This window comes from Orbicella faveolata, unplaced genomic scaffold (assembly GCF_042242905.1).
Source record: "Orbicella faveolata isolate gen_17 unplaced genomic scaffold, um_ofav_v1 contig_14, whole genome shotgun sequence".
NCBI classification, from domain to species: Eukaryota; Metazoa; Cnidaria; class Anthozoa; order Scleractinia; family Merulinidae; genus Orbicella; species Orbicella faveolata.
In genome coordinates, this window is record NW_028301541.1 from 16,812,501 (window position 1) to 16,932,523 (window position 120,023).

General features: G+C 38.8%; 11 protein-coding genes, 1 long non-coding RNA gene and 2 pseudogenes across 16 annotated transcripts; 10 read left to right on the plus strand and 4 right to left on the minus strand.

The window, feature by feature from the left end:
- Positions 1 to 5,097: 5,097 nt before the first annotated feature.
- Positions 5,098 to 65,703, plus strand: LOC149114267 (pyroglutamylated RF-amide peptide receptor-like). Of its 2 annotated transcripts, none has more exons than XM_089286772.1 (3): positions 5,098 to 5,861; positions 8,975 to 9,217; positions 64,818 to 65,703. In XM_089286772.1, the coding sequence occupies exons 1-3, from the start codon at positions 5,577 to 5,579 to the stop codon at positions 65,142 to 65,144; spliced, it is 855 nt and encodes a 284-aa protein (XP_089142898.1). In that variant the 5' UTR covers positions 5,098 to 5,576; the 3' UTR covers positions 65,145 to 65,703. The 2 variants fall into 2 exon arrangements, with proteins under 2 accessions (XP_089142898.1, XP_089142899.1); XM_089286773.1 differs by lacking the exon at positions 64,818 to 65,703 and adding an exon at positions 10,697 to 11,860.
- On the plus strand, positions 15,496 to 16,746 carry LOC149114268 (neuromedin-U receptor 2-like). The gene is made up of 2 exons (XM_089287342.1): positions 15,496 to 15,727; positions 16,464 to 16,746. The coding sequence occupies exons 1-2, from the start codon at positions 15,615 to 15,617 to the stop codon at positions 16,744 to 16,746; spliced, it is 396 nt and encodes a 131-aa protein (XP_089143468.1). The 5' UTR covers positions 15,496 to 15,614.
- Positions 23,302 to 36,785, plus strand: LOC149114269 (orexin receptor type 2-like). Its single transcript, XM_089287343.1, has 5 exons — positions 23,302 to 23,350; positions 25,827 to 25,941; positions 26,717 to 26,987; positions 27,377 to 27,645; positions 35,912 to 36,785. Exons 1-5 carry the CDS (start codon positions 23,302 to 23,304, stop codon positions 36,255 to 36,257), a joined length of 1,050 nt encoding a protein of 349 aa, XP_089143469.1. The 3' UTR covers positions 36,258 to 36,785.
- LOC149114270 (uncharacterized) lies at positions 45,776 to 50,359 on the plus strand (annotated as a pseudogene).
- Positions 56,601 to 63,675, plus strand: LOC149114271 (substance-K receptor-like). Its single transcript, XM_089287344.1, has 5 exons — positions 56,601 to 57,779; positions 58,996 to 59,146; positions 59,915 to 60,185; positions 63,284 to 63,526; positions 63,634 to 63,675. The coding sequence occupies exons 2-5, from the start codon at positions 59,034 to 59,036 to the stop codon at positions 63,673 to 63,675; spliced, it is 669 nt and encodes a 222-aa protein (XP_089143470.1). The 5' UTR covers positions 56,601 to 57,779; positions 58,996 to 59,033.
- Positions 65,704 to 72,207: 6,504 nt separating the features above from the next.
- Positions 72,208 to 75,217, plus strand: LOC149114272 (uncharacterized). 2 transcript variants are annotated; one of them, XM_089286757.1, is made up of 4 exons: positions 72,208 to 72,463; positions 73,047 to 73,275; positions 73,371 to 73,463; positions 74,201 to 75,217. In XM_089286757.1, exons 2-4 carry the CDS (start codon positions 73,063 to 73,065, stop codon positions 75,137 to 75,139), a joined length of 1,245 nt encoding a protein of 414 aa, XP_089142883.1. In that variant the 5' UTR covers positions 72,208 to 72,463; positions 73,047 to 73,062; the 3' UTR covers positions 75,140 to 75,217. The 2 variants fall into 2 exon arrangements, with proteins under 2 accessions (XP_089142883.1, XP_089142882.1); XM_089286756.1 differs by lacking the exon at positions 72,208 to 72,463 and having other exon boundaries at positions 72,879 to 73,275.
- Positions 75,218 to 76,001: 784 nt separating this feature from the next.
- Positions 76,002 to 79,667, minus strand: LOC149114273 (uncharacterized). The gene has a single exon (XM_089286755.1). The coding sequence runs from the start codon at positions 79,644 to 79,646 to the stop codon at positions 76,233 to 76,235; it is 3,414 nt and encodes a 1,137-aa protein (XP_089142881.1). The 5' UTR covers positions 79,647 to 79,667; the 3' UTR covers positions 76,002 to 76,232.
- Positions 79,650 to 81,121, minus strand: LOC149114274 (uncharacterized; the record flags this gene model as incomplete). The annotated part of the gene is made up of 2 exons (XM_089287345.1): positions 80,789 to 81,121; positions 79,650 to 79,873 (listed from the first exon to the last, which is right to left on the minus strand). Coding segments are annotated over exons 1-2 (369 nt in total), but the record flags the coding sequence as incomplete, so codon positions are not given.
- A 1,731-nt stretch (positions 81,122 to 82,852) lies between these two features.
- Positions 82,853 to 88,531, plus strand: LOC149114275 (pyroglutamylated RF-amide peptide receptor-like). Its single transcript, XM_089287346.1, has 3 exons — positions 82,853 to 83,137; positions 86,246 to 86,488; positions 87,966 to 88,531. The coding sequence occupies exons 1-3, from the start codon at positions 82,853 to 82,855 to the stop codon at positions 88,290 to 88,292; spliced, it is 855 nt and encodes a 284-aa protein (XP_089143472.1). The 3' UTR covers positions 88,293 to 88,531.
- A 7,962-nt stretch (positions 88,532 to 96,493) lies between these two features.
- LOC149114276 (neuromedin-U receptor 2-like) lies at positions 96,494 to 97,796 on the plus strand. Its single transcript, XM_089286754.1, has 2 exons — positions 96,494 to 96,721; positions 97,469 to 97,796. The coding sequence occupies exons 1-2, from the start codon at positions 96,609 to 96,611 to the stop codon at positions 97,794 to 97,796; spliced, it is 441 nt and encodes a 146-aa protein (XP_089142880.1). The 5' UTR covers positions 96,494 to 96,608.
- A 780-nt stretch (positions 97,797 to 98,576) lies between these two features.
- On the plus strand, positions 98,577 to 102,619 carry LOC149114277 (pyroglutamylated RF-amide peptide receptor-like). Its single transcript, XM_089287347.1, has 3 exons — positions 98,577 to 98,636; positions 98,858 to 99,100; positions 100,415 to 102,619. Exons 1-3 carry the CDS (start codon positions 98,577 to 98,579, stop codon positions 100,706 to 100,708), a joined length of 597 nt encoding a protein of 198 aa, XP_089143473.1. The 3' UTR covers positions 100,709 to 102,619.
- Positions 102,620 to 105,083: 2,464 nt separating this feature from the next.
- Positions 105,084 to 118,007, minus strand: LOC149114278 (uncharacterized; annotated as a pseudogene).
- On the plus strand, positions 107,617 to 112,714 carry LOC149114279 (uncharacterized). Of its 3 annotated transcripts, none has more exons than XR_016206432.1 (2): positions 107,617 to 108,291; positions 110,789 to 112,714. It is a non-coding gene; the product is annotated as an uncharacterized LOC149114279 (long non-coding RNA). The 3 variants fall into 3 exon arrangements; XR_016206433.1 differs by lacking the exon at positions 110,789 to 112,714 and having other exon boundaries at positions 107,617 to 107,943; positions 108,210 to 108,709; XR_016206431.1 differs by having other exon boundaries at positions 107,628 to 107,943.
- Positions 117,182 to 119,392, minus strand: LOC149114280 (uncharacterized). Its single transcript, XM_089287348.1, has 3 exons — positions 118,975 to 119,392; positions 118,143 to 118,213; positions 117,182 to 117,616 (listed from the first exon to the last, which is right to left on the minus strand). The coding sequence occupies exons 1-3, from the start codon at positions 119,390 to 119,392 to the stop codon at positions 117,182 to 117,184; spliced, it is 924 nt and encodes a 307-aa protein (XP_089143474.1).
- Positions 119,393 to 120,023: the final 631 nt, after the last annotated feature.

Consider the following 120,023-nt stretch of genomic DNA (forward strand, 5'->3'; position numbering starts at 1 on the left):
CAGTAAAGATTTCAAAGACAAAAACAAAGAGGCTAACTGCTGGCAAGAAAAGGGGGAGAAATTTAATTTATCGGCGGCTGAAGCGGAGGTCAAATTCCGCGACATAAAAACTGCGTATGGTCGTTATCTGAAGCGATTGAAAACGCTACCTTCTGGATCGGGGTGACATGCAGTGCCAAGGGAATTTCGAAATAGGTCGACTAATTAAAAGAAGAAATAAATTTGCTTGCAGCAAAATTTCCTCCTCGACGTCCGCCATATTGTTTGCTGCGATTTTCCCGCCAGCACAACGCGCGTGTAATTTTGACAGTTCCTTTGTCTGAAATGTATGCAGCAGTCGGCTCTGCGATCGCCTGCGATCGTCTGCGATTATATGGAAACAACTTTCTTTGCGATCGTCTGCGATGTGCGCTTTGCGATCCGCGATCTTCTGCGATCGTCTGCGATTATGTGGAAACCAGCCTTTACGATGTAGCCCTTTAAATCGTTTTCCTTCACGAATACGTTTTTGTTGTTTATAGATTCAGAAGTTTGCTAATATTTTCATTGAACCCTGTCGTGGCTGATTTGTGGATAAATACTGGCGATTTATCAACATGAAGTTGATGTGGGTAAATGAACCGCGTAACGACTTCGTGCACGTGACGTTTCTATCGGGCAGCTGACATTTCGAGCCTTTCTTACGAACAAAGCCATCTTTTAATCTATTAAAAGCACTTAACGACTGGGGCTAGTCATTAAACATGGTTTTCAATTTCCTCGGATATTCCCCAGTTTTCAGTCACGTGAAGCGTTTAGAACAATCGTGAGCGAGCAAAAACACTTAATGAATGATAACTCTAGATATTTTGTAGTCACCAGTCCAGCGCGATCGCATCATTTCTGTCTACGAAATACGGAAGATAGATAATGTTGGCCAACATTGACGCGGAAAGTGAAACAAAAACTATTGAACAAGCCAATAAAGTATTCAACGAATATCTAAAAACAAACTTGTTGAAGAAAGTGATGGGGAGACAAAGCTTTTAGTAATGAATGAAAGCTTTGTTAAGTTTTCAGGTTAAACTGGTTTCGCAATAAATGCGATGAATAAAGAAACTTGTTTGCCGGTTTGAATATTCTTCGGCGCGCATCATTATCACAGATCTCGTATTTCTCACATTTACAAGGTGCTGCGATCGCTTTACTTTGCTTGTGTGGTATTTTTGAGAAAATGACGTCATTTTCTCAAATTCTCAACCAAAATTAACTTGGAACAAGGAAAATTAATTGAGGCCATAGATTCTCGGAACTAAAGGTCCAATAAAACGTGAGTTCTAATGTTCGTAATAGATGGAAATTTGGCAAGGTATGTAGGAATTAAAGACCTATTGTGTAAGAAAATGTAAAAATTGGATATCGAAAATTTGCACATAGTGACACTTTAATATAATATGCAGATAATACCGACCAACTTTTGTTAAATTTCTGATATTTTAAAAGCTATTGTTATAATGTCTAGAAACTTGGAAATAAAATTGAAAACTGATATCTTACCTTAAGAAACGATTAACGGACGGAGAATCGGAAGAGTTAAGCGATAATTCTGTGGCCAACCCAAAAACCCGATATCACTACATGTTGACATCGGAAGAAATGGGAAAGACAGCGGTTCATTAATCATCGTATAATCTTTATACAACTTAGACCATGCGTTTACCATCCGCTGCACGTTATGTTAGGCCCCGTCCTCACTACAGGGGCACTCAACAGATCGTTTCGGTAAATTATCTTTTCGGAAGGCCTTTAATTCCCTCTGATTTTCTAAAGAGAATTATCACCTCGAACTTTCGTGATTTGCGAAATTCAATGTCTGTTGTTTTCGGAATTAGAACATAGTGACACTTTCATATAATATGCAGATAATACCGACCAACTTTTGTTAAATTTCTGATATTTTAAAAGCTATTGTTATAATATCTGGAAACTTAGAAACAAAAATGAAAACTGATATCTTACCTCAAGAAACGCTTAACGGACGGAGAATCGGAAGAGTTAAGCGATAATTCTGTGGCCAACCCAAAAACCCGATATCACTGCATGATGACATCGGAAGAAATGGGAAAGACAGCGGTTCACTAATCATCGTATAATTTTTATACAACTTAGACCATGCGTTTACCACCCGCTGCACGTTATGTTAGGCCCCGTCCTCACTACAGGGGCACCCAACGGATCGTTTCGGTAAATTATCTGTTCGGAAGGCATTTAATTCCCTGTGATTTTCTTAAGAGAATTGTCGCATCGAACTTTCGTGATATGAGAAATTTAATGTCTGTTGTTTTCGGATTGTTAAAAAATGTCGTTTTGAGTACCGAAAAAGGTCAGCTATCATTTTCAGAAAGGCGATAAGGCATAAGGTTTTCGGGAAAAGGGCAAAAAAAGCCCTAATGAATTCGAGAATACTCAAGTTCCCCTAGAATAACCGAACAGGTAAAATTTTTCTTAGCGCAACCTAAAATTAACCTACAGAGCTTTAAAAGTACTCTAGATAGCCTAAAACAGCGTTTAAAAGCATTCGAGAGAAAACGGTCCTGACACTACGCCGGAGAAAATTGAAAACGCAACTTTATTTCTACGGTCAGGTCTACCATCCACGCCAATCCGTCAGGAAAGCGTAGTTTTTCGTAAACGCTGCTCAAACCAGAGCAAATTGAAAACGCCGGCCTTGCGTTTTAGTTTGGACAGAAAACATTTTCAAAACGGAGCTTTTCGAAAACGATGACGTCACAATAATCATATGATTTCCGTGCCCGAGTTTTCCTCAAACACAAATCCAATATGACCTGTGATTGGTGCGTTTTTAAAATTCTCCGGCGTAGTGTGGACAGGGCTTTATTTGGGTAGTTATCATAAAAAATGAAAGCAACATTGAAAGCTGTCTGCATTCTCATATTAGAGTTTCACAAATTTTCCTTGCCTAAGCAACATTTTGAGGTTCAAATTTCTAAAGTTACATAAATTTCAGACGTATTGTAGAGGCAGGTTTCGGTAAACGATTACTTATTCACGAGTAAAGATACTGCAAGGAGTTTAACCAAGTTCAACATGCGAAACTGACAACCAAACTCCATTAGACTGCAAAAAATTTCCGGGTATTTAATTTGTCTTTGGACATTATCTGGTTGTCATGATAGCTTTTCACATAACTAAAACGTGCAACGGGTGGTGAGCACATGGTCTAAGTGGTATGAAAATGATATGATGATTAGTGAACTGCTGTCTTTCATAATCCATTTCTTCCGATGCCATCATGCAGTAATATCGGGTTTTGGCCTGTGTACCAAAATTTACGTTCAACTTCTGCTGGAATTCTCCGCCCGTTAAGCGTTTGTAAGGTAAGGATTATCACTAACGAGAAATCATTTTTCGTTATTATTTCCAAGTTTCCAGATATTGTATTTATGGCTTTTAGAATATCATAAATTTAGCAAACGTTTCTCAGTATTATCTGCCTATTGTATTAAATAGGTTCTTTTAATGCTGTGAAAACATTGAACCAAAAGAATTGCTAAAACAGGACTCCAATAATTATTTTCAATCAAATAAGAATGGTATAACACGCAACAATGAGGAAACATCCAGTAGGAACACGGTCTCTTAAAGCTGTACTTCCAGAAATCGATAGAAACACAGAGGTACCAGAGCTGTTGACATATGCATGAAGCGAGCAAAGAGAGGTTGGATTTTGAGAATCGAAATAAATAAGTGACGTTCTTTTCTTTTTGCCCCAGTGTTTCCTAAATAGAAAACATTTTCTTCGCTTTTCTATCGCGTTATAGAAAACTCCTGTAAATTTTTCTGTAACCAGAAGTGGGGGTTTTGAGAGGACTAGGAAAACTGTCGGAACAGCAGCCGCATACAATATTTATCTCTGCCATTAAAGCCCTGAAGCACTCGATAGCGGGCAAACATACACAACTGTTGTTCTTTTTGTTGTTGTTGTTGTTGTTGTTTTGTTTTTTGCTTTGTTTTTTTTGTTTTTTTGTTTTGTTTGTTTGTTTGTTTTGTTTTTTTTTTTTGCTCTTTTTTTTGTTTTTGTTTTCCTGAATGACCGAAAGAAGGACGTTTTATCTCTGAGGCGAGATAATCCAACATGGCGGCAAATCCACTCAATCGTTAGCTAAGCTGATATCGATAATTCGCGCTCCCTCAGAAAATGCCTGCATGCATTTTGAAACAATTTACCCTGTAACATTAGAGAGTCTGGTTCATTGGACAAATTTAAACGCCTTCTCTACCATAATTTTTAAACACGGCATTCATGGAAACCAGGGTTTTTCTTAAGTGGCATGTTAATGTAAGTTAATATAATGTTAGGATTTGGATTTTTAGTCATTATTATGTAATTTTTTCTACCTGATGTTTTTACCGTGTATAAATAATGATTAAAGATTAAAGATTGAACACGTGGGCCCCTGTAACTGACACAAAAACAATGTAGTGTACTTCGTAAAACTGATGTGCCTCTTTACTAAATTACGTGGTTAGAAAATGATCAAACCATAAGCTTAAGGTGGCGAATAATGAAAGTATGATGTTTCCTCTCCACTTTCACTTCTTCTCGCATTAAACCAGTGATATTAGCTAAGATGTCAGGAATTCATTCTTCCTTTTTTCTTTATTAAACCTAGAAGGTCTTGCGACTGTGTAAAATCGACAAAACTCCACTCAGTCATGCTTCAATCATCTGGCATTGCCATAGCAACGGTACACTCTATACTCGTCGTGATAAACATCGTTGGAAATTGCCTCGTTTGTGCGATCATAAAGAAACATCGAGACATGAGGTATGTTGAAACTAAAATACTTAAATTATCAAAGTTAATTTAAAATACTACTGAAGGCTTACAAAACAACTTTAACAACTTTATATAACAGTGAACGGAAATAGAAAAGTGCTGGCTTGTGATTTACATAGTCTGATGTGAACATGAGAGAACGTTTGAGAGAACTATAAAGAGATGTTGAAAGTTCTTCAATTATAAGTTGACGTATTCAAATTTACATCGGAGTATAAGAATTACAACTCAGGTAACTCAGCCGTTTTAATTTTTTTTTTAACTTAACATCGTCACAACGCTTTCGGGAATGGTAAAATTAGTTATTTCCTTCAGACAAAAGTCCATTGGGGCATTTACACTCCAAGCAATATTTCTAATGTCGCAATGTAGATAATATAGCCATGCTCCTATCTTGTTCAGCCATTCTTCTGAAGCTATGCAAGAGAGGATAAAGAGTAAGAGAGTAAGTCCTTGATAAAGGCCTTATTTTTAAGGTAATCCCTCTCAAGTTATTTTTAGACATGGAACCTAATTCTGATTAATTTCACTACGCGCGTAACATGGAAGTTTTCGTGGAGGATGAAAACTAATGTGAAGCCGCTTGTGCCGTCCAGTTGAGGGGACTGCCTTTCTCTAGGCCCTCCTGAGGTTTCCGAAGCCTGACGTCGTCTAAAAATAATGTAAAAGGGATTACCGTTGTAATAAGGTCTATTAGAAGAGCTAAATATCTTACCCTTCGTCCTCTCTTGATTTATGATATTCCACAGGACTCCCTTCAACTATTTACTTGTGAATCTGGCTTTAGCGGATGCCTTGTTTGCGACCTTTGTTACACCGGAGACATTCTTCAAGATCACCCCCACTCACCCAGGGGGAACATTTGGTACAGTTTTCTGCAAATTAGTGACGGGTGGAGGCTTGGCATGGACTGCTGGATCCTCCTCGGTGGTCACTTTGGTTGCAATTGCCGCTGAACGATATTTTGCGGTAATCTATCCTGCCAGCAACGTGGGCAAACTTACCAAGCGTAAACTGAAGGTGCGTCACTGACAAAGTTTAATTGTTGCTCTTAGTATATTCCAAACTAGTGGATAACTTTTTTCACGTATTGCGATTGGCTGTTTATACTCCGCTTACGTAGGCCTTTATGAAAAGGGTCTATAGGCGAAATGCTTTCTTTGTTTTTTTACCGTAACATAAGAAGACATTTTCGCAGTCTATAAAGCAGCTAGAACATTTCTTTCGATTAAGAAAACTTCAGTTATAAACAATTATTGGATGAGGTTTTTGTAATATCTGGAATAATCAAGGTCGAGGTAAGTGTTATCAGCCGAAGCCTTCGGCTTCGGCTGATAACACTAACCGAGACCTTGATTATTTCGGATATCACACAAACCTAATCTCATAAATGTTTTACTATACATTGTTTTAAAGAAAATACCGACAAACGCACTGAGCACAGTTTATTCAATTTTCAACAAGCCATGTTCTTACGTAAACTTGACGTTGCTCTTGGAAATCATGCATTGCACGCGCAACCTACCAATTATTTACTAATCCGCTAGCAGAATAGTGAATAATCTGTAGGTCGCGCTGTTTCCTAGAATTAGCCTCAGGCTTCTAGCCAATGAGAAGACAGATGGTGACTACAATGTATAATAATTACTATTAGTATATGCCAAACGAGTGGATAGTGTTCTTCACGCATTCTGATTGGCTACAAAAACTTGGAATAGTTGTACTACCGCCTCCTAAGTCCGTGAAAAAAAAAAAAAGTGATTTCTTTGTTTTCTACCGTATAGGGCCCCTCACCTTTAAAGAAATAAGAAATCACTAAACAAATTCAATCATTGGCATGTTTAGGTGCTCTTAAATTCGGACCATTCTGTGATACCTTCGTATCAGTTTTCATCTTACATCATAACATATTTTTGATGGTTAAATCGGTATAACAAATACTTGACAATTTAAGGAAAAATATATTTCCGGTTTTTCAGATAGATCTCATTGAGCTTAATATATAGAATAATTATAGGGGAAAATATTGATTTTGAACAAAGCTATGAATAAAAAACGACTTCAAGTTGTATTAATAACCTCTACTTGATACCTGTCATCAAGTTGGTACTCAGTTGTCGCATAAACTAAACTTAAAATAACACTCACGTGACAAGAGCGCATAGTCAAGTTGTTGTTTATGAGATTAGGGGACTTAAGATTTGAGTACGAGTACGAGATCGAATACGAGAACGACTTTTCAATTCTAGTTTTCAGGCTTCACATTATCACGACATATACCCATTTCATCCCATGAGCTACCCTCTTTACCTAAAACCAGCATGAACAGCGAGGACTCCGGAAACGTCACTGATTTAAAAATCGAAAATCGAACTCGTACTCAATCTCGTACTCGTAGTCCAATTTAAAGCCCTCTATTATCACAAGACTTGTGTCGAATTTTCCGCGCGCAGTTCCAGTTTTTCAGTTGCGTTAACAAATTGTTAGCTTACATTATTGATGTCGTCAAAGAAGCACGAAAGGTTTTGCCCGCTTTCAGGTGCAAAGAAGGTACTCTAAGTGGAAAAGGTGTCGAAATTTTCCGGTAAGGATTGGGCCGATGCACGGGACAAACAAGGGCACAAATAATAGCTAGCTGACTATAAGAATCCTTTATCTGCGATGAAATGTTTTAAGAAGATATCAAACCAGACCTACTGATATAACTCGTTACCAGTGTGAGGCGTATTGCTATTCGTTGAAACTCATCCCTGAAAAATAGTTTGATGCGTTGACAGGTTTAAGGTGGTTCCCTAGCTTTTTTACGAACACTCTCCCTGTAGAGCGCGAGTTAGAAAAGGAAACTTAGTGAATTTCTCTTAAAGTTTTCCATGCAGAGATTTACCAGTATGAGTACTGTTAAAAAATAAGGCTTATTTTTTGGTTGTCAATTTTTGGTTTAAGGCCGCTGCCATAGCAACATCTCATCTAATGACAGACAGATACATTTCTCATTTTGGCCTAAACTCTTAAAATATTTATACTTTCCTTCGGTGAATTTTTTTCATACTTTGCCACTTCATGGAAATGATATTGCCAGACATTGTGAATCGGTAAAAAGGCAAGGTTGTTCAGACGGTTTTTCCAATATTCTGTAATTTGTCATTCTTTTAAAATATTAGATTAGCTCTGACAGATTTTAACAAAAATAGGGTATTTTAAAGAACTTGTATGTGGTTACAACTGAGCCAAATTTAAAAAAAAAAATCACCGAAAGAAACAAGAGAAAATTAACTGTCAGTTTGCTTTTAGTGCTCATGTTGACGTCACAAAAATCGAAAAACACTGACGTTTTCCTTTGGGCGCGTGTAGATTACTTGAGCTTTTGTCCTATGCCCGCGCACAATCGTGAAACTATAGGGAGCCACCTTAAGGTGATTCCTCAGAATTGCATTGCGCATCCCTACTGCGCACGATTTTTGCGTCATTAGCGCGCTCTCACGAGCGCGTGCACATACACAGCATATACAAAATGGTGGCTTTTTCTAAACGGCTTGGCTTGCGAGAGACAAATCATCAATTTTTTTCTCGGAAACTAGTACCGTTACCTAACGATTTTATTATTTAGTTTGAATGCAGAGATCACCTTTTTTCTATACAGTGAATATGGACCAATTTCTATCGCAGGGTAAAAAATTATCACAGAAAACGAGAGCATGGCTAGCACTCGTAAAAGATAATATGTGGCCTCAGAACAATGCGTGCTTGGAACATATTGTATCCCTGTCGACTAAAAATGAGTGCCCTTATCATGAAACGCACATCAAATTGCTCCTTAACATTTATACAATACATCCATTGTTGTATTTCTCCCTTAACTTTCTCTCTTTTTTTCTGCTCTCTTAAAGTGTAAGGTGAATGGTTCAAATCTAAACGTTTCTGAAAGCAAAAGCAAATAACTTCAGGAGTGATGGGGTTTATTGAAGGTCTTCCTGCTCCAAAACGAATATGGGGACCCCTTCTTTTTTATTTCAAATTTTACGTTCTCTTGATATAAGAAGTCAACAGGTAAAGTTTGAAAGAAAATCTATTGTGAGTTCTATTTCGATGGAATTACCTTAAATAGTCGTCTGTTTTATGCTTTCCTATTTCAGGTGATCATTCCTGGTTCTTGGATCTTCGCTTTAATATTCTTCATACCGGATATCACGGGCTTAAACGTAAAAGATAATGCCTGTGTGCGGATGGGTAAAGCATGGCTGCAAAAAGCCTCTTTTTTGCTCTGGTCAGTCATTGTAGTTGCGGCCATGATACTGATGGCTGGGTTGTATTCCAGAATCGTGTACACCCTGTGGTTTAAACGTGATCCTGAGAATCAACTCGCCTTCCAACAGATGGTAAGTACGGATTAACAAAGAAGTTGAACACGTGAACATTTTTCTTTCGTTTTCCTTACGATAATTACTGAAGTATGCAAATTAACGTTCATGATTGAAACTTCTATGTAGCTAAGTTTATTCGATCATATTCTGGTGTTATGTGTTCCGAACATAACATTCTAGTGTTATTATAACTCTCCACCATGCAGTTACCAATACAAACACTCGCAAGCCAAATATTATTCTTTCTGTGTTTTAAAATGTCTTCACGTTTGTAAATACTGTTAATACTTAAAAGGTTTGTTAAGTCTGTGATCCAGCAAATATTCCCTTAAAGTACCAATATGATCAAATTCTCGATACCCATTTTTTTACATTTTCGTACACAATAGGTCTTTCCTAGATATCTTGGTAAACTTCAACTTATTACGAGCATTAGAACTCATGTTATTTGAACCTTTATATCCGAGAATTTACGGCCGCCATAAATTTTCCTTGTTCCAAGTCTTGGTTGAGAATTGGAGAAAATGAGGTCATTTTCTCAAAAATACCACACGGTTTGAAATTATACGAACAATAATTACAGCAATTCGCACAAAGAATAACAAAAACTTTGGTTCATATATGCGTGCAATTTTCGACATTAACTTTTATTACAATTTCAACCCGTCCAGTATTTTTGAGAAAATGACATCATTTTCTGAAATTCTCAACCAAGACTTGGAACAAGGAAGATTAATGGCGGCCGTAAATTCTCTGAAATAAAGGTCCAAAAACCGTGAGTTCTACTGTTCGTAATAGACTGAAATAGGAAAGACCTACAGGCCCTTTGCTCGATCCGGTCTTATGGTACAAAATCGCACATGCTGGTGAGCAAGTTCCGCAGTGGGACTTCCAAAACAAAGGCAGGTCCAGTTGAACTGGTACGAGTTGCATTGTTTTGGAAGTCCCACTGTGCAACTTGCTCACCAGCATGTGTGATTTTGTACCATGTGACCGGATCGTGCAAAGGGCATATTGTGTACGAAAATGTAAAAAAAAAAATGAATATCGAGAATTTCATCATGGTAGCACTTTAAGAGAAACTGATATTTTCACCTTGCCAAAAATATCAGCTACTGAAGACTTTATTGCCGTTAGTTCAGTTGCCAGGTTTCTAGCTAGTCCAGGACCGCACTTCCAAATCAATATCGAGCTGTTACAGATTTCAACACCATTCTCAAATTAACTCAAATAAATTTGTCGGCTCTGTTCTAATTCTTCTTCTATTATTTGAATTTGTAACATTAGGTAGAAGAAATGCTCTTCTGTATAAATTGGAGAGTAAATGACGTTTGCATGCTTGTCTGTCTGTCTGTCTGTCTGTCTGTCCGTCTGTTTCTCTGGCTGAATGTATGCTTGTGACACCGTTAAGGATACATATTCTGTTTGCAGGACCTTTCTTGACAACTCATTTGTTACTATCTAAATCGGATTTATGTCTCTCTCTGCACACAGAGCGTCCTAAGAGTGCGGAAGCGAGTCACTTTGATGGGGGTGACTGTCACTGCCATATTTGGAATCTGTTGGGCCCCTGAAGTAATTGCGCACACCTTAGACTCCTACACATCCCTCAGTGTCAGTGAACTCGCATACGCTGTTATTCATATGCTAGTACTGTTCAGTTCCGCCGTCAACCCATTTGTGTACGCTCTGGTTAACAAAACCTTCCGAGAAAAGCTTAAGGGAATGATATGCCGTGGCTGTACAAGCTCCACGGGGTCCACAGGAAATCAAGTTTGTCAACGTCAGGGACATCGTCTTTGGAGCGATCAAAAAATGTAAAACATTTCCTCTTTTAATGCTGCTTTTTTTTTTATATGTTAGCACTTTAAACTGCCTTGCGAGACAGCAATTCTCCTCTCTTTCTCTGACCAGCAAGAGAGGGGAATCCTTCACAGGGTGTGCAACTTAACATCGGTATTAACTTTCATAGATCTGGCAGGAAGGTTATTGCAATTCTTCAATTTAGCGCCAGGAGCGCTATCTACATTTGGTAGTTTAAACGAGCTCGCTTATTTGAAGAGGTGGCGTTAATTCCTTTTTCATAATATTATTATTATTATTATTATTATTTATTTATTTATTTATTTATTTATTTTTACAGTGCCTCAGTGCTTTAATGAAAAACAAAAACTTTAACTCAAGAACTTTGATAATGTTCAATATTGCGCTCAGAGTTCATTCATAGTTCATTCATCTAATCAGTGTATTCAATGTCAATGCCTTGAATGTCACTTTCGCTTTGGGTACGCTTAGCTTGCATATAAAGAGGGTGCTTAGAGAATTTGGAATAGGGGGAGTGCTTATTACGTGGTTATTATATGTGCATTATTATATGTGCGAGTATATATGTACATTATAAGCTGACGCGACTAGCAGTAAATAACCCAGAGGCCATTGGTCTTAATTCCGTTTAAGTCTGATTTTTTTTTAGGCTTAAATATCATCACAGCTGCTTAAGTTGTGTATGTAAGAGCTGCATGATCATTCATGGATTTGCATTAATTAGCGTTTTTTATTCGTTCACGAGCACGTGCATCATTTATGTTTTTAATTTATAACAATAATTATTATAATAAATTATTTCTAGATCTGGGGTGAAATAAAAGTGTTTGTTGTTTTGTTTGTTGTTGTTGTTACATATCGTCGCCGCTTCTGTATATATAAACAATACCTTCCGTTTGGTACGGAAAAATGCTCGGAATTTTTTCCGTGGACATTATCTGTTCCGCGGAAGGGAACAGCTCTCGAGCTCCGAGAGTGAAGTTGGAGGAAAACTGTGAGTTCCGAGGAACAGATAATGTCCAAGGACAAATATCCCATCATTTTTTTAAAGTCAATTGAGACTATTGAGCTTATTATCCTTATTACCCTAACGTTTAATATTTCCTATAATATTTCATTTGCATTTCCTTTACTATTTTTCCTTTCCTATATTCCCCAGTTTTAGCTAAGCATATTGAGTCACGTGAAGCGTTTGTACCAATCGCGTTCGGGCGAAAATATTTGACGAATTATAAAGCTAGGTAATATATGTGATTGTTTGTCAGTTTCACATGCTGAGCTCAGTAACAGCTCGTAGTATCGTTATTGTTGATTGAATAACCGTTTACCAAAGCCTGCCTTTACAATACATCTGTAATGCTATTAAAAACCAGAAATTGAAGCGTCAAAACGATTCTAATGATAAATAAAATTGATGTGACTCTCAAATGAAAATACAGGCAACTGTCAATTTGCAGTGCTACCTTAATTTACACTAACTATTTAAATAAGGCCCCATCTACACTACGCCGGAGAAATTTGAAAACGGAGGTTCGCCCTGAAAATGCATGAAATGTTCTCCGCTCACATTACGCCTGAGAAATTCGAAAACGCAAAAACAAATTTGAAACATTTGAGACGTTTGAGACAATTGTGTTTAAGGAAAACTTGGGAAGGGAAATCACGTGATTATCGTGACATCATCGTTTTCGAAAACGATGATGTCCTATTGTTAAGCACCTGTACTTGTACGAATCCATAAATAAATAAATAAATAAATAAATAAATGAAAAATTCTGTTTTCAAAATAATTACCCTTCAAACTAAAGTGCAATGAAAGCGTTTTGAAAGTCCTCCGGTTTGAAGAGCGTTTTGGAAAAGCTTCGTTTTCGTGATAGACTAGTGTGGACGGTAGGCCAAACCGTGGAAATAAAGGTGCGTTTTCAATTTTCTCCTGCGTAATGTGGAGGGGGCGCGCCTAACATAACGAGCACCGGCTGATAAGCACGTGGTCCAAGTTGTATAATTTTTGCGATGATTAGTGAACTGCTGTCCTTTATATTTTTTTTTCTTGCGATGTCATCAGTGATACCAGTTTTTTCAAGCAAATAATAATCTTATAACATGTAATAATAAGGAAACACCCTGTAAGAACACGGTCGCTGAAAGCTGTACTTCGTCAACTCAATAAAAACACAGAACTACCCAAGCTGTTGACATGATGAAGCGGACAAAGAGAGTTTGAATTCGAAATAAATGAGTGGATTTCTTTTCTTTTTCCTTCAGCGTTTCCTAAAATTGATGGAAACCATTTTCTTCGCGTTCCTATCGAGTTGTAGAAACACAAGAAGACGTTTGTAGCAGAAATTTCTGCAGTAATTTTTTTTGTAACCAAAAGGGAAGGTTTGCATGAGAAATGTTGCAGCAACACGAGCAGCAGGCAATACATATTTATCTCCGTCATTAAACCTGGAAGCGCTAGATAGCACTCAAATATTCACAAAATGTTGCGGAGGGTCACGGTGGCTTGTAAGAAGCGCGATAAAAGGCAGCCATCTCCAAAACAGGCGCAAGACTGATCTAGTGGCAAGAACAGTTTAAACCGGCTGACCGAAATGTGGAACTTTTGCTACTGAGGAGATCTAATTTTTTTAGTACTCCAGTTTTTTGATGGTGGTCTTTTATATCTAAAATAAAAATAGTGGTTCCTGTAGATTCAAACTTCTTAAGCTACATGAGTTCAAACTCAGTTCGTAAAATGAAAATGATTTTAAAAAAGGCTGCATCGTAAACAACAATGCTATACAGAAGCTTTATACTGCAATTCATATTCACGCCATTCTCTTGTAACTGTCCTCCTGGCCTGATTCGCGCAGTATCAAATGGCGTCGAATGGTGAGTAATCAACTAAATCATACTTTTAGAGGTAAACAATTTATATTAAAACATCCCAATACGAGAAAACAATGAAGTCAGGTGTCAATCTGGTTTTAGATGACAATTCTTTTTTTCAGTTCACATTATTAAACTGTCTGCATTATATCTTTTGTCTATTGTTTTAAAACTCTCTTATATCTGATCAGCATCATCTCATGTTAGAACATCTTTGAATAAAGCATACATTTCTAGCAATAACTATTGTTTATTATTATGTATAACTTAAGAAATAGTTCATATATTTAAAGCAAGAGTTTAAGCGGGGCTAAATAAATTCCAAGTACATCGACCCAGTAATATTTTTAAGCAGCGCTGGTTTTAATTTGCTACCTAGAGTTTGTCTATTTTTTGAAAAAATTCTAGGCTTTTTTTTTTTTTTTTTTTTTTTCAAGTTGCTGCCGGGCAGTGTATATTCATTTGTTTAAAATAATAAGACTGTCTGTAGTCTTAAAATTCCAAGATAGGTATATACACAGGGAATCGAGTTGAATTGTGAAGATCTATCCCATTTTAAAGATGGCTTTTAATATGTGCTCAGCGTGAGAAAGGTAAGGACATTTGCTTCTCACAAGCTGTCAAAAATAGCAACCCTGAGAAAAGCTCATCACTGTTTTTCTACTCAAGCTTGTGTGGTAAAGCTTCGACAAAGTTTGATTTCATTGAAAACCGATTTTTTTTCACCTGATTCAAGGAAAGGTTATCAATTGAACGCATGATTTTCTAGGACAGAATGGCTATAGCCACGTTGATTCTGTCTGTCTGGAATTTGTTAGCCAGACAAATTTTAGCTATCCAACAGAGCCAGGCGGTTTAGCGGGGCAGAGCGCTATAGCGTTACAGCTAGCAGGAAAAAAAAAAGGAAACAGAAAACAATGTGTCTCCCCTAAGCCGCCTGTTACACCGGTTAACCTGTGAGAGTGAGGGAATGCATTTTGATCAAGCAAGCGCCATCTTGTTTTGGGCTTAGAGAGGAAGAAGCGTCATAGACAGTAAGATTGAAATAATCTAACATGGCGGCAAATCTACTCAATCGCCTAATGTCCATAATCCACGCTCCCTCAGAAAAAGGTCGCCATGCATTTTGAAACAATTTGGCCCCAAATGCCATCTTAGGTTCTTCATGGTATGTACCTTGTTTCAAAGTTATGCGCGAAGGAAACTGCTTAACTATACGTATACCGACCATGACATGGAAACTGTTCCATCACATTGTGGATACGGTGTCATTTACATGGATTTACACGTCAGGTTTTACACGCTCAGCCTGGTCTCCTAACGTGTTCGTTTTTCTTTTTCTGCAATTTTGTTTACTCGATGCACATGTGTTCCTGTAACGGGAGCAAAGTCCATCAAAGATACTGCATAATATGTCCTTCGATACTAACTTACAGGATCAGAAAATTATCATAAAAAGAACTTAAACTAACGCAATCATATGGTTTGATGTAACGAAAGTATGAAGTTTCAGTCCCCTTAATTAATATTCAAGGTAACATTACAAGACGAAATATTCATCAGATATTCAATAATCAGTGCTTGGCAGTTTTGTTTTTTTCTCACATGTCAAGTATCCACAAATAATTCTCTAGTTATCAGGAATTCACTCCTCCTTATCTCTTCATTAAACCTAGCAGACCTCGTGACCGTGTAACATCATCAACAACATTCAGTCATGATAGAATCATTTGGCATTGCCACAGCAACGGTACACTCCGTACTTGCCATCGTGGACATCGTTGGAAATTGCCTCGTTTGTGCGATCATAAAGAAACATCGAGACATGAGGTATGTTGAAACTAAAATAACTAAAATATCACAGCCAACTTGAAACACTTTCAAGTTTCTACAGCGACTTTACATAGCAGTGAAATAGAAATTGCATGGTTAGCTTGTGGTTTATATAGCTTGATGTGAACATGGGAGAAAGATTTTAAAGTTCTTCCATTACATGTTAACGGATTTAAATTTTCACCTGGTATAAGAAGTACAACTCAGGCACCTCAGTCGTTTTCAACGAAACAATGCAATCGGGAATGTTAAAATTAGTTATTTCCTTAATACGAAAGTCCATTAGAGGATTTACATTCCTAGCAATATTTCTAATGTCCACGGTTCTTGTACATTCGCACAAGTAGATAATATTACCATGCTTCTGTCCGGTTCAGCCATTCTTCTGAAGTTATGCAAGAAAAAATGAAGAGAGAAAGAGTAAGTCACCCATAAAGGCCTTTTCTTAAGGTAATCCCGATCATAATATTTCTAAACATTGATTGCGTTGATGCAGCTTTCGTTGATGTTTTTGTACAGGATAAAAATGAGTGTAAAGCAGCTATTTGGGCTGTGTACCTGAGAAAACTTGCCTCACAGGAGTGCCTTTTTCAGACCCTTATGGGACTTCCGAAACCAGGGGTGATCTAAAAATAACTCTACATGAATTACCTCGATAATATTTGAAGGACTGACTCTCTTACTCTTCATCTTCTCCTAATTAAAGTATGTATGTCTTTATGATATTCCACAGGACTCCCATCAACTATCTACTAGTGAATCTGGCTGTAGCGGACATGCTATACGCGACCTTTATTACCCCAAACACTTTCCACAGGCTCACTTCCACCCACCCAGATGGGATGGACGGTACAGTTTTATGCAAATTGATGACGGGTGGAGGCTTGGCATGGATTGCTGGAATTTCCTCGGTAGTCACTTTGATTGCAATTGCTCCTGAACGATATTTTGCGGTAAACTATCCCGCTGGTAACATTGGCAAACTTACCAAGCGTAAACTAAAAGTGCGTCATTGACAAAGTGTGATTATTAGTAGCTATAGAGTGACAATTTAAGAAGAAACGTGTTTTTAGTACGTTTACGCAGGTGATTAATAGTATGAAAAAGAAAACTGAATCGGTATATTAAGCATAACACGTTCCTATCTCAGATGATCATTCCCGGTTCGTCCATATACCTCTGTTCCTGGTCTTAAACGTAAAGGACAATTCCTGCGTGTGGATGGTTGGAGAATGGATGCCAAAAGCCTATTCTTTGTACTGGCCAGCTATTGTAGTTGTAGCCATGGCAATAATGGCTGGGTTGTATTCCAGAATCGTGTACACCCTGTGGTTCAAACGTGATCCTGAGAATCAACTCACTTTCCAACAGAGGGTAAGTATTAAACAAAGAAGTTCAATACGTGAACATTTTTCTTTTAGTCAATCTTAGGATGTTGGCAGGAAAGAAAATTCCAGGTATTTCCTCCTTTTTAATCTATGGATATCAAGAGGTAAGCGTTAATGAAAGTTCTCTCCCGTACGCCAGTTTTGATCTTCTTGATCTTCTATGGGTGCCTTAATCGAACTTTTCTGCGTACCAAGGCCTCGCCAGTTAAGGGGGGGGAGGGGGTGGGGTAGGCAGCTATTGCAACAAGAACCGTAATGATCGTGACAGAATGTGGTTGGCACATTATGCTCAAGTGTCACGCTCTTTTTGTGAGAGTGAAATCGTGACAGTGTGACTGTCACATCATGTCTGACATTCGCGTTGTGAAGGACAACAAAAGGCCCATCGATTTACAAAATTCAAATCATAATAATAGACAAAGTTTGATATAGACATTGTAATCCTCACCTGTGACTAACGTTGTCAATAACTTAAGTTTTCCCGCGACATTTTGATTGAAACATTGCCATTAATATTGCGACACTATGACACCATTTGCAGGCCTTTTTGGACAATTTACTTTCAAATTACTTTGCCGATTCATTCGTTGCTATTTCAACTGGATTTCTCTCTCTCTCTCTCTCTCTCTCTCTCTCTCTCTCTCTCTCTCTCTCTCTCTCTCTCTCTCTCTCTCTCTCTCTCTCTCTCTCTCTCTCTCTCTCTACACACAGGGCGTCCTAAGAGTGCGGAAGCGAGTCACTTTAATGGGGGTAATCGTTACTGCAATATTTGGAATCAGTTGGACGCTACTTCACATCCCTCAGTGTCAGTGAACTCGCATACACTGTTATTCATATGCTAATACTGTTCAGTTCCGCTGTCAAACCATTTGTGTACGCTCTGGTCAACAAAACCTTCCGAGAAAAGCTTAAGGCAACGATATGCTGTAGGTGTACCGGCTCCACGGGATCCACCCGAAATCGGGTTTTCCCACAAAAAGTCATCTCCACAGCAGGGATATCATCTTTGGAGTGATCGAAAAATCTAAAACATTTCTTCTTTGAATGCTTTGTTTAATGTTAAAAGGACATTGTGACAGGGAGAGATAAAGTTATGATAATGATTCTCTTCTATTTCTCCCAGCAGCTACAGAAAAAAAAGCTTTGTTTCGCAGGGTATGCAATTACGATAGTCTCAACTTTCATAACGTTGAGAGGAAAGGTCGTCGTAATGCTATGATTTAGCTAGACTCGCTCCCACTGTTTCAACTAGAATATTCAACAAGTAAATCAGTAAAGGTTTCTAATATTATGGTGTTTTCATTGCTACTGATCTATTTATACCTCAAAAGATGAAAATAAACTCTTTAGTTGAAGAGTAAGTGCAACTGTCCTTCAAAGTTAAATATAGGAAAGGATCTTATTTTTTAGCTGTAGGTGAGCAGCTTCTCTAAAAAGCCGCGGTGTGCCATGACAGGAGTTTTTATGTAACCCGAAAAACGGGAAGTAAAACTCTCTTGTAATCAACATATTTGTTGTGAAATTCCCATTGTGCGAACTTATTAAATTATTATTAGTAGTGCAATTGTTAAATAAAACAAGTAAAACATATGACAAGGCGATGGCAACATAGTGGCCGCCGTTAGGTCTTTAACTTTCAAACAGAACGGAACTACGCATTTCTCATTTTCAGTGAAGCAATCATGTGTTTTTTCTCGTGGATATGCGATGCGAGACGGGGTCCACTGGACAACAGATGCAGATGTATGGGGTAAGGAGAAGGGCTGTGAGGTCGAGATTGATTTACATTCGGAACATATGCGACATATGCCAAGAAAGCAATAAAGAGAGAGACGGAAGAAGAAACATTTTTCTCATTAATTATAACAGATTGTTAGTATTCCAAGCAGCGCAAAAACTGAGCCTGAAACAGAGTATTACCAGTCCATGAATTATTCCGGCAAAAAAATTAAGGTGCCCACAGTATAGCCCTTCACCGGCCATATGAATACCCTCACACGGGCCAAGTTCTCAGTTTGAGATGGCTGTTAACGCCGCGTCGCCATAGAGTGGACGTTAACCTGGATATATAGTACGATTTTATAGTTTTATTGCTTTATTACGAGCTTGACTGCAGGAATGGAAGATAACAGCAAACTAGATCATGAAACCACTGATAATAACTGTAATAAATTGAAAATCAACCACTAGTGTAGTACATGTATTTACCACTGTTTTAATAAAAAAAGTTAACCACTAATTACATAAAATTGTTAACCAGTTCTCACACTGAGTGCATATTAATAGCTACCGTCCAAATGAGAAAGAGAAGAAACCTTGACAAATTGATCAGATTCCTTCCTCTTGGTTTTCTAAGACTACAGACAGTATTATCATTTTAAACATATGAACACTGCCCATTTGGCAGGAAAATGAAAAACAAGAAACGCACAAACCCACCAATAAATAAGAAAAACAGGAACAACAAAAAGAAAAACCAAAACTGAGAAAACTCCCTCAGCTAGCAATTTTAAACTAGCGCAGCATAAACTATCACTGGGTCAATTTATTTGGAATTTATTGTGTCCTCTGCTTAGATCATATAATAAGGAATATGATAATTATTGTTAGATATCTATGGTTTATTCAGAGCTGCTCTAGAATGCGATGATGTTAAAGAGTTTTATAATCCATCAAATAATTTCGCTCGCGAGCGATTGGTTAAAACGCGTCACGTGACTGAATACTCCCCAGCTAAAACTGGGGAATATCCGAGTGATATTCCCCAATTTTCAAAACCGCGCGTGTTGCGGGAAATTTTTGAAGGATACTAAACACAATAGCCTCCATTTAGAGCGGAAATACGCTCGGATATTTATCCTTGGACATTATCTGTTCCTCAAACTGGTCGTTTGTACGAAGTGATAATGTCCGCGGACAAATATCCAAGCATATTTCCGCTCCAAATGGAGGCTATTGTTCAGATAACGCCGTTTTAAAACAGCAGCGCGATCCGCTTATAGTTTTGCTTACGAGAGAGACGATATTATTTTGCGGTAATGTTGTTTGACTTTTGCCGCGCGTGATTGGTTGAAAACCTGCTATGACAACACATCACTGAAATGGGTTCCTCACGTGCGCTTCAAATTTCAGGACTTTACAACGACAAATGGTCGCTAATCTTTTGCTTTTTGCCAGTTGCACAGTTCAGATAATTTCAGAGATCATCTTCATAAGCAGAGGCGTAGCTAGGAGAGTCTTGGGTTGCCGTGACCCCCCTTTTGTAAGCCTTTTCTCAGCAAACAACCTAAAACAGGTGGCGAAAACGACATGGCAATCTGGTGAGCACCCCCACTTTGACGTAGTGTAACCTCTCCCCCCCTTTCTTGAAAAATCCTAGCTACGCCCCTGACAAACTATGTAAAGGAAACTTTACGTAGGCGATGAAAAATGCAATTTAAAACCAGAGGTGCTTAAAAAAAATTGTTGGGTCAATTTATTTGGAATTTATTGTGCCCTCTGCTTAGGTCATGTATAATAATTGAATATGATGTTAGTGTTAGAAGTTTATGTTTTTAATATTTAGAGCTGTTCGAAAATACGATGCTGTTAACGACAAATAACGCCGTGTTAAAACTTACTGTTTTCCTTAGGGCCAGTCGTTAAACATGGTTTTGAATTTTCTCGGAAACTCCCCAGTTTCAGTCCGTGACACGTTTAGACCAATCGTGAGCGAGCAAAAACACTTGATGAATGATAACTCTGGATATTTAGTAGTCACCAATCCAGCGCCATCGCATCATTTCTGTCTACGAAATATGGATAATATAGATGATGTTGGCCAATATTGACGCGGAAAATGAAACAAAAGCTATTGAACAAGCCAATGAAGTATTCAACGAATATCTAAAAACAAAATTGATGAAGAAAGTGATGGGGAGACAAAACTTTTAGCTATGAATGAAAGCTTTGTTCAGTTTTCAGGTTAAATTGGTTTCGCAATAAATGCGATGAAAAAATGAACTTGGTTGCCGGTTTGAATATTCTTCGGCGCGCATAATTATCACAGATCTCGTATTTCTCACATTTACAAGGTGCTGCGATCGCTTTACTTTGCTTGTGTGGTATTTTTGAGAAAATGACGTCATTTTCTCAAATTCTCAATCAAAATTAACTTGGAACAAGAAAAATTAATTGTGGCCATAGATTTTCGGAACTAAAGGTCCAAGAAAACGTGAGTTCTAATGTTCGTAATAGATTAAAATTTGGCAAGATACGTAGGAAATAAAGACCTATTGTGTAAGAAAATGTAAAAATTGGATATCGAGAATTTGAACATAATGACATTAATATAATATGCAGATAATACCGAACAACTTTTGTTAAATTTCTGATATTTAAAAAAGTGTTGTTACAATATCTGGAAACTTGGAAATAAAAATGAAAACTGATATCTTACCTTAAGAAACGCTTAACGGACGGAGAATCGGAGACGTTGAACTTTAATTCAACCCAAAAACCTGATATCACTGATAACATGGGAAGAAATGGATTTGGAAAGATAGCGGTTTACTTATCATTGTATAATTTTTATACAACTTAGACCATATGCTCACCATCTGTTGTACGTTATGTTAGGCTCCGTCCACACTATATCGGAGATAATTGAAAACGCAGCTTTATTTCAATCTACGGTTAGGCCTTTCGTCCACAGTAATCCGTCACGAAAACGTACCCTTTCGCAAACATTCTTTAAACCAGAGTAATTTGAAAACGCTGGCCTTGCGTTTTAGTTTGGACGGAAAACATTTTCAAAACGGAGCTTTTCGAAAACGATGACGTCACGATAATCATGTGATTTCCGTGCTGGAATTTTCCTCAAACACAAATCCAAAATGACCCGTGATTGTTGCGTTTTTAAATTCCTCCGGCGTAGTGTGGAGAGGGCTTTATTTGAGTAGTTATCTTAAAAATGACAGCAACATTGAAAGCTGTCGGCATTCTCATGTTATTGTTACATAAATTTTCCTTGCCTAAGCAACATTTTGACGTTTAAATTTCTAAAGTTACATAAATTTCAGACGTATTGTAGAGGTAGGTTTCGGTAAACGGTTATTTATTCACGAGTAAAGAAAGTGCAAGTAGTTTAACCAAAATCAGCAAGCGAAACTGACAACCAACCTCCATTTGACTTCCAAAACAAAATGCTCGGATATTTAATTTGTCTTTGGACATTATCTGGCTGTCATGATAACTTTTTAAATAACATAAACATGTACCGGGTGGTGAGCACATGGTCCAAGTGGTATGAAAATGATATGATGATTAGAGAACTGCTGTCTTGCATAATCCACTCTTCCGATGCCCTCATGCAGTAATACCGGGTTTTTGGCCTGTGTACCAAAATTAACGTTGCACTTCTGCTGCAATTTTCCGCCCGTTAAGCGTTTGTAAGGTAAGAATTATCACTAACACGAATGATTTTTCATTATTATTTCCAAGTTTCCAGATATTGTAAATAATGGTTTTTAGAATCTCTTAACTTTAGCAAACGTTTCTCGGTATTGTCTGCATATTGTATTAAATAGGTTTTTTAGAATGGTATGAAAACATTGATCCAAAAGAATTGCTAAAACAAGACTTCAATAATAATATTCAATCAAATAAAAATCGTATAACATAAAACAATAAAAAAACATCCAGTAAGAACACGGTCGCTTAAAGCTGTACTTCTAGAAATCTACGGAAACACAACTGAAGGTACCGGCCAGAGCTGTTGACATAAGCATGAAGCGAGCAAAGAGTTGATTGAAACTTAGAGAATCAAAATGAACGAGTGACTTCTTTTCTTTTTGCTCCAGTGTTTCCTAAAAGAAACAGCAAAAACTGTCTTCGCTTTTCTATCGCGTTGTAGAAATCTCCTGTACATTTTTAGAGGTTTGGGAGGACTAGAAAAGCTGTTAGAACACCAGCAGCAGGAAATATTTATCACCGCCATTAAAACCCTGAAGCGCTCGATAGCGGGCAAATATTCACAACTGTTCTTGTTTTTTTTTTTTTTTTCCTGAATGACCGAAAGGATAATATATGTATTTTTTGTTACTCGACTTTTTTCATGGCGGTCTTTTATAGCTAACACAGAAATGGTGTTTCCTGTAGATCAGGCAAAATATCACTCTTGATATCATTTTAGACCAACTCATCATGTCGTCAGCGAAAGCCAAAAACAAAGTGATCGCAGCGGCTTGTAAAGGTGAGAAATACGAGATTCTTGACATGCGTGCAGAACAATCAAACAACCAAATGGTTAATCATTATATTTTCATTGCATTTGTTTGAGTGAAACCAATTTAGCATGCAAACTGAACGATTTCATTCGTAGCTAAAACTTTTGTCTTTCCAACACTTTCGTCGACATTTTCGTCCTGCTCAATAGATTTTCTTGCATTTTCCGCCCAACATTCTGAACAGTTTTCGTATTTTGTAGTCAGAAATGTGATCTATAAGGGCAATACCTTTGTAGCTAGAGACCGCGCTCAATATTATCAATATGAGCATTTGAGTGATGATCTGAAAGAATTGACTATGACAGTAAACTGCACATGCTACACAACACAGTAGTAAAAGCACCCGGCCCTGGACTAAGACCGGCTAAGGAAATATATTACTTTGCTCTGACGATAATTTACTCACATCAAATTGAAGTTAATAAATAAGTATTTATCCTCAACTCAGCCAAGGCAGGATTCACTGAAAATATTGGCAAACTTCTTAATCGGCACAATTTAAAATTCGTTCGTGAACACTTGGCTACACAACTGATGACAAAATATATTAATTGAAGCATTTTCGCTGTAAAATCAGACATGCATATCAGAAATGCGATTGTTCGGCAGGAAAATCGTGAAGATATGCATATAATTGCTTTGTTGCTAAAGATCATATCAAAGCAACACAAAGGAACAAACGGTATCTTCTGTATTTCTCTAGAACGGCTCAACAACGCGGTTTTCGGCAAAAAATAGCTGTAGGGCTTTAGCTAACCGAGACATGGATGCGCTAGGGAAAATGCATTTCCGTGTGACTCGTCCGATGGTCAACCGAGTTGTTCAGGTGCAAAGAAATGACCTCTTTGAAACTTCAAACAGTAGCTGGTTTGCAATTTGCAGAGGCGCATTTGGCGTCGGGTGATACGAAAAGCGATGGTTTAGGCTGTCTATGAAAATGAAATTGAACGTACAAGTTGGTCGTCTGTTCGTTCATCAGAATTGTAGCCACGCTGTACATCGCTTTCAGTTGGCTTCTCTTTCCCATTGGTCAAGCGCGTTCTCAAGTGTGGCGTACATCATACTTGGCGGCGCACTTCGGCTTCTTTGAACTACGAACGTTTCCATGGTCACTAAGTAAAGTCCAAGTAAGGACATTTTACGCATTCACACCCAAAGTATGTTCCAAGTGCACTTAGATTATACTTACAAGCTCTAGTGTGAAGCCAAGTAAGAAAGCAAAACAAAGGGAACATATTCCATTCTGTTACTATTCCTCTTCCTGATTCGCCCATTGTAATTACAATGACGGAAGACAAATAAAACAGTTAATTTTCCTCTACGAAAAATAGAAGTCAGTAGTCAATCTACTCTGTGAGTAGTTGGTGTTGTAAATTAGGTTTTGAATGATAGTTCACGTTTTCGATCCACATTATCAAAATGTCTGCAGTACATGGTCAGTCTATTGCTTAAAATGACGTTATTTGTCGTTAACACCATCATACTTTAGAACAGCCCTGAATAAAGTATAAATTTGTAACAATTATTTATCATGGTCATTGTTATGTATGGCCTAACCAAGGGGCACAAAAAAATTCCAAAAAAATTGACCCTTTAATTTTTTTTATGGGCGCTCGATAAAATTTGCTACTTAGAGGACCTTTTTTCGTTGTCGTTGTTGTTTATGTTTGTTTGTTTGTTTTTCCCTTTGTTTTTTCTCATTTTTTTCCCGTATATATGTGTGTGTGTTTCTATTTGTTTGTTTGTTGTTTTTTCATTTCCCTGCCTGGTGGACAATTTTGGTATGTTTCAAATGGTAAGACTGTCTGTAGTTTTAGAAACACAAAAAGAGGAATTTAGCCGAATTTTCAAGATAGCTTCTCTTTATAATTCTGTCGTTGGCTTTTGATGCCTACTCAGTGTAAGAACAGTGGTTAAAAATTTTACTTCATCAATGATAGATATTACGTTAGTGGTTGATTTTTATCACATACTAGTCGCTTGTTATAAACGGGCTCAGACTTTAGGGAGCGCATTTTGATCAGGCGAGCGCCATTTTGTTTTGGGCTTCAGAAGAGAAAAACGCCATAGGGAGTAACACTGAGACAATGCAACATGGCGGCAAATCCACTCAATCGCTAGCTAAGCTAATATCGATAATTCGCGCTCCCTCAGAAAACGCCTGCATACATTTTGCAACACGTGCGCCCCTGTAACTGACACAAAACCAATGTAGTGTACTTCATAAAACTGATGTGCCTCTTTACTAAATTACGTGGTTAGAAAATTATCAAACCATAAACTTAAGGTGGCGAATGATGAAAGTATGATGCTTCCTCTCCACTTTTACTACTTCTCACATTAAACCAGTGAATATCTAAGCTGTCAGGAATTCATTCTCCCTTTTCTCTTTATTAAACGTAGAGGGCCTCGCGACTGTGTAACATCATCAACAACGTTCAGTCATACTTCAAACATCTGGCATTGCCATAGCGACGGTACACTCCGTACTTGTCATCGTTGACATCGTTGGAAATTGTCTCGTTTGTGTGATCATAAAGAAACATCGAGACATGAGGTATGTCAAAACTAAAATAACTAAACTGTCACAGCCAGTTTTAAACACTACTAAAGGCTTACACAACAACTTTATATGACAGTGAAATAGAAAATGGTTAGCTTGAGATTTACATAGCCTGATGTGAGCATGGAAGAACGTTTAAGAGAATTATAATGAGATTAAATTTTTTGAAAGTTCTTCAATTATAAGTTCAGGTATTCCAACTTATATCGGAGTACGAGAATTCTAACTCAGGTACCTCAACCGTTTTAAATTATAAACTTTTTTTTAACTTAACAACGTAACAGCGACTTCGGAACGTTTAAAACTGGTTTTCCGTTAAGACGAAAGTCCATTGGAGCATTTACACTCCAAGCAATATTTCTAATGCCGACAGTTCTTGTATGTTCGCAGATGTAGATAATATTACCATGCTCCAATCTAGTTCAGCCATTTGAAGTTATTCAAGAGAGGATAAAGTGTAAGAGCGTAAGTCCTTCATAAAGGCCTTATTCTTAAGGTAATCTCTCTCAAGTTATTTTTAGACATGGAACCTAATTCTGAATAATGTCACTACGCGCGTAACATGGATGTTTTCGTGGAGGATGACAATTAATGAGAAGCTGCGTGTGCCGTCCAGGTGACGGCAGTGCTTCTCTCTAGGCCCTCCTGAGGTTTTCGAAGCCTGAAATGGTCTAAAAATAATTTAATAGGGATTACCTTTGTAATGAGTTCTATTAGAAGAATTAATTATCTCACCCTTCATCATCTCTCGATTTATGATATTCCACAGGACTCCCATCAACTATTTACTTGTGAACCTGGCTGTAGCGGATGCCATGTATGCGACCTTTGTAACACCACAGACTTTCTTCATGATCACTCCCACCCACCCAGGGGGAACAATTGGTACAGTTTTATGCAAATCGGTGACGGGTGGCTGCCTCGCATGGATTGCTGGAATCTCCTCAGTAGTCACTTTGGTTGCAATTGCCGCTGAACGATATTTTGCGGTAATCTACCCTGCTGGTAGCATGGGCAAACTTACCAAGCATAAACTGAAGGTGAGTCACTGACAAAGTTCAATTAGTACTATTAGCATATACCAAACCAGTGCATTGTTTTTTGTTTCTTTTTTTCACGCATTCTGAATGAGTGAATGGCTATCCCCGGCGTGGGTTCAAAAGCAAGAATACTTTACAATTCCTTTTGATGAAATGTCGCCGGCTCGGCGAAAATTAACCACTAGCAACCTCGACCAGTATTACGGGGAATAACTGTCAACTATAGAGTTACAAAGAAAGCTTTCAAACCATGTCTACTGATCTAACACATCACCAGTGTGATGCGTATTGCTACTCCTTGAAAAGCATCCCTAAAAGAAGCGTTAACGGAACAGGTTTAAAATAGTATTTGCGTTGCTATGTTAACGTTTTACGTTTCGCTGTTTCAGGTGATCATTCCTGGTTCATGGATCTTCGCATTGATAGTCAACATACCACTGTTTCTAGTCTTAAACGTAAAGGACAATGCCTGTACGTTGAATGAAGAATGGATACAGAAAGTTTATATTTTGTACTGGACAGTCATCGTAATTGCAGCCATAGTACTGATGGCTGGGTTGTATTCCAGAATCGTGTGCACCATCTGGTTCAAACATGGGCCCGACAATCAACTTACCTTTCAACAGAGGGTAAGTAGTAAGGGAGCTCATCAGTCACCGTAATCTGAGTTATTTTGGCCACTTACAAATGTATCTATAAATTGAAAGAAAACCTAAAAATAGCATTTTACTAAGATAGAAAAACACGAAAGAGATACCGTTGAGCAACAGTGATAGTTAGGGATGGAGAAGATTGACACGGATTATAAACAACAGACGTAAAAATGTCAGGCTAAATTTTTAAGTTGCGCAAACAATGACGAAGCTACTTTGAGAAACAAGATCAATATGTGAACGCTTTTCGTTGGCTGCTCTGACGATAGCTACTGAAGTGTTCAAATGAACGCTCATGACTGAAACTTGCAGATAGCCACGTTTTTTTTCAATTATTTTCTGGTGCCCGAACATTCTGGAAACGTCTTGTTCGAGCGTTGCTGTTAAGTGAATACTCTCCACCAAGCAGTAACCATGGAAAACAAACGCAAACAAAATATCACTCTCTCTGTTTTTTGAAATGTCTTCACCTTGGTAAATACTCTGAATACTTAAGAATGGCTGACTGTTAGGATCGAGAAACGCCGGTCAACGACCCATTTGGCAAATCGCTCATATTTTGCCCAAAGATACCCTTAGGTGACCTAATTCTAAAAATCATATTATAAGGTTCCAGCGAATTTTTATTTTTCAGAAATTCGCGAAAATTTGAAAGCGCGGTCAAAGTGCGGTTTTTCGTGTAATAAAATGACCGAAATAAGGTGCGAGGACGAAGCGCTGCTAAAGTCTTAAAATAAATTAAATTGACTTCAAACTTCACACAAATGTGGAACAACCACTCTAATTTATTCCTCGTTTTAAACTAATCTCAGATATGTTGATATAGTGGTTTTCCAAACCATTTTAAAAACACCTATGAAGCGTGTGAAAAATAACGGCAAAATATAGGTCATGTTTAACAGCATAAAAATGCACCTGGTACCTCACTTTCCGATTATTTTACTTTGCAGCCTTAAAATATCATTATTAGACATATACCATGCCAAATTTCATGCTCGAACTCGCAGTATTTCCCTTTGAGAAAAACGAAAATCTATGTCAATGTGTTGGGCGCAAATGACACAACAATTATACACAAACAAGAGACAAATCAATTTCAATAGCGAAAGTAAAAGGCTATCATTAATCAATTAAATCAATTAAGCAATTCACTGCTATCAGTAGAAATATAATGTCCTCATAATATGTCCAATACATAAAAACTGTTTTTAGACGTTTTCGATCTTTGTTTAATTTCCTGTCCGCCGTCATGTCTAGTTTATCATCGCGTGTATTTCCTCAATGTCAACAACACTGTGAATGGTTCTCATAACAAACGCACAGAGGTTTCCTGGAACCTCGATGTTTTCGATTCACCAAAACGCTTTAAGTTCGTTAAGACACGATAATGGGTCAACTTGGAATGCTGTTTAGCATTAAGGACGTTAAAGGACTGTAAATTAATCGAGTTGAAATATCTTGAGGCAAATCAAAATCGCGCCCTTATTCTAATTGCTAAACAGCCGATCTCCGTTCAAGTTCAAGAAGTCGAGAGGTTAATTCGGCAATGTATCACCGGTACAACAACAAAATCAAACCGAGGGCATCAAAAGTGTAAGTTTAAAAGTGAAGTGGCAAGTTCGAAGTAAATTTCGCCTATATGAATTGGAAACAAGAAGTGAAACGGTCTGACCCGAAACAAATAAACGAAATATTAATACGACTAATTTAATCCGAAAATGTTGCAGAAAACATACCTAAAAGCCGTCGATTTCCCTCAATACCACTCCACATTGCCTTAAAGAGGCCAAGCTTTCTGCTGTAAGAATCAGGGGCCGCATGAATCTGTTTTTATTATATCGGCAACCATGCTGCGTGGCTGATATTCGAGACTCAGTAAAACTTGTCACACAACCGTACGAGCAGCCCAGTCACGCTTTCACTGCTTTCGCGAAAATGTTCAACATTTCGCAATTACAAGTTTTAAGTAGTGACAGTAGATTGAAATGCGCTTTTTAAAGCTGTCCTATCCAGGAGCAATTATTTCTTGTTCTTGAATGGCTTTTAGTTGTAGCTACAGTCGGGGAGGGGGGGGGGGGGTACTCCCGGAAATTTCGAATATCTGTATGCCGTGGAAGATTAAGTGGTCTCTAGCTCTTAACGCCAACACTGAAACACCACATGATTCTCGAAGTATCACAGGGATCACTAAGCAAAATAATTTTGAGTTTAGCTCCGCTGAGTCAGATACCTGTTGGCGCGCATATTGCATTGACCGTGGACAGGTGGAAAAACAGTTAAACCGGAAAAGCCTGTTGCACATTGTAATTCAGCGTTGTCCAACACGCAATCGGTCTGGTTGTAATGCTAATCGTATTTGATAGAATCTCAAGTTTTCTTTCGACACATACTCACGTATTGGGGTGGTGACATACCACTAGATGGGCGTGGCCGGGAGCCACGAGTCAAGTCAGTCAACTCGCAAAGCTCAACCGAGAAGAGTGATAGTGAACCACTGGTGGAAGGACTGCAGATTGTCCCTACGCCTCACCCTAATAGGCCTCTGTGTTATTCTAATGAACTGATGCTGTTACAATGATACTATTTAGCTTTATGAACATGCTAATGGTAAAGGTTTTCTTTTGCAGTATAAAAGAATCATTAATAAGTAGTTCTTTGTGAAAAACTATTTTAAGGAAAGTAAGCTGTTCGCGAGATCTATGTTTTCAGATGTTCTAGAGTGATTAGTTTGTTAGGGCACTGTTGCGCTGCGCTTGCGCGCAGTGTCGGAAAAAGTACGTTAGATCATCTGTTTCTAAGTTGATAAAGGCAAATTAATCGCTGCAGCGAATTTGGAAAGGGTGACGATTCCAACCTCGTTCCCAGAGTCTCTCATCTTACCACCCTGTCGTTCCCATATTCGCTGGGAACGAGGTTGAGACGATTCGGCCGTTAGTTTTTCCTCTAAAGGATCTCCCTCCTCTACTCCCACTCCCTCTCTACAAAAATTTGACGATCCTCCTCCCCCGGCAAGAGATGTTTGCTCAATACCGAAGAAGTCAAACATCGACAGTTCCTAAGAATACTTCCGGCAAGTGCAGTTGTTAGTAAAATACTTCACAAGCGCTGAGTATGGAGCTATTCCGCGCACGAATGGGAGAGGTATATCTAATCCCATGTCTTCGCACCCGCATCGTAGCATAGGCAGTTTCAGGTTCTTTAGGCCACCCTCCATCGCCAAGGCACAGGGGTCTTGCTGGTCGTATACCAAAGGATGCTGGAGCTGAACTATTTCTACAACTTCCTTTACCTGACTAAAATTGCTCTCCTCTTCAGATACCTGAACATGCATCTCATCAGGATCACTTTGGCGCAGAGCATCACTTTGTGAGACAAAAACTAGCACCTGAAAAAGACGAATATTATAAGGGCCCCGGGCTCTGCGCATCTCCCGCGCCACCATTTCGGCGTCAAGCTTTCGGCCTGTCGTTTGACCAACGCGGGATTTTGCCATGAGATACGATTGCTGTTTGTCATTGACTGCCCTGAGAGCCCAACCCCCTTTTAAAGCAACAAGGACTTCTTGGTGACGTACTGTGGCTTTGAGTTAAGCGCCAACGCTTGCTCCAAGCAGGGTTTGTAGCACATTTTGGCTAAGTCCATAAGGGAATGTCTCTCCAGAGACTAAGTACATTTCTCCAGTGACAAGTGCTTCTCTAAAGTAGACAGCCTATGAAAGATACGAATGCAGCTGCCTTGAAGGCATTAATACACCCTGTCGTGCATGGTTACTATCCATGGAAACATCACCAGACGCTTCCTCGGTCACACCCGTTGATACTGGCACTGATGTTGAGGTCGCAGTGTTCGCACCTCTTTACAAAATGACCTGAAGTCTCCTTCAGAGAACGAGGCTTCCAGCAGAAATAAACAAAGAGCGATGTCTGACTAAATTGCAAAAGAAACCCCTGTCCATTAGCATGTTCATAAAGCTAAATAGTATCATTGTAACAGCATCAGTTCATTAGAATAACACAGAGGCCTATTAGGATGAGGCGTAGGGACAATCTGCAGTCCTTCCACCAGTGGTTCACTATCACTCTTCTCGGTTGAGCTTTGCGAGTTGACTGACTTGACTCGTGGCTCCCGGCCACGCCCATCTAGTAGTATGTCACCACCCCAGTACGTGAGTATGTGTCGAAAGAAAACTTGAGATTCTATCAAATACGATTAGCATTACAACCAGACCGATTGCGTGTTGGACAACGCTGAATTACAATGTGCAACAGGCTTTTCCGGTTTAACTGTTTTTCCACCTGTCCACGGTCAATGCAATATGCGCGCCAACAGGTATCTGACTCAGCGGAGCTAAACTCAAAATTATTTTGCTTAGTGATCCCTGTGATACTTCGAGAATCATGTGGTGTTTCAGTGTTGGCGTTAAGAGCTAGAGACCACTTAATCTTCCACGGCATACAGATATTCGAAATTTCCGGGAGTACCCCCCCCCCCCCCCTCCCCGACTGTAGCTACAACTAAAAGCCATTCAAGAACAAGAAATAATTGCTCCTGGATAGGACAGCTTTAAAAAGCGCATTTCAATCTACTGTCACTACTTAAAACTTGTAATTGCGAAATGTTGAACATTTTCGCGAAAGCAGTGAAAGCGTGACTGGGCTGCTCGTACGGTTGTGTGACAAGTTTTACTGAGTCTCGAATATCAGCCACGCAGCATGGTTGCCGATATAATAAAAACAGATTCATGCGGCCCCTGATTCTTACAGCAGAAAGCTTGGCCTCTTTAAGGCAATGTGGAGTGGTATTGAGGGGAATCGACAGCTTTTAGGTATGCAACATTTTCGGGTTAAATTAGTCGTATTAATATTTCGTTTATTTGTTTCGGGTCAGACCGTTTCACTTCTTGTTCCCACTTTATATAGGCGAAATTTACTTCGAACTTGCCACTACACTTTTAAACTTACACTTTTGATGCCCTCGGTTTGATTTTGTTGTTGTACCGGTGATACATTGCCGAATTAACCTCTCGACTTCTTGAACTTGAACGGAGATCGGCTGTTTAGCAATTAGAATAAGGGCGCGATTTTGATTTGCCTCAAGATATTTCAACTCGATTAATTTACAGTCCTTTAACGTCCTTAATGCTAAACAGCATTCCAAGTTGACCCATTATTGTGTCTTAACGAACTTAAAGCGTTTTGGTGAATCGAAAACATCGAGGTTCCAGGAAACCTCTGTGCGTTTGTTATGAGAACCATTCACAGTGTTGTTGACATTGAGGAAATACACGCGATGATAAACTAGACATGACGGCGGACAGGAAATTAAACAAAGATCGAAAACGTCTAAAAACAGTTTTTATGTATTGGACATATTATGAGGACATTATATTTCTACTGATAGCAGTGAATTGCTTAATTGATTGAATTGATTAATGATAGTCTTTTACTTTCGCTATTGAAATTGATTTGTCTCTTGTTTGTGTATAATTGTTGTGTCATTTGCGCCCAACACATTGACATAGATTTTCGTTTTTCTCAAAGGGAAATACTGCGAGTTCGAGCATGAAACTTGGCATGGTATATGTCTAATAATGATATTTTAAGGCTGCAAAGTAAAATAATCGGAAAGTGAGGTACCAGGTGCATTTTTATGCTGTTAAACATGACCTATATTTTGCCGTTATTTTTCACACGCTTCATAGGTGTTTTTAAAATGGTTTGGAAAACCACTATATCAACATATCTGAGATTAGTTTAAAACGAGGAATAAATTAGAGTGGTTGTTCCACATTTGTGTGAAGTTTGAAGTCAATTTAATTTATTTTAAGACTTTAGCAGCGCTTCGTCCTCGCACCTTATTTCGGTCATTTTATTACACGAAAAACCGCACTTTGACCGCGCTTTCAAATTTTCGCGAATTTCTGAAAAATAAAAATTCGCTGGAACCTTATAATATGATTTTTAGAATTAGGTCACCTAAGGGTATCTTTGGGCAAAATATGAGCGATTTGCCAAATGGGTCGTTGACCGGCGTTTCTCGATCCTAACAGTCAGCCATACTTAAAAGGCTTGTTCAGTCTGCGATCCAGCTATTATTAGTTAAGAGGAACTGATATTTTTAGTCTGCCAAAAATATGTAAAACCTCTTAAGACCTTAATCCCGTTAAGTCAGTTACCGGGCAACTAGTACGCGCCCAGGACCGCACTTCTAGATCAATATCAGTAAAGATCTCAACACCAGGCGCAAATTAATTTTGCCTTAATTGTGTCATCGCATAAATTTTTCTGCCTTGATCTAACTTTTATTTCGTTATTTTATTGATAACACCAGGTAGCTCGATTATATATTAGCACTGTTAAAGAAATGTTACCGTGTGAATTCGAGAGTACATCAAGTTTATGCACGCGTGCATAGTGACAGATCTTGTTTCCAGGAATCGTACTTTCAAACCACTTTGCTGATTCATTTGTTAACTTGGAAAATATTTATTATTTTCCAAGTTGTAATCCTGGAACGATTTCCCTCCATCACTCCTTCACTCCTCCAATCCTGCACTCCTCCCCACTCCTTCACTCCTTCACTCCTTCACTCCTTCACTCCTTCACTCCTTCACTCCTTCACTCCTTCACTCCTTCACTCCTTCACTCCTTCACTCCTTCACTCCTTCACTCCTTCACTCCTTCACTCCTTCACTCCTTCACTCCTTCACTCCTTCACTCCTTCACTCCTTCACTCCTTCACTCCTTCACTCCTTCACTCCTTCACTCCTTCACTCCTTCACTCCTTCACTCCTTCACTCCTTCACTCCTTCACTCCTTCACTCCTTCACTCCTTCACTCCTTCACTCCTTCACTCCTTCACTCCTTCACTCCTTCACTCCTTCACTCCTTCACTCCTTCACTCCTTCACTCCTTCACTCCTTCACTCCTTCACTCCTTCACTCCTTCACTCCTTCACTCCTTCACTCCTTCACTCCTTCACTCCTTCACTCCTTCACTCCTTCACTCCTTCACTCCTTCACTCCTTCACTCCTTCACTCCTTCACTCTTTCACTTCCCGTTAGACATTTGGAAACCCGGGGGGGGGGGGGGAAACTCCCATATGAAAAGGCAAGGGATGCTCGTTGGAAAATTTGAATTTATCTCCTAAGGGAGATTAATTTGGACGTTGCTTGAGCTTCATTAGACCCCTAAAATATACCACTTAAAACGAATAGGTTCGATTACTTGCCACTGTTCAAGAGAGGATACCGCGCACTTGTAGACCCGACTCGCGTACTCGAGAGATTAGCGGATATCAAGCCTAAAAACAGAAATTAAATGAGAGCGTTTCTTTTATTATTTCCTCGGGTGCACTCTAAAGGTTACTTTGACAGCTAAAAATAGTGACCTTTCGTCATCAACATCCCAAGTGAGACCAGAATCCTTGATTTTTACCCGAGACGACGAGCATCCCCGACCTTATCATGTAGGAGTCCCCCCGGGTGTCGAACATCAGCCGTCTAAGACCGTTTTACAGTCGCTTGCAGCGTATCAAGTAGTTATTTTCGAGAGGTAGAAGGTAGAACGAATTTTCCATTGCAAGGAAAATACTTATGGTTCTTGCATGCTTAGCGATTCGATTCAGGGAAAGTCTTCGTAGTTTTTCGTCACAAACCTACGTGATATGTGAATTCGAAAGCAATTGATATAAACGAATGATTAAAGGCTTCAGACGATTTTTTTAACACAAGAAATGGAAAGAAAAACGCTACCTTTCGGTAGTTTTAAGAAAAGAAAAAACAATGAAGAAGAAAAGAAATAAAAATCAGCAGTAACCACTAGGATTCGAACTTCCAATGTCTCGCATGGCGAGCCAGCACTTATCACACTGAACTCTTCGACATCAGTTACCGATAACGAAAGTATTAATTATTTATTTACGTACCGCAGGCTGATGAGTTTCGTTCAGTCTGTACCTCACTTTTGACCAAACAAAATAATCTTGCCATTTTTGACTACAGCACAAGGAAGGCTTGTACAGATACATGTAATGTAAAACGTGTAGGCAGGTCTGACTAACAAACAGATTCTTAACGTTGAACATTTTCATTTTGCAAATATCACAACACACCCCTGAATAGAAAAAGGGTTTATGGGCTTGTTAGAAAGCTAGACTGCCCTCAAATCACAACTAGTTCCTTAATGAGCAGAGCCTCTTAACACCCTTTCATAATTTATTTTCCAAGTTCAGTAGCTCACAGCCACTTTGATTACTATCTTAATTGTATTTTTCTCTATATATTCAGGGCGTCATGAGAGTGCGGAAGCGAGTCACTTTGATGGGGGTAACTGTCACTGCCATATTTGGAATCTGTTGGGCACCTGACGTAATTGCGCACAACTTAGACATCAACACATCTCTCAGTATCAGTGAAGATGCATACGCCGTTATTCATACGCTAGTACTGTTCAGTTCCGCTGTCAACCCATTTGTATACGCTCTGGTTAACAAAACCTTCCAAGAAAAGCTAAAAGGAATGTTATGCTGTAGCTGTACCGGCTCCACGGGATCCACACGAAATCGAGTTTGCCAACAAAATTTAAACTCCACAGTAGGGACATCAACTTTGGTGTGATCAAAAAATCTAAAAACATTTCTCCTTTTAATAATGCCTTTTTGTAATTAAAGGAAAATGTGACGGCATTATACAGATTGGAGAGACAAAGTTATGATAAACGTTAGCACTTTAAACTGCCTTGAGAGACAGCGATTTTCCTCTCTTTCTCTGAGTAGCAAGAGAAGGGAATCTCACAGGGTAGGCAACTTTACAGGAGTATTACCTTTCATAGATCTGGCAGGAACGTTATTGCAATTCTTCAATTTAGCGTCGGGACCGCTACTTACATTTGGTAGTTTAAGGGAGTTCACTTATTGGAAGAGGGAGCGTTTATTCGTTTTTCATAAATATCACGATGTGACCCAGTTCTTTAATGAAAAACAGAACCTTTAACTCAAGAACTTTCATAATGTTCAATATTGCTTCACAGTCCATCCATAGTTCATTCATCTAATTACTCTATTAACTGTCAATGCCTTAAATGACACTGTCGCTATGGGCACGCTTAGCTTGTATAAAGAGGGTGCTTAATGAATTTGGAATGGGGGGGGGGGTGGAAGCGCTTATTAGGTTATATAGCATATCACATCTATAGGTATGCACATTAAAAACACACAGCGCGACCGGCTCCCAGTTGTCTTACACCAATAAATAACTCACAGGCCATTGGTCTAAATATTTTCAGGTTTTAATGTCATCACAGCTGCTTAAGTTGTGTATGTAAGAGCTGCATGATCATTCATGTATTTACATCAATTAGTGTTTATTATTCGTTCACGAACACGTGCACCCTCCTCCGTTATTATGGGTACCAGCACCCCTATCATTTATGCTTTTAATTTATAATAATAATTACTGTAATAAATTATTTCTAGATCTGAGGTGAAATAAAAGTTTTGTTGTTTTGTCTGTTGTTGTTGTTGCATATGTTCGATGCCTCTGCAGATATAACCAATGGCTTATATTTGGCGCGAAAAAATTGCTCAGAAATTTTTCCGCGGACATTATCTGTTCTGAGAAGCAAACCCAGAGAGTGAAGTTAGAGGAAAACTGTCAGTTCCGAGGAACAGATAATGTCCAAGGACAAATATGTGATCATTTTTTACAGTCAAATGGAGGCTATTGCATTTATTATCTTTATTATCCTTTCCTTTAATAATACTTCCTTTAATATTTTTCTCAACACGGGTGATCTGAAAATTGGGGAATATCACTCGGATATTCCCCAGTTTTAGCTGGGCATATTCAGTCACGTGACGCGTTTACACCAGTCGCGTGCAAACGAAAATATTCGATGGATTATAAAGCTAGGTACTATACGTGATTGGTTGTCAGTTTCGCATGCTGAGCTCAATAACTGCTCGCAGTATCGTTATTAATGATTGAATAACCGTTTACCAAAACCTGCCTTTACAATACGTCTGCGATTCTATTAGGATGCAGAAATTTAAGCGTCAAAACGTTTCAAATGATAAAGAAAATTGATGCAACTCTCATATGAAAATACAGACAGCTTTTAATTTTGCTACCATTTTTTTTTTATGATGACTATTTAAATAAGGCCCCATTTACAATACGCCAGAGAAATTTGAAAACGGAGGTTTCACCCTGAAAACGCATCAAACGTTTTGCGTTTTTTCTCACATTACGCCGGAGAAATTTGAAAACGCAAAAATCACCGGTCATTTTGGATTTGTGTTTGAGGAAAACTCGGTCAGGGAAATCACTGGATTATCGGGACATCATCATTTTCGAAAAGCTCCTGTTTTCAAAATAATTTCCCTCCAAACTAAAGCGCAATGAAGGCATTTTCAAATTCCTCCGGTTTGAAGAGCATTTTCGGAAGGCTCCGTTTTCGTGATGGCTCAGTGTGGACAGTTGGCCTAAAGATAGCAATAAAGCTGCGTTTTTAATTTTCTTCGGCGTGGTGTGAACGGGGCTTAACATAACGAGCACCGGCTGGTAATCACGTGGTCCAAGTTGTATAAATTTTCTTACGATGATTATTGAACTGCTGTCCTTCATAATCCTTTTCTTGCGATGACATCAGTGATAGCAGTTTTTTTGGACTGGCTACAACATTACCGTTCAACTTCTCCGATTGTCCACAAGTGAAGTGTTTTAGGTAAGATTGTCATTTTGCATTTATTTTCTAAGATTTTAGACATTTCATTAATAGGTTTTAAAATATCAAAAAATGTGCTAAAAGTTGGTAGATATTATCTGCATATTGTATTAAATCATTTTGTTTTAAAGGTGTGAAACATATTGAAGTAAAAGAATTGCTAAAACAGGACTTGAATAAAATTTTTTAAGCAAATAATAATCGTAGGACAATGTAACAATGAGGAAACACCCTGTAAGAACACGTTCGCTAAAAGCTGTACCTCGACAACTCGATAGAGGAACAGAATTTCCCAAGCTGCTGACATTATGATGAAGCGGGCAAAGAGAACGTGAATTTTAATCATTCAAATAAATAAGTGGATTTCTTTTCTTTTCCATCAAGAGTTTCTTAAAATTAATAGAAACCATTTTCTTCGCGTTCCTATCGAGTTGTAGCAACACAAGAAAAAGTTTGAAGCAGGAATTTCGGTAGTAGATTTTTCTGTAACCAGAAGTGAAGGTTTGCATAAGAAATGTTGCAGCAACACGAGCAGCAGGCAATACATATTTATCTCTGTCATTAAACCTGGAAGCGCTCGATAGCGCTCAAATATTCACAAAATGTTTCGCAGGGTTTAACCGGCTGACCGGAATGTGGAACTTTTGCCGCTGAGGAGATCTATTTTTTTTAGTACTCCAGTTTTTTGATGGTAGTCTTTTATATCTAAAATAGAAATAGTGGTTCCTGTGGATTCAAACTTCTTAATCTACATGAGTTCAAACTCAGTTCGTGAAAAGACAATCATTTTAAAAAAGGCTACATCGTAAACAACAATGCTACCCAGAAGCTTTATACTGCAATTTATATTCACGCCATTCTGCTGTAACTATCCTTCTTATCCGCGCAGTATAGAATGGCGTCGAATGGTGAGCGACAAACTAAACCATACTTTCAAAGATAAACAGTTTATATTAAAATATCCCAATACGAGAATATCGAAGTCAGGTGTCAATCAGGTTTTAAATGAAAATTCTTCTTTTCAATTCTTATTATTAAACTGTCTGCGTCATATCTCCCATCTATTGTTTTAAAACTGTCGTATATCTGATCAGCATCATCTCATGTTAGAACATCTTTGAATAAAGCATAAATTTCTAGCAATAATCATTATGTTTATTATTATGTATAAAATAAGGAAGAGGTCATGTATTTAAAGCAATAGTTTAAGCAGGACTAAATAAATTCCAATTACATACGCATCGATCCAGTATTCTTTTTTTTTTTTTCTTTTAAGCAGCGCTGGTTTTAATTTGCTACCTGGAGTTTGTCTATTTTTTAAAAAGAAAAATTCTAGTTTTTAGTCTTTTAATTTTTTTTTTTTCTTTTTCATGTTGCTGCCAGGTGGGCAGTACATGTTCGTATGTTTAAAATGATAAGACTGTCTGTAGTCTTAAAAACCCAAGATAAGTATAGACAAGGAATCGAGTTGAATTGTCAAGATACCTTCTCCATCCCATTTTAAAGATCGCTTTTAATATGCATTCAACGTGAGAAAGGTAAGGACATTTGCTTCTCACAATCTTTCAAAAATAGGAGCACTGAGAAAAGCTCATCACTATTATTCTATCCAAGCTTGTGTGGTAAAGATTCGACAAAGTTCGATTTCATTGAAGACCTATTTTTTTTCACCTGATTCAAGAAAAGGTTATCAATTGGGCGCATGATTTTCTAGGACAGAATGGCTACAGCCACCTTGTTTCTGTCTATCTGGAATTTGTTAGCTAGGCGTATTTTAGCTATCCAACAGAACCAGGCGTTTTAGCGGGGCAGGGCGCTATAGCGTTACAGTTAGCGGAATTAAAACAAAAAAAACAAAAAAAACATGTGTCTCCCATAAACCCCCTGTTAGACCGGTTAACTTATGAGAGTGAGGGAGTGCATTTTGATCTAGCAAGCGCCATCATTTTTTGGACTTAGATAGGAAGAAGCGTCATAGACAGTAGGATTAAAGTAATCTAACATGGCGGCAAATCTACTCAATCACCTAATGTTCATAATCCACGCTCCCTCAGAAAAAGGTCGCTATGCATTTTGAAACAATTGCCCCCCAAATGTCATCTTAGGTTCTTCATTGTCTGTACCTTGTTTCAAAGTTATGCGCGAAGGAAACTGCTTAGCTATACGTATACCGACCATGACATGGAAACTGTTCCATCGCATTGTGGTTACGGTGCCATTTACATGGATTTACAGGTTAGGTTTTACATGCTCGGCCTGGTCTCCTAACGTGTTCGTTTTTCTTTTTCTGCAATTTTGTTTCCTCGATGCACATGTGTCCCTGTAACGGGAGCAAAGTCCATCAAAGATACTGCATAATATGTCCTTCGTTACTAACTTACAGGATCAGATAATCATCATAAAAAGAACTTAAACTAACGCAATCATATGGTGTGATGTAATGAAGGCATGAAGTTTCAATCTCCTTAATTTATATTCAAGGTAACATTACCAGACGAAATATTCATCAGATATTCAATAATCAGTGCTTGGCACTTCCGTTTTTTCTCACATGTCAAGTATCCACAAATAATCATCTAGTTATCAGGAATTCACTCCTCCTTATCTCTTCATTAAACCTAGCAGACCTCGCGACTGTGTAACATCAGCAACAACATTCAGTCATGATCGAATCATATGGCATTGCCATAGCAACGGTACACTCCGTACTTGTCATCGTAGACATCGTTAGAAATTGCCTCGTTTGTGCGATCATAAAGAAACATCGAGACATGAGGTATGTTAAAACTAAAATAACTAGAATATCACAGCCAGTTTGAAACACTACCGAAGGTTGTTACAGCGACTTCACATAGCAGTGAAATAGAAATTGCATGGTTAGCTTGTGGTTTACATAGCCTGATGTGAACATGGGAGAAAAGTTTTTAAAGTTCTTAGATTACATGTTCACGGATTTGAATTTTCAGCTGGCATAAGATGTACAACTCAGGCACCTCAGCCGTTTTCAACTAAACAATGCATTCGTGAAGGTTAAAATTAGTTATTTCCTTAATACGAAAGTCCATTGGAGGATTTACATTCCTAGCAATATTTGTAATGTCCACGGTTCTTGTACATTCGCACAAGTAGATAATATTACCATGCTTCTGTCCAGGTCAGCCATTCTTCTGAAGTTATGCAAGACAAAATGAAGAGTGAGAGAGTAAGTCACTCATAAAGGCCTTATTCTTAAGGTAATCCCGATCAGAATATTTCTAAACATCGCCTGCGTTGATGCAGCTTGCGTTGATATCGATATTTTTGTACAGGATAAAAACGATTGAAAAACAGTTATTTGGGCTGTGTACCTGAGCAAAAACTGCGTCACAGGAGTGCCTTTTTCAGACCCCCAAGGGATTCCGAAACCAGGAGTGATCTAAAAATAACTTGAGATGGATTAACTCGAGTATATTTGAAGGACTGACTCTTTTACTCTTCATCTTCTCCTAACTGAAGTATGTATGTATTTATGATATTCCATGATTTCCCATCAACTATCTACTAGTGAATCTGGCTGTAGTGGGTATGCTGTACGCAACCTTTATTACCCCAAACACTCCACGGGCTCACTTCCACCCACCCAGATGGTATGGCCGGTACAGTTTTATGCAAATTGATGACGGGTGGAGGCTTGGCATGGATTACTGGAATTTCCTCGGTAGTCACTTTGATTGCAATTGCTGCTGAACGATATTTTGCGGTAAACTATTGTGTTGGTAACATTGGCAAACTTACCAAGCGTAAACTAAAGGTGCGTCACTGACAAAGTGTGATTACTAGTAACTATAGAGTGATTATTAAGAAGAAACGTGTTTTTAGTATGTCTACGCAGATGGTTAATAGTATGAAAAAGAAAACTGAATCGGTATATTAAGCATAACACGTTCCTATTTCAGATGATCATTCCCGGTTCGTGGATCTTTTCATTGATAGTCCATATACCTCTGTTCCTGGCCTTAAACGTAACGGACAATTCCTGTGTGTGGATGGTTGAAGAATGGATGCCAAAAGCCTATTATTTGTACTGGTCAGCCATTGTAGTTGTAGCCATGGCAATAATAGGTGGGTTGTATTCCAGAATCGTGTACACCCTGTGGCTCAAACGTGATCCTGAGAATCAACTCACTTTCCAACAGAGGGTAAGTATTAAGCAAAGAAGTTCAATACGTGAACATTTTTCTTTTAGTCAATCTTAGGATGTTGGCGGGAAAGAAAATTCGGAGTATTTCTTCCTTTCTAGTCTATGGATATTAAGAGGTAAGCCTCAATGAAAGTTCTCCCCGTACGCCAGTTTTGATCTTCTTGATTCTCTATGGGTGCCCTAATCGAACTTTTCCGCGTACCAAGGCCTCGCCAGCTAAGTAGGGGGGGGGGGGGAGGAGGGGGGGCAGCTATTTCGACAAGAACCGTAATGATTATGACAGAATGTGGTTGGCACATTATGTTCAAGTGTCACGCTCTTTTTGTGAGAGTAAGATCGTGACAGTGTGACTGTGACATCATGTCTGACATTCGCATTGTGACGGACAACAAAAGGCCCATCGATTTACAAAATTCAACTCATGATAATAGACAAAGTTTGATATAGAGATTGTAATCCTCACCTGTGACTGACGCTGTCAATAACTTAATTGTCCCTACGATATTTTGATTGAAACATTGCCATTAATATTGCGATACTATGACACCATTTGCAGGCCTTTTTTTGACAATTTACTTTCAAATTACTTTGCCGATTCATTCGTTGCTATTTTAACTGGATTTATCTCTCTCTCTCTCTGCACACAGGGCGTGCTAAGAGTGGGGAAGCGAGTCACTTTAATGGAGCTAACCGTCACTGCCATATTTGGAATCAGTTGGGCGCCTGACCTATTTGCGTACAACTTAGACTACTTGACATCCCTCAGTGTTAGTGAACTCGCATACGCTGTTATTCATATGCTAACACTCTCCAGTTCCGCTGTCAACCCATTTGTGTATGCTCTGGTCAAGAAAACCTTCCAAGAAAAGCTTAAGGGAATGACATGCTGTAGGTGTACCGGCTCCACGGGATCCACACGAAATCGGGTTTTCCCACAAAAAGTCATCTGCACAGCAGGGATATCATCTTTAAAGTGATCGAAAAATCTAAAACATTTCTTCTTTGAATGCTTTGTTTAAAGTTAAAAGGACATTGTGACATGGAGAGATAAAGTTATGAGAATGATTCTCTTCTCCCAGCAACTACAGAAGAAAACGACGATCGCGGATCGGGGATCGCAGATCGCAAAACGTTCTGCGATCGTCTGCGATCATATGGAAACACACTTCTGCGATCGTCTGCGATACTGTGATCGTGATCGCAGACGACCGCAGACGATCGCAGAAGATAGAACCATGTTCTATTAATGCTTTTAATGTTGGCTTGATGGCTTAATGGCTTTAATGCTTTAATGCTGGCTTAATGGCTTAATGCTGGCTTAAATGCTTTAATGCTGGCTTAATCCTTTAATGCTCTGGCTTTAATACTGGCTTTAATGCTTTTAATGCTTTTAATGCTTTTAATGCTTAAATGCTTTAATGCTGGCTTAATGCCATGTTCTATCTTCTTCAACCGTCTGCGATCGTCTACGATCAATTGTGATCGTGCGATCATATGGAAACCAAAGTTGTGCGATCTGCGCTCGAAACGTATCCATAATATTTTGAATTCCGACCCATGGTTCAACGCTTCTTTGCAACAAAGTAACCGCTTATTTGTTGTAAACATGGCTGGCGTTGAACAAGGTAACGTTAGTAACGAGAAATTTATGGAGGAGGTTGCGCGATATCAGTGCGTTTACCACCGTAACAGTAAAGATTTGAAAGACAAAAACAAAGAGGCTAACTGCTGGAAAAAAAAGGGGGAGAAATTTAATTTATGGGCGGCTCAAATTCCGCGACATAAGAACTGCGTATGGTCGTTATCTGAAGCGATTGAAAACGCCACTTTCTGGATCGGGGCGAGATGCAGTGCCAAGGGAATTTCAAAATAGGTTGACTAATTAAATAAAATATTTGCCTGCGAATAGAATTTTTATGTTTTATCCCTCTGGTCTTTTGTTGGTTACAGTCACGTAGCATTGCGTGACACAGGGTAGGGGTGGAGGTGAAGGTCAATACATCGCAACCCCTCTAGGCAAACGGCTTGCTTAGTGACCTCGCTAGCAAGCGTGGTCGTGCATTCGCTCAGTTTTTATCAACGAGCGAAGACACTCATTCGAACTCTGCGAAAGTACGGTAAGCATTTTTTCATTTTGCACATCGTTTAGGCATTCTTTAGTTTTCGGATCCTTTTGTTTCGTTTCCGTATCTGTTTTTCTCCCGTTAGGAGCGTACAATTTTTTCGCGAGTTCAATTTCACGCGTGTTGTCATGGCGAGCGCCGTCCCGAAAGTCCTCATTTTGGGCCATTCATTCGTGAAGCGACTACAATCCGACTTGCAGGCTCCTTTCGACGCTCGTGCGGATAGTAATTTTCACCTTGAGGGGACTGCTACGGTGCATTTGTTCGGTGTTGGCGGTCGAACCGTTGAAAAGCTCCGTCGCTATGACCTCCACGTGGTCACGCGCCTTGCTCCAGATGTAGTCATTCTGGAGGTCGGTACGAACGATCTTTCGAACGTAAGACCGGAGGTTGTTGGCTCGTCCATAGAGGAGCTTGTCAGGTCGCTTTTGGACGTTTTTTCGGTGACTATGGTCGGAGTTTGCCATGTCATTCCACGCGGCGTTTCCTTCACAGATTGGGAGGATTTTCTTCAACGCGCTGCGATTCTGAACAATTATGTTCGTGTTGTGTTAGAGCCCTTTCCCAACGCTTTCTGTTGGACTCACAAGGATTTTTCTAGTCCCCATAAGGACTTGTATTTAGCGGATGGCGTTCATGTTAATCCTTTGGGGCAGTATTTCTTATATCGGAGCTACCGGGGCGCCATACTGCAAGCTTTGGGTCGTCTTAGGTCTTAGGCTGCATGTATTTCATCATACCCCCTCCCGCCCTTTTATGACGTTAATATTGTTTTGGTACTTGTGGCACAATCGGTTATTGCCAACCATGAATACATGTGATGTAGCCTCCTTCATTGATACTTCAGTTGTTTTACTGGCCTGTGATGGGTATCTATAAATGTATCTATCATTTTTGAATGGTTTTTGACTTTTATAAGGCTTATGTTAATGTTTACCTCTGAGGTTTCGCCCTCGAGGCCTGTTATCATTATATACCTTTGAGGTTTCGCCCTTAAGGTTGTTATCGTTATTTACCTTTGAGGTTTTCCCCTCAAGGTTTTATATTTGCCTTCGAGGTTTCGCCCTCGAGGTTGTTGTTGTTATTTACCTTCGAGGTTTTGCCCTTAAGGTTTTTATTTACCTTTGAGGTTTTGCTCAAGGTTGTTATCATTATTTACCTTCGAGGTTTCGCCCTCAAGGTTGTTATCGTTATTTACCTTTGAGGTTTTCCCCTCAAGGTTTTATATTTGCCTTCGAGGTTTCGCCCTCAAGGTTGTTGTTGTTATTTACCTTCGAGGTTTTGCCCTCAAGGTTTTTATTCACCTTTGAGGTTTTGCTCAAGGTTGTTATCATTATTTACCTTCGAGGTTTCGCCCTCAAGGTTGTTAGATCTTTGCCTTTGGGGTTTCGCCCTCAGGGTTGTTATAATTATTTACCTTCGAGGTTTCGCCCTCAAGGTTGTTTTATTTTTGCCTTTGAGGTTTCGCCCTCAAAATTATTTTTATTTTTGAGGCTTCACCCTCTGTGTCTTTTGGGCATTTATAGGGCTTGCTGGTGCGTCGACTCTTTGTCTGACATGGCTTGTCCCTGCCCTTTACTTATTTACATTTTATTTATCCTTTAACAGTTTCTAAGCTTAATTTTCTTGTTTAGAAGAGCTTCAGTTTCTGCCATTATGTGAGTTCTCTTTGCAGTTATGCCGCCTAAACGTTCAGTCAGGCTTTCAGCCTCTACTGCTAAACCGCCAGCTGCGAAGAAGCAGAAGAGTGGCAGACGAACATCTGTGAAGTCCTCAGGAACCGGGGCAGCCCATTCAGAACCAGAAGCTCCCGTGGTGTCTCCGGTGTCAACTTCCATACTTCCCCCTGAGTTGATTGACCAACTTGTCAACAGGGTGGCTGACGAAGTGTCGCGTCGGATGGATGCCAACAACAGTGTTGCGCCCCCTCCAGATGCCCTAGCTGAGGTTCCCTTCACAGACCCCTTAACTGGAGGCAGTTCCCTTGTCCAGGGCTCCATCACAGCTGTCCAGAAGAGCCTAACAGGTGAGACCATCAGACCTGACCAGTTGTTTGTATCATCCAGTCTACCACTTGATGCTCGTGTCTCCGATAAGATCAGGGCCAAGATATGGAATGAGGAATATATTGATTTTGGAACCCTTATTGCAAATCCTCAGTTAGAAAATAAATATAGTGTAACAGTAGATACATGTAATGCTGAGAAGGGTTCCATCCCCTCTCTCTACCTGGAGCCAGTCTCCAAACCAAAGAAGATTACGACCATTGAAGCATGGAATAGCTGCTTTTTAATTTTTGTAGGGGTTTACACCTCTAAGTACCCAGCCGAGGCCCCTGCCTTGATGAAATATGGCGAGATCATCCAGGACTTGGCGGCCAGGGGTCACAATTGGAGTTATTATGACCAAAACTTTCGTTTTCTACGGCAACGACAGGCCTCTTCCTTTCCTTGGGGGGTTTTGCATGGGGAATTGTGGCTTCGTGCTCAATCTCCTATAACCAGGAGGCCACAACCTGAACATGCTGCTAAGCCCCGGGTGCGGGCAAATTTGCCTAGAGTTCCTGCCGGTTTTGTTTTAAATATCACCGGGGCCTGGTTTGTCCAGGCTGTTCTTTTAAGCATTCCTGTTACAAGTGTTCAGGGGACCATAGGGCAACTCAGTGTAATTTTCGTCCCCCAAGTAAGCCAGCCAATAATAACACCCAGTCTGCCAAGTCCAAATCTCCCAACGCCAGTAAAAGTTGATAGGTTGATTTCTCTGCTGTCGGGCGTACAACCATTCCACTGCGGAATTTCTTTACTCTGGTCTCAGTTTCGGCTTTCCAATTCAATGTCAAGGCGAAAGAGTGTCTTCAACAGCCAAAAACCTTGTTTCTGCTTTTCTACACCCCACGGTTGTAGACGATAAAATTAAGAAAGAGCTTGATTCCCATAGGTTAGCCGGTCCTTTTCATTTTCCTCCACTTCAGCCATTCCGTATATCCCCATTGGGAGTTGTGCCTAAAAAGACCCCAGGTGAGTTTCGTTTGATACACCACCTGTCTTATCCAAAGGGCTCCTCAGTCAATGATGGTATTGACTCTGAGCATACCAGGGTTTGCTATGCTACTGTTGATGATGCAATTCAATTTATCAAAATGGCAGGTCCGGGATGCTTTTTGGCAAAAACTGACATTAAAAATGCCTTTAGGATTATACCAATTCGTCCAGATGATTACAATTTGCTTGGTATGCAGTGGAGGGGCTTGTATTATTACGACCGGTGCATGCCTATGGGATGCTCTAGTTCTTGTCTCACCTTTGAGACTTTCAGTTCTGCAGTGGAATGGATTGCAAGACAGAAATTGAACATTGATCACATTTTGCATCTTTTAGATGATTTTCTGATTGTAGCCTCGTCAGCTAAATTATGTCAAGACCAATTAAATCAGTTTTTGAGTCTCTGTTCTTACTTAGGCATTCCCATGGCACCTGAAAAAACTTGTGGCCCTGCCACTACCTTGTTATTTGCAGGTATTGAATTGGATTCCATCTGTTCAGAGGCTCGCCTACCTCTTGACAAAATTCACAAAAGCACACTGTTGATTTCAGAATTTTTGAAGCTTAAAAAGGCATCTCTGAAGGAGGTCCAGTCATTGATTGGCCTATTAAATTTTGCCTGCTCGGTCATCAAGCCAGGTAGAGCCTTTTTAAGGAGACTGATTGACCTTACGGTAGGGGTCAAGTCGCCTCATCATCTTATTCGGCTTAATAAGGAGGTCAAAGAGGATCTAAAAGTTTGGCTCTCATTCCTGGCTGAATTCAATGGCCGGTCCTTTTTCATTGATGATGCCTGGCACAGTTCTTGCAAATTGAGCCTTTACACAGATGCCTCGGGTGCAATTGGTTTTGGTGCAGTTTTTGGTAGCAGATGGTGCTATAAGAGATGGCCACAAGCTTGGGCTTATTGTAATATTGCTATCTTAGAGTTTTATCCGATCGTCTTAAGTTTGTACCTGTGGGGACATGAAATGAGTAATCAATGTGTCTTGTTCTTTACCGACAACGAGGCACTTGTTCATGTTATCAACAAGCAATCATGCAAAGACAAACCGTTGATGAGTTTTGTTAGGAAGTTGGTTTCTATTTGTTTACGACATAACATTGTCTTCAAGGCAAAACACATCCCCGGAATCTACAACAATTTAGCGGACTCTCTGTCTCGATTACAGGTACAGACTTTCAGACGTTTGGCTCCAGCTCATATGGATCAATGCCCCACAGAGATTCCCCGGTTTCTGCAGCCTCAGAACTGGCCACCATAGTCTCAACCCTTGTGAAATCAAGCCTTCAGCCATCGTCCCTTCCTACTTACAAAAGGGCTTGGAAGCTATATAATCAGTTTTTACATTCAACTTTTAATGGGGTTCCTATGGGACTTCCTATTTCACCCCCTAATTTGGCACTGTTTATTGCTTATTTGTTTGATAATCATTATGCTCCATCGACAGTTAAAAGTTATGTTTCTGCATTGGGATATTCCCACAAGCTGTCTGGATTTCCAGACCCCTTCTCAAGCATTTTTTATCATGCAAATGCTCAAGGGTTACAGTAAACTGGGCGCCCGTCTGGATAGCCGGCTTCCAATTACTCTTCCAATTTTGCACAAAATCATTGAAGCGGCTTCTAGATTTTCATGTTCCCGGTATCAAATTTGTCAATTTCAAGCCATGTGCTCGATTGCCTTCTATGCCTTTCTGAGAGTCGGTGAAATGACTTCCACTAAAAGGCATGGTCCTCAACCTTTACAAATCCATCAGGTAGTGAAGCTGGTGAATGACTCCAATGGTATAGTTTCATTAAAGCTTACATTTCATGATTTTAAACACAATTACAACCAACCCCCTTTTTCTATTGTTATCACTCGTGCTCTTACTTTTTGCCCAGTCCAGTTGATGTTAGATTATTTAGCTCTGCGGGGTAATAAACCCGGCCCCCTTTTCATGACGTCACTTGGTCATCCAGTTTCTCGTACCACCTTTACCGACCAACTGTCTTTAGCGCTTAAATTCTGTGGGCTCAACCCGGCACGTTATAAGGGCCACAGTTTTAGGATTGGGGCTGCTTCTTATGTTGCGAACCGGGGTTTATCTGATACCCAGATACGGGTTTTGGCCAGGTGGAAGTCCAATGCCTTTCATAAATATATTCGCATTCCTTCGGTATCAACCTAGTTCCTTTTGTTGTAAGACCTGCAGCTTACACTGTCTTTTTATTCAGGAAATATGACACTGATTAGTATGAGTACATGTAGCTGTTTCGGTCATTTATAATTATGGTTCTGTAATAATTTCCTGGATATACGGGACTGATTAGCAAGGACAGCAGTTCCTGTATCTTGTGTGGTTTAAAACCTATTCTCTAATGGTTTATATCCAATTGATTAGCAATGTTCTTTAATACTGCTTGTTCAGGATTTATGGCACTGATTAGCAAGGGCAGCAGTTCCTATATCTCCTGTTGTTTAAAACCTATTCTCTAATGGTTGCTATCGAATTGATAAGCAGTGTTCATTAATAATGCTTGTTAAGGATTTATGGGACTGATTAGCAAGGGCAGCAGTCTCCATATTTTCCTTCTTTTTGATTCAGTAGTTTTGACTAGTTTCATCGTTTAAAACCTGTTCTTTAAAGGTCATACTCCATTTCTTATTATGTTCTTGTCATAATGCTTGCTTGGGATTTATGGGACTGATTAGCAAGGGCAGCAGTATCCATATCTCCAGTAATTCAAGGACTATATTGGACTGATTAGCAAGGGCAGCAGTCTCAATATTTTCCTATATAGTGAATAAGTATATTTGACCAGTTGTGATGTTTTTATTTTCGCCACTTTTTGTGAGTGCTGTATTTCCTGGGGTGGGGCAGCATCATAATTTTCATTATAATGCTTTTGGCGTTTTGGTTGCCCTCACCTTTACTGGGCCAAAATATTTCTAACAGATTGTAAATTTTTGTATGAATTACAAATTGATTATTTTAATAAATCCGGCTTTGGGCTTTCCCTCAGTCATTTAACTCCAAACATTTGTGTGAGAGTTAAATTATTATTGGCCAGTAAACGAGCTCAGTTAATACAGCACTCAGTTGATATGTTAATACCAGAAGCCCAGAGGGGAAAACATAAAAGAAGAAATTAATTTGCTTGCAGCAAAATTTCCTCCTCGACGTCCGCCATATTGTTTGCTGCGATTTTCCCGCCAGCACAACGCGCGTGTAATTTTGACAGTTCCGTTGTCCGAAATGTACGCAACAGTCGGCTCTGCGATCGCCTGCGATCGTCTGCGATTATATGGAAACAACTTTCTTTGCGATCGTCTGCGATGTGCGATTTGCGATCCGCGATCTTCTGTGATCGTCTGCGATTATGTGGAAACCAGCCTTTACGATGTAGCCCTTTAAATCGTTTTCCTTCACGAATAAGTTTTTGTTGCGTATAGATTCAGAAGTTTGCCGATATTTTCATTGAACCCTGTCTTGGCTAATTTGTGGATAAATACTGGCGATTTATCAACATGAAGTTGATGTGGGTAAATTAACCGCGTAACGACTTCGTGCACGTGACGTTTCTATCGGGCAGCTGACATTTCGAGCCTTTCTTAGGAACAAAGCGATCTTTTAATCTGTTAAAAGCACTTAATGACAGGGGCCAGTCATTAAACATGGTTTTCAATTTTCTCGGAAATTCCCCAGTTTTCAGTCACGTGACGCGTTTAGAACAATCGCAAGCGAGCAAAAACACTTAATGAATGATAACCTAGCCTAACCTATGAATGATAACCTAGCCTTATTTCTAGCCTATTCTGATGATTTTTCGCCCTATGGATGGACTCACTCTGGTTTTAACCACTTCTGCTTCGAAGATATCCATGGATGTTTCTCCGATGGTTTTCTCCCTGACAATTTTAGACGTGAATTTAGCCTGGTTGGATCTCACGTGGTTATAAGACGGCACGTGCTCAGTAGTCTTGAAGTGTTCCAACCATGCTCAAAACAGGCTAAGCATGGGTCTACCTGTTTAGTTCTTCCCTCGAAACCTTTTGTCATGGATTTGGCAGTGCATGTTGATATATCTTCAAATCCAGGACCTGAATCTAACCAAGAAATTACCTCAAGGTCGGTTGGATTATATCATCATTCATTTCGGTCGCCACAACTTATTACATATTCAAGAAGTGAGTTGTTATCAGTGCGGCGTTTTTCGCCGGCTCGTTTGCCTTTTCATCTGGTTTCGGTCTTAAAGGATTTCAGTTTGCTTCGGACAAGAGGATGTAGAGCAGGTGTATGGGCGAAGTCACGAACGAGGCAGAGGAGCATAAGGACGGTTGTTTCAAATCGAAATGATCGTTTTTCGAAATTTGCATCTTTGCTTAATCGCGACAATCTCGTGAAGGTGCAGATCTCACAAGTTGCTAACACCCAGGATACTTCTCACGCGATCAACTTTTGTTTGCTCAATTCCAGGTCAATAAGGAATAAATCTAGCGTACTGAAAGACTTTGTTGTTGACAAGGATATTGATCTTCTTGCTTTGACGGAGACGTGGCTCAGACCTGGAAATATTGATTGTGTTGAGATTGGTGATTTATGTCCCACTGGTTATGATTTTATCCACATTCCACGGGAATCGAGAGGTGGTGGTGTCGGCTTGCTTTTCAAAGAAAGTATGGATATTAAATGCAAAAATAGTGAGTGGAACACTTCCTTCCAGTCGTTCGAATTCTTGGATGTTCGTTTCAAGAGCTCAAAGATGATCAGGATGATAATTATTTACCGCCCACCGTCATCTGTGCCTTTGTCAACATTTTATCATGAATTTTCTCTCCTGCTTGAGGAATTGGCCACAGTATCAGGCGAGCTTTTAATTGTCGGTGATTTTAATCTACATGTGGATTCTTCGCGTGATGTCAACGCATTGCATTTTTGTGACCTAATAGCATCTTTCGATCTGAAACAATGGGTGACTACGCCGACTCGCACAAGTGGTCATATCTTGGATTTAATCATTACTAGAAATCAGTGTAAACTTATAGACAATGTTATGGTTCATGACCCTTTGATTTCTGATCATTACGCTATTTTTATGCATTTATTATTGCACAAACCACAATTTCCAACAAAAACTATTCGCCACCGGAAGCTGCGTTCGATTGATTATGCTGAATTCAATGACACTATCATGAATTCGTCCTTGTTTGACGAATCACGGCGTGATTTGGATTCGTTAGTTGATTCCTATCATCGGGTCTTGAAGTCCACCCTTGACTGTTTATGCCCCCGAAAGGACCCGTGAGGTGGTTCTTCGTCCTTGTGCGCCTTGGTATTCAACTGACATTAGTGTTCAAAAGAACATAAGGAGGAAGCTCGAACGTAACTGGCGACGTACAAGATTACCTGTAGATAGAGAACGGTATGTGCTTCAGAACAGTGTTGTTAATGACATGATTGCCTCCGCGAAGCTCACATTTTATTCATCAGTGATCCAGGAAAACTCAGGGAACTCTGGACTTCTTTTTAAGACAATAGAGAAGCTTCTGCACTCCAATCCAGTCCAGCGTTATCCATCTGGGCCTAATAACTGTTCTCTGTCCGAATCATTCGTTGAATATTTTAGTGACAAAATTGTTAAAGTCCGCAATGATCTTGACAAAGTTGATGGAACTCTGAATGACGGTCAAGTTACTTCATGCAATGCTGAGTCTGAAAGCTGCCTAGCTGGTCAGCTGCTAAGTGAATTTAAACTGGTCACTGAGGAGGTCGTATCTGGTTTTGTGAATCACCTGTGTTCAAAGTCCTGTACACTTGATCCAATTCCATCTTCAGTGTTCAAAGGGTGCCGTCATTATCTGCTTCCAATGATCACTCGTATAGTTAACTTGTCTCTTACAAGTGGCCAAGTACCTGATAGATTCAAGGTTGCCATGTTGAAGCCGTTGTTGAAAAAGAGTGGAGCTGATCATGAACTATTTTCGAACTTTCGTCCTGTCTCCAATTTATATTTTCTATCCAAAGTTACGGAGAAAGCAGTTGCAGCACAATTAATGGACCACCTTAATGATAATGAAGGCTTATTAGAAGAATTTCAGTCGGCATATAAATCTCATCACAGTACAGAGACTGCGCTTGTGAGAGTTCAAAATGATATTTTGAAGGCTATTGACGATAACAGATCGGTTATATTACTATTGCTCGATTTATCGGCTGCGTTTGATACTGTCGATCATTCGATTTTGTTATCTAGGCTACAGAATCGCTTTAGTATTAGGAACACTGCTCTTAATTGGTTTCATTCGTATCTTCACTCACGCGAACAGTTTGTTTCTGTTAATGGAATTGAATCGTCAAAGAAGAATTTACCCTACGGGGTACCACAGGGTTCTGTACTGGGACCCTTGTTGTATTCCCTTTATACAAGTCCGCTGGGTGACATAGCCAGAAAGCATAGCATACCGTTTCATCTCTATGCAGATGACACACAGTTGTACTTGTCGTTTACGTCCAACTGTCCTAATCATCTATCAAGCTCAAAGATGGCAGTAGAATTATGTGTTAAGGACATTGGGGACTGGATGCTGCGCAACAAACTTAAGTTAAATCGGGATAAGACTGAACTTTTGGTTATTAGTTCTAAATATCGTCCACGACCAGCCCTCGACTATATACGAGTTGGTGATGAAGTAATCAAGTCTAGTAAACAGGCCAGGAATTTAGGAGTTGCATTCGATCAATGTTTGGATTTCAAAGAACACGTTAAAATAACCTGCAAGAGCGCATTTTTCCGCATTCGTAGTATAGCTAAAATTAGGCGATACCTATCCCAGAGTACTACTGAGACCATTGTTCACGCTTACATAACATCGCGTTTGGACTATTGTAACGCCCTACTGTACGGTCTCCCAAAGTATCTGATTAATAGACTTCAACTTGTACAGAACTCAGCAGCTCGCTTTGTTACCTTGACTAGAAGGCAGGAACACATCACACCAATACTAAGGAGCTTACACTGGTTGCCAGTTCATTTTAGGATTATTTTCAAAATATTGTTGTTAACTTACAAAGCTCTGAATGGACTGGCCCCTGATTACATTAGAGACCTACTGCGATTTAACATTTCTGGTCGGACACTAAGATCTTCAAACAACAGGTTGCTTGATGAGCCTAGAGCAAATCTTAAAACGTACGGTGAAAGGGCTTTTTCCGTGGCGGCACCAAGGCTCTGGAATAAACTACCCCTCCAGATCAGACTTTCATCATCAGAGGCAGTTTTTAAGGCTAATCTTAAGACTTATCTTTTTAAGCGTGCATTTGATTTGTAGTTTTTACTTTTTATTTGTAGCCTAATTGTATTATATAGCGTATTTAATTCTTAGGATTTTAACTTTTAGGATTTAGGATTTTAGGTTTTTAAAGAATCAGGATTTTAATTTTAAAGTATTGTAAAGCGCCATGGACAATTAGTGGAAAATGGCGCTATATAAATGTATATTTATTTATTTATTTATTTATTTATTTATTTATTTATTTATAACTCTGGATATTTTGTAGTCACCAGTCCAGCGCGATCGCATCATTTCTGTCTACGAAATACGGAAAATAGATAATGTTGGCCAACATTGACGCGGAAAATGAAACAAAAGCTATTGAACAAGCCAATGAAGTATTCAACGAATATCTAAAAACAAAACTGCTGAAGAAAGTGATGGGGAGACAAAACTTTTAATAATGAATGAAAGCTTTGTTAAGTTTTCAGGTTAAATTGGTTTCGCAATAAATGCGATGAATAAACAAACTTGTTTGCCGGTTTGAATATTCTTCGGCGCGCATCATTATCACAGATCTCGTATTTCTCACATTTACAAAGTGCTGCGATCGCTTTACTTTGCTTGTGTGGTATTTTTGAGAAAATGACGTCATTTTCTCAAATTCTCAACCAAAATTAACTTGGAACAAGGAAAATTAATTGAGGCCATAGATTCTCGGAACTAAAGGTCCAAGAAAACGTGAGTTCTAATGTTCGTAATAGATTGAAATTTGGCAAGATATGTAGGAATTAAAGACCTATTGAGTAAGAAAATGTAAAGATTCGGTACCGAAAATTTGAATATAGTGACACTTTAATATAATATGCAGATAATACCGACCAACTTTTGTTAAATTTCTGATATTTTAAAAGCTATTGTTATAATATCTAGAAACTTGGAAATAAAATTGAAAACTGATATCTTACCTTAAGAAACGCTTAACGGACGGAGAATCGGAAGAGTTGAACGATAATTCTGTGGCCAACCCAAAAACCCGATATCGCTGCATGATGACATCGGAAGAAATGGGAAAGACAGCGGTTCACTAATCATCGTATAATCTTTATACAACTTAGACCATGCGTTTACCACCCGCTGCACGTTATGTTAGGCCCCGTCCTCACTACAGGGGCACCCAACAGATCGTTTCGGTAAATTATCTGTTCGGAAGGCCTTTATTTCCCTCTGATTTTCTAAAGAGAATTATCACCTCGAACTTTCGTGATATGAGAAATTCAATGTCTGTTGTTTTCGGAATTAGAACATAGTGACACTTTAATATAATATGCAGATAATACCGACCAACTTTTGTTAAATTTCTGATATTTTAAAAGCTATTGTTACAATATCTGGAAACTTAGAAATAAAAATGAAAACTGATATCTTACCTCAAGAAACGCTTAACGGACGGAGAATCGGAAGAGTTAAACGATAATTCTGTGGCCAACCCAAAAACCCGATATCACTGCATGATGACATCGGAAGAAATGGGAAAGACAGCGGTTCACTAATCATCGTATAATCTTTATACAACTTAGACCATGCGTTTACCACCCGCTGCACGTTATGTTAGGCCCCGTCCTCACTACAGGGGCACTCAACGGATCGTTTCGGTAAATTATCTGTTCGGAAGGCATTTAATTCCCTGTGATTTTCTTAAGAGAATTGTCGCATCGAACTTTCGTGATATGAGAAATTTAATGTCTGTTGTTTTCGGATTGTTAAAAAATGTCGTTTTGAGTACCGAAAAAAGGTCAGCTATCATTTTTTGGAAAGGCGATAAGGCATAAGGTTTTCGGGAAAAAGGGCAAAAAAAGCCCTAATAAATTCGAGAATACTCAAGTTCCCCTAGAATAACCGAACAGGTAAAATTTTTCTTAGCGCAACCTAAAATTAACCTACAGAGCTTTAAAAGTACTCTAGATAGCCTAAAACAGCGTTTAAAAGCATTCGAGAGAAAACGGTCCTGACACTACGCCGGAGAAAATTGAAAACGCAACTTTATTTCTACGGTCAGGTCTACCATCCACGCCAATCCGTCAGGAAAGCGTATTTTTTCGTAAACGCTGCTCAAACCAGAGCAAATTGAAAACGCCGGCCTTGCGTTTTAGTTTGGACAGAAAACATTCTCAAAACGGAGCTTTTCGAAAACGATGACGTCACGATAATCATGTGATTTCCGTGTCCGAGTTTTCCTCAAACACAAATCCAATATGACCCGTGATTGTTGCGTTTTTAAAATTATCCGGCGTAGTGTGGGCAGGACTTTATTTGAGTAGTTATAATAAAAATGACAGCAACATTGAAAGCTGTCTCCATTCTCGTATTAGAGTTGCATCAATTTTCCTTGCCTAAGCAACATTTTGACGTTCAAATTTCTAAAGCTACATAAATTTCAGACGTATTGTAGAGGCAGGTTTCAATAAAAGGTTATTTATTCACGAGTAAAGATACTGCAAGCAGTTTAACCAAGCTCAGCATGCGAAACTGATAACCAAACCTCTATTTGACTTCAAAAAAATGCCCGGGTATTTACTTTGTCTTTGGACATTATCTGGCTGTTATAATAACTTTTCAAATAACATAAACATGCACCGGGTGGTGAGCAGATGGTCCAAGTGGTATGAAAATGATATGACGATTAGTGAACTGTTGTCTTTCATAATCCATTTCTTCCGATGCCATCATACAGTAATATCGGGTTTTGGCCTGTGTACCAAAATTAACGTTCGACTTCTGCTGTAATTCTCCACCCGTTAAGCGTTTGTAAGGTAAGGATTATCACTAACGAGAAATGATTTTTCGTTATTATTTCCAAGTTTCCAGATATTGTATTTATGACTTTTAGAATATCATAAATTTAGCGAACGTTTCTCAGTATTGTCACCTATTGTACTAAATAGGTTCTTTTAATGGTGTGAAAACATTAAACCAAAAGAATTGCTAAAACAGGACTTAAATAATAATTTTCAATCAAATAAGAATCGTATAACACGCAACAAAACTTCCAGAAATCGATAGAAACACAGAGGTACCAGAGCTGTTGACATAAGCATGAAGCGACCAAAGAGAGGTTGTATTTTGAGAATCGAAATAAATAAGTGACGTTCTTTTCTTTTTGCCCCAGTGTTTCCTAAATAGAAAACATTTTCCTCGCTTTTCTATCGCGTTATAGAAAACTCCTGTATATTTTTCTGTAACCAGAGGTGGAGGTTTTGGGAGGACTAGAAAAACTGTCGGAACAGCAGCCGCATACAATATTTATCTCTGCCATTCAAGCCCTGGAGCACTCGATAGCGGGCAAACATACACAACTGTTATTGTTTTTTTGTTTGTTTGTTTGTTTGTTTTTTGTTGTTGTTGTTGTTGTTTGTTTGCTTTCTTCCGTTGTTTGTTTTTTTTTTCCCTGAATGACCGAAAGAAGGACGTTTTGCCTCTGAGGCGAGATAATGCAACATGGCGGCAAATCTACTCAATCGTTAGCTAAGCTGATATCGATAATTCGCGCTCCCTCAGAAAATGCCGGCATGTATTTTGAAACAATTTACCCTGTAACATTAGAGAATCTGCTTCATTGGACAAATTTGAACGCCTTCTCTACCATAATTTTTAAACACGGCATTCATGGAAACCAGGATTTTTCTTAAGTGGCATATTAATGTAAGTTAATATAATGTTAGGATTTGGATTTTTAGTCATTATTATGTAATTTTTTCTACCTGATGTTTTTACCGTGTATAAATAATGATTAAAGACTAAAGATTGAACACGTAGGCCCCTGTAACTGACACAAAAACAATGTAGTGTACTTCGCAAAAACTGATGTGCCTCTTTACTAAGTTACGTGGTTAGAAAATTATCAAACCATAAGGTGGCTAATAATGAAGGCATGATGTTTCCTCTCCACTTTCACTACTTCTCGCATTAAACCAGTGATTAGCTAAGATGTCAGGAACTCATTCTTTCTTTTCTCTTTATTAAACCTAGAAGGCCTCGCGAAGGTGTAAAATCGACAACATTCAGTCATGTTTCAATCATCTGGCATTGCCATGGCAACGGTACACTCTATGCTCGTCGTGATAGACATCGTTGGAAATTGTCTCGTTTGTGCGATCATAAAGGAACATCGAGACATGAGGTATGTTGAAAATAAAATGGCTAAATTATCAAAGTTAATTTAAAATACTGAAGGCTTACAAAACAACTTTAACAACTTTATATAACAGAGAACGGAAATAGAAAAGTGCTGGCTTGTGATTTACATAATCTGATGTGGACATGGGAGAACGTTTGAGAGAACTATAAAGAGATTTTTGAAAGTTCATCAATTATAAGTTGACGTATTGAAATTTACATCGGAGTAAGAGAATTACAACTCAGGTAACTCAGCCGTTTTAATTTTTTTTTTTAACTTAACATCGTCACAACGCAAATTAGTTATTTCCTTAAGACGAAAGTCCATTGGAGCATTTACACTCCAAGCAATATTTATTTCTAATGTCGACAGCTCCTGTATGTTCGCAATGTAGCTAAAATTACCAAGCTCTTATCTAATTCAGCCATTCTTCTGAAGCTATGCAAGAGAGGATAAGGAGTAAGAGAGTAAGTCCTTCATAACGGCCTTATTCTTAAGGTAATCCCTCTCAAGTTATTTTTAGACATGGAACCTAATTCTGATTAATTTCACTACGCGCGTAACGTAGAAGTTTTCATGGAGGATGAAAACTAATGTGAAGCTGCTTGTGCCTTCCAGGTAAGGGGAATGCTTTTCTCTAGGCCCTCCTGAGGTTTCCGACGCCTGACGTCGTCTAAAAATAATGTAAAAGGGATTACCGTTGTAATAAGGTCTGTTAGAAGAACTAAATATCTTACCCTTCGTCCTCTCTTGATTTATGATATTCCATAGGACTCCCATCAACTATTTACTTGTGAACCTGGCTGTAGCGGATGCCTTGTATGCGACCTTTGTCACACCACAGACTTTCTTTAAGATCACTCCCACCCACCCAGGGGGAACATTTGGTACAGTTTTATGCAAATTAGTGACGGGTGGATACCTCGCATGGACTGCTGGAGCCTCCTCGGTGGTCACTTTGGTTGCAATTGCCGCTGAACGATATTTTGCGGTAATCTATCCTGTTGGCAACGTGGGCAAACTTACCAAGCGTAAACTGAAGGTGCGTCACTGACAAAGTTTAATTATTACTATTAGTATATTCCAAACTAGTTGATAACTTTTTTCACGTATTCTGATTGCCTATTCATACTCGGGTTACGTAGGCATTTATGAAAAGGGTCTATAAGCAAAACGCTTTCTTTTTTTACCGCAACATAAGAAGACATTCTCGCAGTCTATGAAGCAGCTGGGGGATTTCTTTCGATTAAGAAAACTTCAATTATAAACAATTATTGGATGAGGTTTTTGTAATATCCGGAATAATCAAGGTCGAGGTAAGTGTTATCAGCCGAAGCCGAAGGCTGAGGCTGATAACACTAACCGAGACCTTGATTATTTCGGATATCACAAAAACCTATTCTCATAAATGTTTTATTATACATTGTTTTAAAGAAAATACCGACAAACGCATTGAGCTCAGTTTATTCAATTTTCAACAAGCCATGTTCTTACATGAACTTGACATTGCTCTTGGAAATCATGCAGTGTGCGCGCAACCTACCGATTATTCATTAATCTGCTAGCAGATTAGTGAATAATCTGTAGGTCGTGCTGTTTCGTAGAATTAACTGGAGGCTTCTAGCCAATGAGAAGACAGATGGTGGCTACAATGTATAATAGTTACTATTAGTATGTACCAAACCAGTGGATCACGCATTCTGATTCGCTACAAAAACTTGGAATAGTTGTACTACCACCTCCTAAGCCCGTGAAACAAAAAAGTGATTTCTTTGTTTTCTACCGCATAGGGCCCCTCACCTTTAAAGGAATGAGAAATCATTAAACAAATCCAATCTTTGGCGTGTTTGGGTGCTCTTAAATTAGGACCATTCTGTAATACCTTCGTATCAGTTTTTATCTTACGTCATAACATATTTTTGATGGTTGAATCGGTATAACAAATACTTGACAATGTAAGGAAAAATATATTTTCGGTTTTTCAGATAGATCTCATTGAGCCTAATATATGAAATAATTATAGCGAAAAATATTGATTCTGAACAAAGCTGTTGATAAAAAACGACTTCAAGTTGTATTAATAACCTCTACTTGATACCTGTCATCAAGTTGTTACTCAGTTGTCGCATAAACTAAACTTAAAATAACACTCACGTGACAAGAACGCATAGTCAAGTTGTTGTTTACGAGATTAGGGGACTTAAGATTTGAGTATGAGTACGAGATCGAATACGAGAACGACTTTTCAATTCTAGTTTGCAGGCTTTCCATTATCACATCACATACCCATTTCATCCCATGAGCTACCCCTCTCTGCCTGAAACCAGCATGAAGAACTAGGGCTCTGGAAACGTCACAGATTTGAAAATTGAAAATCGTACTCGTACTCAATCTCGTACTCGTAGTCCAATCTAAAGCTCTTTATTATCACAAGATTTGTGTCGAATTCTCCGCGCGTAGTTCGAGTTTTTCAGTTGCGTTAGCAAATTGTTAGCTTACATTATTGATGTCGTCAAAGAAGTACGAAAGGTTTTGCCCGCTTTCTGGTGCAAAGAAGGCACACAAAGTGGAAAAGGTGTCGAAATTTTCCGGTAAGGATTGGGCCGATGCACGGGACAAACAAGGGCACAAATAATAGCTAGCTGACTATAAGAATCCTTTATCTGCGATGAAATGTTTTAAGGAGATGTCAAACCAGACCTACTGATCTAACTCGTTACCAGTGTGAGGCGTATTGTTATTCGTTGAAACTCATCCCTGAAAGATAATTTGATGCGTTAACAGGTTTAAGGTGGTTCCCTAGGGTATTTACGAACACCCTCCCTGCAGAGCGCGAGTTAGAAAAGGAAACTTAGTTAATTTCTCTTAAAGTTTTCCATGGAGAGATTTACCAATATGAGTACTGTTAAAAAATAAGGCTTATTTTGTGGTTGTCAATTTTTGGTTTACGGCCGTTGCCATGGCAACATCTCATCTAATGACAGGCAGATACATTTCTCATTTTGGCCTAAACTCTTAAAATATTTATACTTTCCTTCGGTGAATTTTTTTCATACTTTGCCACTTCATGGAAATGATATTGCCTGACATTTTGAATCGGTAAAAAGGTAAGGTTGTTCAGACGGTTTTTCCAATATTCTGTAATTTGTCATTTTTTTTAAATATTAGATTAGCTCTGACAGATTTTAACAAAAATAGGGTATTTTAAAGAGCTTGTATGCGGTTACAACTGAGCCAAATTAAAAAAAAAAAATTCACCGAAGGAAACGCGAGAAAATTAACTGTCAGTTTTGCTTTTTGTGCTCATGTTGACGTCACAAAAATCGACAAACACTGACGTTTTCCTTTGGGCGCGCGTAGATTACTTTAGCTTTCGTCCTATGCCCTCGTACAATCGTAAAACTATAGGGAGCCACCTTAAAGTGATTCCTCAGAATTGCATTGCGCATCTCTACTGCGCACGATTTTCGCGTCATAAGCGCGCTCTCACGAGCGCGTGCACATACACAGCATATACAAAATGGTGGCTTTTTCTAAACTGCTTGGCTTGCGAGAAACAAATCATCAATTTTTCCTCGGAAACGAGTACCGGGACCTAACAAATTTTTATTTAGTTTGAATGCAGAGATCACCTTTTTTCTATACAGTTAACATGGACCAATTTCTATTGCAGAGTAAAAAATTATCACAGAAAATAAGAGCATAGCTAGCACTCGTAAAAGATAATATGTGGCCTCAGAACAATGCGTGCTTAGAACATATGGTATCTCTGTCGACTAAATATGAATGCCCTCACCATGAAACGCGCATAACATTGCTCCTTAACATTTATGCAATACATCCATTGTTGTATTTCTCGCTTAACTTTCTCTCTATTTTTCTGCTCTCTTAAAGCGTGAGGTGAATGGTTCAAATATAAACGTTTCTGAAAGCAAAAGCAAATAACTTCAGGAATGATGGGGTTTATTGAAGGTCTTCCTGCTCCAAAACGAATATGGAGACCCCTTCTTTTTTATTTCAAATGTTACGTTCTCTTGATATAAACAGTCAACAGGTAAAGTTTGAAAGAAAATCTATTGTGAGTTCTATTTCGATGGAATTACCTTAAATAGTCGTCTGTTTTATGCTTTCCTATTTTAGGTGATCATTCCTGGTTCTTGGATCTTCGCATTAATAATCTTCATGCCACGTATCACGGGCTCCAACGTAAAAGACAATGCCTGTGTGCGGATGGATGAAGAATGGCTGCAAAAAGCTTCTTTTTTGCTCTGGTTAGCCTTTGTGGTCGCGGCCATTGTACTAATGGCTGGGTTGTATTCCAGAATCGTGTACGCCCTGTGGTTTAAACGTGATCCTGAGAGTCAACTCGCCTTCCCACAGAGGGTAAGTATTAACAAACAAGTTCAACACGTGAACATCTTTGTTTCGCTTTCCTCACGATAATTACTGAAGTATGCAAATTAACGTTCATGATTGAAACTTCCATATAGCTAAGTTTGTTCGGTCATATTCTGGTGCCCCGAACATTCTAGTAAGGTTTTGTTTTAGCATTATTATAACTCTCCATCATGCAGTTACCAATGCAAAGGGCGCATGCCGAATATTATTCTTTCTTTGTTTTAAAATGTCTTCACGTTTGTAAATACTGTTAATACTTAAAAGGTTTGTTAAGTCTGTGATCCAGCAAATATTCCCTAAAAGTACCAATATGATCAAATTCTCGATACCCATTTTTTTACATTTTCGTGCACAATAGGTCTTTCCTAGATATCTTGGCAAATTTCAACCTATTACGAACATTAGAACTCATGTTATTTGAACCTTTATTTCCGAGAATTTACGGCCGCCATTGATTTTCCTTGTTCAAAGTCTTGGTTGAGAATTGGAGAAAATGACGTCATTTTCTCAAAAATACCACACGGATTGAAATTATGCGAACAATAAGTACGGCAATTCACACAAAGAATAACAAAAACTTTGGCTCATATATTCGTGCAATTTTCGACATTGATTTTTATTATAACTGATTTCAACCCGTCCAGTATTTTTGAGAAAATGACATCATTTTCTCAAATTCTCAACCAAGACTTGGAACAAGGAAGATTAATGGCGGCCGTAAATTCTCGGAAATAAAGATCCAAAAACCACGTGTGCTAATGTTCGCAATGGACTGAAATAGGAAAGACCTATTATTTACGAAAATGTGAAAAAAAAAATGGATGTCGAGAATTTCATCATGGTAGCACTTTAAGAGAAACTGATTTTTTCACCTTGCCAAAAATATCAGCTACTGAAGGCTTTATTTCCGTTAGTTTAGTTGCCAGGTTCCTAGTCCAGGGCCACAATTTCAAATCAATATCGCGCTGTTACAGATTTCAACACCATTCCCAAATTACCTTAAATAAATTTGTCGGCTCTCTTCTAATTCTTCCTTTATTATCTGAATTTGTAACATTAGGTAGAAGAAATGCTATTCTGTATAAATTGGAGAGTAAACGAAGTTTGCATGCTTGTCTGTCCGTCTGTCTGTCGGCTGTATGTACGCATGTATCTTTGTACGCACAGAACATTGTCATTGTGACGCCGTTAGGGATACATATTCTGTTTGCAGGACCTTTCTTGACAATTCATTTGTTACTATCTAAATCGGATTTATGCCTCTCTCTACACACAGGGCGTCCTGAGAGTGCGGAAGCGAGTCACTTTGATGGGGGTAACTGTCACTGCCATATTTGGAATCTGTTGGGCGCCTGACGTAATTGCGCACAACTTAGACTACTACACATCCCTCAGTGTCAGTGAAGTCGCACACGCTGTTTTTCATATGCTAGTACTGTTCAGTTCCGCCGTCAACCCATTTGTGTACGCTCTGGTTAACAAAACCTTCCGAGAAAAGCTTAAGGGAATGATATGCTGTAGGTGTACCGGCTCCACGGGATCCACACGAAATCGGGTTTTCCCACAGCAGGGATATCATCTTTGGAGTGATCGAAAAATCTAAAACATTTCTTCTTTGAATGCTTTGTTTAAAGTTAAAAGGACATTGTGACATGGAGAGACAAAGTTATGATAATGATTCTCTTCTCCCAGCAGCTACAGAAGAAAAGCTTTGTTTCGCTGGGTATGCAATTACGATAGTCTCACCATTCATAACGCTGAGAGGAAAGGTCATCGTAATGCTATGACTTAGATAGACTCGCTCCCCAAGTTTCAACTAGAATATTCAACAAGTAAATCAGTAAAGGTTTCTGATATTATAGTGTTTTCAGTGCTACTGATCTGTTTATACCTCAAAAGATGAAAATAGACTCTTTAGTTGAAGAGTAAGTGCAAATGTCCTTCAAAGTTAAATAAGGGAAAGGATCTTATTTTTTAGCGGTAGGTGAGCAACTTCTCTAAAAAGCCGCGGTGTGCCATGACAGGAGTTGTTATGTAACCCGAAAAACGGAAAGTAAAACTCCCTTGTAATCAACAAAGACATTTGTTGTGAAATTCCTATTGTGCGAACTTATTAAATCATTATTAGTAGTGCAATTGTGAAATAAAACAAGTAAAACATATGACAAGTCGATGGCATCATGGTAACGTAACTGAATTAAGAGCCAGAGCGAAGAGGCCTCCGTTAGGCCTATAACTTCCAAACAGAACGGAACTACGCAATTCTGATTTTCAGTGAGGCAATCATGTGTTTTTCTTGTGGACATGCGATGCGAGACGGGGTGCACTGGACAACGGATGCAGATGTATGGGATAAGAAGAAGGGCTGTGAGGTCGAGATTGATTTACATCCAGGGCAGAAGCGACACATGCCAAGAAAACAATAAAGAGAGAGACGGATGAAGAAACAATTTTCTCATTAATTACAACAGATTGCTAGTATTCCAAGCAGGACAAAAACTGAGCCTGAAACAGAGTATTACCAGTCCATGAATTATTCCGGCGAAAATATTAAGGTACCCACAGTATAGCCCTTTGGCGGCGACATGAATACCCTCACACGGGCCAGGTTTTCTGTTTAAGATGGCTGTTAACGCCGCGTCGCCATAGAGTGGACGTTAGCCTGGATACATGGTACGATTTTATTGTTTCATCGCTTGATTACCAGCTTGACTGCAGGAATGGAAGATAACAGTAAACTAGATCACGAAACCACTAATGTACTAAATTAAAAATCAACCACTAGTGTAATACATGTACTTACCACTATTTTCATAAAAAGCTAACCACTAATGACGTAAAATTGTTAGCCACAGTTCTCACACTGAGTGCCTATTAATAGCTAACGTCAAAATGAGAAATAGAAAAAACCTTGGCAACTCGACCAGATTTCTTCCTCTTGGTTTTCTAAGACTACAGACAGTCTCACCATTTTAAACATATGAACACTGCCCATTTGGCAGGAAAATGAAAAACAAAAAATACACACACCCACTAGAAAATAATGAAAAAAGAAACAACAGAAAGAAGAACAAAAACCAAAACTGTTCCAGCTAAAACTGGGGAATATCAAAGTGATATTCCCCAATTCTCAAAACTGCGCGTGTTGCGGAAAATTTTTGAAGAATACTAAACACAATACCCTCCATTTAGAGCGTAAATACGCTCGGATATTTGTCCTTGGACATTATCTGTTCCTCAAACTGTTGGCTTCTCGGAAGAGATAATGTCCGCGGACAAATATCCAAGCATATTTCCGCTCCAAATGGAAGCTATTGTTCATATAACGCCGTTTTAAAACAGCAGCGCGATCCGCCCATAGTTTTGCTTACGAGAGAGACGACATTATTTTGCGGTTATGTTGTTTCACTTTTGCCGCGCGTGATTGGTTGAAAACCTGCTATGACAACGCTCCACTGAAATGGGTTCCTCACGTACGCTTCAAATTTCAGGACGTTGCAACGACGAGTCGTCGCTAATCTTTTGCTTTTGCCAGTTGCACAGTTCAGATAATTTCAGAGATCATCTCCACAAGCAGAGGCGTAGCTAGGGGGGTCTTGGGGTGCCGTGATCCCCCCTTTTGTAAGCCTTTTCCCAGCAAACAACCCACAACAGGTGGTGGAAACGACATGAAAATCTGGTGAGCACCTTCACTTTGACGCGGTGTAACTCCCACCCCCCCCCCCCCTCCCCCTCTCTTAAAAAATACTAGCTACGCCCCTGACAAGTTATGAAAAGCGAACTTTACGTAGGCGGTGAAAAAGCAAATTAAAACCAGAGATGCTTAAAAAAATTATTGGGCCAATTTATTTGGAATTTGTTATGCCCTCTGCTTCGGTCATATATAATAATTGAACGTGATGTTAGTGTCAGAAGTTTACGCTTTTGATATTCAGAGCTGTTCGAAAATACGATACTGTTAACGACAAATAACACCGTGTTAAAACAATAGAAAGACCATATGTTTAATAATGTGTGTTGAAAAATGCAATTGTCATTTGACATCTAATTTACAATACCAACTGCTCGCAGAGTAGACTGCCAACTAACTTCAATTTTTCGTAGAGGAATATTAACTGTTTATCGGTTAAGAACATGTTTTTGTTGTCCTCCCACCATTCTATGGAATCCTAATTATATTGCGCGAATCAGAAGGACGGATATAACACAAGGAGATATGAATAGCAACATAACGCTGCAGTGCAGTTTTGTTATTTACGATGTAGCCCTTTAAATTGTTTTACTTCACGAATGAGTTTTTGTTGTGTATAGATTCAGAAGTTTGCCAATATTTTCAGTGAACCCTGTCTTGGTTGATTTGTGGATAAATACTGGCGATTTATCAACATGTAGTTGATGTAGGTAAATTAACCGCGTAACGACTTCGTGCACGTGACGTTTCTATCGGGCAGCTGACATTTCGAGCCTTTCTTAAGAACAAAGCGATCTTTTAATCTATTAATAGCACTTAATGACTGGGGCCAGTCATTAAACATGGTTTTCAATTTCCTCGGATATTCCCCAGTTTTCAGTCACGTGACGCGTTTAGAACAATCGTGAGCGAGCAAAAACACTTAATGAATGATAACTCTGGATATTTTGTAGTCACCAGTCCAGCGCGATCCCATCATTTCTGTCTACGAAATACGGAAAATAGATAATGTTGGCCAACATTGACGCGGAAAATGAAACAAAAACTATTGAACAAGCCAATGAAGTATTCAACGAATATCTAAAAGCAAAACTGTTGAAGAAAGTGATGGGGAGACAAAACTTTTAGCTATGAATGAAAGCTTTGTTAAGTTTTCAGGTTAAATTGCTTTCGCAATAAATGCGATGAAAAAACAAACTTGGTTGCCGGTTTGAATATTCTTCGGCGCGCATAATTATCACAGATCTCGTATTTCTCACATTTACAAGGTGCTGCGATTGCTTTACTTTGCTTGTGTGGTATTTTTGAGAAAATGACGTCATTTTCTCAAATTCTCAACCAAAATTAACTTGGAACAAGGAAAATTAATTGAGGCCATAGATTCTCGGAACTAAAGGTCCAAGAAAACGTGAGTTCTAATGTTCGTAATAGATTGAAATTTGACAAGACATGTAGGAATTAAAGACCTATTGTGTAAGAAAATGTAAAAATTGGATATCGAAAATTTGAACATAGTGACACTTTAATATAATATGCAGATAATACCGACCAACTTTTGTTAAATTTCTGATATTTTAAAAGCTATTGTTACAATATCTAGAAACTTGGAAATAAAATTGAAAACTGATATCTTACCTTAAGAAACGCTTAACGGACGGAGAATCGGAAGAGTTGAACGATAATTCTGTTCCCAACCCAAAAACCCGATATCACTGCATGATGACATCGGAAGAAATGGGAAAGACAGCGGTTCATTAATCATCGTATAATCTTTATACAACTTAGACCATGCGTTTACCACCCGCTGCACGTTATGTTAGGCCCCGTCCTCACTACAGGGGCACCCAACAGATCGTTTCGGTAAATTATCTGTTCGGAAGGCATTTAATTCCCTCTGATTTTCTAAAGAGAATTATCACCTCGAACTTTCGTGATATGAGAAATTTAATGTCTGTTGTTTTCGGAATTAGAACATAGTGACACTTTAATATAATATGCAGATAATACCGACCAACTTTTGTTAAATTTCTGATATTTTAAAAGCTATTGTTACAATATCTGGAAACTTAGAAATAAAAATGAAAACTGATATCTTACCTTAAGAAACGCTTAACGGACAGAGAATCGGAAGAGTTGAACGATAGTTCTGTTCCCAACCCAAAAACCCGATATCACTGCATGATGACATCGGAAGAAATGGGAAAGACAGCGGTTCACTAATCATCGTATAATCTTTATACAACTTAGACCATGCGTTTACCATCCGCTGCACGTTATGTTAGGCCCCGTCCTCACTACAGGGGCACCCAACGGATCGTTTCGGTAAATTATCTGTTCGGAAGACCTTTAATTCCCTCTGATTTTCTTAAGAGAATTGCCACATCGAACTTTCGTGATATGAGATATTTAATGTCTGTTGTTTTCGGATTGTTAAAAAATGTCGTTTTGAGTACCGAAAAAAAGGTCAGCTATCATTTTCGGAAAGGCGATAAGGCCTAAGGTTTTCGGGAAAAGGGCAAAAAAAGTCCTAATAAATTCGAGAATACTCAAGTTCCCCTAGAATAACCGAACAGGTAAAATTTTTCTTAGCGCAACCTAAAATTAACCTACAGAGCTTTAAAAGTACTCTAGATAGCCTAAAACAGCGTTTAAAAGCATTCGAGAGAAAACGGTCCTGACACTACGCCGGAGAAAATTGAAAACGCAACTTTATTTCTACGGTTAGGTCTACAATCCACGCCAATCCGTCAGGAAAGCGTATTTTTTCGTAAACGCTGTTCAAACCAGAGTAAATTGAAAACGTCGGCCTTGCGTTTTAGTTTGGACAGAAAACATTTTCTAAACGGAGCTTTTCGAAAACGATGACGTCATCATGTGACTTCCCTGACCGAGTTTTCCTCAAACACAAATCCAAAATGACCTGTGATTGTTGCGTTTTTAAATTCCTCCGGCGTAGTGTGGAAAGGGCTTTATTTGAGTAGTTATAATAAAAATGACAGCAACATTGAAAGCTGTCTGCATTCTCATATTAGAGTTTCACAAATTTTCCTTGCCTAAGCAAAATTTTGACGTTCAAATTTCTAAAGTTACATAAATTTCAGACGTATTGTAGAGGCAGGTTTCGGTAAACGATTGCTTATTCACGATGAAAGATACTGCAAGCAGTTTAACCAAGTTCAACATGCGAAACTGACAACCAAACTCCATTTGACTGCAAAAAATTTCCGGGTATTTAATTTGTCTTTGGACAGTATCTGGCTGTCATGATAGCTTTTCAAATAACATAAACATGCACCGGGTGGTGAGAACATGGTCCAAGTGGTATGAAAATGATATGATGATTAGTGAACTGCTGTCTTTCATAATCCATTTCTTCCGATGCTATCATGCAGTAATATCGGGTTTTGGCCTGTGTACCAAAATTTACGTTCAACTTCTGCTGGAATTCTCCGCCCGTTACGCGTTTGTAAGGTAAGGATTATCACTAACGAGAAATCATTTTTCGTTATTATTTCCAAGTTTCCAGATATTATATTAATGGCTTTTAGAATATCATAAATTTAGCAAACGTTTCTCAGTATTGTCTGCCTATTGTATTAAATAGGTTCTTTTAATGGTGTGAAAGCATTGATCCAAAAGAATTGCTAAAACAGGACTTCAATAATTATTTTCAATCAAATAAGAATCGTATAACACGCAACAATGAGGAAACATCCAGTAGGAACACGGTCTCTTAAAGCTGTACTTCCAGAAATCGATAGAAACACAGAGGTACCAGAGCTGTTGACATTAGCATGAAGCGAGCAAAGAGAGGTTGTATTTTGAGAATCGAAATAAATAAGTGACGTTCTTTACTTTTTGCCCCAGTGTTTCCTAAATAGAAAACATTTTCTTCGCTTTTCTATCGCGTCATAGAAAACTCCTGTAAATTTTTCTGTAACCAGAAGTGAGGGTTTTGGGAGGACTAGGAAAACTATCGGAACAGCAGCCGCATACAATATTTATTTCTGCCATTAAAGCCCTGAAGCATTCGATAGCGGGCAAACATACACAACTGTTATTGTTTTTGTTGTTGTTGTTTTGTTTTGTTTTGTTTTGCTCTTTTTTTTTTTTTTTTGTTTGTTTGTTTTTTTTTTTGTTTCCCTGAATGACCGAAAGAAGGACGTTTTGCCTCTGAGGCGAGATAATGCAACATGGCGGCAAATCCACTCAATCGTTAGCTAAGCTGATATCGATAATTCGCGCTCCCTCAGAAAATGCCTGCATGCATTTTGAAACAATTTACCCTGTAACATTAGAGAGTCTGGTTCATTGGACAAATTTAAACGCCTTCTCTGCCATAATTTTTAAACACGGCATTCATGGAAACCAGGATTTTTCTTAAGTGGCATATTAATGTAAATTAATATAATGTTAGGATTTGGATTTTTAGTCATTATTATGTCATTTTTTCTACCTGATGTTTTTACCGTGTATAAATAATGATTAAAGATTAAAGATTGAACACGTGGGCCCCTGTAACTGACACAAAAACAATGTAGTGTACTTCGTAAAACTGATGTGCCTCTTTACTAAATTAAGTGGTTAGAAAATGATCAAACCATAAGCTTAAGGTGGCGAATAATGAAAGTATGATGTTTCCTCTCCACTTTCACTTCTTCTCGCATTAAACCAGTGATATTAGCTAAGATGTCAGGAATTCATTCCTCCTTTTCTCTTTATTAAACCTAGAAGACCTCGCGACTGTGTAAAATCGACAAAACTCGACTCAGTCATGCTTCAATCATCTGGCATTGCCATAGCAACGGTACACTCTATACTCGTCGTGATAGACATCGTTGGAAATTGTCTCGTTTGTGCGATCATAAAGAAACATCGAGACATGAGGTATGTTGAAACTAAAATACCTGAATTATCAAAGTTAATTTAAAATACTACTGAAGGCTTACAAAACAACTTTAACAACTTTATATACATTACAACACAGGCACGCTTTATTTGTGTTGTTCAGAAATGGGCTATACCGCTGGCTAATTGACACGGAAGGCTCGTTAATTTACCTGTCGGCAAGCTTCGAGTTATTGTCGAGTTTGCTCCGATGACAGGGCTGAGTATCTTCGGAATTATTGAGCTCAGATGAATGAATAGGACTTGTGACTTTTGGGCGGCGATTCAGTGGATGTATTTCAAAAGAATTCAACAATGCGGCTTAATTATTGTCCCTTAAGTGCGTATCCTTTTGTTCTTTGAAGCGTGGTGATTGCGAAAAAAATGTCACCTCGTGTTTTCATCTCTTTCCACCGAAAAACGTTTCGCTCATAAGCGGCAAAGGTAATATCGGTTTATTATTGATATGCATTTTACAAGCTTGAAAATGAGCGTTTAAACGAAATTTTTGGTTCCGTATTACCGGAGAACCGCTTTGTTTTGCAAATTACAACGCAATTTGTCGCCGGCAGTGAGAACCGCGGCGGCATGTCTTCGGTCACGTCTGAATGAATTTGCTCTCGTTTGCGAGATGGAAGTCGATTAAAAAAATTATTTGAAGTGATTTGTTACCAACCGATCGCTAAGCTTTTCGTTGGATTAGTTTATTTAAGGTTAACAATCAGATACTATTAAACTACAAAGAAATGCATAAGAGTTTGTTTGAATTTGATTGACCGTGCGCTTGTCAAAACAACAGACGATATATATTGTTATGCAAATACACGCCATTACGCGGGCTTATAAATAACTGAGTCATACGCGTGGCTACTCACTTATTCTCATCACTGTAAACACACTTGATCGTCACGTTAACTAGTTTATTAGCTGTGAGCCGTGATACATGATGGAGTTTGCCGTTGGTGCTTCTGTTGAAGCTGTCGATCAGCTCGGTATTTGGGCCAAAGCCAAAGTTATTTCAGCATCCGAAAATTCGGTTGTTGTGACTTTTCCTCCATGGAGATCGGAGTGGGACCGCGAGATAAGTGACCTTTCCGAAATCAGAAAGGAAACGATCGAAGAAACGCTGATCCCGCGCCGTCTTGCACAAAAAAAGGTAAGAAGTTATTCAATGTTAATTTTGAGTTTTTTCATTTCCTTTTCCTTTTTGACGCTTATAAGTATCTCACGCAAGTTACTTTTTGCCATCAGAACCCGAATCTCAAGAAATTGTTCCACGGGGACGTTGTTTACTTGAATGGCAAAGCAGCAAATGTTCTCCAGTCAGATCCTATCAGGAAATCGGTGAGTTTCAACTCTCTGTAGCAGCAGATTTATTGTTTACATAACTTTACATCGAGTGTCAGTGGTCATGATCATACTACTAATTCTCCTTACCAGTCTCTATACAACTCTTATACTGAAAAGTAGTTTGGAGTGTTCGTAACCGATTTAAGGCAAACATTTGAATCATTGATGTTTACAAGTGTCCCCATTTAGTGGTTGTATTGCTGCTTTCATCTTGTCATCTAATGATACTGCTAGAAAAGTTAACCCTCGTCACTTACTTCTTGGCTTGTGTCTGACATTTTGCAGACTGCAAACTAAGAGAATTTATCATGTTACCATTACCATTATTGAAAGCGTACCGTAAACAGGCTAAATGAAGTGTTATTCAGGCTAACCAGAGTGAATAGTAGGCTAACTGAAGTGCATAGTAAGTTTAACCAGAGTGAAAAGTCTGCAGTCTGCATTCTGAAAATGTCAGACACTGTTTTTTGGCTAAGAAAAAATTAAAATAACCACAATACACTAATTGGCTTCAGAAGATGTTTTTTCTTTTGAGTGCCTTACTTTGCATAAAGTTTCTCAGGGCGAAGTACATTTAATTCATTATCTTTTGGAATCCTTTAACTTCTCTCATCTCTTAAATTGATTGTAATTCAAGGAATTTTTCTAGGTCTACATGTTTACTGTGTGGCCATCCAATTTTTGTGCCTGTAGTCTGAAGCCTGAAATTAATACCAAGCTTTTTATTTAAGGTAACTTTGCAACTGGTTGACAGCAAAGAAAGACAGACTGTCAAAGTTTGGGAGGTGGAAGAAGCCATTGCTCAGGAACAAGTTGAGCAGACAAGGAAGAGGCAGAGAAGAACGGTGATTACAGATCAAGGGTTGACATCAAGTTCTGAAGTTGCAGTCACCGAGATTCCATATCAGGATCAGGTTACCATGGCAGTACCTAGTAGCAGCAGTTTACACTTTTATTTCTTTATTGGGTCAAATGGCACCATTTTGAGGATTGGATCCTTGTATTCTCTTGATTTTTGTAAGGGTTCAGTTTTTATTTGTACATCCATTTCAAGAAATAAGGATCTTTTTAAGTTTAAGTTTTTGCTGTGTTCCGTAGTGGACAAAAAAGTTGAAAGTATTGATAGGGGTGTATCTTGTACAGTGAACAATGTAGCGCATGTTTCGTGTCAATCTGATGTCATTATTGGGTCAAAGGGAAAGGGTTTGGCTGACAAAGTTATTTGCGAGGGCTGGGACAGGGTTTTGTTTTGTCAAGTTAAAAATGCTGCAAATTTTTCTTACCTGTTGGACCTCAGAAAGAGTTGCTTGGCCAATCAAATACGTCAAGGTGTCTACTCGGGTATTTCACGCACTGCCACTCGTCCTGCGCAGCCTATTCACCTTGGCATATTTGATCCAATGCATGACTCTAAGATCTTGGGTCTAACAGGTGAGAACCATTTCCAAGTTTCATATTCAGGGAGGGATCTTGCAAAGTTAGATTCATTTTTGGGGGCTAATTGGGATGTTAAAATCCTGGAACCAGGAAATCCCTGTTCCCACTTTAAGTATGTTTGCAGAGTAAAATTTTTTGTTCACAGGCCCTCAATGAGCTTACGTTTAAATTTTGTTTATTCAGAGTCTAATTACCCATTTACAGTTGCTTATCGGAGTACTTGTAGTTATTAGAGCTAAGCTTTGTTTAACAATATAAGATACAGTGGAATCCCCTTATTGAACACTTGAGTTTTTGGAGCTTCTGATAAATCAAAGCCAAAGCAGTTCCCTTTCATACAGTCAGACACCGCAACATTACCACCAATTTCTCAAATTTACACCCAATATATTCCCCTATGAGGCTAAAAATATCTGGATTCCACTGTAAGTTTGTAATGTATCTTCTGAATTCCACTGTAAGTTTTTTTGACTTAATCTAGACTGAGAAGACTAGAAGCTTTTGTCATTTCAAAATAATATTATATCATAAAGGGATTCAGTTTAGGTTTTCAGTTTCAATCAACCTGTGATGGTCTGTTCAGGACTGTAGAGTTTTGGAATGTTTTGATGTCAAAAGTAATTTATTTATTTATGGTTACTAAGATGCTTGTTCTGAAAGCATTCAGTTATTATAGCAGTCACTTCTGTATAACTGACAGAATAAATTAAAGGTGGTTTGTGTACAATGGACTGTGTACTTTCGAGTAATTCCAGTTTAGCTATATGCTTGCCTTAAAAAATCTGGCTTTTGAGACTTTTGTTGGAATTTCCAGTGACCTTCTGAGGGGTGGGTATGGGTATTTTCTCATTTCTTCATTTCTGTTTCGTTTACAATCCCTAGCTAATAGGCAGGGACAAAAGTCAGACCCGATCATTAACTCGGATCGCTGATTTGAATGAGAATAGCACTACCTGCTGTTCTTATTCAAATCAGCCATCTGAGTTGATCCATTCCGACTTTAGTCCCTGCCTATTAGCCAGGGATTGTAAATGAAACAGAAATGAAAAAAATCTTTTGAAAAAATACAGCAAGGCAATGAGTGTCTTACAACAGTTTTTGTTTTAAAACCAAGAAAAGAATTTTAATGCCAAAAAATCCTAAATTTACATTGCAAGAAATGCGCTGTAGTCTTATTTACCAGTGCCTGACTTACAAAATATTATATGATTGAGTGTGTGTCTAATAGGGGGATAAAGTGTGTTTTGGATACAGCTTGTTTGCAGTGAACTTTGATTTGTAGGGGACTATTCACACGATCTGCCAACAGTAATTTCTGTTATCAGTTCAGTTCATCCTTGAAAATGCGAACTCAGTGTAATCAATGCCTGAATGTGTGCTTTGATTGGATTGTGCAAGTTCGAGTGCTCTATTCCATTTTTCTGTTTTATGCTGAAATTCAGCCTGTCCCATTTCCTTGTACTGTTTTTGCTCCTCCTCACTGAGTAATTTCCACTGCTGTCCAATTACTTTGCTGATCTCTGACATGCCCTTCTCGCAATTTTCTTTAACATGCTGTGCATAGGCCTTTGTGTTGTACACAATGAATCCGTTTGCTGGTCGTTTCGGTTTTTGCTTTGGGATATCATTTTCTTTGTTAGAATCATCCTGTTCTGTCAACTCTGGCTTTCGCTTTCGTCGCATGGCCTTCTTGAGCTCTCGGTGGGCACTTTTAGTAGTACTGACCAAAAGTTCACTTTGTCTTATAACTCTTGCATGAGCCAGTGTATTAGTGGGTGCACTGTCCAAGTTGTTTAATTTGAGCTTGTACTTATGGATATCTGGAAGGACTTTATCATTGTCAGCTGCAAGCACAAATTGTTTTGAGATAATTGGCCACTTGAAACGATATGCATAAACTATCGGTTTGTTGATCTTTTTGATATCCTTTTCAAGCTCTTTCTGTGATGTTATCAAAATGAAGTCTGCATCAGCAGCTTGTGCCACATCCCTTGTAAACACCTTCCCACCATTCCGAACAATAACTGGAGTGAGTTGTTCAGCATTCGTGATGCCACTTTTGTCCTTCTCGTTAAGTCTTCCAGAAATGACAAAAGTGAGTCCATTCAAAACTTGAGGATCAGGGTCACAAAGTGATGTAATTTCAACAAAGAAAGGAGGTTCTTTAGGATTAACAGCCACTTTTACACGCTTTTTCTGTGGAGTAATTTCCCAAACCATTGCCTTGGTTGTCTGCCCACCTTTCTCAATGAAGACTCTGTCTCCTCTCTTGTAGTTGTCAGCTTCCTGGCTTCGCAGAGATGTATCTTCAACATTTAAACTCTTCAGTAAAGGTTGATTTCCTACTGCTGCTTCTGACTGAGGGAGTTGATGCTCTGGAGTAGAAGACTGAAGAGTGATATTGTTATCAGCTTCTTGGCTTGGCAGAAATGAATCTTCAACATTCAAGCTGTTAAATGAAGGCTGATTTTCTGCTGCAGCTTCTGACCGAGGGAGCTGTTGCTCTGGATTAGAAGACTGAGGAGTGCTGGTGAGCTCTTGGCATGATGAATTACCAGCCTGGACTGAGGGAGATTCAACCGCCTTCATTTCAGTAGTGTAGTCAAGGCCTTCCTCTTCAAATTTCTTTTGAACGTATAACTCATATGCTTCCTTGACTGCTGTTGGGCACTTCTCTATACGTCTTCTTAGAAATCTGTAGTGCCACATAAATAGTGTGATAATAGGGTCTTGCTTCTTCCAACCTCCTCCCCTGGCAGAGTGTCCAAAGTACAAACATTGGTGCAAGTAATGTGTTCTTTCGCCACCCTCCGTGCCTCCACGAAACAATGAATGGAACGGCAAGTCTCTGAGCATGATGGGGAATACATCCACTCTTTTCATGAGGTAAGGGTAAAGCTTTGATGATCCATAGCGCAGCAAAGTTAAGGCATGGAAGAGATCAGCAAGTTTCACATACTTGTCTATTTCAGTGTCTGTAAGACCAAATCTGTAATCGGATGGATCTTTAGAGCCAACAGATGCTCCTGAATTCAATCGGTCAGGAAATTGCCTCGGGTCTTCATCCCACCGTTCCAATTTATGAAGTTCCCAGTTCACATCCCATATTTTCATCTCGAGGTCATATTCTGAAATTTTCAAAGAAGGCCAATTCAGTTCATTCTTCAGGTGAACAGGCAAATCAAAAAACACTTCTTTGCTGGCAACATTCTCCAGAATTTCTGGGTAAGGGCTTCCTGCATATTCACTTGCTGGTGACGATACTGTCTCAGCATGATTCACATTAAGTGTAATCTGCTCCAGCTTCTTGCCCTCATACCGTAGTTCGAATTTGCCATTCCTTACTCCTCTGGCATTTATGTTGCTGATAAAGTGGTTTAAAGTTTGTTCTTTGGCAGCATGCCCTCCCATAGTTTGCTGGCCTTCTAAATTTAAACAGGTCATACAACGATCAAACACCATATGTTCTGTTAGTCTACAGAAGCAGTGATTTCCATCTGGAATGTAGCATGATGTCGGCAGTGATGGAAGAAGTGATTCCGGATGCTCTCTGTTGATTCTGCGACCAATTTCCGATCGAAATCCTGTGTTCTCTCCAACCTTGCACCTTGTCTCCTTGGTTTCATAATTGTACATTGTGAAGGAATCTGTACTTGTGGAATCCAACCCACCTCCAAGTAAATTATCTGAAAATTTCGAATCAGATGATATGAACACTTTGTGTCCTCTGTTAATCATTGATTCTATCCAGGAATTTAGACTGCCTCGCTTTGTGGGATCGCCAAGGTTCAGTTCCAAATTAAGGCGCGTGTCCTTTCCGTAAAAAATTGAAAGCGGCCAGTACTCTTCTGGGCTATGGTAGCTTAGACCATGAAACATAGCTTCACTGTTTAATACATTTAGTGTTATTGCCACACTGTCCTTCCCACCAAAATTTCTACCATCTCCGTAAATCTTCCACCATTCATTTGGAGGCAGCCACCAGTACAAAAAGAGCAATGTCTCCCTGAGTCTCTCTGGACTGATTTGCCATCCAGAGTGCCTTCTTTGTGGTTGCCAAACCACTTCAAACTCCCTTCGAAGTTTTGCCTTGAGGATGTTCACCTTGGATTCTGAGTCAAAATATCCTGGCAATTTCCGTCTCAGTTCACGCAACATTTCTGTTGGATTGGTGGTGTCCTGAAGATTGAGCACCTCAATTGCTGACAGGTGATAGTGTTGGGCAGCATCCTGTTGTATGATGAGGTCATAAATCGGCTTCCTTTTCTGGGGATCGTGAGCAATTTTGGCCAAATTTACAACATCCTGAGGGGTTAAACTTCCATCCCAGTTTTCATTATGATCATGATCATCTCCCTTGCCATTAGTTACTGTTTCTGCCAATGATGCAATGAAATCATTTTTTGAGCCATGATGAACATTTTTTGCGAGTTTTGTAAGTTCATCTCTCTGCAGATTCAGGCGACGGACAACTTCTCTGGAGGTGAACTTTCGCCCCTTATCTTGTGTTTGCCTTATGCTTTCTTGGCGTGTCAGAAGATCTTGAGTGCGGATGCGTTTAGACATTGATGCTTGCTGATCGTGATTGCAAGGTGGAGTTACTGTCAATGGCGTTGCAAGAATTTGGGTTGATGCACTTGTCGATGTTGATGGCATTGTCGAAACTGGCGTTGATGGAAGCACAGGAGTTTGTGGCTCAGAAATAGTGGTTGGATATTCAGATAATGCAGTTGGTATCATAGATGGTTGTTCAGGTGTAGATGAAGGATGCTCACGTGGTGTTGTAGCAGCAGCATTTACAAGTATTCCGATTAAATCACAGCGCAGTTGTATTGCAGTAGTTGTTTCCTCCCCTTGCAAAGTACTGGTGATGGTAAATAGTAGCAGAAGTGCAGCTTGGCATGACATGTGGGTGCGAATTTTTGCTGCATCACGTTTGAATACATATTCTTCTCTTACAACTAAACCTGGAGACATCAACAAAAAGTTGTTCTGTTTAATATAAAGGTAATGTGTAATGCCATGATTTCACCTTTTAGAAGTGCATAATATTTGCACTTGGTTATTAAACATAATTTTCACATGTCTTGTTGTGGCAGATCTGGAGGAGGGCCTTGGCCTTTTTAGAACAAAAAGAGACCCCAAAAAATTAATTTTGAGAGAAGCCCCATTATTTTTGGGTATGGATGACTGGCTTGACACTCACCAGAGCCATTGGTTTTGGCTGGCACAGCAGCCAATGTATAAAATTAAAAACTATTTGTCAATGAAACACATTTCATAGCTTTGTTAACTGTGGTTATGGAGTGCTTTGCAAGAATTTCAACAATTTAAATCTAATTGAATAATCACAAATCACAAAAAAACACTTTGCTGGATTAGAAAATATAGCTGTAATGTACTCTGGCGTGCATAACATACGGTTAATTGCTCATGATACTGAGAAACAACAAAAAAATACTGCAGATCCTTTGTTTAGTTTTTCAGTTTTTGTAACAAAAATTTGCAAAAAACTCAAACAAGCAGAGGTAATTTGTTGTATTTGAAAACAAAACTCGTCTCAGCCTAAGATTTTACTTTCATTGGAAAAGATACTGGTTATGTCCAGGTAGCGATGACTACAAAAAAGACTGGGATAATGTTTCTTTATGGAACTCAAAATTCTCACAACTACAATAAAAGAATCGTGTGGTCGCAAGAAAGGAGAATTTATAGTTCATAGTTCTTTAACATCGTTCGTTCCCTATCACCTTCATTGAACTAGCATTATTAAATAAAGAACAACAATCAATTTTTTTCAAGCATTCAGATTTATTGTGTTGTATCATTAATCGCAAAAAACACTGGCTTTAAAATACAATATTCTGATTCGTAAGCCTTACCGTGCTTTTGAAGAACTGCGTCCAGATGTTTGTATCCCTTCTTCTTTACGTGAGTTTTCAATCCAAGTGTAAGAAGAAATGAATTGTCAATCTTGAAGAACTTTTTGTTCCCAACGAACGTCGCTTTCAAGTTTTCTGGCCACATTTGCGGGACAATTGTCGGTCAAGAGTGTCATCCTAAAGGTAAACAATGGATTTATTTATACGTTTCAGTCGTGAGCTTACCGATCAAGGGAATCGCTGACTTCACGGTGGAAAACATGTAAATAAGTGACCCTGTGTTTTGTACATTAGCTCAATGAATTTCACATACGTTTCAATGGACTTACCGTCAAAAGTGTTTTGATTTCTGGAAGGATGAACTGCCATTTAGACTTCTGAGATTTTTAAACACGCTGTCACCTTGAATTCGTTCGATTAACAACTCGCGTTGTTGTGATCCGCGATGCTGACCCGAAACACACAATTTGTTGATACTGCCGTGACACTAAACTTCTGAAAAGATGAAATGTCGTTGATAATTTTGAGATTTGGCTTAAAAAAAGCTTGTAAATAAACTTAAATTCGCCCGATTCAGCTCCGCTTAACTCGCGTTGATTTGTTGGTCGTCACAGCAACCACATGGATCTGACCAATAGAAATCGCGTTTGATTCATTGCCGTGACGTTTATACTCGACTCGATCGTTTCGTACCAGAAAAGCTAAAAGACAAAAGAAAACATCTAAAGGAACAGTAAATGACAAACGAAAGGGTACACAGAATTCAAAATCCAACACACTCGTTTTATTTTCTTCTTGCTTATGAATGTCTACGTTTAATTCGGTGAAAACGGGCCGACTTCCAATAGCTAGCTATCGATCGACAGAGTTTTTTTATAAATAATCGAGCGGGCTTCCGTTCCATGGGTTTATGTTCACTTGGACTCATCAAAGCGGTATGATTTTAACAAAGCGAGACGTCAAAAATCGTAGCTTAGATTCAAATGAACGCTGGAATGAATAAAAGGAGCGAATTTATTGATGAAAAACATTCCAGACACTAGAATGTTTGAGAGTGTTTTTGCGGTCAGACGCCGAGCAATGCGTTCATGTCAATTTCTCAGCCTTTCCCGGGGCCTTTCCACGTGCATGCTTTGAGCTTTTCCAGACCTTTCTTACGAATAAATTAAAATATGTCGCAACAATAGGGTTTAAAAAATCAATCAAGCAGAAATCCTAACACAAAGCAAAAATATCGCACCTAACATCAAAGCGTTTGCGCTCGTGCAGTAGCCAGCCACATGTTCGGAAAGTAATCGGTCCGTGAATTATGAATATTCAATGAGAAAGAACAATAGCGTGAATATATGAATAATAATCGACCCACAAAATGTGGGTACACACTTAAAGCGTGCCTGTGTTGTAATGAACAGTGAACGGAAATAGAAAACTGCTGGCTTGTGATTTACATAGTCTGATGTGGACATGGGAGAACGTTTGAGAGAACTATAAAGAGATTTTTGAAAGTTCTTCAATTATAAGTTGACGTATTCAAATTTACATCGGAGTATAAGAATTACAACTCAGGTAACTCAGCCGTTTTAATTTTTTTTAACTTAACATCGTCACAATTAGTTATTTCTTTCAGACGAAAGTCCATTGTATTATTTACACTCCAAGCAATATTTCTAATGCCAACAGCTCCTGTATGTTCGCAATGTAGATAATATAACCATGCTCCTATCTTGTTCAGCCATTCTTCTGAAGCTATGCAAGAGAGGATAAAGAGTAAGAGAGTAAGTCCTCGATAAAGGCCTTATTTTTAAGGTAATCCCTCTCAAGTTATTTTTAGACATGAACCTAATTCTGATTAATTTCACTACGCGCGTAACATGGAAGTTTTCGTGGAGGATGAAAACTAATGTGAAGCTGCTTGTGCCGTCCAGTTGAGGGGACTGCCTTTCTCTAGGCCCTCCTGAGGTTTTCGAAGCTTGACGTCGTCTAAAAATAATGTAAAAGAGATTACCGTTGTAATAAGGTCTATTAGAAGAACTAAATATCTTACCCTTCGTCCTCTCTTGATTTATGATATTCCACAGGACTCCCTTCAACTATTTACTTGTGAACCTGGCTGTAGCGGATGCTTTGTTTGCGACCTTTGTTACACCGGAGACTTTCTTCAAGATCACCCCCACTCACCCAGGGGGAACATTTGGTACAGTTTTCTGCAAATTAGTGACGGGTGGAGGCTTGGCATGGACTGCTGGATCCTCCTCGGTGGTCACTTTGGTTGCAATTGCCGCTGAACGATATTTTGCGGTAATCTATCCTGCTGGCAACGTGGGCAAACTTACCAAGCGTAAACTGAAGGTCCGTCACTGACAAAGTTTAATTATTACTATTAGTATATTCCAAACTAGTGGATAACTTTTTTCACGTATTCCGATTGGCTGTTTATACTCGGATTACGTAGGCATTTATGAAAAGGGTCTATAAGCGAAATGCTTTCTTTGTTTTTTACCGTAACATAAGAAGACATTTTCGCAGTCTATCAAGCAGCTGGAGCATTTCTTTCGATTAAGAAAACTTCAATTATAAACAATTATTGGATGAGGTTTTTGTAATATCTGGAATAATCAAGGTCGAGGTAAGTGTTATCAGCCGAAGCCGAAGGCTTCGGCTGATAACACTAACCGAGACCTTGATTATTTCGGATATCACACAAACCTAATCTCATAAATGTTTTATTATACATTGTTTTAAAGAAAATACCGACAAACGCACTGAGCACAGTTTATTCAATTTTCAACAAGCCATGTTCTTACGTGAACTTGACATTGCTCTTGGAAATCATGCACTGCGCGCGCAACCTACCAATTATTTACTAATCTGCTAGCAGATCAGTGAATAATCTGTAGGTCGCGCTGTTTCCTAGAATTAACTTCAGGCTTCTAGCCAATGAGAAGACAGATCGTGACTACAATGTATAATAATTACTATTAGTATATACCAAACCAGTGGATAGTGTTCTTCACGCATTCTGATTGGCTACAAAAACTTGGAATAGTGGTACTACCGCCTCCTAAGCCCGTGAAAAAAAAAGTGATTTCTTTGTTTTCTACCGTATAGGGCCCCTCACCTTTAAAGGAATAAGAAATCACTAAACAAATTCAATCATTGGCGTGTTTAGGTGCTCTTAAATTTGGACCATTCTGTGATACCTTCGTATAAGTTTTCATCTTACATCATAACATATTTTTGATGGTTGAATCGGTATAACAAATACTTGACAATTCAAGGAAAAATGTATTTCCGGTTTTTCAGATAGATCTCATTGAGCTTAATATATAGAATAATTAAAGGGAAAAATATTGATTCTGAACAAAGCTATGAATAAACAACAACTTCAAGTTGTATTAATAACCTCTACTTGATACCTGTCATCAAGTTGGTACTCAGTTGTCGCATAAACTAAACTTAAAATAACACTCACGTAACAAGAGCGCATAGTCAAGTTGTTGTTTATGAGATTAGAGGACTTAAGATTTGAGTACGAGTACGAGATCGAATACGAGAACGACTTTTCAATTCTAGTTTTCAGGCTTCACATTATCACGACACATACCCATTTCATCCCAGGAGCTACCCTCTTTACCTAAAACCAGCATGAACAGCGAGGACTCTGGAAACGTCACTGATTTGAAAATCGAAAATTGAACTCGTACTCAATCTCGTACTCGTAGTCCAATCTAAAGCCCTCTATTATCACAAGACTTGTGTCGAATTTTCCGCGCGCACTTCCAGTTTTTCAGTTGCGTTAGCAAATTGTTAGCTTACATTATTGATGTCGTCAAAGAAGCACGAAAGGTTTTGGCCGCTTTCAGGTGCAAAGAAGGCACACTAAGTGGAAAATGTGTCGAAATTTTCCGGTAAGGATTGGGCCGATGCACGGGACAAACAAGGGCACAAATAATAGCTACCTGACTATAAGAATCCCTTATCTGCGATGAAATGTTTTAAGAAGATATCAAACCAGACCTACTGATCTAACTCGTTACCAGTGTGAGGGGTATTGTTATTCGTTGAAACTCATCCCTGAAAAATAGCTTGATGCGTTAACAGGTTTAAGGTGGTTCCCTAAGTTATTTACGAACACCCTCCCTGTAGAGCGCGAGTTAGAAAACGAAACTTAGTTAATTTCTCTTAAAGTTTTCCATGTAGAGATTTACCAGTATGAGTACTGTTAAAAAATAAGGCTTATTTTGTGGTTGTCAATTTTTGATTTAAGGCCGTTGCCATGGCAACCTCTCATCTAACGACAGGCAGATACATCTCTCATTTTGGCCTAAACTCTTAAAATATTTATACTTTCCTTCGGTGAATTTTTTTCATACTTTGCCACTTCATGGAAATGATATTGTTTGACATTTTGAATCGGTAAAAAGGTAAAGTTGTTCAGACGGTTTTTCCAATATTCTGTAATTTGTCATTCTTTTAAAATATTGGATTAGCTCTGACCGATTTTAACAAAAATAGGGTATTTTAAAGAACTTGTATGTGGTTACAACTGAGCCAAATTAAGAAAAAAATTCACCGAAGGAAACGCGAGAAAATTAACTGTCAGTTTTGCTTTTAGTGCTCATGTTGACGTCACAAAAATCGAAAAACACTGACGTTTTCCTTTGGGCGCGTGTAGATTACTCGAGCTTTTGTCCTATGCCCGCACACAATCGTAAAACTATAGGGAGCCACCTTAAGGTGATTCCTCAGAATTGTATTGCGCATCCCTACTGCGCACGATTTTCGCGTCATTAGCGCGCTCTCACGAGCGCGTGCACATACACAGCATATACAAAATGGTGGCTTTTTTCTAAACGGCTTGGCTTGCGAGAGACAAATCATCAATTTTTCCTCGGAAACTAGTACCGGGACCTAACGATTTTATTATTTAGTTTGAATGCAGAGATCACCTTTTTTCCATACAGTGAATATGGACCAATTTCTATCTCAGGGTAAAAAATTATCACAGAAAATGAGAGTATAGCTAGCACTGGTAAAAGATAATATGTGGCCTCAGAACAATGCGTGCTTGGAACATATTGTATCCCTGTCGACTAAATATGAGTGCCCTTATCATGAAACGCGCATCAAATTGGTCCTGAACATTTATGTAATATATCCATTGTTGTATTTCTCGCTTAACTTTCTCTCTATTTTTCTGCTCTCTTAAAGCGTAATGTGAATGGTTCAAATCTAAACGTTTCTGAAAGCAAAAGCAAATAACTTCAGGAGCGATGGGGTTTATTGAAGGACTTCCTCCTCCAAAACGAATATGGGGACCTCTTCTTTTTTATTTCAAATTTTACGTTCTCTTGATATAAGAAGTCAACAGGTAAAGTTTGAAAGAAAATCTATTGTGAGTTCTATTTCGATGGAATTACCTTAAATAGTCGTCTGTTTTATGCTTTCCTATTTCAGGTGATCATTCCTGGTTCTTGGATCTTCGCTTTAATATTCTTCATACCGGATATCACGGGCTTAAACGTAAAAGATAATGCCTGTGTGCGGATGGATGAAGCATGGCTGCAAAAAGCCTCTTTTTTGCTCTGGTCAATCATTGTAGTTGCGGCCATGGTACTGATGGCCGGGTTGTATTTCAGAATCGTGTACACCCTGTGGTTTAAACGTGATCCTGAGAATCAACTCGCCTTCCAACAGATGGTAAGTACTGATTAACAAAGAAGTTGAACACGTGAACATTTTTCGTTCGTTTTCCTTACGATAATTACTGAAGTATGCAAATTAACGTTCATGATCGAAACTTCTATGTAGCTAAGTTTATTCGATCATATTCTGATGTTATGTGCCCCGAACATAACATTCTCCACCATGCAGTTACCAATACAAACAGTCGCAAGCCAAATATTATTCTTTCTGTGTTTTAAAATGTCTTCACGTTTGTAAATACTGTTAATACTTAAAAGGTTTGTTAAGTCTGTGATCCAGCAAATATTCCCTTAAAGTACCAATATGATCAAATTCTCGATACCCATTTTTTTACATTTTCGTACACAATAGGTCTTTCCTAGATATCTTGGCAAATTTCAACCTATTACGAACATTAAAACTCATGTTATTTGAACCTTTATATCCGAGAATTTACGGCCGCCATTAATTTTCCTTGTTCCAAGTCTTGGTTGAGAATTGTAGAAATTGACGTCATTTTCCCAAAAATACCACACGGTTTGAAATTATACGAACAATAAGTACAGCAATTCGCACAAAGAATAACAAAAACTTTGGTTCATGTATTCGTGCAATTTCCGACATTAACTTTTATTACAATTTCAACCCGTCCAGTATTTTTGAGAAAATGACATCATTTTCTGAAATTCTCAACCAAGACTTGGAACAAGGAAGATTAATGGCGGCCGTAAATTCTCTGAAATAAAGGTCCAAAAACCGTGAGTTCTAATGTTCGTAATAGACTGAAATAGGAAAGACCTATAGGCCCTTTGCTCGATCCGGTCTTATGGTACAAAATCACACATGCTGGTGAGCAAGTTCCGCAGTGGGACTTCCAAAACAAAGGCAGGTCCAGTTGAACTGGTACGAGTTGCACTGTTTTGGAAGTCCCACTGTGAAACTTGCTCACCAGCATGTGTGATTTTGTACCATGTGACCGGATCGTGCAAAGGGCCTATTGTGTACGAAAATGTAAAAAAAAAAAAATGGATATCGAGAATTTCATCATGGTAGCACTTTAAGAGAAACTGATATTTTCACCTTGCCAAAAATATCAGCTACTGAAGACTTTATTGCCGTTAGTTCAGTTGCCAGGTTTCTAGCTAGTCCAGGACCGCACTTCCAAATCAATATCGATCTGTTACAGATTTCAACACCATTCTCGAATTAACTTAAATAAATTTGTCGGCTCTGTTCTAATTCTTCTTCTATTATTTGAATTTGTAACATTAGGTAGAAGAAATGCTATTCTGTATAAATTGGAGAGTAAATGAAGTTTGCATGCTTGTCTGTCTGTCCGTCTGTTTCTCTGGCTGTATGTATGCATGATCTTTGTATGCACACAACATTGTCATTGTGACACCGTTAGGGATACATATTCTGTTTGCAGGACCTTTCTTGACAACTCATTTGTTACTATCTAAATCGGATTTATGTCTCTCTCTGCACACAGAGCGTCCTAAGAGTGCGGAAGCGAGTCAATTTGATGGGGGTAACTGTCACCGGCATATTTGGAATCTGTTGGGCCCCTGAAGTAATTGCGCACAACTTAGACTCCTACACATCCCTCAGTGTCAGTGAACTCGCCTACGCTGTTATTCATATGCTAATACTCTTCAGTTCTGCCGTCAACCCATTTGTGTACGCTCTGGTTAACAAAACCTTCCGAGAAAAGCTTAAGGGAATGATATGCTGTAGCTGTACAAGCTCCACGGGGTCCACGGGAAATCAAGTTTGCCAACGTCAGGGACATCGTCTTTGGAGCGATCAAAAAATGTAAAACACTTCTTCTTTTGATGCTGCTTTTTTATATATGTTAGCACTTTAAAATGCCTTGCGAGATAGCAATTCTCCTCTCTTTTTCTGACCAGCAAGAGAAGGGAATCCTTCACAGGGTGTGCAACTTTACAGGAGTATTACCTTTCATAGATCTGGCAGGAAGGTTATTGCAATTCTTCAATTTAGCGCCAGGAGCGCTATTTACATTTGGTAGTTTAAACGAACTCGCTTATTTGAAAAGGGGGCGTTAATTCCTTTTTCATATTATTATTATTATTATTATTATTATTATTATTGTTATTATTATTATTTATTTATTTTTTTTTTTTTACAATGTGCCTCAGTGCTTTAATGAAAAACAGAAACTTTAACTCAAGAACTTTGATAATGTTCAATATTGCGCTCAGAGTTCATTCATAGTTCATTCATCTAATCAGTCTATTCAATGTAAATGCTTTGAACTTACTTTCACTTTCGCTTTGGGTACGCTTAGCTTGCATATAAAGAGGGTGCTTAATGAATTTGGAATAGGGGAGGGGAGGGTGCTTATTAGGTGTTTATTATACCATATACCATCTACGGGTATGTACATAACAAACTGACAACGCGACCAGCTCCCGTTGTCTTGCACCAGTAAATAACCCAGAGGCCATTGATCTTAATTCCGTTTAAGTCTGAATTTTTTCAGGCTTAGATATCATCACAGCTGCTTAAGTTGTGTATGTAAGAGCTGCATGATCATTCATGTATTTGCATTCATTAAAGTTTATTATTCGTTCACGAGCATGTGCACCCTCCTGCGTTATTATGGGTAGCCAGCATCCCTATCATTTATGTTTTTAATTTATAACAATAATTATTATAATAAATTATTTCTAGATCTCGGGTGAAATAAAAGTGTTTGTTTATTTTTTTTGTTGTTGTTGTTGCATATGTTCACTGCTTCTGTATATATAGACAATAGCTTCCATTTGGTGCGAAAAAATGCTCAGAAATTTTTCCGTGGGCAATATCTGTTCCTCGGAAGGGAACAGCTTTCGAGCTCCGAGAGTAAAGTTCGAGGAAAACTGTGAGTTCCGAGGAACAGATAATGTCCAAGGACAAATATCCGATCATTTTTTTAAAGTCAATGGAGGCTATTGGAGGAGGCAATCGTTTGGAGGCAATTCGTAGATTTTTATTTGAGACTCTTTCAGATAGGGATGACTACGTTGAAGTCGACACCCTGACTCAAGTTGTTAAATTTAGTTCCTGATTAATTTTAACCCATCGTATAGTCTATCACTAGTAAATCATAGCTCCTGTGTCAATCAAAATATGTAAATGTACTTGTATTAAACAGTTTTGTAAATCTTTCTATAAGTGGTTGCATAACAATCTTATTTTTTATTTATTTATTTATTTATTTTTAATATAAATATAGATGTGGCCCGCCTAGATTAGCCCAGGCTACCTGCGGGTTCGCGCTGTTGCTATTATCAAGCATTTTTAACTTAATCTGTATATCTATTTCTGTAAAAACTGTAAATATGCGAGTCATATTAATAATAAAAGTTGTTGTTGTATTGTGCTTATTATCCTTATTATCCTTCCCTATAATATTTTCATATAATATTTCATTTCTATTTCCTTTACTATTGTTCTCAATATGAGTGATCTGAAAATTGGGGAATATCACCCAGATATTCCCCAGTTTTAGCTGGGCATATTCAGTTACGTGACGCGCTTGTACCAATCGCGTGCGAGCGAAAATATTTGATGGATTATAAAGCTAGCTAATATATGTGATTGGTTGTCAGTTTCGCATGCTGAGCTCAGTAACTGCTCGCAGTATCGTTATTGGTGATTGAATAACCGTTTACCAAAACCTGCCTTTACAATACGTCTGCAATTTTATTAGAATGCAGAAATTTAAGTGTCAAAAAGTTTTTAATGATAAAGAAAATTGATGTAACTCTCATATGGAAAGAGAGACAGCTTTCAATTTTGCTACCATTTTTTATGATAACTATTTAAATAAGGCGCCATCTACGTTACACCAGAGAAATTTGAAAACGTAGGTTTCAACCTGAAAAGGCATCAAACGTTTTCCGTTTTTTCTCGTCTTGCCTTCTTCCCTACTTGGCCATACCGCCCTTGTTTCGCCCTCTTTCCCACTCGGCCACCGCCATTCTGCCGTTTTGCGTTCGCAATTACTGAACACTCGTCCTAGTGACCATAAGAGAAAAAACCGGCTGCCAGCAGACTACCTAAATAATAGCAGCAGTAGCCACATGCAGTCGTTAACTGCCCTTTTCTTTTTTTCTGTAAGTGTTTTCGTAGTTTGAACTCCTACTGCGATCGGCTCAGTTGTTATCTCACGAAAACGTTTCGAGCGTGAACTTTGCTTACCTGGATGGCTTTCAAGCAATATAATTCGTGGACCGACCCTTCCCGAAAACGATCGACATCTTTGTATGTGAGATGAACGTATAAGGCGTGATTCTCACCAAAACTTTTCACGGCATTCTGTCACGAAGAGCGAACATTATCGCCATTATCGCGTTTCTCGTCCCCAGTTTCCACGGCCTACGAATGGAACGCCTGGGACCACGACCCCCCTTTTGGCGACTAAAACGCTTGCATTTTATGACTCGGGCTTTCCTACGGAAGCCCGAGTAAAAATGCTCGGATATTTAATTTGTCTTTGGACATTACGTGGCTGTCATGATAACTTTTAATTAAATAACATAAACATGCACCAGGTGGTGATCACATTGTCCAAGTTGTATTAATAATGATATGTTGATTAGTGAACTCCGTTTCTTCCGATGTCATCAGGCAGCTGATATCGGGATCTTGGTTTGGCTACAAAAATTAACGTTGAATTCTCCGTACGTTAAGCGTTTGTGAGGTAAGGATTATCACTAACGAAAAATGATTTTTTTTATTATTATTATTTATATATTATAACAATTATATATTGTTATATTGTACATGTAATAATGTTTTTTTTATAGTGTTATAAATTTAGCAAACGTTTCTCGGTATTGTCTGCCTTTTGTATTAAATGGCTTTTTCTTAACGGTGTGAAAACATTGAACCAAAAGAATTGCTAAAACAGGAATTAAATAATAATTCTCGATAAAATAAAAATCGTATATTATTCTTTTATATTTCACTTGACTCTCAAGGTGACTTCCGCTTAGGTTGCGAAACTTCAGTCACCAACAACAGTTCTTTTCAGAACTACCCTCATCCGGACGATCACACTATACGAACTACCAAAAATTGTATAACATGCAACAATGAGAAAACGTCCAGAAAAAAACACGGTCGCTTAAAGCTGTACTTCCACAAATCGATAGAAACACAGAGGTACCGGCCAGGGCTGTTGACATAAACATGAAGCGAGCAAAGCGAGGTTGAATTTTGAGAATCGAAATAAATGGGTGACGTTTTTTTCTTTTTGCCCCAGTGTTTCCTGAAAGAAATAGAAAACATTTTCTTCGCTTTTCTATCGCGTTGCAGACTCCTGTAGATTTTTCTGTAACCGGAAGGGGAGGTTTGGGAGGACAAGAAAAGCTACTGGAACACCAGCTGCAGGCAATATTTATCTCTGCCATTAAAGCCCTGACGCACTCGATAGCGGGCTAATATTCGCAACTGTTCTTGTTTTGTTTTGTTTTGTTTTGTTTTTGTTTTTGTTATTTTTTTTTTTCCTGAATGACCGAAAGGACGACGTTTTGCTGCTGAGGCGATATATAAATATACACATTTTTTTCGTGACTCGACTTTTTTCATGGCGGTCTTTTATAGCTAACACCGAAATGGTAAGGCAAAATATCACTCTCCATATCATTTTCGGCAGGTATATTTTGCAGGTTGCAGGCTGAAATTTAATTATAACTGGAAAACCGCTGGCACTTAAAAGAAACGCACATGTGGTAGACTTACCGTGACTGTTACATCTCGCTGTTTACAATCGCTCAGAAAGGTAGCTTCCACCTAAGTGCCAAACCGGCTGAAGCGATGGGAGGAGAGTATATTCCTATGATTTTAAGCCTGCACTGATTTATTGTTTTTGAAGAAAAATCTGAAATATTATCTGAAGTATCTGCTGAATTTGGTTTCTTCCCTGTGAGTACCAAAATAAAAGCTCACTGAGCTTGTGCTAGTATATTCCGTCGGTTAAAACCTTATATTGTTTCATTTCTTTATTTATTTGCTTCATTTGTGATGGCAATCTTCTGTTGTTGAGGAAGACCCGAGCCAAATCTGGAACTGATGGAAACATCTGTGGAGCGTCCATCTAGATGACTTTGAAGAGATTTCACTGGTCTCAGCGTGTCCATCGATAAGTACTTACAGCGGATCGATCGTGTTTTCATTATGTGAAAGAGAAGAACTACTTTATATAGGAACCCCTGACGAGTATATAGGTTATCAATTATTTTTAGTGCCAGCGGTTTTCCAGTTATAATTAAATTTCAACCTGCAACTTGCAACCTGCAACCTGTAACCTGCAAAATATACCTGCCGTATCATGTTAGACCAACTCGCCATGTCGTCAGCGAAAGCAAAACAAAAAGAGCGATCGCAGCAGCTTGTAAAGGTGAGAAATACGAGATTCTTGACATGCATGCACAACAATCAAACAACCGAAATGGTTAATAATTATATTTTCATTGAAATTGTTATAAGTGACACCAATTTAGCCTAAAAACTGAACGATTTCGTTCGTAGCTAAAACTTTGGTCTTTCCAACACTTTCTTCAACATTTTCGTCCTATTCGATAGATTTTCTTGCATTTTCCGCCCGACATTCTGTACAGTTTTCGTATTTTGTAGTCAGAAATGATCTATGATCTATAAGGGCCATACCTTTGTAGCTATGAGAACGCGCTAGCTCAATATTATTAACCTGAGCATTTGATCGATAATCTGAATAAATTAACTATGACAGTTAAATGCACGCGGTGCTACACACCACAGCAGTAAAAGCACCCTGGACTAGGAAATATCAAGGAATAATACCACTTTCCTCTGGCGGTAATTGACCTACATCAACTTCAAGTTAACAAATAAGTATTTATCCTCACCTCAGCCAAGACCGGGTTCAATGAAAATATTGGTAAACTTCGTAATCCGTACAATTTAAAATTCGTTCATGAAGGAAACTTACTTAAAAGGCTACATCGTAAAAAAGAAAGCAAAACATGTGACACACATTCCATTCTGTTTCTATCCATCCTCCTGATAATTAGAATGATAAGTATAGTTAGTTAATATAGTTAATATTTCACTACGACAAATTGAAATAAATTGTCAATCTGCTCTGCGAGCAGTTGATATTGTAAATTATGTTTCACATAACAATTGATGTCTTCAATTCACATTATGAAACTATGGCTTGTCTATTGTTTTAAAACGGCGTTTTTTGTCGTTAACATCATCATATTTTACAACAGAAAATGATTTAGAAGGCTACATCGTAGACAAGAAAGCAAAACAAACGAAACATATTCCATTCTGTTCCTGTTCCTGCTGATAATTACAATGGCTTAGAATGATGGGTTTAAAAACAACACCAACAAAAAAACAGTTAATATTTCTCTAAGAAAAATTAAAGTCAGTTGTCAATCTACTCTGCGAGCAGTTGGTAAATTAGGTTTCAAATGACAGTTGATGCTTTCAATCCAAATTATCAAACTGTCTGCAACATATGGTCTGTCTATTGTTTTAAAACGGCGTTTTTTGTCGTTAACATCATCATATTTTAAAACAGCTCTGAATAAAGCATAAATTTCCAACAATTAGTTACCATGTTCATTATTATGTATGGCCTAATCAAGGGGCACAAAAAAATTCCAAACAAATTGACCCTTTAATTTTTTTTATGGGCGCACGATTAAATTTTCTTTCTGGAGGACTTTTTTTGTTGTCGCTTTTTGCATGTTCGTTTGTTGGTTTTTTTTCCCTTTTCATGTTTGTTTGTTTGTTTTTTCTTATTTTTTATTTTTGGTGTGTGTGTATGTGAGTGTAGGTGTGCGTTTCTGTTTCTGTTTTGTTTTTCTTTTGTTTGCTTTTCTTTTGTTTGTTTTTTTCATTTTCGTGCTTGGTGGACAGTTTTCATGTTTCAAATGGTGAGAGTGTCTGTAGTTTTAGAAGCCCAAAAGGCAGGAATTGAGTCGAATTGTCAAGATAGCTTCTCTTTATCATTCTGTCGTTGCCTTTTAATACATACTCAGCATAAGAACAGTGGTTTAATTTGTTTTTTTTTTTTTTTTTCAATGGTAGGTATTACTTTAGTGGTTGATTTTTATAACATACTAGTCGCCTTTTAGACGAGTTCTAAATTTAGGAGAGCGCATTTTTATCAGGCGAGCGCCATCTTGTTTTGGACTTGAGAAGAGAAAAGCGTCATAGGGAGTAAGAATGAGATAATGCCACTGGGGCAAATCTACTCAAGAAAACATCTGTTAAGGTATCACGGTAGGTGGATTTTTACGAAAAATGCGAAAAATATTTTTTTGGCTGACTCACTGAGATAAACATTTTGCAAAAAAGAAATTGGGGAAAAGGCTTTTTTACTTTTTAAGATAAAAAAAAAAAAAAATTTTGAATGTCATTAATCCCTTACGGCGTGTTGACACCTCTAATTAAAATTCACCGCTAGTTGTCACATGTAATGCGAATTGCGGTAGCATGTTTCATTTGTGAACGCGGACTGTTCTCGATCTGGTTGTTTGATCGCAAGTTAGCTTTCATTCTTGGCAAATTTTCTTTATGTCAGGTCGAAAACGCAAGAAAAGTTCTTGCCCATTGTCGTCTTCGAAGAAGCCGAAGAGGCGAAAATCTGGTGGAACCCACAGGTTCAGCGTCGAACAAGATCTTTGGCTCTGAGCGACCGTGGATCGCACTGTAACCAAGAAGAAGGGCTGAAGGAACTCGATGACCCTAGTCCCGCCAATGAAGCTAAAGGACAAAATACAACAAGTGCTAGTCGCACGAAATTGCTGGAGAACGGACGCGATTCCGAAACTTCCACGACGAGAGAGTCAAGCGCAGATGTAGATGTAGACTGTAGATAAAGTAGACCTCGAGATTTCCTCTTTTTGGCTTCACGAGGCATGGTTTCAAAAAATGTCTGGAGAACGAAGAAGCCTAAACTTAAACAGCATAACACCAATGCTGCCGACGAAATCTTTCAAGTAAAAGAAATCACGGCAGTTTAACATGCAGTTTGTCGCTTCTCGGACAATTTCACTGCGACGGGTTTCCGCGCAAGGATTGTTGTGGTAAACTGATCAATGCCGACATCTGTCAGTGCGGAGGGGATTTTTAAAACCTATTCAAACCAATTTCATACAAGGTTTTTCGTCTGTTTCTCAATAAAATAAAACCGCATATCAGGATGAACATTTCTAGTTCGTTTACGCGCGTCTTGCGATGGAATTGGCTGAAAATCGGCAGGTATGTTCCAGAATAACTCCTTCGACAAAGGGTGTCGGGCTATGTTTAATTTTTCTTCCGTTTCAAAGTTATGGCCTCTTTAGTAGAAGGAAACGTCCGCATTGAAAATATCAAAGTTTAGTAGGGTGTAAGAAAAAAAACCAAACCACATCTGGAAAATTGCAGACACCCTTTTTGAGGGTAATGTGTGAGAAAACATTTCCGATGTAAACCGCACCGCTCCGATAATTCACGCGCGGAAGCGAACCAGTTTAAGCGAAGCAGTGTTTCTTGGTATTTCTTTCAATATCACTGCGACCATAACTTTTTTAGAAAATTTCAAAGAAATGGTTGTATTCTATAACTATTAAGCTTTCAGAAAATGTATAGGTTGATGGGGTTTTCTCTGAAAGCGCCGGCTTAAGAGCGCGATTTCCAAACACTGTCAATCCACCTGCCATGATACCTTAAATCTACTCGAGCTAAGCTGATATCGATAATTCGCGCTCTCTCAGAAAACGCCTGCATGCTTTTTGAAGCAGCTGGGCCCCTGTAACTGACACAAAGGCAATCCAGTGTACTTCGTAAAACTGATGTGGGTATCTCCTAAGTTACGTGGTAAAAAAACTATCAAACCAAGACGAACCATAAGGTGGCATATGATAAAGGTACTATGTTTCCTCTCCTTTAATTTGTACACAGGAAACATTAATTGACGAAACATTCATTGGATATCTAATATCTCTCACATTTAGTGATTCCCGCTTTTGTTTTCTCCTACATTATACCAGTGCTCAGTTCAGTTGTTAGTAATTCATCTTTCCTTATCTCTTCATTAAACCTAGAAGGCCTCCCGACTGTGTAACATCCACAACATTCAGTCATGCCACAATCATCTGGCATTGCCATAGCAACGGTACACTCTATACTCGTCGTGATAGACATCGTCGGAAATTGTCTCGTTTGTGCGATCATAAAGAAACATCGAGACATGAGGTATGTTGAAACTAAAATAGCTATAATATCACTGCCAGTTTGAAACACTACTGAAGGCTTACACAACAACTTTATGTGAGAGTGAAACAGAAAATGGCTGGCCTGAGATTTATACATAGTCTGATGTGAACATGGCAGAACGTTTGAGAGAACTAGAAAGAGATTAATTTTTTCGGAAGTTCTTCAATAATAAGTTCATGTATTCAAATTTACATCGGAGTAAAAGAATTGCAACTCAGGCAACCCATCTCTTTTAAATTTTCAAACTGAACAACGTCACAACGCAATCGGGAATGTTAAAATTGGTTATTTCCTTAATACGAAAGTCCATTGGAGAATTTACATTCAAAGCAATATTTCCAACGCCAAAGGTTGTTGTACATTCGGACATGGAGATAATATTACCAAGCTCTTATCTAATTCAGCCATTCTTCTGAAGTTATGCAAGAGAGGATAAAGAGTAAGAGAGTAAGTCATTCATAAAGGCCTTATTCTTAATGTAATCTCTCTAATTCTAAATAATGTCACTACGCGCGTAACATGGAAATTTTCGTGGAAGATGAAAATTACTGTAAAGCCGCTTGTGCTGTCCAGGTGAGGAGAGTGCTTTTTTCTAGGCCCTCCTGAAGTTCCCGAAACCTGAAATGGTCTAAAAATAATTTAAGAGGGATTACCTTGGTAATAAGGCCTATTTGAAGAATTAATTCTCTTACCCTTCATCCTCTGTTGATTTGTGATATTCCACAGGACTCCCATCAACTATTTACTTTTAAACCTGGCTGTAGCGGATGCCTTGTTTGCGTGCTTTGTTACACCACAGACTTTCTTGAGGATCTCTCCCACCCACCCAGGGGAAACAACTGGTACAGTTGTATGCAAATTAGTGACGGGTGGATACCTCGTATGGACTGCTGCAGCCTCCTCAGTAGTCACTTTGGTTGCAATTGCCGCTGAACGATATTTTGCGGTAATCTATCCTGCTGGTAACGTGGGCAAACTTACCAAGGGTAAACTGAAGGTGCGTCACTTACAAAGTTCAATTATTACTATTAATATGTACCAAACCAGTGGATAGTTTTTTTTCACGTATTCTGATTGGCTACTAAAGCTCGGAATAGGCGGGAATTTATGAAAAGGGTCTATAAGCTAAATGCTTTCTTTGTTTTTTCCTTTGACAGAAGAAGCCATATTCGCAGTCTATGAGGCAGCTGTAGCATTCCTTTTGATTAAAAAAAAAGTTCAATTATTACTATTAGGATATAAACCAAACCTGTGGACAGTAATTTTAACGCATTCTGATTGGCTACAAAAACTCTGAATAGTTGTACTATCTGCCTCCCAAGCTCGTGAAAAAATGTTTTCTTTATTTTCTACCATAGAGGGCCTCTAACTTTTAAATACTTGAGAAATCACTAAACAAATTCAATCTTGCGCGTGTTAAGGTGACCCTAAAATCGGATCACTCTACCTGTGTATCAGTTTCATCTTACGTCAAAGCATATTTTGAGATGGTTGAATCAGTATACCAAAAACTTGACAATTTAATGAAAATATATTTCCGGTTTTTCAGATAGATCCTCGTTGAGCCTGATATATAAAATAATTGTAAGGAAACATATTGATTCTCAACAAAGCTATGAATAAAAAAATGACTTTGTATTAATAACCTCTAATTGATACCTGTCATCTAGTTATAACTCAGTTGTCGCATAAATTAAACTTAAAATAACACTCACGTGACAAGAGCGCAAAGTCAAGTCGTTGTTTATTAGATTATCACGACTTTTGTGCCGAATTCTCCGCGAGTATTTCGAGTTTTTCGGTTGCATTGGCAAATTGTTAGCTTACATTATTGATGTCGTTGAAGAAGCACGAAAGGTCGTGCCCGTTATCTGGTGCAAAGAAGGCACACAAAGTGTAAAGGTGTCTCGAAAATTTCCAGTAAGGATTGGGCCGATGCACAAGACAAACAGGGACTAGCTAGCTGACTATAAGAATCCTTTATCTGCGATGAAATGTTTTAAAAAGATGTCAAACCAGACCTACTAATCTAACTCATTAACAGTGCGAGGCGTATTGTTATTCGTTGTTATTCGTTGCTTAAACAGTCGTCTGTTTTATGCTTTCCTATTTCAGGTGATCATTCCTGGTTCTTGGATCGTCGGATTGTTAATCAACATACCAACGTTAATGGCCTTAAACTTAAAAGACAATGCTTGTAAGTGGATGGATGAAGAATGGCTGCAAAAAGGTGTTCTTGTGCTCTGGTCAGCCATTATAGTTGCGGCCATGGTACTGATGGCTGGACTGTATTCCAGAATCGTGTACACCCTGTGGTTCAAACGTAATGCTGAGAATCAACTCGCCTTCCAACAGAGGGTAAGTATTAACAAACAAGTTCAACACGTGAACATTTTTCTTTTACTTTCCTGACGATAACTACTGAAGTATTCAAATGAACGTTCATGACTGAAACTTCTATATAGCTACGTTTATTCGATCATATTCTGGTGCCCCAAACATTCTAGAAACGTTTTGTTTTAGCGTTATTGTTACTCTCCGCCATGCAGTTACCAATGCAAACAGTCGCATGTCAATTATCATTCTTTCTGTGTTTCAAAATGTCTTCACGGTTGTAAATACTGTTAATACTTAAATTAAAAGGTTTGTTTAGTCTGTGATCCAGCAGATACTTCCTTAAAGTGCACTATGATCAAATTCTCGATACCCATTTTTTTACATTTTGGTACACAATAGGTCCTTCCTAGATATCTTGGCAAATTTCAATCTATTACGAACATTAGAACTCATGTTTTTTGGACCTTTATTTCCGAGAATTTACGGCCGCCATAAATTTTCCTTGCTTCAAGTCTTGGTTGAGAATTGGAGAAATGACGTCAATTTCTCAAAATACCACACGCGTTGAATTATAATGACGATTAGTTCAGCAATTTGCACCTAGAATATCATAAACTTTGGCTCAGATATTCGTGCAATTTTCTACATTAATCGTTATTATAGTTTCAACCCGTGCAGTATTTTTGAGGAAATGACATCGTTTTCTCAAATTCTCAGCCAAGACTTGCAACAAGGAAAATTAATGGCGGCCGTAAATTCTCGGAAAGAAAGGTTCAAAAACCGCGGGTTCTAATGTTCGTAACAGATTGAAGTTTGGCAAGATATCTAGGAAAGACCTATTGTGCACGAAAATGTAACAAAATGGATATGGAGAATTTCATCATTGTAGCACTTTAAGAGAAACTGATATTTTCACCTTGCTAAAAATATCAGCTACTGAAGACTTTCATTCCGTTAGTTCAGTTACCAGACTCCTAGTCCAGGACCGCACTTCCAAATCAATATCTCGCTGTTACAGATTACAACACCATTAATTCTCAAATTAATTTAAATAAATTTGTCGGCTCTGCTCTAATTCTTCTTTTATTATTTGAATTTGTAACATTAGGTAGCAGAAATGCCACCCTGTATAAATTGGAGAGTAAATGAAGTTTTGCATGTTTTTCTGTCTGTCTGTCTGTCTGTCTATCTGTCTGTATATATGCATCTTGTACGCTCATTACGTTCTCATTGTGACACTGTTAGGGATATTTATCTGTTTGCAAAAAAAAAAAAAAAAATTGACAATTCATTTGTTACTATCTAAATCGGATTCACGTCTCTCTCTACACGCAGGGCGTTCTGAGAGTGCGGAAGCGAGTCACTTTGATGGGGGTAACTGTCACTGCCATATTTGGAATCTGTTGGGCGCCTGACGTAATTGTACACAACTTAGACTACTTCACATCCGTTAGTACCAGTAAACAAGCGCACGCCGTTATTCATTTGCTAGTGCTGTTCAGTTCCGCTGTCAACCCATTTGTGTACGCTCTGGTTAACAAAGCCTTCCGAGAAAAGCTTAAGGGAATTATATGCTGTAGATGTACCGGCTCCGCGGGATCCACACGAAATCGAGTTTGCAAATTGTAATAAAACGTAACCTCTACGTCAGGGACATCGTCTTTGGAGTGATCAAAAAATCTAAAACATTTCTTCTTTTATTGCTGCGGTTTTCATAGTTAAAGTAAATTGTGACGGCATTGTACAGATTGAAGAGAAAAAGTTAGGATAAATGTTAGCACTTTCAACTACCCTGCGAGACAAGGATTCTCTTCTCTTTCACTGAGCAGTAAGAAAAGGGAATCTCTCACAGGGTATGCAACTTTACAGGAGTGTAACCTTACATAGAACTAAGAGGAAGGTTATCGTTATGCTTCGATTTGGCGCTGTTCATATGGGCGCTATTCACTTTTGCTAGTTTAAGGAAGCTCTTTTATTGAATAGGGTGCGCTTGCAATGGATGGGCGCCCATTTCTTTTTGATTCATTATATATCCCAAGGCGGAACAATACTTTGATGAAAAAAAGATACTATAACTCAAGAACTTTGATAAAGTTGTTGTTTGCTCAGTTTGCACTATGAAAACTGCTCGTTTAATTTGAATGACTGCCTAATTTATACAAGTGTGCTGTGGTAGTGCTTTATGCTAATTACATGGTTGTGCGTGCTGTGCGATAGATGCTAGTGCCAAGGTGTGGCATATGTTATATAGTGTAACAACTGGTTTAATGTTACGGTCAGAGTTTATTCTTAGTTCATTCTTCTAATCAGTCTATTCAATGTCAATGTCTTGAATGTCACTTTCGGTATTGGTGCCCCTGAAGAAAGGGAACGCTTATTTAATTTGCAGTAGAGAGTGTGCTTATTAGATAAGTGATACCTAGAGCATATACCATCTACGGGTGTATTACAAATTCAAAACATGACCAGCTCCCAGTTAGCTTGCACCAGTTGCCCAGAAGTCATCGCTCCAAACACCGTTAAAGCCCGAACCTTGTCCAGGCTTTAATATCATCACAGCTGCTTAAGTTGTGTATGTAACTGCGGCATGATCAATCAGTTCTTTGTATTAATTGGCTTTTGTTATTCGTCCCCGAGCACGTGCGTATTCCTACGTTTTTTTGGTAGCCAGCGCCCCTATCATTTTTGTTTTCAATTTATAATTATTGTAATAAATTAATTGTAGATCTGTGGTGAAACAAAAGTTTTTGTTTTGTTTGTTGTTGCTGCTGCATATGTTCGCTGCCTCTGTATATATAAACAATAGCTTCCATTTGGCGCGATAAAATGGTCGGAAATTTTTCCGCGGACATTAACTGTTCCGAGAAGCGAACAGTTCTCCGAGAGCAAAGTTCGAGGAAAACTTTGGGCTCCGAGGAACAGATAATGTCCAGGGACAAATATCAGGGCCTTTTTTCAAGTTAAGTGTCACAGTCAGTAAGGACCAGGCAGGGTCCACGGATCGAAGTCGGCCGATTCCCTCCAAACTTTCAGCATACCGTGGTATTTTTAGTAAAATAAAATAAATTTCATAGAATTTAGACCATCCCCTAGTTTTTGGTGCTATTTTGGCCACGTGAGACGGAAAATTTGGGTAAACTTCCAGGAATGATTTTACGTTTTTCGCGTTAGCTTTATTCATTTATACGAACTGTACATACTTCCTAGCGTATAATCAGCTGTGTCTCCAATATAAACGAATTTTGTTAAAAATAACTTACTTTGGATTGGTTCCAAATATCATCACTTAGAGGCTATCATCGCGCAGAATGCCGCGACATATCCGGGACTTAAATGTAGAGTGCGCGCGAAATTTAATTATTAATTAGGCTGCCGATGGTTAAACAATAAAGAAAATGACCAGAAAATGGCCGACTACGCATACTTGTTTAGAGTTTACGTGCTTCATACTTGTGTTTCGTAGTTGTTATCATAGAGCTTTTGTAGATGAGACATTGATGGAATAAAGGAGACATTTTTTGAAATGTTACGAAAAGTGGATTTAGTCGCTTTCTTTTCCTGAATTTGGTCCATTTGAGGGAAAATATTATATGAGGAAATATTTGGAGGAAGAATTTTACTCCTTCAAAGTGCCCTTCTTAACGGTTATCATACGGCTTTGAATGTATGTTGTTAAAGGAAGCTTTATGCCAAGTTTTAACGGAAAATAATGTTTCGAAGTGGTCGTTCTACCAACTTTCGAACACTCGTAACGATCTTTCAGCCTTCGTTCGCCTCGGAGACTAGAAGAACAATAGAGCGAAACTCTTTTGAATTTCCCGGCAGAATATTAATACATGCCAAGCTCCGCCTCCACAAACAATAGGACACACGCCGACGCTATAAGGCATTGAAATTGAGAGGTGATAAAATGTATCACTTAACCATCGTATTTAAAGTAACGCTTTGCGCGAGTTGCAATAAACGAAATTTCAGCATGTCATCTGTGCAAGAAATGCAGCGCGTTGCTCGGGAGCTCTTTTTAGAGCTCATTGAATCCCCGGTCAACCCCGGAACGTCGTTTTAACATCACTTTACATGTAATTTCATCAACATAAGAAGTGTTCGGACGGCTCCCATGTGCTTTCAGTTAAAGGATAATTCTTCCACTGAATAAAATACTCTGCCTTGCCCCCTTGATTTCGTTGAGAGACTATGCGCTCAACTTCATAAATACCATAACAACGGGCTTTTGCTTGGGTCGGTACTTATAACTGAGGCCACGATCATAAACGTCATCGAATAGTGATGCGTAAAAGCCGAGCTGCTGTCTCGTACGCTTCGACATGTTATTCCAAAGAGGATTCTAATAACTGAATACTCGAACCTGGGCCTTTTAAATGTTTTCATCAATTAAAACGGTTCCAATTTTGAATAATTATCTCACACATGCAGTAGACAACAATGCTCACTCAGGCGTAAGACACGCTGCGTGCCTTTGCTTTTTTGTTCGGCTCTGGATTTCAAACAAAAATGTCATTTATTTTCCTCTTCATCTTTCGAATAGATAAAGACCTGTGTTGTCTTTTCGAGTAAAAGACTACGTCTGATGAACTGCTTTGACCGGTCGAGTAAAAGAGGACAACGATAAAGTAGAAGGAAGTTTTATGCGCACCGTTCTTTCCATTTGGCAACGCTTTGGAAGAAGAATTTTTTGTGAGAGAACTTTTGGCTCCCGCGCTCAAACTATTTCGAGTGTGACATGTCAACAAAAAAAGTGAGAATGTCGCTGCACACGACTTTGTTGACAAAAGTCTTTGTGAAGAGCGCAGACCGCCTTTAAATTATAGCGCTTTTGTTAGCTTATTACACCTTGGGATTTACTTCACACATCAGACCGTTTGATTGACAGCCGCCGATTCATTGCCGAGAGCAGTCGGAATTCCGACAGCTAATATTTGTAATTATTATTCCGCGCATTGAAAAACTGAGCACTGCAAGTATATGTCGCGAAAGACAATAGAATTCTGCGCGATGATAGTAAGTAACAGGAATTTTGGCAATTTTCAAAGCTGGTTTTCTCTAAAGTGCGGCAGTTTATTTCCAGATCAAAACTATTTTTTATTAGTCTGTCTTAAAGTCTTTACAAATACGCAAACTCTCATTTGGCAAGTTAAAATCCTGTCGCGTGAGCTTTCTCTGGACTTTAACCTAATTTCCTAATTTGCATAATTGTAGTTTTTCCGGGAAAAATTTCCTCTTGATTTGCGACATGTTGCAGGCGTTTATTGGCTTTTTTACTATGACTAAGAGAAAAATATAACTTTAAGTTTTTGTTTTTGAAACTACTGTTGTTTCGATCTTGCAGACGTTGACGGTCCACAACGAACATGACAGTTCGCGAATCGAATTCTGTCATTTTAATAACCACGGACACGCAATTAGTATGCCAGACAGACTCAAGATTGTGTTTTTTAAGTTAGTGAACAGTTTTGGAGACTACCAGCGTTATGTTTTCACTACGTGTGATGGAAGGCAAACAAGTTGCCGAAATGACAGTCAATTCGGTGGAAGAGGAAATGTAATTCGCACATTTAGTAACATGGCTGTGCAAATTAGTGAGTCGAAACTTAATACACTGTTACGTAATAGATTCCTGACTGGGAAAGTGACAAAACGTTACTAAAGCTGATCAATCCGTGTTCATTGCTTCTGAAATCTTCCTCCTATTTCTTTAAGCACAGCTTTTTCGTCGATGAAGAAAACCCGGATTGGCTTTATCCACGATAGCATTTAAGAATGGACACGGACAGCTGGCGTTTAACAATACGTAAAAATCCTTGCAGTTTTGGTTTTACCGTCTTTACCATAGCATTGATTCAGTTTTCAGTCATATATTGCTCACAATTTTACAAGTATCTATAAACCCTGTTATGTAAGGGTCTCCCTGCACCTATCTAGAAGGCCCCAATAGAGAAGATGGGGGTAGAAGCAAAGAGATCCTCCCTACTAAAACCATGTGACGTTATTTTTGAAAACATGCGTAACTCTCGGAAAATTTTTCAATGGCCTCAGACAGTCTTTTTTCTTGACAGCGGTCCACTTGTCGTCCAGTGTAGCTGACTGCAGATTTCTTTCAGAACTGCCAGTTTGAGTGAGTCGAGGTTCTCGTTCTTTACAAGTTCGCAGATATTGCTAACACCTACGATGATTGGATGGCTTGGTTTACCCATATCATCCATCACGAAACTTCTAAGAGTGTCAAGGGCCATTTCCGACTCTGCGACCTCGATGTCTTCCTCAGGAATTTCCTCCGCATCAATACCCCTATGACGTAGCGTCGCTGTCTGACGTGAAAACAGGCTGCTGATTTGCTGCGCAGGCCTCCACTCTTCGGGCTTAAACGTGAGCTCTCCGTTTTCATTTCTGAGGGTCTTCATCTCCCTCGCTACCTGCACATGATCGCCCTTGTTTCCAGTTCTTGCAACCTCTTCAAATCTCTTCATCAAGAAGGTCTTGACGTTATCAGTCATTCTGGTGGGTCGTTTGTTATCTTAATGATCAGAGCCTACCCCAATGGTCTAGGGTCATATCCTCTGACAGCGCTGCCACTATCCTCACCTTGCGATGAGGTTGATGGCACATCCGGAGCAAACGTCACCCCTGTCGTAATTCCCGCCCATTTCCTCCTAACGCGGTCATACATGGACTCGCAGTCCACCTCAAGATGGTGCTTGTCCGTGTCCATATGGTTGTCTGCCTCTGCTTGGGTCTTGAACGTGTGGAAGCATCCAGTCTCTTGGCGAGACACTGGAAAAGTTGAAAATTTACATGGACATGTTAATTTTAATTTACAGCATGTAAATATTGATTTACATTCTTTGTAAATTACAATTTACATGTTAGGGTTCTGTAAAATAAATTTACAGGAAATTTACAGCTTTTAGTACAGCATGTAAATGTTCTGTAAATAGTGATTTACATTGTCTTTGTCGACAATGATCATTTGAAGAACATGTAAAAACCTGTAAAATATTTTACGCACTTTTACAGTATCTGCCTTTGTAAAAAACATGTAAATTGCTTTGCTAAACCATGTAAGAAACATGTAAATAATTCAAGCGAATGTTGTAAAAAGTCTGGAAATGTTATGTTTGTAACGCTGTAAAAACCATGTAAATGAAAAAAGGGGGCCTGTAAGAAAGATGTAAAAACCATGTAAATGAAAAAAGGCGGCCGGTAAGAAACATGTAAAAACCATGTAAATGAAAAAAGGCGGCCGGTAAGAAACATGTAAAAACCATGTAAATGAAAAAAGGGGGCCTGTAAGAAACATGTAAAAACCATGTAAATGAAAAAAGGGGGCCTGTAAGAAACATGTAAAAACCATGTAAATGGAAAACCTAGAAGTTGCACGGGTGCAGTGGGGGACTGTAAATAGCCTGTTAAAAACATGTAAATTAAAAAGGGGGACCTTGCAAAGGCTGTGAAAACAATTTAAATGAGCTAATAGGGGCTTTTCGAAAAACTCTTAAAACCACGTTAATGTAAAATGGAGACTCTTAGAAAAAAAAGATCTAAATTTAAGAGAAGGCCTGCCTAAACCCTGCAAAAACCATGTAACGGAAAAGTGGGCTTATTTAATATAACTCTGGTGTAATGGTTCAACCAACGGAGACTGTTGAAATGATGTAAATTCCAAGTTACCGACAGGTTCGCTATCCTCTTGTAAACGGTTGGTTGGATTTTGCAAAGAAATAAATGAAAAGTTACCCCGGCCAGGTTAAACTTGGGGGACGGGGGGGAGAGAGAGGAAGGGTTGTCTCGGGTAACCGAGAACATATAAATGGGACCTTTTAAAGGCGCGTAAAGTTAAAACGTAACACCGCCCTAAAGCTCCGTAAACCTACCGTGAAGCCTCCATTAAGGTGCCTTTTACGTTGAAGCATTTGAACTTCTCTAAAATCCAAGCGTGTGCTATAGTGTGCTTTAAACTGAAGTTGGGTTAGAGGGTATGCACCAAACTAAATCGCTGCATTGATCGACACCGCACGAAGCTGTCTTCTTGTGAACTTTCCGCGCATCCACAACGACAAAATAAAACTAGAATTGTTACTGCACATGCAGGCGTCCCAAGCTTACGCCTCTAGAAAAGGGAAAAATTAATTCTCGGACACGTACGTATTTATTCATGAAGGACCATGAAAGCGTCACGTGTTGTGTGAGTTCAAGACGGAAAGAGCCCCGGTGACCGAGTTTGAACTGACGCGAGTTAGGTTAGGCAGGGAACCATAAGGGACACGGCCGGCCCAACGACCGTTTTCTCTCGAATGCTTTGAAACGCTGTTTTAGGCTATCTGGTGTACTTTCGAAGCTCTGTAGGTTAATTTTAGGTAGCGCAAAAAAAAATATATTTGTTCGGTTATTCTAGAGGAGCTTGTGTATCTCGTACTTATTAGGGCTTTTTTGTCCATTTCCCGAAAACGTTAGGACTTATCGCCTTTCCGAAAATGATAGCTGACTTTTTTTCGGTACCCAAAATGACATTTTGTTTTTTTGGTTTGTTTTGGTTTTTTTTTGTGATTTCTACCGTTCTGTGCTTTCATTGCCGTCACTGTTATGCCAGTCCCTTTATAAGAGCGTACCAGCCTTGTGAGTGCCCGATCTCCAACAAACAGGAATCAGCGGTCTTCATGTTAGGTACCAGGTCCTCTCGGTTCTCCCGCCATGTTCGGCAGTTCGTTGGAACTTGCATCGAACTCGAGCTCTGTTTCAGCGGGCCAAAATCCACTCTACCTTCGCTTCGTCATCGTGCACAGTTTCAAGGCAAAGTTTTCCGTTACCCAGAAGCTGAAGATAGCGATTACAGGCAACAACAACAACAGGTAAGCAAGTCTTGCATAAATTGAACGAGTAGAGTAAAGTAACGTCAAGATACGTATACATTTCGTTTTGTCTTTGGTTTTGAATGTGTCATTATCAAGGAGAAGTTACGTTGCTTGTGGAATCGACTTTGTTGATGTTTACCTGCTGTGCATAAAGGGCTTTATTATCTGTTCTTATCTGTTCTCGATAACCGAGTAAGAGCATGCGACATTTGTTATTGGCTTATATGCACCTTATGATTCCTTCTGATGCATTCTCTTGTAAGGTTATGTTGCCCTCTGATGTGAATGCTAGTAAGCTAAAATGTAATGTGCCATCTTCAGCAGAGAAATTTCTCTTATGCTAGTGTAAGTATTCTGAAGTTACTCAAGTGTCTACAGTTGTACCTCCATGCAAGTTACAATATGCTACACAACTGTACATGGACATTGCACCCACTGGTGCTGATAGTAAGTTAAATGTTGTGAAATTTTCTTTCACAAAAAAAACACTACGATACTTTATAAAGAGGTATACATGTACCTCAAACTGTCATGAAAACTACACAGGACTTGAAAAAAAAAGGAAGAGTAACTTGCCCAGGCAGGAAAATCTACTTGTCTTGGACGACACAGTATAGTCAATCGATTATTTCATAACAATCAATAGGAATTAGTCAATGATATCAGAAATCAATAAAAGGATTCGTCATGAGTAATCGATTGTGATCAAATTTTCAATAAGCATTATCAATTTTGCTGATACTAGCTTATCTTTTAAGCAACATTTAATAAGAAGGAAATGAACAAAAGATATAAAGTGAAATATGAAATCATGAATACAATTGCATAAAAACATAACATTGTATCTTGTAAACAGAATATTTTGCTGGCATACCTGTATTGGGGACTATGTTTTAGGGGTCTTTGGTAGTGCCTTTGAAATCTACATAAAAAAGTTACAATCAAACATTGTGTTGAGGGACACAATTTTTCTACAGTTTATGTGAACTAACAAAGAGAGGCCAACTTTCAATTGATTCTCTAATGACTGATAAATTTGGTAAAATCAAATTGATAACTTGAAACTTCTCTAGCATGTGAGTATGAATTTCTTTCAGTTGATTGATAGCACTGATAACACTTACATTAATTTCAATTTATTGATTTATTTCAATTTATGGATCAATTTCAATCGATTGCCTTACCCTGGGATGACCAGACAGCATTTTAGAGACCTGTTACAGCTGTACATTTTACTTGTACGAAATTGGGCTCTTACCAAATACATGCAGGTTTCATGTGTCATGCATCTGTTCATTCATCTGTAGCAGGGCAGGAAAAAAAATTGTAAGTCACTTGCCCAGTGGGCCAGTCAATTTCAGTTTTCGCTTGCCCCCATTTAAATATTAGTTGCCAGTGTGGTGGCCAGTAAGGAAATCAGAGGACAAATGCGAATGAAGTACGCTCGGATTCCTAACTAATTCTTGCTTTCAACCTAATAATTAACTAATCTTTAGGTCTTAAGTTTTGAAATGGAATGACTGGAAATTATCATTTATCAAGCTTCCATTTTTAGTCAGACTCACAAGACTACTGAGGCTACATTGTAATTTCACTTGCCCACTGGGCCACTGAACTTCTATTTTCACTTGCCCAAGAGCAAAATTTACTTGGCTGAGTAAATCAGATCTGGTTTTTTCCTGCCCTGAGTAGATCACAGATAACACCAAAATGTGGTAAAAACAAAAAATATTCACATAAGCCATTACCAGAGTGTGTCACAGAATCTGTGAATTTTTCAGGCGTGTGTCACTGATGTTCTTACCACATTTTGATGTCTTCTGCCATCTATTACTGAACAGATGCGCGACAACGTAGAATCTATCTGCTTCATAATACATAACAAAGAAACAAAAACAAACATTTATGACATCAGCTGTACCTTTGTCCACCAATAGAGCATAAGTACATGTAAGAAACAATCAAATTGTGCCTGCAAATAACTTGACTTATTATTTAAACATTGTTTGATAGGAGTTTGATTTATTGTGCATGAATATTACAATGTAGTAGATAGTGAACATTGAATATTTACTGCCACACATTTTGAGTTTAGTTCTTCTACATCCTCTGACATTCAGTGCCTTCCAATCAGAGATGCAAAGTTTTTGTCACACAGTAGCTACAGATGTAGATTAAGATCTGTTTGATTGATGAATATTCAGGGCTCAAAATAATGGCCGGTCAACGGGCAATGTCTGGCCAGAATGGTCACTTGACTGGCCAAAAACTTCACTCGCCAGTCATGTTGACCAGTCATGTCATGTTGAGACGGTCACGTTGTTCATTCTTGAATAAACAATCAAATCCCCAACTGTAAATCTGAGAGTTTTTAATCTCTTTTTTATTATGACCTCTAATGAAAACATACACCAATGCATACATGTATCTGTTCGAACGGCTAAAGACCATTCGCTTGCTGTTTATCATGCGTTCAAGATCGATAGGAATGCCATTCGAGTGACTGGGGTTAATATTAAGCCAATTTTTAAACGGTCTAGCAGTGACTGGAACAAATAAACTATATTTGTGGGTTTAATTTGGCTCACATTACATGTACTTGATTTTTGCATAAATATCCTGACCGGTCAGAAACGAGACGTGACCGAGCTAAAATTACTTTGGCCAGTCAACATGACCGGCTACAGTCTGATTTCAAAGGTCACAGTATAAATTGGAATGACAAGAAACAAAATAATAACTCCAATGTAAAATTCAGTGATTGATATCATACACAGAATTTGCTGATTCATATTCAGACATAACTTATCTTATTTAACGAAATGTTTTATGTTACTTGTAGGATGAAGTAAAATTGAGAGTGGTCAATACATGCATACTCCTTGGCATTGATGCTTGATCAGGAAAAAATCAGCCACTGAGAAGTCTACAGTACTTATGACTCTATAAGGGGTCCAAGGCCCATTTCTTGAAGGCCCTGGAAACTTTTCGGGCCCACAAAGCCATCTTTAATTGAGCTGTGTCTAAAAACTAAGAGCTGTATATGCCTGAAACTTCTTGTGTGAAGGAAACCTCTGTTCATATTGAGAATAAGCGATTAAAACAGCTCTGTAAGCATAAGATTTCAGATTTTGGTATGGCTTTCTGGGTGCGAAAACTTTTTGGGACCTTCGAGAAATGGGTCCCTGGTGCATTACAGTCTAACATGGTGACCTTCAACACTTTGATATGCTCTGGCAGCTTTCTGGCATAAATTCAACCACTTTAAACATTATTTTTTAATGCTTTGAAGTATCACTTACACTGTACCTGTGTTAGTGAATTAGCATCAAATTTAGATCTTAGATTACTAGGTTGATACTTATTGTTCAATACAGCAGCTATAAGATTTCATCATAAAAAGAAAAGGCTATGTTTACATACATGTAGTACCATGATGTGTTATGGGAACTATGGTAGTGATAGGCCTTTCAATTTCAACAGGCCCCTATGAATTTTTTTTTTTGCAGTACAGTTTTTTATCACAAAAAGAAAAAGTAAAATTTTGAATATTGTTTACAGTGAACGTTTTGTCAGGGGTCCAAAATGTTTGTACTGTTTGGATTCCGTACAGTTTTGGAAAAAGAAGGAAACTGTGACTTTGTAAACATAGCCTAAAAGATGTCAGAAGCCTTGTTTTATGTTATGCAATGTAGTATTCCTTTGGCATGAATGTTTTTATGATGAATTCAAAATGTCAATCTCTATCTTGTGGTAAATGTTTTTTCTCCCTATTTTCTGTTATTTCAAACAAGAACAATTCACTCTATGAAAAAAGTTGATCAATACTTCACACTTACATTGCAGTAATTTTCATAATAAGGTAAAGGTAAAGTCTGCATACGAGCCACATGGCCCAACAGGCTGGAGCTTATCCCGCTTTCTGTAGCAGGAAGCGACTAGGACTATTTCTACTCTCCCTGGATGAGATGCCAGTCCATTGCAGGGTTACCCAACCATTAAATTCGCTGCTACCCACTTATACACCTGGGTGGAGAGACACTGAGAGTAAAGTGTGTTGCCCAACAACACAACAGAATGTACCCGCCTAGAGCTTGAACCCGGATCACTCGATCAGGAGTTGAGCGCACTACATGTAACTACGAGGCAATCGTGCCTCCTCCATTTTTCATTATTAAGGCTAATTTAATCCTACATTAATTACTTAGTAAGAAAAAACAGTTTATTCATTCATTTTATGACAAAGGTATTATCATTACGTTACATTTGACTTTGTGGATTTAGTATATATTTAAGAGAGGTATCCATTCGCAAACAATTTTAATTTAGTAAAACACCTAAATTGCAAAATTTTTACTAGTTGTAGCTGACAACAGTATAGTTCTTAATCATTTTATTATTTATGAATTAAATAGAGCTGAATATGACATGGTTTCGCACAATCTTGAAAAGGTCTTGAATTTTAGTAGTCTTCTTGAAAAGTGCTTGAATTTGGTTAAAGGAGCTCAGTCATGGTATTTTAAAATATTTTGGCCATGCACAAAATTACATTTAAGTCGTCTTGTTATGAATAGATAGAAAAGAAAACATGTTTTATTTGTTGCAATGTATACACTGTAAACCTTATTCATGGCATATAAAAACTATTTGAATTTTACTGAGTTTTTTGATTGCAATAAATTTCTGATTGTGTATAAATTTGCATATTTTCTACTATTATAATTAAGGTCAACAGATTTGATTACAATAAAACAGTACATTCCATGCATTTTTCCTCAAGTGATTATTTACACATCATTTATTGCACAGGGTTTCTGCCTCCCTTTTTCGATTTTCATGTTATTTACAGGCTCCCTTTTTCAATTTACAGGTTATTTGCAGGCTCCCTTTTTCAATTTACAGGTTATTTACAGGCTCCCCTTTTCAGTTTACATGTTATTTACAGGTTCCCTTTTTCGATTTCCATGTTATTTACAGGCTCCCTTTTTCCATTTACATGCTCTTTACAGGCTCCCTTTTTCGATTTCCATGTTATTTACAGGCTCCCTTTTTCGATTTACATGTTATTTACAGGCTCCCTTTTTCAATTTACATGTTATTTACAGGCTCCCTTTTTCGATTTACATGTTATTTACAGGCTCCCTTTTTCGATTTACATGTTATTTACAGGCTCCCTTTTTCGATTTACATGTTCTTTATGGGCTCCTTTTTTGATTTCCATGTTATTTACAGACTCCCTTTTTCAATTTACACGTTATTTACAGGCTCCCTTTTTCGATTTACATGTTATTTACAGGCTCCCTTCTTCGATTTACATGTTATTTACAGGCTCCTGTTTTCATTTTCCATGTTATTTATAGCCTCCCTTTTTTTATTTACATGTTGTTTACAGCCTTCCCTTTTTTATTTACATGTTATTTACAGTATTATGGCACCCCTGTATTAAATTTACATGTTATTTACGGGTTTCCAGGTTGAATCACAAGAAATTTACAGGCTATTTACAGTATTTGCACGAACAGTTTACATGTTATTTACATGATCTTAGCCCTTTGCTTTGAAACATTTACAGTGTTTTCTTCATCATTTACATGTTTCACTTAAAATATTCACATGTTATTTGCATGAAACCTCCAAAACATGTAAAAGGGGAAAAATCATGTAAATTATTCTTTACAGTCTTTTTTTGATTATTTACATGTTAATTACATGTTATTTACATACTCTGTAAATTTATAACTTTTCCAGTGAGAGTAGATCTTGGACTGGTGCCTGACGCTCTCAACCACACTTCCCCTGTGTGTAGCTTGACCAAATGGCTTTATCAACCTCAGCCCAGTATCTCCTTGTGGTGAAACTCCAAGACCACTATAGGGATGAGGCGTCCAGGGCCGATGTCGGTCGCTTTCCACACACGGATGCCACACTCCTCATACTGGAAATTGTTCAACACACTAATACCTGGTATCTTGCTATCTTTGTTTCTCTCCCTGGTCGTGTCCACCTCGACAACCGCTGCTCTGCACCCTTTGATACCACCACGGGATTCTAGTGCTGCTTTCATATCCTCAGCAGTGACGACGTCGTGCCTTTCGTTAACCCAACGCTTTGTGTGTGCCTTCATAACAGCAGTCTTCCTATCCTGTGGCTCTGAGAAATCATATCGTACTGGCCGGTTCTCACCCCTACTTCTCTAAGACTTAGCAACAGATCCCCACTGTGGTGACATCCAGCGTTGCATGATCGGAGGTAGGCTGTTGTCACAACTGAATACTCCTGTTTGACTTTGCGCAGCAAGTCCTCTATGATTAAAAGAACGGCAAAGCTATTTTGGGAGCAGTTGTTGAAAATGTGTACAAAACACTCGACTTCATGCTTGCTCTCCACTGTTGCTCTAGTGATTACTACAGTGATATGCCAGCTTCTTCCCCTCTAGCCAAAAAATTACTCATCTGTTCTCTGTATTGCACAAGCAGAAACTTCATTGCCCAGTCCAGTATGACAAGACACGAGTTCTCGTCTAGCTTCTGGAGGATATGTTGCTTGAGGAGTACCCGACGGAGTCCCTCGACAGACTGCAACTACACTGGCTGGGAAATATTGGCGTTAGATCATTTACTGGCTGGGATTTTCGTTCAGCGTCTGGCTTGCTAAAAATTGATTTAAAACACTGTCCCTAGCTGGAGAAAACGTGACTTGTTTGTTTATCCTGTCTGTGACTTTTTTGCTCGAAAAAGCAATCAATTAAACTGCTTCCGTTCTGGGAGAAAAAAACGCGCGAGTGAGCTCTAAAGTCTAAAGTCTTCCGCCGTGAGACGATAAACCGCAAGCGGTGGTACTTACTCCCAGCGCCACGCGCTGCAAAAAATTATGCAAATCAACGCAAGCGTGATGCCATGCCCGAAAATGATGGCTCCATTGTCATTAATTGTCATAGATTGTTACGGTTTATCTTTTTCATCAACCAGTAAAAATTGCATAACACCAGCAGCTGTCATTTTCAATAACGTAATAACACTAGTATCTCGAATGGCCAAATCCGTTAAAAACGTTCTTTTCAATGGAACACGGCCGATCTCCAGGATGTCCGCTCTTTTGTCGTTCCAAAAGTCTGAAGAAGCCGTCACTTCAGAAAACCGCTCCTGGCGCTATTGTGCTGCAAGCAGTCAGCAGTTATAAAGAAACCGTGGAAAGCAACTTAAAGGTTGGTAAATTCATTCCTATAATTCTCTTGCTTGCACACGCGGCAGTGATGGTACATAGAACTGGAATCAGTGACACTGTTCGCTTTCTGTTTTACCTTAATTCTTTCATTTATAGACAACTAAATTTAAAAAGGTATCGGTGGCATAAGAACCTAGACTCTAAGGTGTTCATTTACAATCCTCTTTTGCAGTCATTCTGAGTTATTTCGAGGGCTCCGCTGATAAAGGAAAGAAACGAGATCTGCCAAACCTGAGATCTGCTGTGAAAGGGACTTGGCGCAGACAAACAAAGCAGCTGGATAAAGGGTAGGCATAATGTTCTGTTCTAGTCGTCTGCATCGGTGGTCAACTTTTCTCTCTTGATGCTAAAGTAATCAAGTAAGGTGATCTCATTGTACCATACACTCATCGTTTCGCTCATAGCATTTTTGGGTTGCTATAAACCTGCAAATTTGCTTAATCAAAAATTTCCGAAAGTTGCCGGAAGACGAGGGACAATGGTTTGCCCTCTTTTTCAGTCTTATTGGGTACATTAAATGCCTTAATCGTGGTTCAGTACTAGCATAACGAGTTAATGTTTGTCCTCTGGAAAACAAGGGACTATCGCGGGCTGCTCACCGGAAATGGCCGTCAGGTGAACTCATTCCACACTGTTCGCTGACTCTTTGAGAGAAACGCTTTTTATTTTGAGACCCTAAACTTATCAATGTATCGGCGATTCAAGATTTCCCGGAGTTAATTTAAATTTGCAGTCATTCTGAGTCATTTCAAAGGCTGGAGAGAAAAAAAGAACAGAGACTAAGGGAAGACATCTGCCAGATCTAAGTTCCGCTGAGAAAAGGACTTACCAAAGAGACAAAGCAGCTGGATAAAGGGTAGGCATATTTGCTTATATGCGTTAGCTCGGACTGCATTGTTGGACATACAACTATCCTCTCTGATGCTAAGATAAAGGGATCATTGTACCATACAATCAACGCCTAGCTCATAACACTTTTGTATTACTTTAAATCAGTGCAACTTTGCGTGATGGAATTTTCCGAAAGTTGGCTTCGTCCTGGTTACTTGACCGTAGCGAGTGAGCCTTCCAAGCCTGTATGTTGCGCTCACACTCTGTGTACTCGAACCTCAGCCTACCCCTCACCTCTTCTGTCATGTCCGCTTTGTCTTGCATCTCTGTCACCTCTCTAAGTACTCCTTCCAGACTCTAACAGCGCTCACATTCGTAGCAGTGTTGGTGATCACATTCGGTCCTAAACTCCCATGCACTACTGTCAGTTAGTGCTTGGACCGTGCAGTGATCACCGCAATGTTCACCTCGTCCGATGTGTGTCTTGAAATCATTCTTCAAGTACCTTTTTCCATCCTTCAGTAATTTCTGAGTGCATGGCAATCACGATGGTGCCCTGATCTGTTAAGCCCCCCAACATCAAAAATACCTGGTCAAATGCCTCTGTACCCCTGCAGTGGTGTTGTGAAGTCCCTGAAGGGATTTCTGCATAGAGGCCGAACACACCTCAATCAGTCGGTAGAGAGAACGCTGGCTCGCTGGCTCGAACTCTTGTTCTTTAAAATAGTCTAAATATTTTCTGATGATGCGTGAAGGAATAACGGTCCTAATGACCGCTGGTATGATAATCTTCTCTCCCAAGTCAAGCTTGAGAGCTTTTGTCCCGAACGCCACGTCCTGGACAAATTCTGGTCTTGAGATATATTCAATGAAATGATCCACGTTTTCGTGCTCGATTCTTGTACGGGAACTAGGAATTTCGGGGAGTGGTTGGCCTTTTCCAGCTTCTGTTGCATGCTGGCGAGCCTGATCAATGCGCCATTAAAAAATATATATATAATAAAAAAAATAAAACAAAAAAACAAACAAAACAAACAAAAAACAAAATACAACAACAACAACAACAAATCAATGCACCATTTGGAGAGCCCAGGGATCATCCCTTGAAGCTCAGCACTTGATAAGTCGTCTGCAAAGAGGGAAAGGATCTGTCGCTTTGTTTGCCAATGACCTGCTTGCTCTAAAATGTCGACAAGACCAGAGTTGGATCAAAACGCTTGCGCTTTCTTTGGTTGTCTCTGTTTGGATCCAAAAGTACCTCCGTTTGTAACGCCTTCCAAACCAGTTCTTCTTGGTCGGGAGTGATGACAGACAATGAGGTCGCTATAGTCTCTTTAGCTTTGCGGATGTAATATCGCTGCTGGGTGTCAGAGACGTCGTCCCAGGTCGTGTTCAGGGTGGACATTACAGAGCTGTACAGACCAACTGAGATGCTGTGGACAGCTTCGTTTAATTTCTGCCGTTTGCTGTTTTGTTCCTCCATCTCGTCAGCCCATATACTAATCTCTTCTTCTGGTATCGAGACTTGGGACGAATGGGACTGCAAAGAGACTGTTTCTGACGCCTCACCAGTGCTTGACACCTCTGCACACACCGTAACTGGCATTGTGCTCCCCTCACAAACAGTAATGACAGAGAAAGTGGCGGAATCAGACTCCTCGATATCGTCTCCAATCACCAAAGTGGCTGAGTAAGGATCGTGAAGCGTAATAAAATGGATTAGCAAATTGTGAACAAGATTATTAACAATTCCACAAGATCTCCAATACATGTAACTGTGGAAGTTCTATATGTGTTTCCTAGCCGATGCCAAAGGGCGCGCTCGCATTTTTGTTCTCGTTGGTGTCCTCAAGCACTGGTCATTATTTAAGCGTGGTTGAATTTTAGTTAGGACTGGGACCAAGTTGCCATTCAGAAATCGTTCCCGACGCGTGATCGGAAAACTCGGATAAACCGCTATCTTTATAACTAAACACGCCTAAACGATTCAAAACGGCCACCCATTGAAGAAAAGACAGAAAAACCAATAAAGGTACCTTTTATTCATGTTGTCAGTCGCTATAAATATCAGGGCACCTGTGGGGCGCATCAAAAAATCCTCTGATTACTAAGCTATGAATGGCCAATGTGTAGTAGCTTACCTGCTCTCCAGACATGAAACAGCGAGCCTTACGGGATTTGTAGTGTGCTCCACGGCAGTTGGAACACACAGCTATCATTAAAAATGATAATGATAAATAGATTAACAATACTGACCAGAATGACCATGACGATCACCATCAACGTGAGTCACTCTTACCGTCACCGTAACCATCGTCATCATGGTCATCGTCCTCGTACCCAGCTTAACTAAGGATGGCTGCCCAGTCTTATTAGCCCATTAAGATTATTTCGGGCAGCTATGTGCTCTTTTTATTTTAACTTAGTTTTGTTCATTTAATTTCTAGCTGAGTGCAAATAAAGTCGTTGTTGTTGTTGTCAATCTGGTTTGTGCACTCACGTAACACCAAATTAAAGTGCTGTAATTTCCTTTCATGACAGCTAAAGAAAGGAAGGCGAGTGAAATAATGGGCGGTGGGCGTCCCTTGCAGCCGCCACCCACCTTCCCATTCCCTCTAGGCCCCCTCCTGGTTCCCCTCCTCCCCATTCTCTCCCATTTGAAGTCATTTTGCAGGCAGGGTGCCTGATCAGCAAATTACCGCTTCAGTCCACCTTGAAGCACTACTATATTGCCCCCCCCCCCCCCTCCGTTCTCATTCAAATACCAAAAAAAAAATGGCATGGGATTACGTCTGGCTTCCTTCCCGTGGCATATTCCAATAAAAATTAAAATTTACGTACTGACCATATGAACAAGCACAAAGTAAAATACGCACCTTCGAAATAAAGTTTTCGTTTGTATTTATCAGTCAAGCCCACCCTGCAATTCTGAGGATTATGGCTGCCGTCTGGCTGCACTCAGTTTGTACTTACCCGAGCCGATGGGAGCTGTGGCATGGTGAAATTGATAAATTTCTTCCGACAAGGTGGTGTTTACGCGGCGCGGTTTCTTAATAGTTTTCCTCGGTCCTCGATGACTTGGATACGAGCATGTGTTGCTCTTTCTGCCAGCCCAGTCTGTAGTTAATTTTTTTCTATGTCCCGGGCATATTGTCATTGATATTTTCTCGTTTTCGGTTGCAACAAAGTATCCAGCTCTATTCAGGATCAGGTCAACCTCATTAACGTTTTCGTCTCCGGTTCGCTGTTGCCCTGAGCTCAGTCCCAGGCTTAGTAGATGTGCAGTAATGTCTAGCTTACATGCCAACAAGGGCACAATCTGCGACCCCGTGGCGTCCAGACTACAGGCAGAATCAGTAGAACTGAACGAGCGAGTCAAAGTAACATTCATATTGCAAACTGCAACATCAGCTGAATTGGATCAGTGTAAAGAATCGACTACATTTGTCTGCAGATGATAAGATAAGGAATGGAAAATTATCCTTCCTGAAGTGTACTTCTACCAAAAATCAGAACCGCTCAATATTTCAAAGAGTTTGACAAAATGCTCCGGTGAAGTATACTATGCAAAGCCACTGTACTAATCTGAAAAAGTAATGTGTTGCTCTTAGTCATAAATACCTGGAATGTGTCGCAAATTAGTCAAGTGTGAAATATTTCCGGGAAAAACAACAATTATACAAATTAGGAAATTAGGTTAAAGTCGTGAGAAAGCTCACGCGACAGGATTTTAATTTGCCAAATGAGAGTTTGCATATTTTTAAAGACTTTAAGACAGACTAATAAAAAAATAGTTTTGATCTGGAAATAAACTGCTGCACTTTAGAGAAAACCAGCTTTAAAAATTGCTAAAATTCTTCTTACTCACGATAGCCACGAAGTGATGATATTTGGAAGCGCTCCAAGGTAAGTTATTTTTAACCAAATTCGTTTACATCGGAGAAATAAGCTGTTTACAGGCTTGGAAGTATGTACAGCTCGTATAAATGAATAAGGCTAATGCGAAAAACGTAAAATCATTC

Bases quoted from the DNA above. Each gene is read 5' to 3' on its own strand.
- LOC149114267 (XM_089286772.1), top strand. From the start codon at position 5,577: ATGATATTCCACAGGACTCCCTTCAACTATTTACTTGTGAATCTGGCT. The intron at 5,862-8,974 runs GTGCGTCACTGA...TTCCTATTTCAG, and splicing joins TTACCAAGCGTAAACTGAAG to GTGATCATTCCTGGTTCTTG. The intron at 9,218-64,817 runs GTAAGTACGGAT...CTCTACACACAG, and splicing joins AACTCGCCTTCCAACAGATG to GGCGTCCTGAGAGTGCGGAA.
- LOC149114268 (XM_089287342.1), top strand. From the start codon at position 15,615: ATGATAGAATCATTTGGCATTGCCACAGCAACGGTACACTCCGTACTT. The intron at 15,728-16,463 runs GTATGTTGAAAC...GATATTCCACAG, and splicing joins AAGAAACATCGAGACATGAG to GACTCCCATCAACTATCTAC.
- LOC149114269 (XM_089287343.1), top strand. From the start codon at position 23,302: ATGTCGTCAGCGAAAGCCAAAAACAAAGTGATCGCAGCGGCTTGTAAA. The intron at 23,351-25,826 runs GTGAGAAATACG...AACAACGTTCAG, and splicing joins GATCGCAGCGGCTTGTAAAG to TCATACTTCAAACATCTGGC. The intron at 27,646-35,911 runs GTAATCTGAGTT...TTAATTGTATTT, and splicing joins AAGGGAGCTCATCAGTCACC to TTCTCTATATATTCAGGGCG.
- LOC149114271 (XM_089287344.1), top strand. From the start codon at position 59,034: ATGTTTCAATCATCTGGCATTGCCATGGCAACGGTACACTCTATGCTC. The intron at 59,147-59,914 runs GTATGTTGAAAA...GATATTCCATAG, and splicing joins AAGGAACATCGAGACATGAG to GACTCCCATCAACTATTTAC. The intron at 60,186-63,283 runs GTGCGTCACTGA...TTCCTATTTTAG, and splicing joins TTACCAAGCGTAAACTGAAG to GTGATCATTCCTGGTTCTTG.
- LOC149114272 (XM_089286757.1), top strand. From the start codon at position 73,063: ATGATGGAGTTTGCCGTTGGTGCTTCTGTTGAAGCTGTCGATCAGCTC. The intron at 73,276-73,370 runs GTAAGAAGTTAT...TTTTGCCATCAG, and splicing joins GCCGTCTTGCACAAAAAAAG to AACCCGAATCTCAAGAAATT. The intron at 73,464-74,200 runs GTGAGTTTCAAC...TTTTTATTTAAG, and splicing joins CAGATCCTATCAGGAAATCG to GTAACTTTGCAACTGGTTGA.
- LOC149114273 (XM_089286755.1), bottom strand. From the start codon at position 79,646: ATGATACCAACTGCATTATCTGAATATCCAACCACTATTTCTGAGCCA.
- LOC149114275 (XM_089287346.1), top strand. From the start codon at position 82,853: ATGATATTCCACAGGACTCCCTTCAACTATTTACTTGTGAACCTGGCT. The intron at 83,138-86,245 runs GTCCGTCACTGA...TTCCTATTTCAG, and splicing joins TTACCAAGCGTAAACTGAAG to GTGATCATTCCTGGTTCTTG. The intron at 86,489-87,965 runs GTAAGTACTGAT...CTCTGCACACAG, and splicing joins AACTCGCCTTCCAACAGATG to AGCGTCCTAAGAGTGCGGAA.
- LOC149114276 (XM_089286754.1), top strand. From the start codon at position 96,609: ATGCCACAATCATCTGGCATTGCCATAGCAACGGTACACTCTATACTC. The intron at 96,722-97,468 runs GTATGTTGAAAC...GATATTCCACAG, and splicing joins AAGAAACATCGAGACATGAG to GACTCCCATCAACTATTTAC.
- LOC149114277 (XM_089287347.1), top strand. From the start codon at position 98,577: ATGTCGTTGAAGAAGCACGAAAGGTCGTGCCCGTTATCTGGTGCAAAG. The intron at 98,637-98,857 runs GTGTAAAGGTGT...TTCCTATTTCAG, and splicing joins GTGCAAAGAAGGCACACAAA to GTGATCATTCCTGGTTCTTG. The intron at 99,101-100,414 runs GTAAGTATTAAC...CTCTACACGCAG, and splicing joins AACTCGCCTTCCAACAGAGG to GGCGTTCTGAGAGTGCGGAA.
- LOC149114280 (XM_089287348.1), bottom strand. From the start codon at position 119,392: ATGAATGTTACTTTGACTCGCTCGTTCAGTTCTACTGATTCTGCCTGT. The intron at 118,214-118,974 runs GTAAGTACAAAC...TTTTAATGATAG, and splicing joins CACAGCTCCCATCGGCTCGG to CTGTGTGTTCCAACTGCCGT. The intron at 117,617-118,142 runs GTAAGCTACTAC...ACTGTTTGTGAG, and splicing joins GTTTCATGTCTGGAGAGCAG to GGGAGCACAATGCCAGTTAC.